This window comes from Artemia franciscana, chromosome 2 (assembly GCF_032884065.1).
Source record: "Artemia franciscana chromosome 2, ASM3288406v1, whole genome shotgun sequence".
Classification (NCBI taxonomy): domain Eukaryota; kingdom Metazoa; phylum Arthropoda; class Branchiopoda; order Anostraca; family Artemiidae; genus Artemia; species Artemia franciscana.
Window position 1 is genome coordinate 41,141,236 of NC_088864.1, and position 129,573 is coordinate 41,270,808.

The following is a 129,573-nucleotide window of genomic DNA, read 5'->3' on the forward strand; positions in this document are numbered from 1 at the left end:
AGCTTTTTGTACAAATGTTCCTTCAATCGTTCTTTTCTTTCAATAGAGTCTGTGATGGGGCCTCCGTGTTTAACTAATAGAGTAGAAATGACAGAGGACTTCGTTTTAGATAGATCACTGACTTCCTAGTATATGAAGGGGCTGTCAATTTTCTGGAAGGCTTTTTTGTCATTGGCGTACTGTTGCAGAGCCTTCTGGATTTTCTTCTCTATTAAGCGTTTCAGGCTCTTGTATTCGTCCTTACTTTGTCTGTTGTTTTTATTAGCATAGAAGCGCCTTCTGTTCACAAAGATACATGATTTTGTGGGTTAACCACAATTCATTGGAGAGAATGTACATGAGAATGTGCATGGAGAGATGTGATGATGGCTATGCATTCGTCTATGGTCCGCCGTGCAAAAAGTGGGGTAGCCAAGTAGTAATACTACTTGGCAGTTTTCAAATTAGTTGGCAGATTTTTTCTGAAAATACAATTTTTACATATGAAACTAATTTTGCTCAAAAACAAGCTGACAAACACAAGTTGTGCTGCTAAACTGTTGGGAGCTTTTGGAAGCCTGTCGAATTCTGCTAAAGGCAGGCAGCAGCTTTGGATTCCATTCCTGATACTCCCCCTCCTCCATAACACTCAAATATATTACCCAAATTATATATTTTCCATGAGCTTTTCTGGTTCTTAATTTTCTCACAGTTGGTTCAGTTTACAGGTAAACGGTTTTAAACAAGAGTGATGCTAGTGACTTAAAGTAAATATGGCAATTTTTAAGATATTTGTAATTTTTTTTTAATTGGGTCATGATGAATCAATGCCTCTGGATTGTATAACTTCAACAAAATGAAATTATAACGAAATAGTGAGCTTTTAATGGTACTTGTTAATTAAACGAAACAAACTCAAGAATTACACTTAGGTTAGATCTCACAAAACCAGTTTCATAGCATACAAAGAAAAGTGACTGGTGATAGAACGCATCCGACTTATAAACTTAGAGCTATATATAAATACGAAACCAATGCAAGTTTAATGATACAGTAATGACAATGATGACAGTGGTCAAATACGGTTCTGAAGCATGGTCACTCTGGAAAGTGGATGAAGATTTCCTAGATGTTTTCCAGAGAAATTACCAATGGATTGTTCTGGGTATCCAGCTGACTAACTGTATTACAAACAGTAGGCTGTATGAAAAATGTGGTTCAATCCTACTTTCCAGGGCTATAATGAAAGAAAGGTTGAGATGGCTAGGGCACATTGTGCAGACAAATGATGACAGATTGCCAAAGATTGTCCTTTTGGCCAACAATCTAGGGCTAAACAGAAAGTAGATTGTCCTTGTCTGGGGCGGAAGGACGTTATAAAGATAGATTTAAAGGAATGAGAACTTCCTGAGAGGATGTAAAAAGGGAGGCTTTGAATAGATTGGGATGAAGGAGGAGCATGCATAGCTGTGTTGGCCTCAGGTGGCTTAGTGCTGTGGTGGGTTGTTAGTAGTAGAAGTAAAATGTCTTGAAAAGGTAGTTTATCATTATTTTCAACTTCTAAGATGAACTGAAGACTAGAGTCAAACATATTAAGATAATATATTGTCAGTTAGGTATCAAAAGGTCAGATCTCCATAACTGTAAATTTTCAGAAGAGCAAACAAAAATCTCACCACTTCTTTATTTCCCCTCTGATAACTGTCAAACAAAAACACATTGATATGTATTGATTTTACATATCAATGCGTTTTGTTTTATGGTTATTGGAGTTTTGTTTTATGGTTATTGGAGGGGAGATAAAAAGTTGTGAAGTTTTTATTTGCTCTTCTCAAAAATTATAATTATGGAGATACAACCTTTTGATGCCCAACTGACGATATATATATTAAGTACATATACACAAAAAAGTCACCCTTAATAAAGTATTAGAGATAACAATGAAAGTTGCCTAAGCCCTAGTTATAATAAACTTATAAATTAAGATCCTTTTCAATATTTTTATTCACAAATAGCTATTTCACAACCAATTTCTGATAATACCATGCCTGGTGAGCAATTAGTATTCAAAAAAAGCTTTACACAGAATGACTCCCAGGTTTGAATAGGCATTTGATGTTTGATGCTTTTATTTAGTAACCCTTTCCCTGTTGCTTAGAGAGGGTCTACTATAATTTAGTGTTTGGCCCCCAAGGTTTTTTTTTTGTCCTTATGACTTTTATCTGCATATTCACTGTTCTTCGTTTACTTTTGCATACTGAAGACAGCCATTCAGAGGACTCAAATGAAATATCTGCACATCTATTCTTCTTTCTCTTACACTGGCTGAAAATATCTCTTTCTTTTTCACAATTTGCTTTATTTTGCATCAATGTACATACTGGAGATTCTCAAAATTTACAATTTTTCATAAAAAAATCTTGCTTTTTGATTTATAATCGCCTCAAAATAGAATTTATAAGTAAATTGCCTACCAGTAAACACTAAAAACTGAAAAAGCACTGCCAGTAATTAGTAACAACTTATAGCAGCATCAATAAAACAATGTCAGTAAAACGGTAGCCTGTTGGTAACAAGTAGGTAACACTAAAATCATATCATTATCCAAAATATACTCCCATCACTTTACAAATGCTACAAGAAAACCAATTTTAGCTACTGTAGAAAGCAGTTATACTTTGGTGGAATGTAGTCATGTTTGAGAAACAGTGACATAACCAACAGTTTTCCAGGGACTAACAGTAAAAATAAATGAACAACAGATGTAACTGCTACAACCCTTTATGTTGAAAACCTTGAGCACACTACTCCTAGGGGTAAAATTCGACATAATTGACAACAGAAACTTATAGAAATTGATCAGAGATGCGATTATGATGGGATGTATCTTAGAGCTTGCAAAAGATGCTGATCTATGATGAACTTGGGAAAGTTTTGCTATAAACTGAAGCTTATACCCATTGATTGAATAGGGAGGTTTAAAAATCATACTGTTACTACAACAAAGGATCCAAAATAATCCCTCTCTCCACCTTCTGGTACCACCACAACTCAAATTAATAGGCTACTTTTAGAAAAAAACAATGAAGGGGAAAACAAATGGCATGCTTATTTTGCAGCTAGCAAATTAATCTGTTTGAAAAATTACCCATATCGTTTCCTAGTTCACAACACTACCCCATAGCAAATTACGCCCCTGTTGCTTAATTATCAGACTTGAATGATCAAAACTCCATTTTATTGCTTGACTATATTTCTTTTGTTAGTCTGTTTCTATTTATTATCATTACTCATGAAAGTTCCGTTCCAACTGTGAACTTTAGTGCTGAGCATACTGTTAATTTGAAGTGCATATTTATTAGTGATGCACCTATAAAAATTAATTGGTTCAATTGAAAGTCTAGATAAGATAGAAACCACACAAGCAGACTTGGACTCATCTACTTGCTTGGAGGAGACTTGGAAGCTGCAGTTCAATGCCTAGATAAGCAAATCAATCTAACTTGAGTGAAAAAAAAAGAAACAAAAAAAATTAAAAAAAAAATCTCAATGGACAGAACAAAGAATGACTAGATTATCAGTAGTCATTCCAAACAAGACCTGGCTCTTGTTTAGACCCAAGAGTTAAAATTTCACTTAAATGCTCAGACTGCTAGTCAGACTTTTAGTATAATTAAGCAATGTTTCAGTAGTTGCCCCCCTCAGTTGTTTTGAAGCTTGTTAAAGGTTTTATGAACAGAAGTCAGAGTTTGGTATGTGAATTATAAATCTGGCCAAGAAACTCTAGAATCAGTTCAGAGGTGTACAACTAAATATATCAGAGGTCTCTGTGACATCTCCTACCCATCTTGGCTTGAAAAATTGAATTTACACACACTGGCTTATTGCCACAAGAGATGGAATATGATTATGACATTCAAGCTGCTCAACCAAAAAAAGCTAATCCCAAACATCTTTCAACTGGATAATTCTTCAAGAACAGGAGGAGACAATCAAAACTTTTCAAGAAGCATGAAAACACAAGGTTGCATAGCCACAATGCAAGGCTGCCAATACTGGTTCACTCAAATCATCAGTTGACAAGGAATGGTGCAACAAGCCCTGGCAAACAGTTTAGGACTCACCTGATCAGTTGGCACACAGTCTTCACTGACTGGCGAATACAGTATCATCCTATTGGTGGCAAGTGTGATTTGAGGTAATGAGCTATTTTTCAAATTTTTCATCTTAGGGTGGGGGAGGGAGAGACTACCAACAAACTCCAAATGATAGTAAATTCTTGCTTAGCTGTTTTTACTTGCACACATTATAGTGTTTTTGTCATCCTGGATATTCTGTTGCTATTTCCCTTACGGCCTATCTTATCAGAAGGGACCATAGAAGAGCTGTCCATTCTTATTGTTATTATAAATACCTTCTTAATCCCCAACCCTGGGCCAGAAATACCAGGGTACCTAAAAAATATGAAGCTGTAGATACTCTTATTGAAAGACAGAGTAAACTTAGAGGTTTGTTTGATCTGAACCATGATTTGTATGTGTTATTTTCTAAAAGTGTATTTTATCTGTTGTGTATTCAGGAGATAAATTGAGAAACATAACCAGGAAACTTTACCAGAACCATGAAGCCACCCTAGCTAAAGAAAGCAAGCAATAACCCAAAGAAATTTTTCCAACATGTTTTGCATAAAAGTCTTGGTCAATGATCAATATTTATACTAACTACTGCTTCAGGATGAGAACTAACAGATGAATTGAACTGCCAGTTTTTGCCTGTGTTTAGTAGCAAAGCAGATACACACCTACCCACTATTGAGCCCACAAAAATCCACCATCAAATGAAGCTTATTGAGATTAATAGTTTTAACATCCTCAAATGACATAAATTGTCAGATGTCAACAAATTAGTTGGGCCATATAGGTTATATACAATTCTTCTAAAAGAAATTGTTGTAACCTTTGCTGAGCCACTCTCCAAATTACTCAAAGTTTCCCTCTTTACCAAGGAAGCGACAAATTATTAGAAAACAGCATTTGTCAACTCTTTGTTCAAAAGGGGAATAAAGCCAGAGCAATAAAACTAGCATCCTTAAGATTACTTCTGTTGTGGCTAAAATCCTAGAAAGAGTGGCAAATTACTCTGTCATGAAGTATCTTGAAACTTAATGGAATACCATCACCCAACCAACATGGATTTCAATGATATAAGTCAGTAGAAACAAATTTGAAAGAGACTTATGATGTAGTAACAGCTGATTGATCAGGGCCTATCTGTGGCTGTCCTGCTGCATCACCTTGCAAAAATGTTTGACAAAGTTCTACATGTGCAACTGAAAACAAAACTTATCTTGTGTGGAATTATTGTAGACCTTGAAGGCAGGATTTCAGCTTTTCTTACTGATATAACACAGATAATGGAGTTTTTTACTAAAGAGTGAGAATCAATCCTCTCTGAGAGATGTGGAGTCACCAGTGGTTTCCCACAGGGTAGTGTCTGAGGACCTACCCTGTTCAATATTTATATAAATAATATTTTTCAACTGGCTACAAATCATCTTACATTCTATGCTGATGACTCAAAAGTTTTTCAGCACAGTCAACCATGAGTCACTACAAGGATATAAAAAACATGCAAGAGCTATAAAGTGTGGACAAAGACAGGGATCTTAGAATTGTTGTTAACAATCAGCATAAGTTCCATTCAAACTATAAGAAGACTGAGTGTCATGCAAACTTTGTCCTAGGACTCTTGAAAAAAAAACTATTTCCACTAGGCCTACCTATATTTTTGTGTAGTTGTACAAGACCCATGTCAAGCTAGTGCTTGATTTTGGAAATTGTGTAACATCATCAGGATACAGAGGTAATGTACAGCTGTTGGAAGTGTTGTACAGAAGATTCCTGAAGGCAGTAACAAAGATGAGAGACAAGCACAAGCCTTATGATGAATGTTTGAAGGAGCTGAAATTATCTACACTGATGTACTGACAAAAAAATTTAATATGCTTATGACATGTTAGCTTACATCACAAGACCCCCCTCCCCCCATTTGTTTGTCAACTTCACAAAATATTGGCAATGTAGTTGGGAAATTCAAAGAAGCTGTTCAAGCTATCTGCCAAAACCCAGCACCAGCAAAAATTTGTCTCCTGCCATGTAATCAACCACTGGAATAGTCTCTCAGATACAACAGTCTCAGCACCCAATGATGAACTTTTCAAGAAGTTACCAAATGTTAAATGGAATGGCATTCCCTGGAAATACTAAAGGGATGCACTTGCTATTTGATCAACCATGTCATCAACTGTGGAGTAATTCACAGATAAGGATTTGCTCCAAATGCAAATTAAGGTACTTAAGGTATTAATTGATTTGCTAGATTATCTTCTTTTTTGGTGTGTGGTTGTGTTAGATTTCTTAGTGTTTCTTTTTCCTCCTTTTATTCGTTCATTATTGCTCTGTTTTTAACTGTTTTTTTAAAACTGGGAAATTAATATCATTCATTAATTGAAAACAAATTCCAAACTCCTGATACCAAATAAAATTTTGAATTTTTCTTTGCTATTAGTTTCAAGTCTAAAATCTAGAAACATCAAATTACCCAGAGTCAACTGTTTTTCATCAACAAAATTTTAGTATGGACTTGATTAGCTACTGTGGCTACCTGAAGTCCAAAAATTGTTGACAACACCATAAAAATATTTAATTTTTTTTTTTACTGGGAATCTTATTGGAACCATGACATGGAGGTAGAATTAGTAATAGAATTGAAATTGGAAAAAAAATATTCCATTGTCCCATCACAACTACAGCCTACATGTAAGTTTGATGATTTTGTTGATTTGCATGATTTATTTACTTTGGCTATCTGACATTTCTATCATATATTTGATTAATATACTAACTGATACAACAACATATAATTTGATTTGTAATTCAATATTTATTGTCCCAAACACTATAGCTGCTATGGTTGTAAGTGTAAAACAGCCCTCTTCAAATGCCTTGATATCCCAAGCTAAATACAAAAACTTACCCTTTTTCAAATTGATATTATGCACAAAGTGTTGGCAAGGAAAAAGAACAAAAAGTGTAAATAGCCTAGGAGGGGGGGGGGGATTGCAATGCACTTGTGACAGCAATAGTCATTATATTTAAAAGAGTATTAAAAGATAAGTTAAGTGGTATGTCAATCTTTCTGCTAGTAAATTAATCAAATATCTGATTTATTTACTAGATATTATTATAAGTAGTTGGCTGATAATGCAAATGAGAAAAAAAGAATGAAAATCAGCAAAACTTTATCTGTAGCCTAAAGAGGTAAACCTATATATTAACAGAATAGGCTATTCAGATAGCCTAGTTTACCCATAAATTGAGTCAACAGCCAAAAAAAAAAATCAAGAATCAATAAATGCAAGGGAAATATATATTATGTGCAGTACATTTGCATAAGATTAGAAAGTTTAGGTTAAAATTAAATTTGCAACAGCAGGAAATTCATACTTGGATTCAGGATGAAATTCTGAATATAGAGGTAAGTTTGTTTCTTGGCTATCATTATATTGTGTTCATATTTAAATACAGACAAAAAAGAGAGGAAAAAAACTTGCAAACCAAAGGACTTTAAAACAAGCCAAAAATACTGTCAGGCTAGCTTATACTAACCTAATAGATAGGCCAAATATTCTAAGAATCTTTTATATTATTAAAGGGCAAATTCCAGCTTATCAAGCTATTGATTGCCAGAACTTCAACAGTCATGTTGAATACAGGGAGGATTTCAAAGGAATTAGAAATTTTTTTTTTTTAAACTTAAAAATTATACCCTAATATGGCTTAAAGTCTAGGCCTATTCAAATCATTGGAATGTATTTTGAAACCTAAAAGATAGGTACATTTGAACTGTAATTGAGCAAACACATATTTATTTTAAAAGTCAGCCTAGGCTAAAACAGATACCCTCACCTTCACTACAGTTTTGCATGCCTTAGAAATAGGGAAGAAGTAAAGAAGAGAACTTCACAGTACCTTCCCATAGCATAATTAAGGAGCTGAGTTCATTCCTGGAAGTTTTATCCTGTTAATGCAACCAATTCTGAGCTATAACAATTCCTAAAATAGCCTAGAAAAAGCCCCTCATATAAAATTCTTCCCAGCAAATACATATGCTGCTCAGAGCAATATCTGTGCTTATTTGCCCCTCATCTAGAATTCTATCCAAAAAATACATAACCTATATCCTAGGGGTATGGCAATATCTGTTCTTGTTTAGGATGGGAGTCTAGGGTACAATTTTCCCAGTAGCAACAATTAGGGTAGGCGGTAATTGAGAAAAAAAGTTTCACTTGGGAATCCAATGGTAGGCTAGACCTACTACTCTTAACCTAAGCTAAACCTACTACTCTTTAGTTATCTAAGCATTTCCTAGGCTACAAGAAAAATCTTGATGCAGAAAAATCTTGATGCATAAGCTAGTTACCAATCATTATGCCTAACAAAGCATATTTAAAAAAAACAAGGACAACAAAAATTCCATAGGTTACATAGCATACTCTAAAACTTTAGCCTAGGTTACCCAGCTTCACTTGGGGGGGGGGCTGGAGTTTATTGCAACTAGGTCTTAGACTATATATTTGAGTGTTAATATGTAGTCAGAAAGTGTTAAAAGACACTTCAAGTTATAAGCTCATTGTTTACCAAGTGAATTAATAGAGAAAGGCGAAAATTCACCACCAGCCTTAACATACCAATTTTAGAGCATGCCTCAACTCTTTTCTTTGCTTCTGAAGGTCCATTTTCATTATCCATCTCGGTTGGAGGATCTCTTTTAGTAGCCGTCAGTGGGGTTCTTATTTTCGAAATTGGTAGTCTTGATTCTGCCATAGTTTTTTGAAAATACTTTCATAGATTCGTTAAATATCAAAAATTTGAATTTTGAACTATAAGTTTGCAATGGCATTAAATAGAAATCCTTAATAGCAATTATTCAAATCCCTAAACAAAGACATTGAAATCTGCCATCTATTTTCCAAAGTACTGGGCATTCTCAAGATAATAATTTTGAAATGCTTAGGATTTCTCATTGGGCAATTATAACTAGATCTTTTACGAAATCTGTCAAAAGACCTCAACCCTTAAGGTTATTTTTTTCTGTGACTATGCCTAGCCTGGGGACTAGATTTACAGATATGATTTTTTGGATAAAACCAAGATAGGACTACATGCAGCAGTGCCAGTTGGGAGTAGGGGCTTTTATATCCAGTCCTTGATATAAAAAAAAATACATTTTTGGCTTATTTTAATTGAAAATATCCTATTATAGTATTTGCAGTGAACATTATTGTCACTGGGTCCTTAGCAGAACTATTTTAGCTTAGGGCAATATCCTTGGTAGCCTACCTGGATAGTGCCTAATCTTTGGCAAATATTTTGGTTAGCTATAAGCCTAGAGAAAGAATTTTGATAAGAAAAAATTCGTACTTGATATATGTAGAATAATTGTAGCTAACTCATTTTGCATGCAGCCCTACTTTACTGTACCCTCCCCTCACTTAATGTGCAAATGTATAGCCTAGCTCAAATTATATATTTCCAATACTTTCTGACACCTGTTAGGCCTAGCCTACTTGTTTTCAGGTTCTTGTTTCGTCACAGTTGATTCAATTCACAAGTACATAGGTTGAAGCAAGAGAGATATAGCCTAGCCAATTGGGAGAAAGGCCAAGATAGGAAATATATAATTTTGGCTAAACAGGCACATTATGGGGTGGGTGGGTAAAGTATAGCAGGGCTGCATACAAAATGTACTAGCTACAATTATTCTGCTTATTATGAAGTAGGCCTCTGAATTGTTTTTTGAACTTGTTTCCTTTTCTCAGTATATAGGCTACCAATATTTTGATTAAACTATGGCTTAGGCTGAGGTTATCATTTGTAAACATGGACAAGAAGTTCCTGGTCTTGAATATGATGTTATTTAGACATGTAGGTTGAGATGATGTTTCCTAGTTATAGATAGCTAGGACTAGGCTGGTAGACTAAGAATTGGTTTGTTATAATCTAGGAAAACTTTTCTTGGCATTTCAACTTACAGTCCTAGTTTACATTTTGGTTAGCCTAGCCTACACCCTCTCAGAAGAGAGCTCTAAATACTTGTTCATTTTGTTCCTAACAACATTTTACACCTCCTCTTGTTCAAATATATCCTGCACATTGTATATTGACAGTTGGGTATCAAAAGGTTTGAAAAGGGAAGAGCAAATAAAAAACCTAACAGTGTTATTATTTTCCCTCAGATAACTGAAAAAAACAGACTGATATGTAGGTCTTTTGATTTTACTTATCAATCTGTTTTATTTTGGTTATCAGAGGGGAAACAAAAAAAACCCTTGAAGCTTTTTATTTGCTGTTCTGAAAATTTATAATTATGGTGATATGACCTTTTAATGCCTGAGTGACAATATTTTTTATACATTTTTCCATATGTTACTCTTATATTTTTAATAGATTTAATGGCATAAAATCAAGAATAGGAAAATGCATAACAATTATACCTTAAATTATCTTAAATCACGCTTGCCTACAAAAAGGATGAATCCAGTGGATGCCAATCAATGATGATGGTGACTCAGTTCATTAGGGGCATGTCACAAAACAATGCACCATGATTTGCTATATCAATCTCTGTTGAGAGCAGACTTGAAGGCTTCAGTACTAGGAGACATGATTGTATTCTGGCTAAGTACATAGGCTAGTCACATGGTTAGAAAAAAATTGTTTTACAGCCTAGTATTAGCATGCTTTTGGTAAAGTTTCAGTTGGTACCCTCTTGTTCTTGGAAAACTGTAATTGGAATATGTTTATGATGATATTTTGGCTATGATCAATTTATGTGCCATTAATACAACCCCACACCTATATCCAGTGTATAAGACTTTGTATTTTTAGTGTTTGGAGTTTGGTTAAATATGACAAGTTTCAGAAACTCTTATACATTTTTCTACTTGCCACTGCACAGGTTCTAGGGTTGATTGATCTTGTTTGTTAACTAGCATAGAAATGGACATCCTGAATTCTAATTTAGGTTGGATCAGGCCCTTTAACCTTTTTTCAAGCTTCACATGCTTAGCTTGATGGCTTTAGCTAGAAGATCATAGTTCTACTGTTTCAGCATCATTATCTGATAAGCTTTGCTGAAGTGGCTGCATGTCCAACATAACTGTATCAAGCTTGGAAGTTACACTAGCCTGGTGCACTTTGATCAAAGATTGATGAGTAGAAATTGAAATCAAGCATTCCTTCAAGTCCTTAATTGCTTTTTCAAACAATGATTGGGTCACTGCCATTCTTGAATATTTTTGCTATAACAGCTGCTCAAGAGAAAAATCTAGTTTAGAAAAACATGAGACAAAGAATTACATGCAAGGGGGGCAATATTAAGCCCCTCACTTTCCCAAAAAATACAGCTGTAATTTAACTTCAATTGGCAATATTCCTTATGCTTGTAGTCAGCATACCAGTAAACTGGTCAAACAAGTAAGCTTGGGAAAGTAGAAGCACTGAATTAATGAATATCGAAAACTAGGTCAAGTTCAAATGTCTGAATGCTTAGGCTGCTAGAAATAAACATGCCTGAATTTAGTTTTGTAAATGTGAAAATTGGACCTATAATCCTAACTTTAAATTCTAAATGAGCTCATAGATAGTATATTTAGTTTTTTTTTGTCTACTAATGTATTTTCTTTTTATTATTGATTTTGTTTGTCTTGGTAGTTAATTGTGGATTTATTTGGGCAAAATACTCCTTGCACGAGTTAGTGGGTTAATAAATCCATTCAAGCCATATGTATCAGTTCAAAAGCTAGTTGACTAGTTGTTCTATTCTGCCTTCCAACGTTTTATGGTTTGTTATTCTGCTCATAGAAATCTTTATCTTAAGGGGGGTGGAGGATGTTTGCCACACCAGAATTAAAGAAAACAAAGAGTTTTCCTTCTTTGTGTTTAGGCATGAATATATTTAACCGTCTTTTTTCTGTCATATTACAGACTATATCCTCCCAAAACAAAATATAAACATAGTTACGTACATGGACCGTCTGATAGACCTCTCCTTGGACTGAATGTTGGGCAAGTAATTGATGAAGCTGCTGAGAAATATGGAGACAGAGAAGGCGCAGTCTTTGTGCACCAAGGGATACGAAAATCTTTTTATCAGCTGAAAGAAGAGGTGAAATGTACACTTTAATTTCTGCTTTTTAATTTGTGTTATTTTGCACTGTGGAATGTTTGGTATGGGAAATGCATGAATTTGAATTTATTTCCCAGATTTCTTTAAAGTTATGTTTTTTAGTGTAAAACAACTAGCAAGAGCCTGTTGGATGACTGGCATAAAAAGGAATAACGGTAAAATATATTGTTTTGTGAGAGAGCCCGCATTTTTTGGACCCTTCTCCCCAATATAGTTATAAGTTATCTTGTTCTACTCCATAAAAAAGAATTTATCCGAAGTTTCAACTCTATCCCTTCGATTGGAGACAAAACAGGGAAATTATTAGCTCAACAAAACCCTCTTGTGATGATTGAATCTAGCTAGCAGATCTTAAAAGTACTCGGACAAAAAGCTAGCCCTAGCTATCTGTTCTTTAACCTCGGATTGTTGGCCTGGTGTTATTTGCCAGTTATTTAAAGTAAGCAGTTGCATGCAGGAAACAGGAGCTAATTTCAAGAGGAGGTTTAAATTCATAAAAACACCATAATTAGCCAAGTTGGGTTGAGAAATTGAACAGGAGAGAGACAAAAACGTTGCGCTGTTTGTGGGAAAGATGGTAAGCATAATGGTCAATCCTCTTTATTGCTTGAATAGACTTAACTGCTTTCTAAAGGTAATTAGTTGAAGTTAAATAAAAAAAAAATATTTAGTGGAACTAAATAGTAATTAACTCTATAGATAAAAACTTTTACAGGTGGTCTTTTGTCCTTAGTTGTCAAAAATCTAATGAGTTTAAATTTGTATGGATTCTAGCATTATACAAGACTGATTAATTATAAATGTATCACCACTGAGTAATGAAAGTCTAGACAAGGTCTTTTTTTTTCTTATCCTTCCTCAAAGAAATACTCTTTTGAAGTTTTGCTCTAATTGAATCTGTTAGCCACCCATTATTTCCTGCACATATGGCACTTTAACACATGTTAGTCTTCAGCTACATGCATGGTTTTCAAAATGGCAATTACATGAAGGTAACTTAGTTTATCTTTTCTAACTACATGCCATTATATAACAATAATTTGGCCTGTCCTGCTGATCATGTATCATTTTTGATGGTGATTGAAATACTACTACTACTAATAACTCACTGCAGCACCAAGTCGCCTGAGGCCAACACAGCTACGCACGCTCCTCCTCCAACCTAATCTATTTAAAGCCTCCCTCTTTATACCCTCCCAGGAAGTTCCTATTTCCTTTAAATCTTTATTTATGACATCCTCCCAATCCAGACAAGGACGACCTGCTTTCTGTGTAGCCCCAGACGGTTGGCCAAAAAGGAAAATCTTCGGTAATCTGTCATCCTTCATCTGTAGAACGTGGCCTAGCCATCTCAACCTTTCTTTCATTATAGCCCTAGAAAGTGGGATTGAACCACATTTTTCGTACAAACTACTGTTTGAAATACGGTCAGTCAGCTGGGTGTCTATCAAAATGATCCATATAAAGGGGGATAGAACACAACCCTGCTTAACTCCTGATTTAATACAAAACCAGTTGCTAACCTCATTTCCTACCTTAACGGCAGTAGTATTATTCTCGTACATAGCACAAATCACTTTAATGTATTTTTCTGGTAAACCATATAAGGATAAGACCTTTGTTAACGCTCTTCTATCAACAGAATCAAAAGCTTGCTCATAATCGATAAAACTGAGGACCAAAGGTGTTTGACAACGAAGGGACGTCTCAATTATTAACCTAAGAGTGAAAACTTGGTGGCTTGTTCTTTGATTATTTTTAAAAAATATTCATGAAATATTTTTGTATTATTTAAATTTTAGTTTTTTAATTCTTTGATTATTTAAATAAAGGTATTGTGTGGCTAGAATTGGCTGTTAGTATGTCGATAATCCAAATTATAATGTAAAACGAGTAGTAGGCTACTATTCATGGGCTCTGATATTTTTACCAAGTGCTCCCTGTTAAAGCTTGCCAAGGTAAAAAAAAGAAGAAAAAACAAAGACTAAGGTATATAATAAGAAATGGTAATTAAAGCCAATTACTAAAAATACTTATTTTAATTAGTCGTCTTGTGAAGGTTATATCATGGCTTAGACCAACAATGTATGTTTAAACTCAAGTGTGAAATTTTCTATGCCCCCTCCCCCAACCTCTCTTTGTAAGTTTTTTTATGGTCTGGAAAATTTTTATTTAGGATTGTCTATGTTCAAAAGACCACTTTTGAAGCATATTCTAAAGTGTCAATTAATTCTCATACTGTGTTTTTTTTCCTTTTGTGAGTTTGAATATATTTTTGATTACATGTGTAAACAGTCATTAGAGTTTTTTTTGTTTTTTTTAACTATTATTTTTGACTATATTATGATTAATAATTAATTATTTAAGGCAAATATATTGGCTGCTGGTCTTATTTGCATTGGCTTAAAACGAGGCGACAGGATTGGGATATGGGGACCAAACAGCTATGAATGGCTTTTAACTCAGTATGCAGCTGCTAAGGCTGGTTTGGTTTTGGTAAGTTTGTTCATTGACTAAAATTCCTTTATTTGTGTTTAAAACTATAGAAGAGAGCTAAAAACTCGAGAAATGGAGTTTATGTGCACGAAGTGGCGAAAAACAGGTATGCTGAAGACTATTGTCTATAGATATGTGTGTCCACAAAGTTTTCTTTTAATTAGTCCTCTAATTAAAGGGAGCAGTGAACGATATCCTGAGTGTGTGAACCGTTCTTCAATTTATTGTTGTGATGACGCACCTTAGCCATCTATGATCTGTTAGCTATAGCATACACCTGAACCTCCTTAAAGTCGAAACTAAAACTCAAGCTGCTAATCTGTATCACATCTGCTTACCAATCGAATAAGCTCTTCTGTTGTTGCTTGGGTGATAAGAATGTAACCCATCCCTAACATTTCCAGACCAAGATTGCTAAGATTCGATGCCCCTTCTGTCACTTGTTTAGCCCTAGCACAATTAAGCATAACTATTGATTAAGTATTAACTATGGTTGTTATTTATGTGTCCCTTGCTATAATGTACGGTTTCAAAACTGATTACATGGTTCCGTTTTCTCATTATTCTTGTTCTCTTTTTTTTTTTTTTTTTTTTTTTTTTTTTTTTGTGATATGCTGTAGGGTTGGAACATGAAAAATCCTTAAATAAACAGCTTTGACGCTTTATCTTTGGTAAAGCAACACATCACTTTTCAGGATAATTTTAGCTGTAACGAAAGGCGTCTGTGTTTGCTGACCTCGGATCCATTGAACATTTTTTCAAAGGAGATTGTGGTTTTTTTTTCACGATGCTCGCGCCCATTCGAAATGGAATGTCAAATAACTATAGTTGCAGGGTAAGGGGTAAAAAATATATGCGAGATCTAACCTGCAAAATACAAAGACCTTAAAAGCCATCACTTCAAGACCTGGGCTCCTGTGCATTCGCCACCCTCCCCTCCCCCCTTGTCCTCGGATCTATTTAAAAATTTGCATTCAATTTTGCCTCAAATAAATGCACGAGAAACTTTTTAAGGTTATAATTTTAGATTCTCATAGCCAAATTTCAATTATTCGGAAGTAATCTTCCCATAGAATTCTCGTTTATTTCTAGATTTATACAGTATTTTATACAGCACTCTATTTAGGTGAAGCTATTTATATAGTCAGCGTTCATGTTATATTGTATGTTCGGTTTCATCCACAAAGGTTGAAGGTTGGGTCCACTTTTTATTCCCCTCCCCTCCATTTTTGTCCACGGATTTATTTAAAATTATTATCGAATTTTACTTTAAATGAAAATGCGGGATAGTTTTCAAGGTAGTGATAATAGATTTTTTAAGCCAAATTTGTATTTGCTTCCGGAGCTGTGCAATAATTCACACATTGTTCCATTTAAAGTATAGTTATTTACATAGTTAGGGTACATGATTTATTCCATATTAAATGTAGTCAATGAAAATTACCTGTGTCCAACTGTTTACATTGACTGGAATGTCTTTAGAATGTTGTTGCCTAAAGCTATCGCTCTTAAGTTTTGACTTTCTTTCACGTAAATTGCTAAACATATGGCCAAGGCCGTATCCAGAAGAGGGTACTGGTTTTGAAACCCCCCTCCCCTGAAATTTCGTCCTACTCGTAAAAACGTAACAAAAATGCATATAAACAAATTTCAACAGGGTTATTAGGTTTTTTCACTTATCCCCCCATCCGAACACAAATCCTAGATACGCCCTTCCATATGGTTTTAGTGATATCCCCGTTTTTTTTCGTACAGGTAAATGTAAATCCCGCTTATCAGCCAAACGAACTCCTGTACTGTATAAACAAGGTTGAAATGGCTGCTCTAGTGACAGCGGAGTCGTTCAAATTCCAACATTACTATGAGCTCATAAGTAGCGTGGTTCCTGAAATAGAGCATAGTTCCCCTGGGGAGATCCAAAGTAAGCATGCTCCTAGTTTGAAATCAGTCATTATGATCAGTGATGTTGAACACCGGTGAGTGTTTTTCTTTTTTTTCGTTTCTTCTTCTTCATTTTTAAAACGTTGCGGCGCAAATAATTTAATTATTACGTTCAGCTAATATTTTTTTTTTAAATTTGATCCTTCTGTTTTTTTCAGAACAGTTCGCTGACCCTTTGCATGCTAAAGAATATGAAGTTTAATATAGATGTAATATAGCCTATAAATTTGTCTATTTCTCTGTCTTTTTAGAAACTTTAGTATGACTTGCTGCTCTACCCTGTCAGGGTAAAATTTATTTTTGAAGCCGGAAAAAATAAATTTACGATTACTTATCACATATAGATAACATTTATGAGTGTAATTAAACAATTAAACATAAATGTTTGCGTAAAGGATTTAGTTTGACTATTAGGAAACAGTAAAAGCAAACAAACTTTTTTCTTCGAAACAATATTTAAGGATTCGCAGTACGCCCGATGCGCCACCCCTGGCTCTGGGGGATCTAACTTATAATGTAACGTAATCATAATAAACGTACAATCATAATAAAGCTCCCAGAGTTCGTACGAAGCTGCCACTCGTTTGGTATGTTCAAAAATTATGTTAGAGATTTTCTAGCTAGTAAATAATTTTTTTTTTTTTTTGTCTCTTTATTTTATATTCCGGTTTCCCTTGGAGTTAAATGTCTCTGGATTGAGTTGGATGTTTAATTGAATTGGTGAAATCATGTGCTACCCCCTGCCTAGCTTGTCATTTTTTTTGGAGATTATTAAGGTGGGCGATTCAATTTTGTTTTTTGGATTTTGTTTATATTTTTTTTGTGGTATTTTTTTTCCCTGTTCTTTCCCGGCCATGGAGCCTTATGGGGGAGATTGTCTTGAAGCAATTTTTTGTTAATGGATTTTATTGTTAAATAAAGAACTCAGAAACAATCATAGTAAAAAAAAAATAGATTTTTAACCATTAGAATGACAAACATCCAGATAGTTGCTCATTGACACTATATTCAATAAGATAGCCATTACCAAGAGCTGGTTCCGTAAAGCGCGTTTTTAAAGGCTTAGGAGGTTAGTGGAGGAGCAAATCAACCTCATTTCTTAAAAGAAAATCTATGATTAATTTACAACAGTTTATGATTGTTTAGCAATATGGACTTTGTTGGGAGGTGGATGGTTAGTGCCCTTCCTCTTAGTAAATTAATCGCTTTCCCTAGAAAAATCCTCAAAGTGAGTGTGAAGCTGTGACAAAAGATGACACGTTTTATTTGGAACCAAAATAAAATAATTGTTGTAGCTTGTTGTAATTCTGAAAAATTAGAAAAAAATGAGGTATTTTTAACTTACGAAGGAGTGATCGGATCTTAATGAAATTTTATATTTAGAAGGACCTCGTAACTTAGATCTCTTATTTTAAATCTCGACCGGATCCAGCGTCATTGGGGGGGGGGGGGGGGGGGGATCGGAAATCTTGGAAAATACTCAAAGCGGAGAGATTAGGATGAAACTTGGTGTTAAGAATAAAAACATGTTCAAGATACATGACTGGCATAAACGGATTGGATCCGCTCTCTTTGGTGGATTGGGGGGGGGGGGAGTAATTCGGAAAAACAGAAAAAATGAGGTATTTGTAACTTACGAACGGGTGATCAGATCTTAATGAAATTTGATATTTAGAAGGATCTTGTGCTTTAGAGCTCTTGTTTTAAATCCCGATCAGATCCGGTGACATTGGAGGGAGTTGGAGGGGGAAACCGGAATTCTTGGAAAACGTGAAAATTGAGGTATCTTTATCTTACGAATGGGTGATCGGATCTTAATGAAACTTGATATATAGAAGGACTTTATGTCTCAGATGCTCCATTTTCAATTCGAATTGGATCTGGGGACATAAGGGTTGGAGGGGGGAAACATAAATCTTGTAAAACGCTTAGAGTGAAGAGACCGGGAAGAAACTTGATGGGAAGAATAAGCACAAGTTATAGATGTTCGATTGACATAATTGGAACGGATCTGTTCACTTCGGAGGAGCTGTTAATTTGGAAAAATTAGAAAAATTGAGGTATTTTTAACTTAAGAACAGGTGACCGGATCCTAATGAAATTTGATATTTAGAAGAAATTCATGTCTCAGAGCTCTTATTTCAAATCCCGACCAGATCTGTTGACATTGGGGGGAGTTGAAGGGGGAAACCGGAAATCTTGAAAAACGCTTAGAGTGGAGAAATCGGGATGAAACTTGGTGGATAGAATAAGGAAATGTCGTAGGTACGTGATTGACGTAACCGTACTGGATCCACTCTCTTTGGGGGAGTTAGGGGGCGGGGTTTAGTGCTTTGGCGAGTTTGGTGCTTCTGGACGTGCAAGGACGATGAAAATTGGTAGGCGTGTCCGGGAGCTGCACAAATTGACTTGATAAAGTCGTTTCTCCCGATTAGACCATTTGGGGGGCTGAAGGGAGAGGAAAAATTAGAAAAAATGAGGTATATATATTTATATGAGGTATATATATATATATATATATATATATATATATATATCATGAAAAGAGAAATCACCAATGCAACAGCACAAACACAAAAAAAAAAGAGACAGAAGGAGAAAAGGAAGACTGTTTTCCTAAATTAGTGATTAATATAGACCAGCACTTGAATGAGGCCTTAACCCTACTCATCCATACAATCACATAGGTCAAACAGCATAGCCACACACAATCAACCATAAAGAATAATCCATGGACAGGCAGTCATGTCGTCAATAACTATAAGTCGTCATTTACCAAACAATAGAAAAAATAATATAGACAAATAATTCAGAGGCAACACCCAACATAAGGGCTCATCAGGAGAATACACTGGCCTATATAGGGTTTTGCCACTCTAAATTCTCTACCCAGCACAGTGTTGTGGCTACCACAGAATATCCATGGCATCCCCGCGTCAGGTATCACCCCCAAAATATATGCCTATGAACGAAAAAAAAACCAGCAAATGTAAAACAACCAAGTAAAACCAAAACAAGCTTATCCTGTTAATATATCCCTCCCTTTAGCAACAATAGGTAAACTAAATATTATAAATTTTACCAAATCACAAATATTAACACATTGCAAAAAACCTGAATGAACTAAACAATTATAGAATTCATCTTTACCATGTGGCTAATTTTTAAGAAAATCCGCTCAATTAGAAACACAATTCAAAATAAATGGCGCTGCGACAACATTTCTCGAACCTCCGAAATTAGTTGAAAATTTCTTTAAGTATTTCTAGATAACTCTTTTGATATTTATTTAAAAGTTCGTTATAATGAAAACTAAATTTTTTAAATTGCCAAGTTAATTTATTTGCAGAAAAACCTCTTGATATCAATTTTTGGCTTAAGATTTTACATCTATTTTTAAAATCAATATAATTACTACAAATCCTTGCATAACGAAGTAACTGTGAGAAAAACGCTGAATATGTGATATTTGAGTGTATATTGCTTTCAGGGAATGGGAAACTAATCACTTCAAAATCAAAATCATCCGTTTTATTATACATTTTAAAACTTAATTTATTATTATCACAAATATTAATATTTAAATCTAAGAAATGATCTTCATGACCAGCGCCATGACTAGGCTCAAGAATAAGCTCTGATGGATATATATTTTTAGAAATATCAATGAAATCTATATATATATATATATATATATATATATATATATATATATATATATATATATATATATATATATATATATATATATATATCATTTTGCAAAAAAAATTAACTATGGCTCTGAAGACAAAAAGTTGGAAAATTAGTAATACAGAAATAAACAGTCTTCCTGTTTTAATCTGCATAGACCTAGATTGAAGTATATGATCACATACTGGAGCACTATTAGCTTGTTACGGTAACTCAGTTACCAGTAGTAATATTTTAGTTGCCTTTTCAAGCAATTCATGAATTTTTAAATTTCAGAAATATGAGGTAACCAGGCAGTAATTTTAAACAAGAGCAAAAGCGGAGAAGGATAGGAGCAATAATTTAATTAAAAAGCCAATCATGATGGCAAAATTGGGTGAAAAATATATTGGTTTTTATGGCAACTAAAATTGCCTATCCGATGAAATGGAGAAAATATAAACAATCGCCGTAAATTTTTTCGTCTGTTCAATTTTTTCAAGGGCAGCTTGATTATTCATAATAATGAAAATGGCGTTTTAGTTCACATTAGTTAGGGAAATTCTGAGTTTACGTGGTCATTTTCAAGCAATGCCCTCTATTGGACCCGTGCCACGTCACCCTCAGAATGGTTGTTTGAAATTATGCTTGTTACAAATAATTGCTTGAAAATTACATCGTAAAGGCTAAATTCCTATATTTAAAAGCTGTTTCATCAAATATAAACTGGTGACGTAAAGTAATTTAAAATATGTCAAATCCGTAGCAAGTTAATTAAATATTACCTTTGAATTTTATATATTGCCAGTTATGTTAGTGTCAGCTATAGACTTTAAAGCAAACTTTGTTAGATACCTCTCAGTATTCCATTTAATATACCGGGGGAGAGGGGGAGCGCTTAATCCCCTTCCTCTGAAACGGAAACAGTAGAAAAAACTTCATTCTCGAGGCGGGTATTTCTGGTAAAAAGAAAAAAAAGAAATAAACTAACAAAAAAACTTCATATAACTAATTTGATTTCAATCTCCAGAAGAAAAAAAACTGTGAAGATTGACCTCCTTATGGAAACAGAAGAAAAGACTTTATTCTCGAGACAAGTATTTCTGGTATTAAGAGGGAGTCGGAGGAGAAACTTTAGGTAGTTGAAGAAGAAACTGATCAAATCTTTAGTTTACTCTATATTCAATAGCCAATTCCATATTGGTGAAAACTAAAAAATAACTGGTAAAGCAACTGCTGAATAAAGATGTAACAAATTTTTTCTATTTTGGCTGAATTTTAGTTAAGCCATTTTAGCGTAACTTATCCTTAAACCCGTTTTAACGCTGTCAACTATCATTGTTTGACTCAAGATATTTCAGAGAATATCTTGAACGTATTTGATGGTCGTCTACAATTACAGCCAAACTGCTGTGTAGCCCGCACATATGGGACGGTTCATAATCGAGGAACTCCGTCTTAGCAGCATTAACTGACAACCCAACATGTTTGTAGCCTTCTACAAGTTACTCATAATTCATTTGAAAAGTATGTACATCACTGCTTATCATAAGTAAGTCATCGGCATCGCAAATAAGGTCCAAAAATTCAGATAAAAATCTTCCGTTTGTTTCCTCTGTAATAGAGCGGTCAGAGCATCAAAAAGCAGAGGGTCAGAACTAATCCCTGTCTTACACCTTTTAAAAGGCGTATGGACGACGATAAATTTCAATCTGACAGTTTTACACGAAATGGAGTAAAGACGGGACCAGAACAAGTGTCGCACTCAAGCCAAGCTTTGCACCAGAACTTTGATGGTGTCCTGCATCTCTCACATGATGATTTTTATTCCAACCCGGCTTGTGGATCTCTACTCGAATCCGCGCTTCAGCAACGGTGCTGACTGTGCCACTTTCATGATGTGGACTATATCGCCGCAATACAAATCTAATGCTTGGGTATCAGACGAACCGTGCATTATTAGATGATGCGGAACTTTGATTTTCTGTAGAACATTGTCACAATTAGACTGGTACATTTCTCGATTAATTTTTTTTTTCATTCAGTTTTAGTGTAAAACTTGCTGTTTCTTGACGAAGCTACCTTCACGGAAGGAACTTTGAATCGCAAACCAAGGTAGTCACTCATATTATGCTCAGAATCGACATAAATAGGATCTTTTATATTATAATTGGCGAGGACGTCGTCAAGCTTAGTAACGCTTCCGGAGTTCTGCATGTAAGTGCAAGAACTATATTTGAAATAAATGGCTAGATCGTCTGGTATATTGGACATATATATTTTTGCAAATTTGCTTGAAGCACTGCCAGCGATTTCGTATTTTAAGTCACCCATATACGGCTACTCGTCGATCCTGAAGTTCGTTCATATTATGAACGAAAAAAAAGGAAGAATTTAATTCCAAAATTTGGTTTCATAGTGTGACGTTTTTGGTTGTGGTTAACCAAACGCTTATGGTTTCCCACCCAGCCTCTAGGTAGGAGGTTTTACTGATAAAGCTTCAGCAGTCTTACTGATGCAATGTCCTGCAGGGATATTAATTGGGGGCAGGGGAGGGGGCAACTGCCCCTCCTCATAGATTTTGAAAAATATAATTTTTGGTGTCCTATGTTCTTATAAAATCCTCCCCCTCTCCCTATGTTTTTCTAAATCGCAAAGACACTAATATTGGTCGTCAGCTAACTACCAGACTTGAGATACTCCTTTTCAGACACAGCATAAAACAATTAATACAAAAGAAAATTGCAACCGAAGTGTAATCTTGACTGGAACTTATCCTCATTTCACAACTAAAAATAGAAAATCCAAAACAAGCTAAGTTGTTTCATGTGAGACCAGTTCTAAATCCCACACTTTTTTTCTTTTCTTTTTTTATTTTTTCTTTATTTGTGTCAAGAGACTAAATTATAGGAGCCAAGGAGGTTGATTATAAATCTCTCTTGGAGAACCCGGATGCCAACAAAAATATATATTGTTGTGCCTGAAACAATAGTGAATCTCCCATTGATATAATTCTATAGGAGAGCTAAAATAAAGATTTTGAGCTTTTCAGAAAAATATTTTTGTGCTCTAAGATGCATGCCCAAGCCAAGTTATAGTCAGACTTGTGGATAAAACTAAAACCAGGCATGACCACAAAGCCAAATTTACACATGTGTACTTTAGTGAGTTGTGCTAGGGTCAACCTCTTAGGAGTAATTGCTGTAACTGTCCAATCAGAATAAAGATTTAAGGCATAATCTTTCTGTGTTTGAAAAGAAACTTTCAGAGTGTGAGTGGCCTTTTTTGAATATTTGTTTGGCAACATGGTACCATATAATTGTAGTTTTATTTTCTAGCGGAACATTCAAGTTTTCCGACTTGCTTCTTTCGTCCTCAAAGGATCTATTGAGTCAAGTTGAAACCGTACAAAAGAAAGTACAATTTGATGAACCTGCTAATATTCAATTTACATCGGTATGTTTTTTCGTCGATAAGGTTATAATAGCTAAAATATATGGCGTACATACGTTAACAAGATGTGCGATTTGTTAATTTTAATTTTAGAGAGAGGAAAAGATTTTTGCTCCAGCAAAAGCCCAAAGCAAAGACCTGAGAGAGAAACCTTATTAAATACATCCTTTGGGGTTATGGGATGGCAGCTCCCCCGAATAAAATTCTTCTTTGAAGGAAGTACTGTGATTTACTTTGGACTGATGTCCCCTCTCTGTTGGGGCACCAAGTACCAAGCAATTTACGACGCGTTTGATTACTTGATATTAAAAAAAAAATAGAAATGGTGTGAGTTATGGATCGTATGCACTATAAAAGTGCACAGAAAGCACTTTCTATGTGCACAGAAAGTATAAAAAGTCTTAGGCTTTTTGGATGTAACTAATAGTCGTGATCGTTGTATTCAGGCCTTGCGTTTAACTTTGAAGAAGAAAGAATACGTATCTGTAGCACTGTCGTCTATTGGGTATGCTTTTAGATGCTAAAATCTGTTATGGATTCACAATTACATCAGCATCAACCTTTTGTACTTTCTTTCTTTTTCACGCTTAATTTTATTCTTTTTATGATCTATATATTAGTGCAGTTATGCAGTCAAGATTGTATCCAATGGGGGTTGGGTGGGCACTAGGGCCTATGGGCCCACCTGCCGAAATTTTTGTCTGACTCTTAAAAACGTAACAAAATGTATATAAACAAATTTTGACGCGTTTTTTAAAGTCTCTTTTTACCCCCCTCTCCCCCAAACAAAATGCCTAGATACACTCTTGTATGCAGTCCTCGTTAAAAACGCACTTTAGTTTTTTCAGGCTGTTCAAGGTTGAAAATGCTAGAAAATTATCCAGCCTATTCTTGAAACAGGAATCATTTTTTCTCTGAAAACGATCAAAATAGTATAGAGTATTGGCCTCGTCTCAAAATCGCTCTTCGATCCATTGTTGATGGACTACGCTGCCTTTCTTAGCATAAACGCGATATCTTAAGGAAATACATTCTTTGATAATGAGTATTTTGTTAACCTGTCTAACGCACATCCTAATAGCGATCCTGAATTATTCTTTTAAGGTCAAGTTTCTCATAATATACGTAAAAAAGAATTTTAAATGAATTATGCAAAAAAGTACATGTATTAAGAGGTGGGCGAGGTAAATTCTTTACTAAGGCACTTATTACTAAAAGTTTGTTGAGACACATTCTAAACGCTTTACACTGTGGTTTAATATAAAGCTGTTCAAGTATAAAGATTTCAAACATAAGGTCAATTTACAGCATCTCCAGTTTTTAGTGTTAAATGTCATTGTGATTTCTGTACCCCTCGGGATATTTATCCCATAGTTTTTTTTTTGGGAGGGAGGGGGAATACCGTAAGAAAGACGCGAAATAGGCAAATTGTAGAGAAAAGATAATGAATTATAGAGACAATAGTCACAAGATTTTGGGAGGACAGGCCCAACGGCTTCACTTTTAATGTAAATGCCTGTATCGTCTTTTTTAGGCTGGTGGGATAAAATACTGGAAAAAGAAAATATGAAGAGTGGGGACTGTTTGCGAAGACACTGACTAGAATATATTTGTAACTATGTTGGTTTTTCTTTGTTTCTTTGAGTAAAGGATACTGTTATGATTTATTTTACCGTTATTATTTCCTTTTGTCTTTAGCTAACAGTACTTAAAACTTTTGTTTGTTTTCCGCCTCACCTGGAATCGGAATTTAGATCTTACGCGGGAATTTGTTTAATCGTAAACTCCCCTTACCCATGGCTTACACTAACGCCTGACAGGGGCTCGAATTTCGCTTCACTGGATGGATTTCCCGTGGTCCGATGAAAAAATGTCTTCCTTTGAACAAATGTTCGATTTGCTTTAGTTTGGAATTAGAGTTGAAATATCTGATCGGCAAATCGAGGTATATATAGTATTATATATAATAAAAACATTTTTTTTTTAGCTGCAAGTAAGAAGCGACATTAAAACTTAAAACAAACAGAAATTATTTCATATATGAAAGGGGTTGTCCCCTCCTCAACGCCTCGCTCCTTACGCTAAAGTTTGACTCTTTCTCACAACCCTACTTTTCAAAACAATAAAGAATTGAAGAAATTCAAGTAAGAAATGTCGCTTCTTACTTGCAGTTAAAAAACTTGTTTTGCTTTTTTATTTAATTTCTGAACGTTTTTTAATTAAGGCATGTTTTGATTTTGGCTCACCACACATGAATAATTAAAAGGAAATTTGCGTTTTCATTTTTTTTTTTTTTTTTGACTAAATGGCTTTCTCATAGTTTTTTGATAAAAAAGGGGTGGGGGAGGAGACCTAGTTGCCTTCCAATTGTTGGTTACTTAAAAATGCAACTAGAACTTTTTTTACGAACGTTTTTATTAGTAACAAATATACGTAACTTACGAATTAATTTACGTAACGAACTTCTATATTTGTGTAATTTATTACGTATATGAGTAGGTTCGCCCCCTCGTCAATACCTCGCTCTTTACACTAAAGCTTGAATTGTGTCCCAATTCTCTAAAAATGACCCTTAACTCACAAAGGCCGTGGAAAAAAGCTGGAATTAGTAAAAATACTTTAGCGTAAAGAGCGAGGTATTGTGGAGGAGACGGACCCCCTTATATACGTGATAATTTCTGTTCTTTTTATGTTTTAATGCTGCTCCTTACTTCCAGCTGAAAAAAAACTTTTTTTTAATTTATATCTCATTTTTTTAATGCTAGAAAATCCTGTGAACCCTTAATGGAAATTCTTTTCCCTCATGATAGATTCCTCCATGGAAAGATTCTTCCACTTAACCCCCTCCCTCCGACCGACCCCCCTCAACGCAAAAAGTCTCCCAGAAAACGTCTGTACACTTCCCAATAACCATTACTATTTTATTTTTTTTTATTTTCTTTATTTCCCTCACAAAATGAGGAGTACGCTACAATATAATATAAAGAAAAAAAAAACAAATGATAACACTTACAATCAAAACCTATCAAATATTGATCAAATACTTCAAAAAAAAAATTACTATGTGTAAACAATGGTCAAAGTTTGTATCGTGCAGCCCCTTCCTCGGGGACCTGTGGGGGATTAAGTCCTCCCGAAAGACATAATTGTTAGGTTTTTCGACTACGCTAAAAAACGGATATCTCAAAATTTTGATCCGATGACTTTGGGAAAGCGTGGGAGGGGGCCTAGGTGCCCTCTAATTTTTTTAGTCACTTAAAAGGGGCACTAGAACTTTTAGTTTTAGTTAGAATGAACCCTCTCACGACATTCTAGGACCACTGGATCGATCCGATCACCCTGAAAAAAAAAACAACAAATAAACACGCATCCGTGATCTGTCTTCTGGCAAAAAAAAACGAAATTCTACATTTTTGTTGATAGGAGCTTTAAACTTCTACTCTGATACGCTGAATCTGATTATGTGATTTTCGTTAAGATCCTGTGACTTTTAGGGGGTGTTTCCCCCCTATTTTCCAAAATAAGGTAAATTTTGTCAAGTTCGTAACTTTTGACAGGTAAGACTAAACTTGAAGAAACTTATATATTTAAAATTAGCGTGAAAATGCGATTCTTTTGATATAACTGTTGGTATCAAAATTGTTTAGAGTTTCTGTTACTATTGAGCCGGGTCGCTCCTTACTACAGTCTGTTACCACGAACTGTTTGATATATGCTCGAGGCATATACTATTTAATATGCAATGCCCAGATAATGTGCTATATGTAATTTTATTCAAAGGAGTTTTTCTTTATACCATCTGAAATTCACATAGTGACGTCGCTTGGTTGACGTCAATGAAACGGCACAATATCAGTATTCCTATGGGAGTTCAAATCCTTAATTTTACTGATATTGTAATCTAGGCATTCGGTCAAGAATATTTAAATTGGAGGAAAATGATAATAGTTATACGAGCTTGGTATTATAGGCCTATTAATTTAATTACTGTACATCTATCATCGAGCCAATGTATCCGGTTTATAATTCCGCTATTAGAAAATTAAGGACCCATCTACATCCATCTTTCCTCTCTAGGACTGATTTAATTATGTTATTACTCTCTTTTATAGGGAACAACCGGATACCCAAAGGGTGCCACTCTTTCTCATCATAACATAGTGAACAATGCTTATCTGTTTGGATTTCGGATTGGCTATCACGAACAAGAACACCGAATTTGTCTTCCTAATCCTCTTTACCATTGTTTTGGCTGTGTTGCAGGATCTCTTGCTGGACCTCTGCATGGAGCTGCTTTGATTGTACCTTCATCGGGTTTTAACCCTGAAAAAGCACTGGAGGCAATACATACTGAACGGTTGATTTTTCTCTTTTTTCTTTGATTTAGATATTTTTTCGAAAAAGAAAATTGGGATAGTTAAGAGTCTTGGTTAGTGTTTAGATAACCATAACCTTCAATATAGCTCCATAGCTCTTCTTTTTGACAATCCTGTGATGCTCACGGTATTATTCCTAATTTCGTACAACGTTCATTTTGTTCTTCTCACATACGTGCCCCTCCTCCGTCTCAATGGGAGGTTTCCTGCTTACCCACATGGGTTTTTTTTCTTTTTTTTTCAAGTAAAACCGAGAAAGCTATGATCATCAAACGGATGATGCAAATGTTGAATATTCAGGAAATTGTATATTCTAATCCTGATGGCGACACACTTTTGTAAAAATTTTCAGTTGTTATTAACATTCCTTTTATTCTCAGAATTTTTACTAAGAGAATAAAATAAACTTATTCTCATATTTAATGATATAGATGGTGTTGCAGCTAAGTTTTATAAGTTTTCATTTTTGAGTTTACATGTATTCTTTGAAAAGAAAGTTTTATAATTTCTTAAGCCATTTTGGCCTGCCATAACGTAAAGAAATAAAGCGATCAGAAATGGGGTTTAAGCCCCGTGGTTTAATTTTTTCTTAATTTTAAAAATGTTCTTAATTTATCATTGTTTATTGCAAAACTTCTGTCACTACTCACCCGGTTTCCTAAGTAAAGCCATTTAATTGGTTGGGGAAGATGCCGATAAATGACATATTGCCCTGAAGATTACAAATTATCAACTAATATTCAATAAGTCAGCGTATTGCATTTTGCAGTAGCGCAATATCGTCATGTGAAACATGAAGGGAAATATTGGTTACAAGATTTATCAAAAATTAAAAAGACATTGTGTTGCCGATATTTTGAAATATCATATAATTGATTCGGATACCTCTAACCTGATCTACCTTAGAGTGTACGCCAAATGTACAATGTACGCTTGGTGCAGGAAACCTCATATGACCACGATTGTCATTATGCACAGCGCCTCGCCTTTGGGGATGGGAAGTGGTGCAACCGCAACGGGCCCCGCACCTACAGAAGAGTTACGTTGTGCCTCCGTTTTGCAAAAAAATGTAATAACAAACCCTCGCACGGAAAACATTTTCCCCAAAGGACACTCCCCATCGTGACACCGGTTGCCAAGGACTGTTTCTGAATTTGTTCCTATCTTTTCCTCCGTCCGTTGCTTTACCTTCAGATATGAAAAAACCTTTGTCCCCTTTATTACTCATAAAATAAACCGGTAGTTTTCCTTTTCTGTTATTTGGTACTGGTGATATCCAAGTTTTATGTTCGTTCGCTTGTTTTGTTTCCTCCTTTTTATATATTCTTCTTTAAACCTTTTTTAATATATGTTTTATTTCATTCTTGGGTTTTATCAATTTTTATCTTTTCAACTTGCTGACATTTTGCAGTTTAATATTTTTGACTAATGAATGATTTTTCATTCTGATATTGTTGTTCTGGCATATTTCTACCAGTTTTTTAGTTGTTGTGCTTTTTTATGTTTTTTTTTTTAGCTTATATTGTTTTTTATGACTCTGAAATACTATTTCTGCCCTTCGGGGCTTGTGATAGAAATGTTTAAAATAAATATCCTATCCTATCTACCGGGAACATGCACTAACAGGGTCAACTATGCTACGAATTACAATCACATGAGTGATTTTGTGATTTAGTATGGGGCCTCGCAGAAAAAGCCGTGGAATGTACGGTTGTGATTTCAAAATGTGGTCCTTTGTGTGGAGCGGGGCCAGTGGTTTTAAAACTCAAAACCCCCCTTTTTAGCCCCTCTTAGTCCTGGTTACCAAATAAATGTCCCTTTCTTTTGTTTATTTAGTTACTTTAATTTACACCCATTCTGGGACTCCCTGTGGAACTCCACTCCCCGTTTTCTTCTGCTTCGTAGTCTCTGTGTTTTCCGTTTAGCGTAATATTTTTTTCCGAGACGGATTAATTAGCGTATAGATCACGACGTTAGGCCCCGTGGACCAGTAAGGCTGCCTCTGATTGTGCAGCAAAAAATGGGTAAGCTATTATAGTTTATTATGGTTTGATTTCTTTAGTTACATAAAAATGAGCCTTCATCTAAAATTTTTTTCGAATAAGTTGCTCTCACTTTATCTCTGCTTTTTGCAAGGACCGCTTTGATTTTTTTACCCATAGGGTAAAAAAAAGGAATACAGAACTCTTTAGAGTGATAGTGCTATACAAAAAAACATACAATTTCTATCATTTTTCTGAGACAGCGAACTCGCTGTTCTGATTTTTTTCGAAATCCGATTTTGAGTATTTACGCCTCTCCTTTTTTTAAAGAAGTTGTAATTTATATTATTCTTTTGATAGCTTCAGTCTTAATAAAAAAAAAATGTATCAGCGTGAAAAGCAAAGTCACTAATGTGGAGATCCAAAATATGACCGACCAATCTCCTGTTATAAATATTATTCGCCAGCGTCGATGGCAATATTTAGACCATGTCTTAAGAATGAGAGAGCTTTGAAATCTCAAGTCCACCTTCCAATGGCAATCTACATAATCGAGAAATAGGGATCATCCCAACAACACATACGCCGGACCTATCAGTCAGATCATCGCTTCCTTAACTCGTTCTTGTAACCCGAGTGGAAAGATGTGGTAATGGCAAGAAAATATCGCGACGACTGAAGACTCCTTATCGATTCCCTGGGCGTCTCTGGAGGCACAGGAGGATCTAGGTTCTACTGTTAAAAAGTAATATGTGTTTTATGCCATCTATTATATAATACTCTCAGCTCTCGATTTGGCGTACTGTGGGACAACGGCCATTCTTTTCTAGGTTAAAAACGGTAACTCCTACATCCTGATTTCCTTGTGAAATCAAAAAGTTAAGAGTCATTCAAGGCTTTTATTATTAAAATAACTAAAAATTAAAAAACATTCTTTAATCGATTTGCTTATGACCAGCACATGTATCATTTTTTAGAGGGACTTGTATAAATCTTACTTATAGGTGCACATCCTTATATGGGACACCTACTATGTTTGTCGACATGATCCATGCGTTTGATTTGTCTAATGCCAAGTTCGATGTAAGCAGTTTATCAACAGGAGCAATGGCTGGTGCTCCTTGTCCCGAAGAACTAGTTAAAGGGGTAATAAACAAATTGCATATGAGAGACTTCATTGTGATGTACGGTATGACAGAAACAAGCCCAGTCAGCCTACAGTGCTTCAATAGCGACCCTCCCGAAGTCAAATCGACAACTGTTGGATATCCTACAGAACATGTTGAAGTATTAATTTTTGGCTTTTCTATGTTTTAAACTCGCTTTCTAATGCTTGTTATTATTTAAACACTTGCTACTTTGAAAACATTCTATGGTATCTTTTTAACTTGACTCTATTTGGAGCTACTGTATTTAAAACTGACTTGGAACAGTCTCCTCGAGGGACTGTCTAAAGACCGTTGATGATATTTAAACAAATCCCTCTTCTTTTTCATCTTACTTTTTTATTTAATCTAGTTTTGTATTCTATTTTTGTGCATAATGCTGAATCATTTTCGGAATTTTTATTGGGGGTTATAAGGCAGACAGACTCTTCTTCTCTGTGGGGGAAAGGTTAAACCTCTCCCTCCCTGTACTTTAGCTGGAAAAGGGGGATATATATTATCACTAGTGGATAAGGTTTATTTTAAAGTCTGTTTAACAAAACTGACAATAAGTAAGATTCCCAGGAGTTGATATCTCAATAAACTGTTATTGATTGAACATACTACAAAATACTTTGTGACACAGACTAAGGTTTGATGAAACCTATCTTAGAACTAAATCAGTCCCAACTGCAAATTGGTTTAAATTATCCCTGATCTCTTCACCATCAATAGTAGTTGTAGAATTTTTAGAATAACATTTTATAAATTCATTCTCTGTTAATAATAATGAGATACAATTCTATTTTTCATTAAAGGAAGGCATGTTTCTAAACTTTACACTGGAAATTCTTGGTCTTTTGGACTTATATGCTAGTTATGGAAGTTGTAAAATCAGTAATTACGGATTAAGGAGAGTAACATAATTAAATCGTATGATTGTGCTGATGCGGAACACGATCAATAAGGTTAAAGATTATAGCTACTCATCAAAACTAATTCCAATTAGACTCAAATAAATGTATTGCTAATCCCAATAACGAGTGATAAACATGTTAACTATATTGAGCTCCATTTGATTTTGAGGAAACATGCTTTTGCTGTATCTTGTAAAATCATCTATTGAACATAGTTTTTGGAAATTAATGTTTTGGCTGCCTAAATTCGACTAATGAAAAACTCTTACAAAATTTTACTAAGAGAAATTTACTCACAGATTTAGTTGTTCAAAAACTATTATTATGGCCTTCTTCGAAAATATCTCAGTGGAGCTTAAAAAAGTTTGTCCAGGCTTCCTATAAATTATGTGTATATTTTTTTGAATACAATGTTTATTTAATCAGAATATGTACTATAGGCTACTACGTTTCTTGGTAGGTTGTAAACAAAAAAATATGTACGGTACTGCTGCTACCGACCACACATCATAGCCCAGAATCGCATGATTCCGTCACAGCAAAACCACTCTGTGGAGAAGCCTCAGTTTCTACTGCAAAATCACTCTGTTCATAATTTTACTCCCATGGAATTTCTGCCTTCATTTAATTTTTCCTTGCCACTCTTCCCAACCCGTTCCAGGACACCCTGCGATTGGCCTAATCGACTTCAAAAAGAATGGAGCAGGAAACTTTGGCTCAGTAATTCAAACATTGAATGTTTCCGTGTCTTAAGGGAATCTAATGCCGAAAACAAGGGAGCTGCAGCAATTCAAAAGGCGCTCAGTTATAAGACTAAAATTTTACACAAGACGTTGTCGACTTTCAGGTTCTGTGTAGCATGCTTTTAACACTTTTCTGGCCCTGTGATTCATCAGGCTTAAACAAAATCTAATGGGTAAAGTAGAAGGGGCCAATTTATTTCAAACGCACTATTTCTACATCCGTATATTCAAGAATTAACTGTCAAAATTATGAGACAAATTGAATTTGATTTTAAAGATATTGTTGAAGCACCAGAATCAAAAATAGGTCTTTAAATGCTCAAGTCACTAAAGAGACTTTAAAGAGGCAGTCAGCGCTTTTGCTTCAATCTCCGCCTGCGAATTTTTTGTTTTCGAAAATGAAATCGACCAGACATAAGATACACACAAACGTAACGGCCCCTTACCTACATTACCAACTGCAGTTTGCAAATACCCAGATAAAGATTAGTTTGCAAAAAGTTAGTGAAATGTAGGAGAAAAAATTCAGTTGTAAAAAACTAAATATTTTTAATTAATTTACATCTATGTAGTCTTTTTTTCCTTGTCCAGAGTTCCACATTTTTGTACAGTGCTGTTTCTTTTACTGGAGTATAATTTTTTCGAGGGGCGCCCCTTGTTAAGGTCGCCCTAGATCACCGTTTGCGGTCATGGTTTCTTGAGGCGATTTTGTGGATTGTTCACCCTGACGCCATTGTATTGTCTATGTCTACTTGTAATAATAATAGTAAACACAATAATGTTAACTAACTATCTTTCAATTTTACACTCTAAATCCGAAGTGGGTCTGAATTGAATTTGGGGTATATTTTTTATATGTGGTCCATGGAGTAATGATGCTTTTCATTATGCCCTGCAAAAGCGTTTAGGATGACTATCCCTGTTTTACATAAAAAATAAAATAAAGCCGGCTGTTCTGTTATACCTGAATACCAGATATTCGGTAGATATATTAAATGGAAGATTCTTTTCAGATTCTTATGGTACAACAGGCCAAAAATTGCTATGTCCCTTCTTGTTAAAACGACATGTTGTAAAACTGGGTACCGGATTTAATCAACTCATGATCGAATTAATTATTTATTGAGAATTTTAGATAATTAATTAACTAGATAATTAATCTAGATTTTAATGAGCAAGCTAATCGTATTCAATTCGAACCCTTCTTGTCATTAATTTAGATCAATGTTAAGATGCTATGAATTTTCTATTGATGAATTTTGTCTCGATTACACATGCCATAAAAGTTCAAAGTGATCTATTTTTTCTGCTCCACAATCGAAAAACGATTCTGGTATATAATTTTCATTTTCTTGCCGCTTTTTCAATAAAAAAAGAGACGTTCTGTATCAGAAAAAAATATTTGAAGCATGTTGAGATTCTAATTAGGCAATAGATTAGCACCTAAGATACCTAATTAGGGACTTTTTCTTTTCCTTTTTTGAACTCTTCTATTGCTCTGTCTTAGAATTCGAGCTTTAAATTTAAAATATCATTTCAAAAAAAATCTCGTTTAGAAGAGTTTTGTATAAAAATGTTGCAGACTTTTTCTATCTTGAATGTAACAATTGTTCTATTATGAATACAACATGAATATAAGTAACAGTGCTTCTTGTTTACCGATTAACCTTTTAAATGTTTTGAATATTATTTCAGATAAAGATAGTTAACGAAGAAGGTGAAATTACTCCAATAAATACTGCTGGGGAAATTTGTGTCAGAGGACATTGCAATATGCTCTACTATTGGAACGATGAGGACAAGACAAAAGAAATAATAGCTGAGGATCGGTGGCTTAAAACTGGGTGCGTGGATGACGATTGGTATTCATTTTCTACTGATAGGATAATATTTAATTCTTCATCATTTACAGGCAAAAAAAAAATGTTTTGACGCTCCCAATATCTGATTTTTCTGCGCTGTGTTAGCGGTTTTGAAATTTCGAAATTTAAGTAATTGATATCTTAATTCTATATTGTCATAAAAGAATTTGCTAATAATAGCAACTAATTGGTAGCACCAAACCGCCCGAGGCCGCACGGCTATGCACCCTCTGTCCCATCTGCTGTAAGCTTCACTCTTTCTTATGAGATTTTAAATCCTTTCTTATGACCTCTTCCTATTTTTAGTAATGTTTCATTCGTAACATATGGTGTGGCCGTTATAACCTTTCTTTCATTATTACCCTAGAAAGCTGGAGCGAACCGCAATTAGTTAAAACGGCTACATAAAACTATCCATAATAAAAATAATAACATTCTGGGAATAGGATATTAAATTATTTTCTTAGATGCAAATTTGACACCCAATCCATGCGGCATAATTATAATATCCGTTCTGAAACCTACGAAGAAACACACAAAAATTTGGGTTGACACAATGAAACACAAAAATAAGTGTTGTGAAATAGCTCACTAGTGAAACTATCCAGAATAAAACAATAATATTTCGGGAATAAAATATTTACATATTTTCTTAAATGTGAATTTGACCTCAAATCCTTGCGGCTCTATTCTGAAAATCGAGAAATCCACACAAAAACTTGGGTTTACACAATGAAACACAAAAATAAATGTTGTGATATAGCTCACTAGCAAAACTAAATAGTTATGCACCATCTAGGGATTCTGCTTGCTGGGTTTGACTGAGGTGAGTGTCGCAAAATATTGTCTTCAAACCCTTTTGAGGTTTGCCACCCTCTTTGTTGACGATAAGTAAAAGTTTGTTGGCTATGTCAAGTCTTATCAGTTAGGAAAGTTTTCAGAGGATCATTTTCTGTCTTTTTTCTGATCAAGTTTCAGGTCGTCATAATCTGGTGATACACCTTTAGTCCTCGCAGTTGAGGTCTGCTAAGGGATCATTCGACTTGGCGACAATACGTTGAAAAAAAAAACTACTTTGTTTGGCAGTTTTTGTTCAAGCTTCCTTTTCTGGACAACTAATACTGATAAAATCCAGATAGTATCCAGATTGTTTGAGAAATTGATAGTTAAAAGAATGGTTGAATTTTTGGAGAGTAAGTCATTTTTTAATCCAAATCAATTTGGTTTTCGGACGGGTTTATCTACTGAGCATGCTGTTTTATTTTTGACAACTTTTGTGAGTGATGCGTTGGATAATGGTATGAAAGTCGCTTCTGTTTTTCTTGATATTGTGAAAGCTTTTGACTGCGTTGACCATTTTATACTCATTGCTAAATTAGAAAATTACGGTTTTAGAGGACCATTTCTTGAATTACTGTCCTCGTTTTTAAAAGAAAGAACTCAATATGTACAACTAGGAGATAATGTTTGTTCAGTCAGTAGTATTAAATTTGGAGTACCTCAAGGATTGTTCTTGGTCCCCTGTTATTTCTAATTTTTATAAATGATTTATGTAGAGCTTTTAATATGATTTCGTATGATCTTGACATTGGATGTGACGGGGAAAAAGTAATTGTTCCCAGCTTTGCGGATGACACTCATATAACTGTGGCTGCACAAACAGGAATTCAGCTGTTGAGTCGTATTAGTTCTTGTCTAGAGTTTGTGCAAAATTGGATGAAGCTTAATAAGTTAAATTTGAATTACAGTAAATCTTGCTTTTTATTGTATGGTAGGAGCTCAAATTATTACCCTTGGATAGACAGACTCAATATTGCTGATATGAGTATTTTAAGAATAAATTGTACAAAATATCTAGGAGTTTTAATTGATGAATGTCTCAGCTTTAGAGAACATATAGATTATATTAGTCTTAAACTCGCTAGGAATGTTTGCATTTTAAGAAAGTTGCAGTATATTTTCCCAGGAGATATTTTAAGAACACTGTATTATTCCTTAATTCATCCTTATCTGCTATATTGTTGTAATGTTTGGGGTAGTACATTTCCTTCTCATCTCCATCATATTCGAGTTTTGCAGAATAAAGCGCTTCGAGTGTTATGTGGTGTAGGTTTTAAAGACTCGGTACAAAAGAGGTATATAGAATGCAAAATCTTGCCTTTAGCAGGACTTACTACTTTTTATCGAAGCCTGTTTATATATAAATATTTTCAAAATTGTTTACCAATATGTTTTAAAAGTATGTTTGAATTAGGAAGTGATATTCATACACATTCTACGAGACAGTCCGATGTAATTCGTCGTCCGCTTGCTTTTACCCGTAGATCTCAATTTTCTATTCGGCATCTAGGACCCCATGCTTGGAATTGTTTACCTACGACTTTGAGAAACATGGATAATTTTTTTTGGAATTTCGGTGGGAATTAAAGCTATTTTGCCTTAATATTTATGGTTTTGATAGTTGAGTGGACCTCAAGTGGAGCCAAGATGTTGGTTTTGTTTTTGGCGATACTGGTCAAGTGGTTTTAGTTTCTTTTTGTTTTGTCTCTTTTGAAGTATAATTCCGTTTCGATTGAAATGCAGGGTAATTGAATTTTTTTCTTCTTTTCTTTTCTTTTCCTTTTCTTTTCTTTTTTATTTTCTTCTTCTTTTTCGTATTGTTTTTATTTGTATGTGTATTGGGGTTGTAAGCCCAAACAAGCTTTGCTTCAGGCCATTTGCTTGTTTTGTTTTGTTATTTATATTAATAATATGAAAAAAACTTCGTTTTCTTAAAGAGTTAAAGAGGCTGCGTCCCAAAGTCGAACCTTAAAACGTACAGGAATTAGAAGAGGCAGTTGGGGGGCTGCCGCCCCCCAAACCCCCAGCTTTTAAAGACTCTTTTGTACAGGTTTTTTTTTGGGGGGGGAGACTTCATTGTTACTAATTACTAGTTTCGGCGCAATGGTTCTCCTGTCCTCTTGTGTTTAACATTTTTCGAAGTTATTCCATTATTCATTCATTTCAATTTTTTGTTAATTAAAAGAGGGCCTTTCCGAAGCCAAGAGCTGGGGGTTAGCAAAAAAACAAAAAACCTGTACAAAAGAGTCTTTAAAAGCTGGGGGTTTGGGGGGCGGCAGCCCCCCAACTGCCTCTTCTAATTCCTGTACGTTTTAAGGTTCGACTTTGGGACGCAGCCTCTTTAACTCTTTAAGAAAACGAAGTTTTTTTCATATTATTTCTGTACGTTTTTCTACAATCCATGGTGGATGTAATTTAATAATTCCTGTACTCCTCGTACAGGAATTAGGAGAGGAACTTGGGTGGCTGCCGCCCCCCTCCCGCTTTTAAATCACTGTATAAAATAGAAAAAAAAATAGATAGAATGACCGAAATGTTTCTTTTGCTCATAAGAAGCTAATATTCTGTTATCTCTCAAATGATAAGCTGTCCAGGTGTTATCAAAAATTTTTCTGGAATGGAGCTGGATTTTTATGATGCTTGCAGTCATTCTCGCCGTGCCGAGCTGATTATTTTGATGTACTTGAATGTTGATATTCGTAACTTTTAAGAATTTCAAAAATTAACATGGGACTATTAGACTATTAGGACTATAAGAAGACTATTAGGAGAGGCAAACCCCCCGCTTTTAAAGACTCTTTTGTACAGGTTTAATTTTTTTTCATATTAATTCTGTACGTTTTTCTACAATCCATGGTGGATGTAATTTAATAGTTCCTGTACTCCTCGTACAGGAATTAGGAGAGGAACCCACCCCCGCTTTTAAATCATTGTATAAAATAGAAAAAAAAATAGATAGAATGACCGAAATGTTTCTTTTGCTCATAAGAAGCTAATATTCTGTTATCTCTCAAATGATAAGCTGTCCAGGTGTTATCAAAATTTTTTTGATGTTGTGAAAAAAAATCGCCCGTAAGGGACTTGAACCCTTGACCAGAGGATTAAAAGTCTCACGCTCTACCAACTGAGCTAATAACTTGCATGTGTGTAAATATAACTTCTCAATAGCTTTTAAAAATTTCAAATTAACATGGGCTCTTATGGAGAGAAATCCGTTAATTTAAATAGCTAATGGGTGGTTTCTGGAAAACAGGGAAGGAGTTATCGGATCCAACTGAAATTTCGCGGATAAGCTCCTGGGCCGTAGGGGACCTTAACTTGTGAATTTCAGCCCGATCGGACAACGTTAAAAGGGGTGGGGGGGGGGGGGGTTAGAGGGTCGAAACTTTCGGGGGGTTAAGATTTTCCTACGAAACTTTCATGGGCACTTACTCGGAGAATTCCGCATCGAATGAGTCTTCGTACACCCAGATCCGATGTCGGATGTGACCTGTAGGCGTCTAGAAAAAAAAAGTGAATGAATTTTAAGTGGCTATGCGTGGTTTCTGGAAAACAGGGAAGGAGTTATCGGATCAAGCTGAAATTTCGCGGATAAGCTCCTGGGCCCTAGGGGACCTTAACTTGTGAATTTCAGCCCGATCGGACAACGTTAAAGGGGGGCTTGGGTTGACAGGTCGAAACTTTCGGCCAGATTTTCCCCATGAAGAAAAAGTTGGAGGGGGATGAAATTTTGCAGGTTTCTTAGTTGGAGCTCGGGCTACGAAATGCATCCCTCCCCATCCGTCTGCGACCACTGGAACCGAAGATCGCTTAACATTGTCGTGTGTCGCCTCTTTATAGAGGCACGAGTGTGCCTCCTTGATAAACCCATCTTTCTCTCTAAAAAAAAAAATGTTCTTTTGTGCCAAGCCGCCTGAGGCCAGCATAGCTGCGCACGCTCCACCTACACTCCAAACTGTTTAATGCCTCCCTATCCCTTCCTATGTAGTTTGAATGTCCTTTAAAGCCGTTCTTATGATTTCTTCCCACCCAATTTTGGAACGAGCTACTTTTTGTTTGTCCCTAGATGGTCTGTCAAAAACTACAACTGTTATCCTTCGTCCTCGAAACGTGAGCTAGCCGTCAGAATCTTTCTCTTATTATAGCCCAGGAAACTGATGTGAAAGCAATATTTTCATGCAGCTTATTGTTTGATATACGATTAGTCAAACAGATGGATAGGATCGTCCCTAGCCACTAACTTTGGAAAGGATTCAGTAAATTATACTCAACCTCTGGAATTGCTCACTTTTCAGAGCCATGATTGACCACTGTTGTGATCGTGGCTTCCGATCCTCTAATAATTGGCAGACTTATCTTCCTATTCGTTCAAGCTTTTTCCAAATGTGGAAATAACATCTTGCACCTAGGTGGTTCTATTTTTTATCACCTAACGTTATTCATCATTTTTACTAATAGTGCTACCCAGTTAAGTGAAGCTATCCGCCTAATCTGTTTTCTCGTTGTATATTATCACCCTCTTCCCCCTCATTTATTCTTAGTCTAAGCGATTTACTCTTTTTGTTTATTTTTACAACATGTGCTTCCGCGCTGAACTCTCACGCTGAACTCTGAAATCTGCATAATCTAAGTTTAGAAGCATTTTCTCTTCTCATTTCCTGCCATATTCTCCTATAACCCATATAGTATTCCTTAGGACATAACTCTGCTTAACTCCTGGCTTTACATCGAACCAACTACTAGCCTCACTTACTACTTTAACCACAACAAGGTTATCCTTGTAAATTGCACTAATAACTTTTGGCCTTGAAGCAGCACATGCTGCTTTTTTTTTTTTTTTTTTCTTTTTTCTTTTTTCTTTTTTTTTTTTTTTTTTTTTGTGTGTGTGTGTCATGACATGCTCAAGTTAGCTCCAGCTATCGCAGTGAATAAAATATAATAAATATATAAAATAACCACATCTATGCACTTATCTGAGGTATCAAACTATGATAAGATCTTCACTGAAGCTCTTCTATCAGCTGAACCAAGACTGTTCCTATTCCATAAACTGCAGGTTTTGAGGGTGCTAATGACTGACATGTCTCAATTATATATCTTTGATTAACACATCTTCTCGCCTTCTTGAAATCAGTTGTCCTCTTAAAATTTTATCTACAGCACCTCTTACTCCTCTAAGTATTTTCGTCTTAAATAATTTGCTTCCTTAAGAAACTAAGCTAATGCCTCTAGAAATATTACATTAACTCTTTCATGTTTGCTGACCCTGGGAGATGATATTCTGAAAATTATAACAACTTAAGTTCAAAACGTTTGAATTTGTCTGGGAAAATGTCAGTGCGGTGTTTGTCTTTCAACGTTGAAAACGCTCATGTCATAGTTGTCATATTGCTTAAATCATAGAAATTATTACGGCGTCAAGAAAAACATTGGGTTCCACTATCGTAGGTCACAGATCCCTCGAGGGGAGCCACTCCTCAAGATCAACCTGCTGTCCTGTATAGTCGAAATTCTGGTTAGGAAAACTATTGGAAGGTCTACACAGTTCCATTATGAGGCTACGCAATGTCTAGATGGTATTATGAAGCGACAGTTGATAAGCACACAAAAATAATGCAAATTTTTCAGCAAAAAAAACAGCAAGTTTTGTATGTCTCCTAGGCCCATACACAGTCTAAAGCACATACTGCTGTTCTGCTTGCTCAAATCTAAATTCACGGGAGATGGATATTTTAGGTCTTTGGGATACTGGTATAAAGAAGACGAACATATTCAATTCAAAGTCTAATGCAGGACGTGAGTAGAGGTATGATGGATTGGTCAGTGAGTGGGTTTTTGTATTAGTTGATGACTCCTAGCTTCTCGGAGCTACAGAAACTCCCTTCACTAGGATGTTCAGCTCAAACTCTCTTCTATAACATCTTTGAATCACCTGTAAAAAGAATTCACGACGCTGTTTCAGTATTCTTGCTTTTGGAAGTCAGCAATTCTGACTAGTATCATATTATCTTCTTAATTGGTTATGCCGCAAAGCAGTTCCTAGCCTAGTTGATGCCAGAACTAAGGCAAGGTCCCGCCTAATCTCTCTTGTGTTAGTTTGCAAACTACTTGAACATGGAAAAGGCATTCCCCCCCCCCCAACCACTGTGAAATGAGTTGCTTATATTCCAGTGCTAAAAGCACTGCTATTTCCCATCCCGTAGCCAAATAATTGGAGACCTGTTTAAGCCAGAATTTTAAGTAACTCTGGCATTAGTATAATGCCAGAATTGTCAATGTCATTTGCAATGACATTGTATCCAAGGGTATTTAAGGTTCACTACCTTCCTCGAACCTTGAAAGATCCAGATTTTGTCAAATTATAGTTTTTCATGAACTCTGCAAAAGAGGCAGTGGTACGCTTTTTACAAGACGTATTAATTCAATTAAGAAAAAAAAAATTCACTTAGGAGACTGAGCTGTAAACTAAAAAATATGTTAAATTAATAACAAAAAACGTTTTTATTTTAGAGATATTGGTGTTATTGACGAAAATGGCTACGGACAGATTGTAGGAAGAGTGAAGGATATGATTATTCGTGGCGGTGAAAATATTTATCCAAGAGAAATTGAAGAATTCTTATATACTCATCCTGAAGTCATGGAAGCTCACGTAAGATTTACATTTTGAAATATTTTACTCTCGTTAGTGATTTTCAAAAAAAGGCTATTATTCCTCTTTTTTTACAATTACAATTTATGTGTGTTCTCTTTTCAACTCTTTCTTTAGTTAGTTTCTTCTTGTTTTGAATTTTGTTTCAATTTTCGAGCCTTGGAAACTTGTTTCTTTTTTACAGGTTTCTTGACTTATATAGTGGTTAGTAATTAGTCTTTTTTCCATTAGATTTTAATTTTGTCATATTGAAAGTATGACAGATTGTGCTAAACAGCACCCAAACCTGGGGTACGTGTACCCCTAGGGGAACGCCACAGATTCGTTAGGTGCACTGCAAGTATCCAGCGACTTCACTTTGAATTTCTAGTTTAAAGTGAAAGGAATGGACAGTTATTTTTGATGAAATTTGGGCTAATTTCCGGCAAAACACTCAAGTTTAGTTGCCGTTTACCAGCGTACAGATAGTAGAATCCAATGTGCAGCAAAATATGTGCTACAAAGCAGGGACAAGGTTCACACTATGTGATTAAATCTATATATATAAAAATAAGTTGTATGCATGTTTGTTTTTTTTGTAAAAAGAGGGTTTGCGTATGACGTCATTATAAGTATATAAGGCTTTGTATATAACGTCATTATAAGATGACGTTACAGACCGGGACATCGGGACACAAATGACGACCGGGACACAAGGAATATAAATGACGACCGGGACACTCAGAGAGAAATTACAGACCGGGACATTGGGGCACAAATGACGACCGGGAAACAGGGAATATAAATGTTGACCAGGACACAGGGACACAGCTACAACAGGAACGCCGGGGGCACAGGGGGATATATAAATGACGACGGGGACACGGGGAATATTCGATTAGCAATCACCATCAACAAAGCTCAAGGGCAATCAGTAGAAATATGCGGTATAGATCTGAATACGGATTGTTTTTCCTATGGATAAATGTATGTTGCATGCTCAAGAGTCGGCAAACCTGACAATCTATTGCACAACTACAATGGCGCGTAACTAATACGGCGTGTAACGACTTACGTGCGCGGGGGCCTGGGGGGGGGCGAAGCGCCACACCAACAGCTAGTGTCAAATAAAATACTAATTAGCAATATCTATTTTATGTATTTGTGTATATTTTATGAAATGTTAGCATAAATATACTCGCTGTGTAAATAATAAAATTTAGACGCCTTTTAATCTCAATCCTTTAAATTCAGGTGCCTTTTAAATTATTCATAATGCAAAATGCAAAAGCAACGTACAAATGTACAAACTCGATAATTGACTGTAAAAGGGGTACAGTAATTGAAAAGGTTGGGAACCGCTATGCTAAAGGATACATTTTAGTGGAAAGCCTTCCCTAGGAGAAAGAATATTAGTAATTCCTGAACGGAAGAAATATTTTTTTTGATGAACTAGATTTGAAATTTATTAGGAAGATCTTACAAATATTTTGCAGGTATGTGGAGTTCCAGACGAGAGAATGGGCGAGGAAGTCTGTGCTTGGATACGCCTTACTAGGAATTCTTCCACGACTGAAGAAATACTCAGAAATTACTGCAATCACAAGGTTCGTATCCTAAGCTGAGTATTTCTTCTGAACTGTCTGTATTATCTTTAAGCCTACTTCTAAGCAAAATCAATGTTTGTTTCATTATTTGATTTAAGTGTTTTAATTGGTTAGACTGGAAACGAGTTTCTTGATCTTCACAAAGTTCAAACAATGTCTTTTTTTTCTTTTTTTTTGTTTTTGGAGGTCATTTATTACGTTTTTGCAAGATCATGTACATTTTTTTATTTATCTTTTTCAGTTAAAAATAGTTGAATAACCCTTCTTTTATCGTACATACCTGTCACAAAGCAACCGAGTCGGTTACTAGGCTAAACAGAATATAGAAGGTGTAAGCTATGCAGCGTGTATTTTCTGGTATTTGTTTCTGGGTCCCTAAAAAAAACAAAATGATCAGCCCTATCCCCTCCCCCTCAGAGAGGGAAATCTGCTACATAGTCCCCAGAAATACTGACATGATTTGTCGTGAACTATTTTACCGGCAATTCCGTGGCTTAAAGCGTGCTGATAGAAAAATTCTTTTAATGAGAATGTGTCTTTTATTTGTACATAAGATAAACTTTAAAAAGTGTCATTTGCTTTATATACCGAAAGATATTATTGCAATTCGAAACAGTCCATTTATCGGAATAAAGCACATCTTATTTATCGGCTGGTTAGCTCTTTCATGTCTGAAAAGCACTAGTTCCAAAACTAAGAAAGTTACTTTATTTTCAAACATTATTAGTCAACTGTTAATTTCCTATTCTCTGTTAAAACATTGCAGGTAAATGAACAAAATTTTCAGAAAACTCTGTTGTTTTCATTCATTTATCGTTGCCTTTGTCTTTTCACCTTGTTTCTCTGATTATTTACTTGTGAATTAAAGTAGAAGGTCAACTTGAAGTATACCAAAACCTTTGTTGCAACAGAGTTTACAGGAGATGTGTTGCAACGAGGAGGTTTGTTGCATTTTGCTTGCAACAAGGAGTATAAGGAGCTAAACTTAAAAGACCAAGCTTAAGTTCGTCTTCGGGGAATAACAAATCAGTAATATTTTATAATCTATTATTGCCAATTTCTATTGTTGTGGTTTGAAGCTGTTGGAGTTCCCCTTTGTGCTCAAAATTTAATTTCCTTCCCCTCAATGATTCCTCAGTTTTATTACTAGTTAACACTGCTTGCGAAAAAAAACAGAATGGGCACATTGGTACTACCCATGTAAATTATCCAAATAAGCTCGGTAGTTAAAGCCCTAAGAGGTATTTATGAGTGCATAAATTTGAGTTTTTGTTTAATTTTTATTTGTTGGCAGTGTATCCGAGAAGAAAATTTACAGCCTTCAAGTAAACCTAGAAATTGATCTCTGTTTTATGGCATTACGGAGGATTTAGGATCGCAAACTTTTAAGTCCAAAAGTGTTTTTGCTGCTGTTTTAGTTTTTGCTAATCGTTTACATTTTCTTTTAGATATCACATTTTAAGATTCCAAGGTACTGGTTTTTCACCGACGAATTTCCAAAAACAGTTACAGGAAAAATTCAGAAATACAAGATGAAAGAAATCTCAATTAAGCATTTTGATCTGAATCAGTGATATAGTTTTTTGTGCCTTTTGGAGGATACTGTCTTTTATGTACTTTTTTATATTTCCTAATAATGGGGTTTGAGATAAGTTAATGCTTTAAGTGCCTTTATTTTTATACTTTTGACTTTAAGGACAAAAACATCTTTTTTAGTGTTTTTTAAGATTTGATACAGTTTTTTGCTCAACCGGTGAATTTAAATTAAAGCTGGGTGTTATTTGTTCATTGTTTGTTTTATGATTTTTTGTCCTCTGAGATATAGTCTATAGGTATGTTGCACAGATATATCATCCCATTCATATGGTGATGAAAGATTGAGCAAAAGGAAAGGATTTTTTTTTTGTCTGGGATTACCTTAAAAACTAATCTTGAAAAGATTATAATATCGCTCATCTTGAAAACAACTAGTGAATGTTTAAAGAATTAGTTTTTGTAAGTCTTGGGTATAGGAACAGGTAGAGGTGCAATGACAATGAATACAACAATGAAGTTGAGTTATGCTTGAAGAATACATAAACTTCAAACTTATGAGTTGCGTCTTTGATCTAGTTCAAAATTCCTTACCAATGGATGCCCTGTGTCTTATCAGAGATGGTACTTAAGCATTTAGTTCTTTCCAAAGACTAGGTAATTTACAAAAGGGGAAAATGTCCCTAATTTCGACAGAAATTCACCAACTCAGCTAGTTTTTCGCGATACTTCGCACTTTTTTAGCTCCTTAATTTTTCGTTTTTTTTACGAATTAGAATCATAAATTTATTACTACACTAATTTCGCTTTACTATTACACTGAAAAAGTGCCTAGGAACGCCAAATATTAGATGACGTTGTGATTACTTTGTTCACCAGTTCTTACAAGCTACCCATAGTCTTCGGTTACTACCTATTGATCTTGCTACTCAAAGCGTAGCAAGTGTTAGAATATAATTTTTGATCATAGTAATATCGTAAAAATGATAATTCGGTTCTCGTTGAGATGGCACAATAAGTAAAATGAAATAACGAAAAAAATATAGTAATTCTTTAACCCTATGGACTTCAGATACTGATTTTTGATGGAATTTGGTAAGGCGGTTTGATCTTTCATCTTTAGAAAAGAAACTTGGACAAAACGGTATCTTAACCTTGTCTGAGCTTTGTGTTGAAATGGCGAGACAGCGAAAGAAAAAAAAATCTTAAATTATGCAACTGAATACCTGTCAAAAATTGATTTCACCCTGGATATATTGCCGTCTTTTTTTGTGTGAAGGGGGGGGGGTGCTGGCTGTCAAGTGTTTGAGCTCCTTCACAAGCATTCAATTGACCACCTGTTAAGTGATTTTTCGAAATTTTGAGAGTTCATGGTGCAGGAATAGATTTGGCAATTAATATTAAGAACACTAAGATGCTTACACTAGTAATTAATTTGGATGAAGGGTCAATGCTAGGTAACAAAAAAAAAGTGATCAAGGAAATGGCTTCACTAACTTTGGAAGTATCATAGGCAGCGCAATAACACTACCTAAGTAAAGAGTGATGTGAGCACAATGCATTTTTTTTTATTATTGTTTTTTTCTTATACCAGGGCACATCATATAGAAGGATTTGTCGTAGAAACTTTGAAAGGGGCTAATTTGATTGGATATTGAAAGGGCTAGTGCCCTTTTAATAGTCAAAAGTGATTGGATGGCAACCACCCCTCTCCCCCACCCATGCCCATCATACCGCTAAGTTCCCTATTTAGCATGTGTTCCCCAAACACATCCAATCAAAATTTTGAGATAGCCATTTTGTTAAACATATTTAAAGGTTCAGTTATAATGTCTTTGGAGATGACAACCCCCCACAGCCCTCAGAGCAAGGGCTATAATCTATACTAGTTGACCATTGTTAACATTTAAGATAACTTCGAAGACCACACTGCCTTTCCATGACGAAAGTATAACAGTTCAAAATAGGGATGAAACCTTTTAATCGACAGTGAACAGAAATAAAATATTTAACTGGATACCCAATAAACTAATTACATATAGTTTATTGCTCTTATTTTTTTCAATGCAACAGCGGAAGCAAATCTCCTTGACCTTTTCGGTTCCGATTCATTAGATTTATCTGATATATCAGGAGGACAGAGGTTATAGCTCTTAGGTGAGATGAGATTTACTTTATTTGCCCTCAGTAAATTATCATAAATTGAATTCAATCCAAATTCACCTGTATCTCTGTTTATGGAATTATTCTTGAATAATTTTTTTTTAATTTCGACTGTTTCCCAGAAAATTTGCTTTAAACCTTGGTCACTAGAAATCAAAGAAACATTTTCAAACAAAATAAAATGATATGGATAATTAGAAATATGTTCCAATAGAGCCGACGTAAAATCTTCAGGGTTGGAATTTTGCATTAAGGACAATGAATTAGAACTATGATGTTGTAGTAATCTCATTTTTAAATTGTGGTTAGTACGTCCCACATAAGAGCTTCCACAAGTACATGGTTTTTTTTCTTTATTTAATTTCAGTTTTTAATTTTTAAGGTGAAAGTCATGATTGAAGTGATTTCTTGCTGTTTGTTGAATAAAACAAAAATCACTTGCACTCACCTTTTTTTATATAACATTTTCCAGGAAAAGTTTATCTTTCACTAATAAAGCTCTTTTTCTTCTTTTATCTTTAATCAGATGATTTAAAGTCTTGAAATGTAGACCTCGTTTGAACTTTTTCCCTTTAAAAGTGCCTAAATGTAGATTAAATTCTATTGAAGGTGGCAAAATCCTTTTCTTCTTACACTGATGAAGAAAATCTTGTTGATTTGTAACATTTGCGTGCTGTTATGGATGTCTGATGGACACCCATAACAGGTGTGTCCTGAGCAACACGTGGAGTGTCAGCTAGTCCCCCCAAAGTTTATTTTTCTATTTTTTTTTTTTTGTTTTTTTTTTAGTAAAACGCGGATATACAACATTCTTCGATGTCCCATTGTCTGTATATATAAATAGATTGTCCGGTTTACCGACTCTTGAATATGCAACGCATAATTGTCCATGGGAAAAACAATCCATATTCAGATCTATACCGAATTTTTCTAATGATTGGGCTAGTTTTTTTTATTATTTTTTTTTCTTATTTTTTTCCTTTTTTTATTTCTTTTTTTTTAGTTTTTTTCCTTTTTTGGTCTTTTTTTAGTTTTTTCTTTTTTTCAGTTTTTTCCTTTTTTTTCGTTTTTTATTTTTTTCTTTTGTTTTTTCATTTTTTTCTTTTTAGTTTTTTTTCTTAGTTTTTTTCGTTTCTTTTTTATTTTGTTTAGTAAGACATAATCACAGGACCTTTCAAAAAATGCTGAAGAAAATAGTTCTCTTGACATTTTGATTGGATTCGTTTTGAGGAATGATTGGCTTCTGGGGGAAAGGTTGGTTGCCCTCCGTTCACTTTTGACTCTTAAAAAGGGTCCTAGAGCTTCCGACTTCTAATCAAATGAGCTCCATCCGATCCGAACTTTATGCGACCATCCGCTCCATCAAAACCTTATATGCCAGCGGCATAACTTACAACCCTTGCCCGTGGGCTCTGGAGGGTTGTGTCCACCCTGGAATCATTGTTATATGCTCTTAGGATGATTGTGAACAAAATGGCTTCTCACAAATAATCACAACAAAATGATCTCACAATTATGATCAGATGTGTTTCGGGAGAAGGGAGGGCTAGTTTCCCTCCATCAATTTTGACTTTTAAGAGGGAACTAGACTATACATTTCTAGTCAAATGAGCTTTCTCTAAAGTTTACACAACCACCGCTTCCATAAGAAGCTTATATGTCCCCGGGCCCTTGCCCCCAGACTCTGGTGGATTGTGCCAACCCCAAAAGGCCTTGTTATATGATCTTTGGACTGTTTTGAAGAAACGGCAATCCCAAATTTCCATTGGATTCATTTGGGGAGAATAGACCGTAACCAAGGGGGGGGGGCTATTCGTACTCCGATTATTTTGACTCTTAGAAAGAGCATTGGAATTTCTTATTTCCAATCCCATGAGCCCTCTCCGAAGTTTATACCTCCACGGTTTCTATTTCAACCTTGTATACCCTGGGGCATAACTTACAGCACTTGCCCTGAGGGCTATGGGGGGTTGTCGTCCCCAAAGACATAATTACTGGACCTTTGAAATATGCTGAACAAACTGGTTCTATCCAAATTTTTACTTATGCGTTTGGAGAAATGATTGGCAAGGGGGGGGTGCTTGTTGCCATTCAATCACTTTTGACTATTGAAAAGGACACTAGACTTTTAAATATCCGTGCCAATGAGCCCCTCTGAAGTTTATGCGACCACTCTTCCCATAAAATTTTATATAACCCCGGGGTATAACTTACAATCCTTACCCTGGGGGGGGGGGTAAACTTCAAAGACATAATTACTGGACCTTTTAACTGCGCTGAACAAATTAGTAATCCCAAAATTTGGATTGGGTGTATTTGTGGAAATGATGGGTGTAGGGGGGTTAGCTGTCCTCCAATCACTTTGGATTGTTCAAGAGGGTACTAGAACTTTCAATTTCCAATCAATAAGTCCGTTCTAAAATTTATGCAACCACCCTTTCGATAACAATCTTAGATGTCCCCGGGGCATAGCTTACAACCCCTGCCCTGAGGGCTTTAGTGAAGTTTCAATGTTCAGGGGCATAATTACTTGGTCTTTCAACTACGGTGAACAAATTGGCTATCTAAAAGTTTTAATTGGATGTGTTTGGAGAAATTACGGGTGGGGGGTAGCGTCCCTCCGATCACTTTGACTCTTAAAAAGGCCACTAAAACTTCTGATTACCAATCCAATGAGCCCCCTCTGAGTTTATGCAACCTTTTCTATAGAAACCTTATATATCCCCGAGGCATAACTTACAAGCCTTGCCTTAAGGGCTGCGGCGAGGTTCTCATCCTCAAAGACATTATTTCCGGACCTTTCACCTACGTTCAACAAAATGGCTATCTCAAAATTTTGATTGGGTGGGCTTAGGGAATGATAGGCAAGGGTGGGGAGAGGGATGGTTGCCCTCCATTCACTTTTGACTATTAAAAGGGCACTAGCTCTTTCAATATCCAATCGAATTAGCCCCTTCCAAAATTTCTACGAAAAATCCATCTATATGATGTGCCCTGTATAAGAAAACCAAAAAATAAAAATAATAATGCATTGTGCTTACATCGCACTTTACTTAGGTAGCAATATTGCGCTGCCTGTTATACTTCTAAAGTTAGTGAAGCCATTTCCTTGATCAGTTTTTTTTTATTACCTAGCATTGTCTCTTCATCCAAATTAATTACAAGTGTAAGCATCTTATTGTTCTTAATATTAATTTCCAAATCTACTCCTGCACCATGAGCTCTCAAAATTTCCAAAAATCTGTATATTTTGCTAACACTTTTATCAAGGGTAATCAAATTATTGGCGTAATCTAAGTTTAGGAGAGTTGTACCATTTGAGACCATCTCCTCTTATAAACTCTCCCGTTTTTCTTAAGACGAATTTCCTCAAAATAGGCCATATAAACAGGAGAAAGCCATAGCAGTTCTTAGTCCCTTATTCCACACCAAACCAGCAACTTCCCGCCTATTCTAGCATACTTCCTAACTAAACCGCAGAAATATTCAGTACATACAGTGTTTATCATTTTAATATCCTTAAGTACGGTGTACCATATGAGGACAGGACATTCACTGAAACTTTTCTATTGGCTAAATTTATGAAAGTGAGGATTAAAAAGTCTTGTGATTCATTCGCTTCTTAAATTATATTAATCTAAGAGTAAAATTTTGTTCAATGTCTCCCTTCTCTATCCTAAAACAACACTGTTCTTCTCTTAAAACTTCATCCACAGCATCTCAAAAGTATTACCGTGTTAAATAATTCCCTTCCGACAGAAATCCAGCTAGTACCTCTGAACTACAATTATTCTTATTACCTTTCTCGTAAACGGTTTTAAAGTTTTTCTAAATTTACTAGGTGCATCTCCTTTCTGAAAACATTTTCATAATCTTCAGTATTTCATTTCTAATTTCCTGACCACCATATTTCAAATACGTATAGAATGTATTTATTTCCAACCAATTTCAACGGAAAGCGAAAGGAGACTGAAAATCAGCGCATGATCCGTCTCGAAAATATAAAGTGAATGGGAGAAGACAACCGGCAATTGAGTTACTAGATGAACAAAATTTACGCAAGGAGATAGCTCAAGAAAAGAATGAAGCGAAGCGAGCAAAGAAGGTAAAGAAGCACAATTAGAGAAGCAGTTAGAGGTGACAGAGGTTAGACGAGTTATTAGCTCCATAGAAAACAAGCCAGATAAGGAAGCGAGAGTAGTATAACAAAGACCAAAATGGCAAGAGACATGCAGATAAGGATGCATGATTGCTTAAGTGGGGAAAACAGCTGCCAAAACTGTCACGAGGGCAAGGATCCACAAAGGAGCATGAGCAGAAGAGCGTTCATAAGTAGGAACAAAATTGCAGCAGCATCGCTACATTTAAAATTCGCGAACAGTGATTACTTCTACTTCTTCCAAAGGGCAATCCGGAATGTAATAAATGTGACCTAATGCTATAGATCGGGTAAGACAAAAATAGAGAGGTGGTGGAGACAGCCTGCAAAAGAGTTGGGTATTTTACAGAAGATAGGTCTAGAAATGAAGCGTGTGAAGTTTCAATAGAAGCAACTTTATTAAAGCCAAGAAAATACAGAAGCACGATCGGAGAAACGAAGATTGTGCAGAAGAGTTACGTGAATGAGAGCAGCTTTCAAGAGTAACAGTGAAACTATTGGTCAGAATCAGTGCATTTTAAATTTTCAACAAGGTTTGCTGCTGTGAAGGTTGCACGAAGCGTTGCTACCTAGTACAGATCGTGGATTCAAAGGTTAAGGTGTGTTTCAATCAAAGGACAATTTTGATGTCACTCAGAAAAATTCCGAATATATTGCTTCGACTGACAGATAATGTTGGTGTAAGGGTTAATAATAACCATTTGGACTTTATCATTACCTGAGAATTTTCAATCTCCAAATAGCCCTCAGCACGGGCTGATTGATGGCAATCCACACCATTACGTCATTATTGATCTACTTGCGATAATCAATGACGAATATTTTTTACAAGCAAATGAAGAAAAATTTGGAGATATCCAATTGAAATAAAAGCTCCCAAAGTTTAATTTTTAGTCTTAATCATTTCAATTTTTGGTAACAAGAGTTTCTTTTAGGTTTTAGTAACATTTTTAGATAAAACTGTCAAGTTTTATGATAAGACGACAAGATGGTGGTTAAGGCCGAATCACTGACTCACTATCTGTAGCTAGCGGAGAGAGGCGATAACAATTTCAGAAAGTCGGCTAAAGAGCCAGCGAGGCTGGTCTTTTTACCTGTGCACATTCTCTATATGTAGGTTTGCCACTGTTAGATAAATTAAGATACAAAGCTAAACTTCCATGGGAGTTTTTATCAACACTTTCTAAAGGTAAACATGGCAACCTTCATAATTGATTGTTCATCAGACCATTTTCTCTGCGGCTACTTTACGTTCTTCGTAAATTCGTGTCCAGTCTTTGTAAGGTCGTTTGAAAAGCCCGCAACATTCTATTTCAAAGAAATCATAACAGTTTCGAGCAATATTTTTGAAAATCTTTTTTTTGGTGACTTTCCTGGAATATGATGATTGGATTTTAAAAGAAAGCTCGTATGTTGTTCTAGACAAAATTAGTATCTGAAATAGTTGAATTGAGAGAAGAAAAAATGAGAAAACAGAAAAAATTGTTGCTATTATTGCAGTCAAAGAGATAAAACCGTTACATTGTAAAGTATTGTAAACCGTTGCATTGCATCCTCCCATCCAGAATGAAATACAGGCATACAAATACAAAGTTCCCACCACTATATGCACTGCAAGAAAATATATAAAGTGTGCATGATTTTTGGCACCTATACAATTTCCAAACCAAACGCAGTGATGATCGAATTTTGCTATGCAGCGCTTACACTTCCAGCAATGATATGAACGGAGAGGCCGTTGGATCAAGCAAGAATAACATAAATTTTTGCCGTTAAGTTTGTTTGCATCCCCCAGGCTAATTATAGTTTCCTTCTGTTCTTTTTTCATGGTTGGAACTTTACCGGGGTCTGATATGGAACATTTATAAAATAACCAAACTAAAATTAACTTTAAAGGAAGAATCCAACAAGTGTACGCCACGCCCATTTGTTGAAGCAGGGGATAAAAATTCAGAATGCACATCATCAGTAAAACGGATAAGAATAATGAAATGGGTAAAATCTTCGAACATCTTTTATCCATAAAGTTGTTGGAGATAAACGTTGTGAAAATCATCAAGCTTAAGAAAGCTAATGTTTTGTAGAAGTAATGAAAAGATGCATGAAAAATCCAACCAATGAGAGGTAGTATAATCCCCGGCAGACAAATCGTCATTACTAATTTTATAACGTCTGGTACTTTAAAACGTCCAAAAAGCTTTTCGCTGTTATGTTCGTCCACGATCCGTCGCCAAAGTTTGTGTTCCATCCACTGAGGTTGGCAATCACCCGGTGACCAGGGACTGACTCCTTCCTCATTACATATAGTAAAATCCAGACCTTCATAATTGAACAAGCGCACTGCGCCATTATTGTTACTTGTGAATGCCCAATGCAAGGCAGTATTACCACTTATGTCCTTAGAATAGGGGGAGGCACCAAGAGAAAGTAGCAATAGGCAGGTTTCGGTGTTTTTTTTGTCGACAACAGCAACCATAAGTGGAGTTGTTTTATTATTGCTATTTGGTAGATTTGAATCCACTCCTTTTGCTATTAGATACGCAACAATTGAAGAATGACCCAAGGCTGCTGCTGTGTGTAATGCAGAATTGCCTTCTCCATCTGACTTTAAAATATCAGCTCCATGTTCAATTAAAAGTTTTATGATTTCCAAATTACCTTCTCTAGCTGCCCAATGTAAAGGAGTACTCAATAATGCCCCTGTAGTTGCATTTACATCGGCATTTTTCAATAAAAGGGATTTTGCAATCTCTAGCCTGTTATTAATAGCAGCCCAATGAAGGAGAGGTATTCCATCAGAATCACAGGTGTTAGCCTCACCTCCGTTTTCTAAAAAATCATTGACCAAATTTAAGTCGCCTTCTTGAACAGATACTACAATACTGTCAGTATTTGTTGGCGCTTCTTCCTCTATTGACATTTAAAGAATTTTGGCTAATTCGATTGCTCCCAATTAATTAAAGAATTGAACAAGCCATTTTCCTTTATATACATATATGTATATATAAATAAAATTTTGTTCACTAGGGAGAGCAACTCACTCTAGCCTTAGCAAACTAAAAACAAAGTTGGAAGAATTGTGCAGTTTTTCTATAGTCTTTTGGAAGGCCTGGTGCTCATTTCAGGTGAGTGGATTCTGTACCATATTTTGGTAATGATACCAACTTAAGGTCTTTTGTAGTCAAGAAGTGTCGTTCACCATGGTTGCAGCTATGGTTGCAACTCATAAGGAATTAACCATAGCCCGTAATAATCAAAAATTCAAGTGTGCTTTGAAAAAACACTGGTTAGCGATAAAATATTGCCATTTGTAGCATACTCAGGAATGGTAATAACTATTTATAGTCAAAGTTTGTTTGTTGCGAAAACATATTTATTTATGAGATTGTCAAAAAATAGCCTGAAATTCCTCAAAATTGACTTCGGTTCAAAACAAAAAGTTTTTTTATTTAGATGGATTTGAGTCATGGTTTATCATCAAATATTTGAAGAGCCTCTGTCATTGGAATAAAAGCAAATTCTTGACGAGATAACATTGATGCAACCAAAGAGGAACTGAGGGTTTACTTGAAAAATCTATTTTGACTCAAAAGCTTCTGTTCTTTTTCCTAACTTGAAATTTCAACAAAGAACCAATCAGATTTTGTTTTCTTTCTATTGGTTTAACATTAGCACCAGGGCGTAAAGAGAAAAGGCAGGGCTTCCTGTTCTGACATAAGCCTAAAAAATAAAGTAATTGGGTTAAGAAAATACAACATTAAATAAACCAATAGAGTTAACAATTTAACGTGGGAGCATAAAAATAATCTCTGTTTTTCACAATGGTGAAATCACTCATTGTGTTTTTTTTTATTACCAATTGGCTATTCTTTATAGGGAGCCTTTTTCTTTGAAATGTAATTGCTTAGCAGCTTCTATGTGATAATACGTTCCAAATGTCTCAAATGGCAGAATATCTTTCGTTTAGATTGACAATCTCAAATAGCTTCCCTAATATTGTTCCATCAACTTAACATAAAGCTACACTAGTTATGAAAAATTAGATGTGTAGAAATAGTTTTGGAACTGCAGGAAAGATGTCAAACGTCGAAATGTTAACTAACAGTTAATGTTTCGCAAAGTCGATGAGGAGTGACGTCATTATTGAGCCAATTTTTTCCAATTCTAAGCTGAAATACAAAAAAAAAGTCCATCCCATTAGCTTGAAAAAAATTGAGGGAAAGAAATGGAGGACGAAGAGATACATTACTAATCCGTTGGAACTAACGAACTTTAGCAAGAACAATCCTTGCGAATGGTCACCAAAACTCTAAGACAAGGAAGTTTAGCCGTGTCATGAGAAACGCAAATATGTGATTTTGCATTTCTGGTGACACAAGTGAATGTTTATTTGATAGTGTTCTTGCTGTTTTGTTTTTTCGCTAGGGGCGACGGTATCGAACTACCGGCAGTAAAATTTTGGGAAGGATTTCATTTCAACGAAAATCACAAGTTTTAACGCCCTTTTAGGCAAAAAGCTTCGTGCTATTTTTATTTATGGGGCCATTACTCTCAAATTGGACTTCAAGTAAAATTTCAAGGTAGCCATTTTAATCAGCAACGTTGAAATATAAAGAAAGATCTCTTCAAATATAGTGTGAGCCCATTATGAGAGGGACGAGGGGAAACAAATTCAACTATAAACAGCCCTAGTCATGAGTATTCATGACTTCATTAAAAGAACGAATGGATATTTCAAATTGATTAATAGGCGATCCTTACCAGTAGTAACCAAAACTCTGACAAATAAATTTGACAGCTGTCCATACTTTGATGAAGTTTATCAAAACGACAGACTTTTCTTGATGAAGTAGGAAACTAAAAACGACCCAATCAAAGTCGACTTAAAGCCTTGCATAATACACATTGAAATTCTCCCCAATTATGGTAGGGAAGGGTGTTTTAGAAGAGGCCAAAAATCCACGTGGGTTTGTAGTCTTACAGATTCAATATATTTGGATTTTTCTTGTTTCAAGCAAGGTGCAGCAAGCCTACTTTACCTTCTAAGAATATAACAGGAGATGAGGACCATAAGCCCACCTTGAATCTCCATCATGCACATCAACATTCCTGTTTGGTTCCGATCTAAACAAGGTGCGACACAACTTCCTTTCTGCTAAAAAGTCCGCATGGTAAAGACGATCCACTCATTTATCCTATTTCTCAAATTGATGTATTTAAAGATTAGCTCTTCAAGTACTTGCAAGTAATAATCTGCTTTTAAGCTACAGTCAACTTCAGAGATGAGGGGTTTGCCACTATGCTAGTTAGTGTACCCATTTATTTGTTTCCGATTAACTTGATGTCTATCACAGGAGAGGGACTTGTAAGTAAGAATCTGTTCACTTTGGGCTAGAAATTTGTGCAAGTTGGTGCACATTGTATTCGATCTCTTTAAATCTGACAGAATTAAGTGTTTACGCAACGGGTACAAACGATAACGTAAAACAATAAGGTAGTTTCGTAAAAATTAGTGTTACCTATGGTATTTTAATCCTGAAAAGTTACGGATAGCTTTATAATAACAACTAGATTATATAAGATATTGTTCCAACTTTTCATCCGTCATGATGTCTACGATTGAAAAGAATAAAGTTCAACTGGCTGCAAAGTCAATTTAGTCCCTTCTTTTGATATTATTTTGTAGTTGTTGTTTTTTCAACGCTGAGGAATAGCCTTTAGTCAAGTGATAACTGATTGTGTTCTTGTTTGAACATACCGTTTTAAAAACTTCGATAGGATGACAACTTCATCATTTAACCGATAGTGAAGAAACAAGCACAAACGAGAATGTAAAACAATGAGATAGTTTAGTAATAATTAATAGACTGTCATCTATGGTATTTTGATCCTGAAAATTTAGGGATAGCTTTATAATACCAACTAGATTATATAAGATATTGTTCCAAGCTTTCATCCGTCGCGATGTCTACGATTGAAAAGGATAATGTTCAACATGCTGCAAAGTCAATTTAGTCCCTTCTTTCGATACTATTTTGTTGTTGTTTTTTCAACGCTGAGGAATAGCCCTTGACCAAGTGATAACTGATCGATAATGAAGAAACAAAACCAAAGTGTTGCTCTCGCAACACTTTAGTCGGCGAAGCCGGACAAAGGTTGCCGTAACACTTCACTTTGCCCGGGCAACGTAGTTCTAGTTTCCATTGCTTTTGAAGCCAACAACTATGCAATTCCCAGCTACCATTATTCACTAACCGAAATCTCCTGACATTCTTTAAAAACTTTAATTTTGGTCTGATTCACAGCAAAATATCATATATGTGCTGTGAACTGACTAAGTGGCAAGTAGCAACTTAAGCTATTGCTGTGACTCAAAGGGAAAATCCCTTTCCGTTAATTTTGATGTGTCCCATTTCTGAAGCAATTTTCTGTATTGTTCAAGGGGTGAAAACTGTACAAGTCACTTGGCTCTCTTCAATGTTAAAGAAATTTTGTTTGTTTAAACCAACAGGTATATTAGCGAACTTAAATTGTAATTCACCTGATTCGGGAGACTAATGGCTATCATTTAGTTAGATTTACTTTTTTTTTCTTCTGCTCTCTCTATTTCATAAATCATTTTTTTTTTCAAAGATTATCTTGGCTTTGTTCAAGATAAACGATACTAACAACTTTAATAAAATTCATACAAGCTTGTAAATGTTTTTAAGCTGAGCTATGTGTTTAAACAGTTTATGTTGATTTTACTCAATTAAAGCCCTTTTTTATCCTTTTTTTTGCTGCGATCGATTTAAATTTTGCAGAAACCTCAAGTTGAACATGGGTTCAACTTGAACCCATGATCGATTGGGTTCAACTTGAGTGCCGTACTTCAAAACCAATCGAAATATATCAAGGAATAAAGCAAGTTCTATCCAAGAGATTGAAAAACTGTTTGACATATGTGAAAAAGCGCAAAAAGTTAAAATAAATATAAGTGAAACGTGGAAGACCAAGACTTCCAAAGTATTTGCTGGACTTGAGGAAGTATTTGTGTAAGCGGAAACCATTATAGAACCACCGAGACTAAAAACAATAACAGCTGGCCGCAATTTAACATCTGAAATCTTGAACAATGCTCGTAGGATAGTCAATGTGCCTTATTTTCTGAAGAACTACGAAGATCTTGTAATCAAACATGCGTAAGTACGAATTTTTAATTTTACAGAAATATAATATGGTCCTTCCCCCCAAAAAACAACAACAAAGAATTGTGTAGGTTCAGAATAATTTAACGCTTGTGCTGGAGTGCCATTTTGAGGGCATTTCCCTTTCCTAGATTTGAAGCCGCCTTTTCAGTACTTTTACTGAGAAAAAAGAAAAAAATTCGGTACTTGTATGATTTAGCCCTGACCTAATATTCTTCATCTAAGTAGAGCCGGTTTCTCTGACGCTCATCCTAATGAAATATATCCAAAGTAAAAAATTTCGGAAACAAATTTGGGCTATATATTTGGATATTAGGGGGGAGGGAGGTTAAAGTATAGCGGGCCTGCATGCTTAATGTATTAGGTAGAATTACTCTGCATATTATGAAGTAAGAATGGGCAAATAGAATCGGCAAAGTGGGGGGAGGGGTAATTAACCCCCTTAATGGGCAAATATATAGCCCAAATTGTATATTTCCCATCTATTCTGTCACTACTCTTTGTCTTGCCTCATGCTAAGCAGAAAGAAACTAACAAAAAAAGACGACCGGTTCTACATTGCGTCAATAGATGAACAACTTGAATGGTCGGGACTATATCATACAAGTACCAAAAGTTCTCTTAAATCTTGATTAATCCTAATTCTCTTACTTTCAGTAGCGATTCATACTCTAAGAATTCAAGGTGAATGCATCTACCATATAATTGACACGATACTTATTGACACTATCAAACGATTAAGTTTTCTCGGTGATAGATAGATACTTTATTTCGTGATTAAACCGAAAATAGGCATTTCACAGAAAAAAAAACACTACAAAAAGAAAAAAAAGAGAAAAAGAGTACACACTATCTAAGCAAAACATAAACACTAACTAAAAGTCAAGTCTCTTTGTGCGGGATAAAAATCTGTTTACACTAGTCCGAACTCTATTATTTCTAATAATCAGCGATAAAGGAAACGGCACACTTATTTCATATTCACTTAACTCGAACTCCATTGCTAAATGTGCTCTACAATAAACAGGGCAATCAAATAGAAGATGACTACATGTTTCCATTAGACCGCACAAGCACAATGGAGAGTCTACTTTCCCGATCCTATTTAAAAAATGAAGCAATCTACTATGACCTGTAATAAGCTGTGTTAATCTACCATTTGGGGGAAATTTTGATGCAGAGATAAGGTCATCCTTATTTTCAAAAAAGTTAGCCGGCCATGTGCTAACAGAATTTTTAAACTCATCAAACCATTTTGCATACAAAGACTCATTTAAAGATTTACGGTTAATATGAAAGGGCTGAAATACACCAAGGTCATTAAAAGAAAGACCCAAATTTGCAATAATTTGGTCAGTATAATGGCTATGATGTGCCGAATAACTAATTCAATTCAGGGTTGGACTCAAAACCCTCGGCCAATTTTGAGGTCGACCATTTTTTCCGTATCTTAATTCCAATGCTCTCAAATCCATTGGAAGCACTCCTGCGAGAGCGGTTACTACATGCGTTTGAGCTGTATTGAAAGATTTAGAAATTATGATCATAGAAGATCTTTGCGCCGACCGTAGCATTCGCTGAATATTCTTTTTTCTCAGTGCAGAGATCCAAATAGGACACGCGTATAAAATATGGCTTTCGATTACTGATTTATATAGCATCCTCAATGCATGTGGATTCAGGTTCCAAGTACTCTTGGCAACCGTTAAAAGACGAGCAGAATATTGTTTTGCAGAGTTAATTTTATGTCTAACATGGTCAGTCCATAATAACTTTCTATCAAGAATAACGCCCAAATATTTAACCTTATTTTTAACAGGTATCTCAATTCCATCGTACATTAGCTTTACAATCGGAAGCTGATGCTTCCTTGAAAATAAAATTGCTTCTGTCTTGGATTTGTCAAACACGAGCTTTTTATCTACTGACCAAATTTGGAAATACGAAAATACCCTTGATGCCAAGGATTATAAAGTTGATATTTTACTTGATGTGATAATTGCACAAACATCATCAGTATATGCCTGAATTTTTACATTAGGAATATTTATTTCTAGAAGATCATTTATATTAACCGACCATAGCAGGAGGAATAATATTCCACCTTCAGGATATGATCGCTCTAAAATACACGAATGAATATTCACCCTTATACGTAACAACTCTATCAGAAAAGTAACTATAAATTTAAAAGCCCATCAGGGCCCAATTTAGCCTTTAACTTTTTCAGTATTCCAGGGTGCCACGCGGAGTCAAATGCGCCTTTTATATCAACTATCTAATTTCATTTAAAATAATGTTGCTAAAAACATTCCAGTTAGTTTTTCTGTAATCATACTTGATGTTATTACAAATTTCCACGATATCTGCCTCAAAAACTAGGTTAAACTTGATATAAAAGTGATCAGATAAGGATTGGGGGTCATTTGTCACTTCCCAGCTGTCAACAAATTTTAGTAAGTTTAGACCAACTGCTGTGATGTCGGGGCTCGAATATGAAAATTCATAGGTTGGCATATCTGGGTCATTCAGTACTACTAATGATTTCCTGGCAACAAAATCCTCAATGGATTTACCTTTCAAATCGGAATAAGTATTATTAAGCCACAGTGAACTTTTGGCATTAAAATCTGCCCCCAAAACATAATTTGAATAATTTCTAAGACTATCTATACTTGCTAAATAACTATCTACTGAGTACAGGGATGGAGTATACATGGGTGAAACTAGAATAGTTCTACTTTTAAGATAAACAGACACTGTAGCACATTCATTGGTCGAGATTTCGTAGTGTATATCACATTTTAGGGATTTATGGACAAGTATAGCAGCACTATAGAATCTTTTCTCAAATGTTGTCTTTGAGAAGGTATTGTACATATTCGGCACACACGAGAGTTTACCAGATTTATTCGCTGTAGCATAACAATGTTGTAGGTTAATTTGTAGAAACTGTAAGTAATATTCTTATTATGTAGCATGAATGCAGAACACGTCTCATGTAAAGACGTGTTCTGCATTCATGCTACATAATCAATATTCTTTTTTAATTGTTGGGTTATTTCTCTAGCTGTTGGACAATTTTTGTAGTCGTACGATGGATGTGGCTCACAATTGAGCTGTCGCTTATTGCAAGAACGGCGACTACTGAAGGATTTAGTACATTCATTATAGTCATGATTACCCATACACCAAGAGCAGGTTAAATCGCCCTTACACTCAGACTTCTTATGGCCGAAAAGACAACAATTGGTGCATTGCATAAGGTTAATGTAATCTTCGCATCGTAGGCGAAGAAATCCAAAATTGAGGCCTCCTCTCTTTAAAATTTCTCCTCTGATTTTTGGGCTCATTTCTAATATGACGCTGCAACTTTTTCCTTTTTCAATAATAGTCACCACTTCCAAGGTTTCTCCAGCAATAACAAGTTTTTCCATATCTGGATTACTGTGTTCTATAAATTCTTTGCACTCTGATTTATTTTTGATTATAGGAGCACCGTTCACAAGCATTCTTGGCAGGCGTTTTTTTTAATTCCCTCGAAGTATATTTTAGTGCTACTGAATTTTTGTTGAAAGCACAAAGAGCATTGTTTAAATCTTGTTTTGAATTAAATTCAACAATGATTTTGCCTTCTCGCCCATGTTTGATATTTTTAGCAGAAAATTTGGTGGAATCTTCTCCGATTATTTTACTAATGTCTTGCACTATTTTTGCCGGTGGTTCTCTCTTTTTTTATGATCTTTTGCTGCATTACTGCTTGGCTCAAGAATAATACTAAAGTTTTCAGGACCTTTAACAACACTAGAGAACGATCTACAATTTTTAAGAGAGGATGGGGCTATTGTATCTTTATTTTCCAATTTTACGTGTAATTTGATTATATTTTGAAGGTTATCGTTCTCGTTGCGCAAAAGTTTTGCATTTTCTTCTAAAAGCTGATGATACAAAATTTGAATTCGCTCACAAATATCGAATGTGTAATCCCTCCCTCCTGGGATTTTCTTTACCTTGGCAAGAATTCATTTTAAGGCACCGATTAGAGTACTAAAACTCGTTGCGTCTTCTGTGCTTAGCTGCAAAAGAGTCTCTTCAGCAGCTTGATTATCGGAAAATTCTTCCATTGTTAGAATCAGAATAAAACACTAGCAAAATCCTTTCATGGCAAGGGATATAGTTCTTCACTCGAGACTCTTAACACGATTTTCACCAATCCGTATGAATCATGTACTATATTATCCTAACCGGGTAGTTGTTCATAGTTCAAAGGCTAGAACCAAACTCCGTTTTCTCGGTGAACTTTATGAATAATGAATTTTAATTCCGGTGAAGCTAGCTAGATCTCGCAATATTTGGCAAAAGATCGATTTTAATTGAAACTTGTCTGACTGGTTTACTCCAATTCCATTGCTGGATAAACAGATAACAAAGGAATTAAATTGAACGATGATTTCTTGATATTTTTGAAAGAAAAACAGAGAAAAGAGTAAAAGGGAGAGTTTTTAACTTTCCAGAAGGGAGCGGGAACGGTATAGAAGCGCCGTAGTACCGGCCGTAGTTTTGTACCTAAACTGCTGGGGATGGGTGTACCGGATACCGCACTTCCCATTTTGGAGATGGCAAGCGAAAAACTTGTTTGGAACGCTGTTTTGAACTATGCAACTGGCGCTTGTAAACTTGTCCGCTCCGATGACATTGCGACGAAAGCCCTTGCCTTTTTTTGGTATGGATTCCACTATGGCAGCTAAGGAGCCAGTGTGGACTCATGCTAACTTAGCAACTCGTGTGACTTCCAGAAAAAAAAACCCTGCTGACACCGTGGTAGACATCGTAAAAGCTATTCAACAATTCGATGAAAAGAAAATTAGTCTCCCAAGATATGTTATTTTGAACCTGATGAGGTTCCAGAAATTGCTAGTGAGATTAGCGCTACTTTAACTAAAAAAGTGAACGAGTTCGTTGTTTAGTTTGACAAATTTGTCGAGTCAGGTCGATCCATTTCCGCTAGCGTTAGTGGGTTAGTAGAAATGACCCGCTTTTATATCTCCGAGTCCCTCCTATGCAGTTGTTTTGAAAAACCCTCCCAAAGATGTAACAGATGCGGTAGCTTGGAAAGAATACTTGAGCAAGGTTTGTGGCAACGATGCTGCTAGCATCATTTAACTGAAGCCTCGTAAATCTCTCTGGACGGTAATCGTAGATAGCAAGAACGCTGCTAATTCTTTAGCTTAAGCCATTTCGACCTCCGATTCCTCCCTCAGTGCAAAAGTAAAATCCCCAGCTTATTACGGAATTGTGCGTCGACTTCCAGCTGTCTTTTGCTCTGAAGTTGTTTGTGCTAAGGTGGGAAACTGTGTTTTGGCGGTCAAGATCGGTGCAACCCATTCATATAAGCTAAAGTTTGAAAACAAAACAGTATTTACTCAATGCAATGCGCTCCCCCATTGTAATTGGTTATGAGCGTCTACCAATTGGAGAATACAAATTCCTCCCAACTCGATGCTATAACTGCCAGCAGTTTGACCATATATCCACCTCTTGTAAGAACGCCTGCGTTTGCTCAGTCGATATCAGTTCTATCATGGAATATAAATGGCAAAGTCCTGATAAAATTCCAATTTTGACCCAAGTACTCAAAAAATATGATGTGATATGTCTTCAAGAACATTTTCTTTCAACAGATAAAAAAGAGCTTCTAAAAATTTCGCCCGATTACTTTGTATTTTTCTCCCTAGCAATATATACTGCAGCACGTGGACACCCCTTAGGTGGCCTTGCCATTCCGACTACTTTAGCATGCAATCAGATTGAATCTGGCTGTATTATTGTTGCAGCATCATGCCTGGATATTTCGATAATAAACATTTACCTCCCGACGAATTACCGCAATGAAAACTCTGATTCCAAGTATCTAAGTGCTTGCAAAAAAGTGTGTCGACTCGTCCAGAAAGTGGAGAAGTCATCTGACTCATACATTATAATCATTGGTGACTTTAATTGTGACTTGACAAACATAACCCTCCCAAGGACTCAGTTGCTCTGTATCTCCATTCCACCATTTTACTCTCTAGTTGAAAAAGATGAAAATTATACTTATATAGGCACTAGTTCCTCAATGTCAAACCTTGATTATACCGTCTCTTCTTTTCCCTTGAACCAAGCCACAGTCTTGCGTGAGGGCTTTTGCTCTGATCACCTTCTGATCTGTGTATATATGGAGTGCATCAATGCTTTCAAAATTTCTAACTTCAAAAAAATGGTTCGATATCCAAATTGGAGCCACATTAAGAATCGCCATTTATTTATGTTAGAGTGTGACATGCTACTTAATAAAATCAAGGTTCCATTTCCATCCCCTTAGCCCCGACTTTAGCTCTTATCTTAGTGAGCGTCAGATTGGAATTCAGATTACCAGTTATCTTGCGGAAATGAATCACGCACTTCGATGGGCAGAACTTATTGCGGTTCCAACTAGACGTGTTCGTAAAAAAACAAAAAAAAACCGAAGTGGCTGATTGGTCAAAAAACTCGAATCTTGTTTCAGCATTTTAATCAGCTAAGCTATGGCTCCGAATTTGGAATGAATGTGATAGACTGCGTTCTAGTATAGTAAACAATTTGCGTTTAAGAACAAAAAGAAAATTTGCAAGAGCTCTTAAGGACAACAAAATCATGCTGATACAAAAAAATGTAGACAATATAGCGAGTGATCCTTCTCTTTTGTGGAAAAGTCTTAAACGTTCCGAGCGACCCTCTACTTGTAATATTTCTGAAATTAAGTGGATTGACTATTATAAAGCTGAATTTTCGTCACCTGATCCGTCAACTGAAAGTAAATTTGAAAAAGAGCTTGGCAGAATTCTGGTTAAATTCCAGCGGTCTACCTTCTCAATTACTCCTTCTGATGTAAAGTGCGCTTTAAGAAAGATTAAATAAAAAAACAAGTTTTTATTTTTCCGTATATGAAAAGGGTTCTCCCGTCCTCAACACCTCGCTACGCTAAAGTTTGACTCTTTGTCACAGTTCCACTTTTTAAAACAATAGAAAACTTTAGCGTGAAGAGCGAGGTGTTGAGGAGGGGACATTACTTTTCATATACGGAATAATTTATGTTCGTTTTAGCTTTAATATCGCTCCTTACTTGCAGTTAAAAAACTTGTTTTTTTTTATATTTCTGAACGTTTTTAAATTAATGCATGATTTGATTTGGCCCACCGCACATGAGTAATTAAAACGAAATTTGCATATTATTTTTTTACCCCCTTATATTTTTATCATTATTAATTTTTTAACCCCCTTATATACGTAATATTTTCTGTTCGTTTAAATTTTAATGCTGCTCCTTACTTCCAGTTGTAAAAACGTGTTTTTATTTATTTTCTCATTGTTTTTTTTTAAATGCTAAAAAGTCCCCAAAGACATAGTTATTAGGTTTTTCGATTATGCTGAACAAAATGGCTATCTCAAAATTTTATCCGGGGACTTTAGGGAAAATGAGCGTGGCAGGGGACCTAGGTACCCTCCAATTTTTTTAGTTACTTAAAAAGGTCACTAGAACTTTTAATTTTGTTAGAATGTGCCCTCTCGCAATATTCTAGGACCATTGGGCCGATACGATCACCCCAGGAAAAAAAACAAATAAACACGCATCCGTGATCCACATTCCACATTTTTGTAGATAGGAGTTTGAAACTTCTACAGTAGGGTTCTCTGATACGCTGAATCTGATGGTGTGATTTTCGTTAAGATTCTAAGACTTTTAGGGGGTGTTTCCCCCTATTTTCTAAAATAAGACAAATTTTCTCAGGCTCGTAACTTTTGATGGGTAAGACTAAACCTGATGAAACTTATATATTGAAAATCAGCATTAAAATGCGATTTTTTTTATGTAACTATTGGTATCAAAATTCCGTTTTTTAGAGTTTCGGTTACTATTGAGCCGGGTCACTCCTTACTACAGTTCGTTACCACGAACTGTTTGACCAAGAAAAGAACATCCGCTGATGTTGATCTGGTCTCTGCTAAACATTTTGAAAATGCAAGTCATTTGCTTGTGCAGCACCTCTCAGTGTTGTTTCAAATGTTAAATCTTTCAGGTGTTTTGCCGCAACAGTTTTGCATTGGCCAGGTCACTCCTGTTCCCAAAAAAAGTGAAATAGAGATCTTGAAGATTGTCAATCATACCGCCCTATAACCGTTTCGTGTACCTCGTTCAAACTTTTCGAGTCTATTATTCTCAGTGAAATTTCTTGTAAGTGTTTTGCTCCTCCGCATCAGTTTGGTTTCCAGAAATAATTAAATCGAGAGCATGCTCTTTACGCCCTTTTTAATGCTCTAGCTGATGTGGATGGACCTGGTGATTTCCTTGTTCTTTGCGCACTTGACATAGCTAGAGCATTCGATTCGTGTATATTTGCCCAGATTTTGTCAGAAGCTATAAAAAGAGGGGTTGATCGTTGTGTTATTAAATTGTCTCCGTTATATGTATAGTCAGCTTAAAGCTAAAATAAAAGGGGGTTCGTATCTGTTCAATATATTTAAGGGTGTCAGACAGGGTGGTTTAACTTTCCCTGCTCTTTTGCTGCTCAATGCTCTATCGAGTGCACGTGTATTTTATGCTGCTCAATGCTCTATCGAGTGCACGTGTATTTATGGTGGAATCGATGTTTCTTTATTTATCTACGGTGATGATATTTTGAATCTAAGTCGCACCTTTTTGAGAAATAAGAGAACTTTTTCTAAGCTCCAGCATCAATATCAGCAAATCGGTCTGAATTTTAATGTTGATAAAACTGTAGCAATCGCTTCCAATCTTAAGGGTAACTCTGACATGCAACTTGAACTTTCTGAAACATCTATTCCTCTTTCGGATAGCCTTATTTATCTTGGTATGCCCATTGAAGAAGTATTAAAGAAACATTAAGCTTGTAATTCAAAACCTTGCCAATAAGATTCAAATTGCATATGCTTCGCTTGCATCTAATATCACAAATCTTAGTCGGTTTCACCTTTCCAAACTCTCTACAACAGTCTAACTGTGCCCCATCTTCTTGCTATCTCCTCCATCTGGAAATTTTTTCTGCTTCAAATAAAAGATATTAGCCAAATCTATTTTAAATTCGCCAAGTATCTGCTGCATCTGCCTCTTGGACCAGTGGTTCTTCTCTGATAGAAAAATTTAAATTGGTTCTGCCTGCAACTATTATTGATCAAAGAGTGAAAGATTTCAAATCCTCCGCTATAAAACTCAACTACCAGTGGCCTTCCACTAGTGAATCTTCTACATTTGCGTTTTGTTTATTGAAATAGATTTTCCCAAAACTCTTGAAGGACAAGTGAAAGTTACTTTATTCTTCTAATCATTTGAGCTCCTAACTACAAACGACCGTGTTTTCGACAAGGCTGAAACACGAGTTGAGACAGTACGGTTGGGCACGAGAGGTTTTAAAACTAGGTGGCCCCTCTGCCACTTTCTGTAGAAATCGTAGAACTTCCACTTTAAAAGACAAAAACGTTATGTGGCAGAATCGATTTCTAAGACGGGGTGTTTTGCCCAGACATGGTCGAAAAGGGAACTGAAAAACAAATTAATGATTCATTTATCGCTTATAAGGAAAATATACCTTCGAATATGACCATGAAACTGCAGGAAATACCCTGCATAATACTAGGGTAACACTAGGCTAATACTAAGGTACACAAGGGAATAGGTTTCAGTACAGGTAGCTTCAGCCAAGACTATAAATCCTCAAGCGGCCTAGGAAAGCAATTTTAGAAAAATAGAAATACTAAACACTAAAACTGCCATTTGGTATTAGATGAAACAATTTAGAAACCACTAAAACAAAAAAATAAGGACACAATAATTCTTAAAATGACAATCAGCCCCTCCTTATTTATTGAAAAAAACTATGGATGCAAAAAAAAAAATGTAATCAGTAGGACATTATATACGAAGAAACAATTTTATTACTTGTAGCTGAAGATTGCAGTATTATCCTAGTGCATTAGGTCAACGAATGATATTTTCTAGTTAAGCGTCAGTGTGCGCAGACACGATGCTTACTGAACTCTGGAGCAAACTTAATGATAGTTTTTGAGTCAAGCTACATTTTCCTTCTGGAAGCTATTGTTGGATACATTTTTAGTAGTTTTCATATCCTTACTAAAAAAGCTCAAGACCGTACGCAAGCCCCCCCCCCCCCTCCCCCCAAAAAAAGAGAAATATAAGTTAAAATACAGAAACAATAGCCCTCAAAAACTCCATTTTTTTTAATGACATGACATCACTTTATGACCCCTACCTAAACTGGTGTACCCATATACTAGCAATTAAGAACCCATCCAAAACCCCAAGTCTTCGATGAAATTTTTTCCTTTTTTTGTTATTACAAAAACAGGATTTCGAAAAGGTTGTATGTTGTGCTGCTCCCAACACCTTTGTCAAAATAAATTGAGAATATCAAAACTTGAAATTCAAGCTTTGAGGTTTTTTACCCGCAACCCTTTTCCCCTTAAAAACTCCTCTAATGTGCAGCATCTGACATTTAGGATGTTGACATCTGTATCGTAATGTCTTCTGAAAAATAAATAAGGATTCTACTTTACATAAGGAACTTGTAAACCTAATGTGCCTTTTCAAGCAATGGCTTAATTCTTCACATTCTTCACCTACTCAAAGATTTTAAGAGTGATGGTCAAGACCCCGCTACCCCAACTTCCGATAAGGCTCAGCGCAGAGTAATCAAATAAGTAACTGGAATTGGAAATGTATTGAACTGCCAGTAAATTCACAGGAACTGGTAGAAAACAGACACAATTTAAATGACGAAGTTTGACAATAATATTCGTGAACTCAGAGCTTGCACAAGAAAAGGAATGAAAACATGCCTAAAGTCGCATTCAAAATTTGACTAGCTGTTGATCATAGTCACGTTTGAGAGTTCTCCATTGGACCATTCATCAGGAACTGGCATTTCTGGCTTTTCTTCATTTCTCTGAAAGAAATTAGAAGGTAATTACAAGACGCTAAACTAGGACGAAAAACTGTCTTCTTTAGATTAAAAAGCAGGGTGTTGACGAGGCAGTAGCATTCATAATTTATGTCTGTTTTTGAATTGTAATCTCACATTTTTATATAAAACTACGATGCTTGGTTGTTTTCTTACGTATTACTGACAATCCTTTCTTTATACCAAAGACATCTATTCGCATGCTGCCATGATTAATAAAAATATGCATGTCAATAAACCAGCCTATGAGATAATCAAATTTTAAAGAGACCAACTATTTTATCTAATTAACATGCATTTTATGGATAATTAAAAAACCCTATCTGGTTTAAAAAATACCTTTAAATTCGTAAAAGACAATTGACCTCTCGACTACCAAAAAATGCATTCCAAAAAACTAGTTTTTCTTGTTACTCATTTTAACGAAGTCATCTAGTGTAGCAATTCATCTATATTTTTTTATTTTACATTATGAGCTCCATTAAACCGTTCATGCTAGTATGAGGTAAGTAAAGGGCAACCCATGTCCATAGCAAATGGAACTCTAAAAACAGAAATTTGAAACAACGTATATGAAAAGAATCTACCTTTCATGCTGACTCCAAATACGCAATGGTTATTGAGTTTAGAATTCTGCTTCAACATTTAGAAAACAAACAACAAATACAGAAAAAACTTAACAAAAAAACCTCAAATGAGACTGCAGCCAGTAGAGAGAAAAATGACGGAAGACTAAAATAACGCAGATATTTCTCCTGTATCTAAAATAGGCGTCCTCAGCACAAAATAAAAAGAAAAAACACTAACCTAAAAACAAATAAAACCACCACCAACAATAATTAATACAATTGTCGCTACTGATCCACGTAGGGGAAAGAAGCTATTAGAGTTCAATGGAAACATCAAAGCAACTAAGAAAAAATTATGAAAATTAAAACTAAGTTAACTCTTCTGTTGCGAAATAATCCTTTTGTTAACTAATATTGAATCCACTGAGTTTGATCCAGCAGGTAATCTTGCCCCCTGGTGATTATGTAAAATTTTAATTCCCTTATTGACTATTGATTCATTCTTCAAAAGACAATACAGTCAATTGAGTTTTATCTCTCTTTGCTGTTTGTGTCATGTTGGGCCAGTTCGGCTTAAGAACTTTCACACCAATTAGAAATAAAACAAGAGCTAAGAGATCACATGACACTTGTGACGAGGCCGGAAGAGCCAAGAGATCATAAGGTATGAGCTCTAGTAAAATTCTAAGAATCAATAGATTGATTTAAAAGGAAAATCAGAGGCTTAATGCCGGTCGGGATTTAAAATAAGAGCTCTGAGTCACGAGGTCCTTCTAAATATCAAAATTCTTTAAGATCCGACCACCCACTCGTAAGTTATAAATACCTCAATTTTTCTAATTTTTCCTCTCCCTTCAGCCCCCCAGATGGTCGAACCGGGGAAAACGACTTTATCAAGTCAATTTGTGCAGCTCCCTGACACGCCTACCAATTTTCATCGTCCTAGCACGTGCAGAAGTAACAAACTAGCCAAAGCACTGAACCCCGCCCCCTAACTCCCCCAAAGAGACCAGATCCAGTACAGTTACATCAATCACGTATCTACGACATTTGCTTATTCTACCCAGCAAGTTTCATCTCGATTTCTCTACTGTAGAGTTTTCCAAGATTTCCGGTTTCCCGCTCCAACTCCCCCAATGTCAACAGACCTGGTCGGGACTTGAAATAAGAGCTCTGAAACATGAATTCCTTCTAAATATCAAATTTCATTAAGATCCGGTCACCTGTTCTTAATTTAAAAATAGCTCAATTTAAATTTTTTTAAAATTAACACCCCCCCAGGTCCCCCAAAGAGAACGGATCCGTTCCAATTATGTCAATCATGTATCTATAACTTAGGCTTATTCTTCCCATTAAGTTTCATCCCGATCTCTCAACTCTAAGCGTTTTCCAAGATTTCTATTTCCCCCCCTTCAACCCCCATGTCCCCGGATCCGATTCAAATTGAAAATGGAGCATCTGAGACATAAGATCAAGTTTCACTAAGATCCAATCTCCCATTAGTAAGATAAAGATACCTCAATTTTCACGTTTTCCAAGAATTCCGGCCCCCACCCCGACTCCCCCCAATGTCATCGGATCTGGTCGGGATTTAAAATGAGAGCTCTAAAGCACAAGACCCTTCTAAATATCAAATTTCATTAAGATCTGATCACCCGTTCGTTAATTACAAATACCTCATTTTGTCTAATTTTTCCGAATTACTCCCCCCCCCCCCCAAAAAAAAATCCATCAAATAGAGCGGATCCAGTCCGGTTATGTCAGTCATATCTTGAACTTGTTTTTATTCTTCCCACCAAGTTTCATCCTGATCTCTCCGCTTTAAGTGTTTTCCAAGATTTAAGCCCCCCCCCCCCCGACGACGCTGGATCCGGTCGGGATTTAAAATAAAAGATCTGAGTTACGAGGTCCTTTCAAATATGAAATTTCATTAAGATCCGATCACTCCTTCGTAAGTTAAAAACACCTCATTTTTTCTAATTCTTCAGAATTATCCTCCCCCAAATCCCCCAAATAGAGCGGATCCGTTCCGGTTATGTCAATCACGTATCTAGGACTTCTGCTTATTTTTCCCACCAAGTTTCATCCCGATCCCTCCAAACTAAGCGTTTTCCAAGATTTTAGGTCCCCCCAACTCCCCCCAATCGGATCCGATAAATCCGGGATTTAAAATAAGATCTCTGAGACACGATACCCTTCTAAATATCAAATTTCATTAAGATCCGATCACCCATTCGTAAGTTAAAAATACCTCATTTTTTCTAATTTTTCCGATTTAACTGTCCCCCCACTCTCCCCCAGATGATCGAATCGGGAAACGACAGTTTCTAATTTAATCTGCTCTGCTTCCTGATTTGCCTGCCCAATTTCATCTTCCTAGCTTACCTGGAAGTGCCAAAACTAGCAAAACCGGGACAGACAGACCGACAGACCGACCGACAGAATTTGCGATTGCTATATGTCACTTGGTAGATACTAAGTGCCATAATTATACAATTTAATAAAAGGAGAGCACGCCGTAAGAGACGCGTTGTTGATACAAATATGATGTTAAATTTAGCACGTTTGAGATAGACCTTTAAACTGAATTTTGGCCAACTAACAACAAAAACGGTGTTTTTGGATTATACGTTTTAAATAGAAAGGAATCATATCCCATAACGCTTTACTTGCGGCTGAGGCAGCGGCACATCCTCAGTTATATATGTTTATTTCTGCTCTATTTAAATCTAAGTCACTTTTTATTTATGTAAAAACAAATTTATATTCGATTTTCGTGCGTTTATGTAAATATTTTAACCTAAAATACGACAGTATTTTATAAAAAAGTATAATAAAAAGTATTTTATATAAAATTCTATAAAAAAAATATATACAACACAAACAAAGGCTTAATTAGATCTTATTGCCGGTGATGATGATAAACTGACTGTTCAGCTAAAGCCTATGAGAGAGTGACTATATTCGATTGCCGTTTGGTCATCATATAAATGAAGAGTCTGTGACTTTGATCTTGGAATGTCCACGTAACCACGAGTTACCTGGCTGTTTTAGAATTAATCAAGATTTTTTTTTCTTACTTTGATATTACAGAATTGTGTGGGACATTTTTAAATTCTAGCAAGTCTCTTTCTCTCTGTATTCATTTCTATGTTACGATTTTTGTGTCAAGAACCGAGTGATGGTTGGTCGTGGGGATGTTGGCTTCCTTGTGAAGAGTGAGTTGAATTATAATGAAATGGATTATTTCTACATGGATAGAGGGTAAGGTTGAAGTTTTTTTTTATTGAGATTGAATTTAAAGGGAAAAAGGAATATAGTTAGTATGGTGTATAAGCCGCCCAGTGGTCACATGGATGATTTTATGGAAGGAACGAGTCATATTGGTAAGGGTGTTTTGTAACTTTAGAGCTTAATTCATCTAATGCAACTCTTATTGATAATATTTTTATTCAGTCTGCCAAGTTAAAGCTTTATTACTGTTTTACTGTTTTAAAACAGTATAAAAAACTTTAAGTTTTTTACTGTTTTAAAATGTAGAGTAAAGAGAAAAAGTCAAACTTTAGCGTAAAGAGCGGGGCGTTGAGAAGGAAAAGCCCCTTTCATATACGGAGTAATTTCTGTTCGTTTTAAGTTTTAATGTCGCGCCTTACTTTCATTTAAAAAACTTGTTTTTTTTTATTTAATTTACTTGTAGGATTAAGGGCTATACAAGTTTTTGATTCTTGTTTCATATTTTAGTTGAGGTATGTCTTCACAAAATATAACCGATCGTTTTAAAAACGGTTCGAAGCCACAGGAATGAGCTGTCATTGCTTCGCCTAACTTGTCCCCCTTTGAAGCATGGTCGTATGTGTTGCTCCATAGCTGTGCACCACGGTCATATCGTCAGCAATAATTAGTAACATCTTGACACTATCGGTTGCTTCTTTTGCATTTATTTCGGGAGAGGACGCATAAAAAGTTAAATCTTTTACAGGTATCTCCAAACTTAATGAAAATCGCACACTCTATAAAAATCTAAAATGTCTGGCTTTATACTTTCCCTAACTCTTGCTTTCCAGATTTTGCTGAAACACTGACACTGATAATTCCAATTCTTCAGACAAGTGGTAGTTCCTTTCGGAGCTTATGTACGGTATTACAAATTACAAGGGCACGATTTGGACCAAATAGGGATAAGTTTTCGCCTCAAAAATTATGAGATAGTTGTTCGGTTGAAGGCATCAGAATGGTTCATACAATCTGTAAGTTTCAAAGAGCATACTTCTGACCAGTTGTGAGGTGCTTAAATATGCACATTGCTATGCAGTCTATGATATTCATTCTTGAATTCTTTGAAGTAGGTTTCACGAACAAGGATTAACCAAATAATAGGGGATATACCTCAGACGTCTACTCTCTACGCTCAAATTTAGCATTTCCTCAAAGGTAATTCATTAGAATAGAACACATACAGTCACAGATGACTGATAATGGTCAGTTTTAATTTGTAAAATGGCTTTCAAAACACTCCAATTTCAAAATTATATCTTCCTCACTCTAGCTGAAAGCTTTAAATATCAGCAAACACACTAACTGAGTAAATTATTTTTTTCGAATTACTTTTGAAACATTGCAATAAAAAGGTAGATGACTGCAAATGTGTGTTGGTTTCAGAAGTTCAAAGCTAGACTTTAGTGTAAAGAACATGGATTGAGAGAAGTGTCCCCTAAAATATAGCGCAAATTCTGTTGGTTTTAAGTTTTGGCGTCACTCTTTATTATCATGTGATACAACGTATCTGTTTTTTTTTCATATATTTAAAGTAATACTCCTAAAAAGACCAAAAACAGATATAGGCCTTTCAGGCTAAACATGACAGCTTAAAAATAGATTGTTCTTATGGATATTGTTTCCCTTTTGTGATTAGTGGCATTGATCTTAGACCATTTATTGCCTTCATTTTAACCATATTTCTCTCTTGACCTTGTAGGTTTTCAACCATTAAATTCTGATGCGGCCTTTGCTCATGTACACCGAACAGAAAAAAACAGTTTAGGCCGCAACCAGAAACACTACTTACCACATTATGCCAAAATAATACCAATTAATTAAAGTGCGAGTAAACATAGTTACAGTATTCATATTAATTGCTTCTGGATCATGCACAAAGGAAAAAACAAGAAGTATGGTTAGCTATTCAAACGAAAGTTAACGAATTGCAATGAATCAAACGTATGTTAACTAGGAGATTACAGTGCAATTGGGATGCATGATAGTGACAGCATTCAACAGACGACAGTACCTGTAATTTACACGTTTGTTAATTTTCCAGAAGGTTCTTCACCTTCTACGTCCTCATTCTGTTTTTCATCACTTTTTTCCACCACGCCGCAATTCGATAGGGGAGGATTTGAGTTTTCTGGAAACGTTTCAACCTTTTGTTCCGATTCCTCTTCAAGTCGTTTAGCTTCCTCCTCCCGTCTCTTAGCCTCTTCCCGTGCCTTTTTAATTTCTTGGGTTCTTTGTCTTAGTGCTGCAATTTCCTTCCTCCGCTGTGCCTTCGCCATTTCTAATTCTTGTTGCTTCTCTCGTTCTACTTTTTTTAGATCTACATCAAGGTTCACCCCACGCTGCTTATCATCCCACCAGCCACATGACCAAGAATTGTTTCCACATGCCTTCAGACCAAAACAATTAATGATTTGGAGGTATAATGTGAAAATAATTCAATTCTAGAAAACTAAGTGACATTTTACCTTTCGATGATAAGTGGAGCAAAAATTGAGCGACGAGTTTACTATTATAGACATGACCATTTTCTATAGTAAAAGCTGAGTAAAATAAACAAAAGAAAGCCAGATATACAGTTTCAAAAAATTGAATATTTTTACAATATTTCAGGTGCTGATTGAACATCATGATCAATGCATCAATTGGAGCTTTGAGTTGGCACAAACTCTCCATTTATTAAGTGTAGGGGTAGCACCACGGATTCATAACAAGTTTCGATCAACCTTGCAAAAGCGTTACTTTTTCCGGAATAGACAGAAGCCATAGATGCTAATCTGTTTGGCAAGAAAAAACATAATAATAAGAAAAAAAAAATAGTTTTCCCAGGGTTTAGTAGCTTGTTGTGTAGTAGCTAATCTTTGACTAGCATACGTAATATTAATCAACAATAAGTTTCTCTTGATATGAATGCTGCCATGCTGTATGGCAGAATGATTAGAAAATACTAACAAAAACTATTATATAGTGAGTAAACTAGCAAATGACTACATTGGCACGAAATTATTTTTAATCTACCTAAGTCCATAAACCATGATTCTCTGTTATTGAGTAATAAAAATAATATCCTACTAAATAGCTAAACACTTAAACAGGCGAACATACACAAATATATTCAAGAGCATAGGCATGGCTTGATGACTTGAACAGTTTTGAGAAATTTCCAGATAGGTACACGTAGATGTGGTTTAAGAAGAAGAAGCTAAAAATTGGACAAGAAATAAAATCTAAGGAAAAGGACACTGAGAATCCAATCCACTCACCTTAGCCAGGATGCATCTTAAGAGATGATGGTTACATTTATTAAGACAGAAATTTTCTAGCAAGTTAAAATTGTAAAAAGCTTTCAGAATGGTTACTTCTGGAAAATATATTGGTTTTGTCGAATAACATCCTCTCTGAATGCAGTTGAGGAAATGATTTAGCAGATCATGGTGGTTAGAATTGCGGCCACAGTCAGGACTCTTCTGTCTTAAGAGTGGCCGTTAATGGTAAATTCTTTGTTTAATTTATACGTTTTGGATGAAAATAAAAAATGTCTATGTCTATGTATGTCTGAATGCAGTGGAATAGGGGAAGAACAGAATCGGATAAGATAATTTACAGAAAGTAGGGTTATACCCAACGGGAGTCTATTTCCGGTTTGAGTTCCTCGAATTCAAGCTATTACACAAATATGGGCACTTTCTGGTTAAGTATTTGCTAAAAAAGACTAACAATTCGGGTTCAATAGTACCCCCAGCTAAAATTCTGACTACGACCCTGCTGACGGGAATATTCAGAATACCGAAAGCAATTCATACTAAAGATTTCGAAGTCACACTTACAAGTTTATCTTGTTCCGCCATTTTCCTGAAGATGTTAGAATAAAGCTGTTTCTCTCTTTGTGTCAACTCCTTGATTTTGGCCTTACAAATTGCAATCTGATTAAGCGCAGCCTTGTTGTTCGGGTCTTTTGAAACAATCTTTTCAAAGTCTCGAAGGGCAAGTTCGGGCTCGGCTAGAGCAGAATGAGCCTATAAAGACAGAGAATGAAAGAGAACAGAAAAAAAAAAATATAAAAAAGTGACGACCCAATCCAAAGCAAACCCAAATAACCGAGATTGATAGCTTAGAAATTGTTGTGCTACAATAATAAAGCTATCACAAATAGAATTTGTGCCTGAAATAATGCCTAAGAAGGGTGACAAACTTGAAAGTTATTGTACTGAAATAATAAAACTTTCGAAATAGATCTTGTACCTAAATTAGGGACCAAGAAGGCGCTTTCAAGTGCTTAGCTCCTCCCCCATTCAGAAGAGTGAATTTTAATTTGTCCAGGAAGGTGGATAAACTAGGACTTTGAGGAATAGATCTGCAACCTATATTATGGAGTGGAAAGGTTATGGAGTGGAAAGGTGTTTATAAGTTTCTGCCCTTACGTCCTAGCTAGAGGATATTGACGTCTTCATACCCTTGCGTTACACGTAACACGCGCATGCACACTATTATAATTACAAGCACAAAAAGAGCGGGGTGGTAACTTCGAAGATGTATTCCCAGCGCCTCGTCTGGTCCATGGGTCCATTCCTTAGAGTTTGATTAACACAGTACAACAATTCCCTAAATTCATGACAAGTAACTGGCGTACATGTTACTAGTGATGGAAGGATGAATTGGGATAAGAGTTAGAGTTCTTTAGACGATTCAAATCAAATAAGGAATCGACTGAATTTTTCCTCGATTCTTGGAACACTTCGCCTGTGTAAATGAGCTTTTATATTAAGAAAAAGTTACATCTTTTTCTTCAAATAAAGCTGTTACTTAATGTCGCTGAGACTGGATAATCAAACTTATATGCAGTAATTTCATTGCAGCAGCGCTGCTTAGTTGGCGGCCTTATTATGAAGTAGGTCAAGTGAATAAATAAAACAATCCCCGCTACTGCTTCACGATAGTCGTTTTGCGTCATTTGACGTTTTTAATTATCTGGACTTCTTAAGATAGTTTAGTTACAAGGTTGATATTTCTTTTTAGCACATTATTAATTTTTCTTGAGTTTTGCCCAGTGTTTTTTTCCTTTTGGGTAGTTAAGAAAGTTCCCTTTTCTCAATCTATCAATAAGCCAAGGTAATATTTGTATTCAGTGTTGTGCTAATATCTTTCTTCCGGAGTTAATTTTTTTTATATATCTTGACCATAATCTGGATTTGTTTTTCGACTAAAATACAGCTTTACAGAACTAAGACCCACCACATACGCAAGATTTTTATCTCAGCTGGGGCAGACATCCGAAACTGAGGCCTAATAATTTCAAAGAATAGGAAATTACATGACACATATTACAAATTGGAGGAAAAATTGGAGAAATTTCAACATTATATAGGCCACTTGCCTGTATGTCCTCTTCCTATGTCCCTAATTAAATATTAATAAGCCAAATATAAACTTTTTTATTCTGCTAAACCAGTTATAGAAGAGAGGAGCCTTAATTTCTCAGTTATAGAAGGAATTATTACACAAATTTCGCGTCTGTACATGAATTAAAGCTGTTTATGATAGAACTTGGGAACGTTCATTTTCTAATATTTTCATTGAAGACTATCTAGAGCAGCATTTTTAGTTTGATTTTATTTTTGTTGTTTCTAGAACCTCATAAAATATGACACTAACACATATAGTCAATATTCTTGATCTTCATCGTTGTTCATTATTTAACTAACACTAAATGTACGCTTTAGAACAAAACTCAAAAGAAATTTCTAAGTGTTTATAATTATCTTATACTAGATGTTGGGGTGGCGCTTCGCCCCCCCCCCCAAGCCCCCCGCGCGCGTAAGTCGTTACGCGCCATTGTAGTTGTGTCCCTGTGTCCCACCTGTGAATATAAATAGATATATATTTATATTTTTAACTACGTAAAACTTGCGAATATACAACATTCTTTGCTGTCCCACTGTCTGTCCATATAAATAGATTGTCAGGTTTACAAACCCTTGAACATGCAACATAATAATTGTCCATGGGAAAACAATCCGTATTCAGATCTATACCGCATTTTCCTAACGATTGCTCTTGAGCTCTGTTGATGGTGATTGCTAATCGAATATTCCCTGTGTCCACGTCGTCATTTATATATATCCCCCTGTGCCCCCGGCGTCCCCGTTGTAGTTGTGTCCCTGTGTCCTGGTCGTCATTAATATTCCCTGTGTCCCGATCGTCATTTGTGTCCCGGTATCCCTGTCTGTAATTTCTCTTTGAGTGTCCCGGTCGTCATTTATATTCCCTCTGTCCCGGTCGTCATTTGTGTCCCGGTCTGTAATTTCTCTTTCCCGGTCGTCATTTATATTCCCTGTGTCCCGGTCGTCATTTGTGTCCCGGTGTCCCGGTCTGCAGTGTCATCTTATAATGACGTCATATACAAAGCATTATATACTTATAATGACGTCAAATGCAAACCCACAAACAAACAAACATGCATACATACAACTTATTTTTATATATATAGATACAGTTTCTTTTTAAGTTTTTTTTCTTTTTTAGTTTTTTCTTTTCTTAGTTTTTTTTCTTTTTTAGTTTTTCTTTTTTTAGTTTCTTCTTTTTATTGATTTGTTTTCTTCAATTTGTCAATGTTCATTCTAACATCGACACTTTGAAAAATCTTTACGTGTCAAGCATGCTAAAGCTCCAACAATTTATAATAAACCTCAAAATTTTGGGTATCTGTTTTAAGGTTTTCGAATTACTTTAATCTATTGTCAAAATATATTGAAATATTTGTGCAATTCCCAGTTTTTTTTAGTTTTTTCTTTTTTTAGTTTTTTAGCTTTTTTCAGTTTTTCTTTCTTTTTAGTTTTTTACCTTTTTTTTATTTATTTATTTTTTTTACGTTTTTTCTTTTTTTATTTTTTTTATTTTTTAGTTTTTTTAAAGTTTTTTTTTTACCTTTTTTCAGTTTTCTTTTTCTTCTTTATTTTTCAACATCACTATGAAATACATATCGCCGAACCTTTATTTTTTTAAACTAAAATCTGGTTGGCATTGATGACCTTATCCAAGTCAAAATCCCAAACCCATTCATCATCGCGATCATTTTCAGTTTTGATACGTTTTGACTCTCGCTGTCCAGGTGGATTTTCATCTAACTGCGCGGTTTTGCGTTCTTTAGCCGCAAGCCTTTTGGCATTAACCCTTTGAGCAGATTCCTCGGCTGTTTCTTCTGCCATTGTAGGATTTATACTAAAATTTATCTTTGAATTAACTATTTGAGCAGCTTCCTCGGCTGTTTCTTCTATCATTTTAAGATCTATACTAAAAATTCCTCTTCACGTGCCAAGCTTGCTAAAGCTCAACAATTTATAATAAACCTCAAAATTTTAAGTATATGTTTTAAGGTTTTCGAATTATTTTAATCTATTGTCAAAATATTTCGAAATATTTAAGCAATTCCCAGTTTTTACATTTTAGTTTGTTTTCTTTTTCTTCTTTATTTTTCAGACGTCATATGCAAACCCTCAACACAAAAATACATACAAGTTATTTTTATATATATAGAAGATATAATCTGGCGTAACAGACATAGTGTTAGAGACATAACACACAAACAACTTATTTATATATATATAGATTTGTCATTTATTTACATTGTTTTGTGTGTTTCGTATTTGATCCACAAAGTAAATCACTAAATTTAAACATATTTAGACTCCACACAAGGAAAACTGAAGATAGTAACAGACTGTAGGTATAAGCTGTCTGATTTTAATAGTTCATTGCTCGAGCAGACCCTTATTGAGCTAAAGTTTTAGTTTATCGAATTATATGACGAAGAAGATGAGTCTCTTTGAGTGGACCACATTACTTATTACTTTTAAGAAGGTTCTTCACTTTTAAATTTGAAGCCGAAATCATGGACAAAGCAAATGATTGATAATCATCTGCTGCTTTATATTCATATCTAGGATAACCTAGAGTCTTAAGATTGTTGTCGATACGAAAAAAAACAAGACAAAAAAAAAAAAAACAAACAGATAAGTATTCGTGGATAAATATCAATGTGGGAATAGGAATAGGGAAAGAATCAGGGAAAATTCATGGATCACTCTATCACTTTATATTACTTTTCTTACCACCTCCCAAAAACACTTTTTGACGATCTCCTGATAAAGAAATACTTGGCTACAGGATAACATTTCCCTTCTGTACGCCTATGCCAGAAGATGGGCGGAGCTCTAGGTTGGTAAAAATTTATTTTCTCTCTCAAAAATCTTCAAAATTTCCCCTTTTAGGAGCAAGTTTACCTTGTGGAGTCAATTTTCTAGGGACAAGTTTTATGGGAACAAGCTTCATTTAAAAAAATAAATTTCCTCGGGTGAATGTTTTGCTATCATCAAACGATTCTATTCATAATGGGAGAAAAGCTTACCATTCCCCGTCTGAAGAGACCCTTTTCATTTTCGCTATCTATTTCCAATGCTTTTGTTGCACTATCCCTGGCTTCAATGTGATTTTCCATTTTCAAAGCACACATTGACACATTCAAGTGAGCTGCTAGCAAAAGCTGATCTTTCTCTTTCAGCTTCTCATCTTTTAAAGCTAAATAAAAAGAAGATTTTGATTAAGGCAAAAAATAAACAGGTAAAGTACGGAGGCGAGGGGGCTGTGTCTCAGCCTTTCCCCCACCTCCAAAATCCTAAACCCACAAATATATGGGCACTTCTAATTCAAATTATGTAATATGTTGAGACTGGATTTACAATTCACTTTAGTTAGCTGAAATGTGGGCCAATTTCATATTTTGCATTAAAGATTGGAATGACTACAAGAAATACTGATTCTACCTCAAATATTATTGTTGGGGCTTAATAGCTGAAGCTAAAAATTCCCATAGAAATTTAGGCATATAATTCAGGTGATAAACGTGCTATTTAACAGATTATAAGACATCAGTTTCCAGCCTGAGCCTAATTATTTTGAAAGAGGCCCCTTTCACTTTTTAAGACTCCATTTATAAGATGTCACAGTATATTTTTGCAGATTCCTGTAAAAAATTTCATATCAGCTCTTGATCAAACAGTTCGTAGTAACGAACTGTAAGTAAGGAACGACCCAGCTTAATAGTAACCAAAACCCTAAAAACGGAATTTTGATACCAATGGATACATCAAAAGAATCAAATTTTCATGCTGATTTCAAATATATAAGTGTTACCACGTTTAATGTTACCGATTGAATATTTACCTTATGTTGGAAAAAAGGGGAAAACCTCCTAAAACTTATTCATGAATCTTAATGAAGATCACACCATCAGATTCGGCGTATCAGAAAACCCTACTGTAGAGCTTTCAAGTTCCTATCTACAAAAACGTAGAATTTTGTATTTTCTGCCAGATGAAAGATCACGGATGCGTATTTGTTTGTTTTTTTTTTCTTCCCAGGAGTGATCGTATCAACCCAGTGGTCCTAGAATATCGCGTAAGGGCTCCTACGAACGGAAATTGAAAGTTCTACAAAAAAACTGGAGGCCAACTAGGCCCCTTCCCATACTCATTTTTTCCCAAAGTCACCTGATCAAAATTTTGAGATAACCATTTTGTTTAGCATAGTCGAAAAATCTAATATCTGTGTCTTTACGTGTAAAATAACCCCACACAGTCCCCAGGGGAAGGGCTGCAAGTTGTGAACTTTGCCCTATGCTTACACATTTTAATTGTTATTGGGAAGTATACAGCCTTTTTTTTGGGGGGGAGGGAGGGTGCTTGGGGTAGATTTCTATGTGGAGAATCCTCCTTCTTACATTCTCTTTGCCAATTTTTTAATGCGGAGATGTTCCGAGGGAATTATCTAGGATAATTCCCCCACGGGATTATCTAAAATAATTTCCAAGGGAGGGGGCGTTTCTGGAGTGATCGAGAAACAGATTAGAGATTAAAGTCTTATTCAAATGAAAAAATGCTAAGGAGAATTTTTCAGGATGAATCGTCCACAAGTAATTTTACAGGGAGGTGGGATTCTCAGCAAGGATGGAATATTCTAGAGTGAATTTGATAGGGGAGGGGGGGGAGGGTAGGTGACATTAGAGTTTTATCGACAGATGTGAGAATATTTTAGCTTGGACACTAGAAACAAGAAAAACACTATTAAAAGACAAGAAGTAAATATACATTAGTACTTACTCTTTTCAAACTCCAAGAATGAGACGATTTTTGAGTACTGTTTACTAGCTAGGCTATATTTTCCTTCTTTGAAATACTGTGTTCCTTTATCTTTAAAAATCTTGGCTTGTTCGATTTTCTCTTCGACGTCAAACTCCCATGATTCTTTGGCCTTTTCAAAAGATTTCAACTCTACTTCATATTCTAAATCTGCATTAGGAGGTAAATTGAATTTCTCCATGGGTTTGGATCCAAAGCCGTAAGCAGGACTCAATTTGACTAAGGACTTCTCACCTTTTTTAAATCTGCAAAGAGTTGATATAAAGCCGAAGTTTTTATTTATTATAAGACAAGAAACAAGAAATAGAAACAGACAAGAAGCAAGGAAATAAATAGCAAAAATTGAAAGAAGAAAAAAAGCAGAGACAAAGCAACCTTCGTATTTAAAAAAAAAAGTTGGGAGGGAAAAAAGGTGACTTGATTATGAATTTAACAAGAATGTTGTAATGCACCCAAGGAGGGGCGTGAGGTGTACCACTGCTATTTATCCTCTTATGAAGTTTTCAATTGATAGCCTGACAATCAGCTCCTAAACTTTATACAATTTGCCGGTTTTTTATTTTGTTATAGATCAGTATCCCTCCCCCATAAAAAGCTGAATAGGCATGAGCTGAAGCACAATCAAACGTAATTGTAAATTATATTCAGAGCTGAAGCACAATTAAACTTTATTGGAAATTATATTCAGAAAGGACATGAAATGGAGAATCAAATGGTATATTTTTTTCTTTTTTTCTATTTAATTTCTGCAAATATTATATGATTAGAAGTGGTTTCAATGCAAGAGTCGGACTTCATTCTAACCAAAAAAAAAGTTGTAAGTATCAGCCCACAAGGACGCGGGAGAAAAATTTGGGAATGATGCGAGATTGCTTCAGTTTGCAATACAGAACAAGCCACCCCTTACAAACACTTATTCCCAACAAAAAATGTTTGTATGTTCACGCGGAGGTCAAGAGAGGTCAAGAGATCAAATGCATTCTGTCACCAGTCACTCCACCCAAATGTACAAATAGGTAGAAATTCTGTTATAGATCTGTCTCCCTCCCCCATAAAAAGCTGAATAGGCATATGGTAAATGGTTGGCACTATTTTATAGATATTCAGGATAAATAATCCTGATACCTGATAAGGTTCGTATCTACAAATTTGCTATTGAGATAAATTTTGTCATGGAAGGCTTAAATTTATCCTTTAAAAGAACAGGGACAAATTTATCTCTATTTTTGGCTTTGTGGTAGATTACAAAGAGTTTTATTGAAATGTGTTCTTTTTGACGGAATGTGTCACAAACACACTCAACCTTTGACTTGGGAATTCTATATTTTCTAAAACCACAATACCTTTCTAATTATAAATGAAACAAAAAATAGACAAATTATTGTACATAAGACAGTATAAAATAAGTAATTAAAGTTCCTGAAGGTCACAGATTCATATGGCATTTCGGTTTCATGAAAAAACCCTATACAATGAAAGGAAAGGAAAGCAAATAACAAAAGAGCTCACATTTATAAAACGATATTCATTATTATTTTTGCTAAAGTTCGCACCAGCTCCAATATAGTGGCAAAAAACTACACAAATCAAATCATACTAACGCTCAATAGCACAGAAGTCAGATCTTTAATAACGTGCAGGTTTGTTGTACAACAACGATCTGCACGTTACTGTGCACAACGTAGGATTTTAAATCACTTGTACGTCAACAATTTCGCTGAATTGAAACTTAAAAGTTGATTTTAGCATCGTTTGACTGTTGCGCATACCATGCTTTAAACTTCAATTAAAAAAAAATAAAAAAAAATAGAGTGATAATAAAGAAAAACATTAGCCATTAAAATAGAGAATATAAAACAATATATATTGAAAGGAAATGTACCAGCACCTGACAAGAGGCTTACAAGAATGAAATTAATCACAGGAAAAAAAAAAAAAAAAACAATAAAAAAAAACATCATTTGGAGAACACAATCTACGTTAAAACACTGTTAAAACTCCCTGAAACTCATGAAGCACAAATTCTAAACTCGTCTTTTTTTAAAGTAAAGAAGAAAAACAGCAACTTCAGGGCACGGAAGTAAGACAAAATAACTTTCAAAAAGGAGGGAATATATACTCATTAATAAAAAAAGGTATTTCAAGGTCCAAAAATTGCATTTTTAATCCTAGCACTTTCTTCCACAAAATTAACGTCATCTCTATGAAAATATACAAAGAAAACAAAAGAAAGATTTACTTTTCAAGAGCCACTTCAATGCCATCGGGTATATCCTGTTCTGAGCCTTCACCGATGTTAAATTGAACGCTTCTGTCATCAAACTGGATATCATTATGCCTACCGACAATATGAACTGCAAGAGTTTTATTTAATTAGTTGGATTTATCAGACAGAAATACTAAATGTAGGTATCGTTTACTACACAGGGGTAATAAATTGTATAGAAAATTAATACTAATTAATTTTTCTAACTTAAATTACCCCTACTCCCCCGCTCAAAACATTTCCTTCAGTAAATTATGGATTATCAGCAGACAAAGATTCTGAAACAAAGCTACATTAAAATTAAAGCAACGTTCAGAATAGTTAGAAATTTCATCGTAGGTCTGTCTTGATCGACTCAAATACTGCTCAGCTTGTTAGCCTAACCTGATTAATCTAAAGTAAGAGCTACTCAACTCGAGTAAACTGAGTTTTTTTATGATCATCATGTATTACTGTCACAAGCGATGCACATCTGACATGTACACTATAGTTTAATTAGTACGGTTGATCAAAAGCACATAAAAAATAACCTGACGTCAGTTTTCTCCCGTTATCGTTCACTTTCACGGTTTACGAGTGTAATTCATCCTTGATGCTTGTAACTGGTGTTTCTGACATATCCCATGGTGTTTTTTTTTCACAGTTGAAAAAAGTTTAGAAAAATAGGAAGATAAGTCTGCGAACCAAGGATAGAACATTGGAATCTACAGTGATGGCAATGGCGAAATTTGGTTCTGAAGTGTGAGCGCTCCAAAAAAAGGAGGAAAATCTGTTAGACGGTTTTCTGGAGAAATTGCTAACGCATTGTTTCGGGTACCTGACTAGGACACGATCTTCAGATGAAGGATAACAGATTACCGAAGATTATCCTTGTCGGACAACCACCCAGGGACAAACGAAAAGCAGGTCATCCCCAAATGGAGCGAGAAGATGTCGTAATAAATAGTTTAAGGAAAATGAGAAATTCATGTGAGGGTATATAGAGGGAGACTTTGAAAAGTTTGGTGTGGAGGATCGTGCATAGCTGTGATGGCCTCAGGCGGCTTGGTGCTGCAACGAGTTAGTAGTAGTAGTACTAATACCTGTACTTATTTACAGTCGTATTGTAACATAAACACCGAAGGTAAGAAGTTTTGCTGAGCAGACACGCCCTAGCATTCTGACACAAGCTGAATTTTGATAACTTACTAAGTAATTATTTACTAATAATGCTTCTTCTTCTGAAAACTTCAATACAAAAAACCCAAGTAAGGTCCTTCAAGTAATGAATTATTAATACTAAACTAAATTTCCAAAAATAAGATAGAATAAGAGATATTTAGAAATTTACCGGAAAAAAATATGGAAGGGCAAGCAAGTGAAGCCAAGAATTTCTCTTAGGAAGAGGACGACGTTCCTATTGGGGCAAAGCTTAAAAGAAAACAATAGGATCAAGCAAAATATCTCAAAAACGCCAGTAAATTGAGGAAATTGTAAAAACGTACAGAATTGGAGTGAAGGGGGATGATCGACACACTGATCTCTATCTATTTTCGAAAAAAATAATTATTCTGGTTCCGTTTATTCTTTCTCTCTATCTATCTCGTTTTTTTTCATACAATAATGCCAAAAATTGTGAATCTTTGTGCTTTAACAAAAAACAATTGGGATACTGGGCCCAATAAAGGAAAATTTCTACCTAAGTCATACATTATAGCAAAATTTCGACAAAAAAATTCTAGAAAATTTAACCTGAAGCTTATTATAATTAATATAACTGTTTTCTACACCAAAATATCGTACTCTTTGTTACTACTTGGCGTTATTTGCAAAAATTACAATAATGCCAAAAATTGTGAATCTTTGTGCTTTGACCAAAAACAATGGGATAGTGGGCCCAATAAAGGAAAATTGCTACCTAAGTCATACATCATAGCAAAATTTCGAAAAATTTTTACCTGAAGCTTATTAATATAACTGTTTTCTACACCAAAATATCGTACTCTTTGTTACTACTTGGCGTTATTTACAAAAATCACAATAATGCCAAAAATTGTGAATCTTTGTGCTTTGACAAAAAACAATGGGATACTGGGCCCAATAAAGGAAAATTGCTACCTAAGTCATATATCATAGCAAATGTTCGAAAAAAAAATTCTAGAAAATTTTACCTGAAGCTTATTAATATAACTGTTTTCTACACCAAAATATCGTACTCTTTGTTTCTACTTGGCGTTATTTGCAAAAATTACAATAATGCCAAAAATTGTGAATCTTTGTGCTTTGACAAAAAAAACAATGGGATACTGGGCTCAATAAAGGAAAATTGCTCTCCAAGTCATACATCATAGCAAAATTTCGAAAAAAAAATTCAAGAAAATTTTACCTGAAGCTCATTAATATAACTGTTTTCTACACCAAAATATCGTACTCTTTGTTACTACTTGGCGTTATTTGCAAAAATTACAATAATGCCAAAAATTGTGAATCTTTGTGCTTTGACAAAAAACAATGGGATACTGGGCCCAATAAAGGAAAATTGCTACCTAAGCCATACATCATAGCAAAATTTCGAAAAAAAAATTCTAGAAAATTTTACCTGAAGCTTATTAATATAACTATTTTCTACACCAAAATATCGTACTCTTTGTTACTACTTGGCGTTATTTGCAAAAATTACAATAATGCCAAAAATTGTGAATCTTTGTGCTTTGACAAAAACAATGGGATACTGGGCAAAAACAATAATGCCAAAAATTGTGAATCTTTGTGCTTTAACAAAAAACAATTGGGATACTGGGCCCAATAAAGGAAAATTGCTACCTAAGTCATACATTATAGCAAAATTTCGAAAAAATTCTAAAAAATTTTACCTGAAGCTTATTAGTATAACCGTTTTCAACACCAAAATATCGTACTCTTTATTACTACTTCGCGTCATTTGCAAAAAAATAACCTAAACGTCTTACGTGCGACAAACTGAACTTTCGTTAGAACCGTGAATATATAACGTGACAAGATTTGTTCACCAACATAATAGAACATACAATAGAATAGATATAACAGAACATGCAACTCAGTTCGGAGCCTTATGGAGTTAATAGAAAGATCTACCGTAATACATTTTACCGATTTTTCTATACTAATTTTAACGTGGGAAGCTCACTATGATGGGTATAGTTGTGCATCAGCAAATTTTACCAATTGTATGCTCTGGGGCATGTGTCAAAATACCAGTGATAGGGTGGGAGATCTATCGACATTTTTTTTTCAAACAAAATTACTTTCATATTTCATTCGTGTTTTGATAGTTTTTATTCAAATTCCATCTAAAAAAGGCATTTTTTACCCTTTTATTGCCGATTCATAATTTAAATAGTTTCTGAGACCACACTGGCTAATCATGATAAAACATAAAATCATGAAGAAAACGAGGACAATAAACAGCCAGTGAAAGAGTTGAAAAATTATACAAATATGTCGGTCAAGACCTCCGCTTGACCGTCCTCAGTGCAGAATAAAACTAATAAAAATATAAAAAACCAAAACTTAAAACAAAACACACAAAACTAAAATATGATGACCCTTTCTTAGTAATGGTGAAAGGGTAACACCCTTCCACCGCTACTACCGAACAGTACTACTGTTCACCGTTTCATCGGTGAAAGTTACCCTTTCACCGTTACTAAGAAAGGGTCATCATATTTTAGTTTTGTGTTTTGTTTTAAGGTTGGGGTTTTCACATTTTTATTAGTTTATTCTGTACTGAGGACGTTCAAGCGGAGGTCTTGACCGAAACATTTGCATAATTTTCCAACTCTTTCACTGGCTGTTTATTGGCCTCGTTTTCTTTGCGATGCTGCTATATCGATTCATAATTTAACATCCGGTCATAAACACACTTAATTTGCTAAAAAAAAAAGAATAAACGAAAAGGTTACTATTGACAAGCGCTCCTTCATTAGGTGATGTATATCCTTCTCCTTTTTTAAGCGTTCTTCTAAGGATTCCTTCGTCTTTAGCTTTTGAAATATCTTCCATTTTCCAGTCAAATAGTTCAACTTCAAATACGAGAGTTGCATTAGGTGGAATTCGTGGAGGACTTCCAGTTTCCCCATAGGCATAATCACTTCTGCAGAAAAATCTTGCAACCTCTCCACGTTTCATAGTTGCCACACCTAAATCCCATGCTTTGATCACACGACCTGCAAAAACAGTGATATAGTGTACAAAGCTACCTTTGATAATATTTGGTTTCCCTGTAAAGGGGCAAACAAACATATAGATATAACCAAGAACATTAAAAAATCTCAGGGATTGACCAATGAAATGATTGTCATACTTCCACCATTTAACCTTGAAAACAAACCACAGGCGATTCGAAATAAATTCGCTACTCTCATTCTTGCTGCCATATTTACCCAATTTTATATTCAATTTTACCAACTAGCGAGTCAGGTGACTCATTTTTTATCAATAGTAAATGCAAAATCTATCAAACAGTTCGTGGTAACGAACTGTAGTAAGGAGCGACCCGGCTCAATAGTAACCAAAACTCTAAACAATTGAATTTTGATATCAATAGCTACATCAAAAGAATCGCATTTTAATGCTGATTTTAAATATATAAGTTTCATCAAGTTTAGTCTTACCCATCAAAAGTTACGAGCCTGAGAAAATTTGCATTATTTAAGAAAACAGGGGGAAACACCCCCTAAAAGTCGTAGAATCTTAACGAAAATGACACCATCAGATTCAGCGTATCAGAGAACCATACTGTAGAAGTTTCAAGCTCTTATCTACAAAAATGTGGAATTTTGTATTTTTTGCCAGAAGACAAATCACAGGTGCGTGTTTATTTGTTTGTTTTTTTTTGTTTTTTCTCCAGGGGTCATCGTATCGACCAAGTGGACCTAGAATGTCGCAAGAGGGCTCATTCTAACGGAAATGAAAAGTTCTAGTGCCCTTTTTAAGCGACCAAAAAAATTAGAGGGCATCTAGGGCCCCTCCTACGCTCATTTTTTTCCCAAAGTCAACGGATCAAAATTTTGAGATAGCCATTTTGTTCAGCATAGTCGAAAACCATAATAACTATGTCTTTGGGGATGACTTACTCCCCCACAATCCCTGGGGGAGGGGCTGCAAGTTTCAAACTTTGACCAGTGTTTACATATAGTAATGGTTATTGGGAAGTGTACAGACGTTCTCAGGGGGGATTTTATTTTGTTTGTGGGGTGGGGCTGAGGGGAGGAGGCTATGTTGGAGGATCTTTCCTAAGAGGAATCTGTCATGGGGGAAGAAAAATTCAATAAAAAGGGCGCAGGATTTTCTAGCATTACTATAAGAAAACAATGAAAAATAAACATGAAAACGTTTTTTCAAATGAAAGGAAGGAGTAGCATTGAAACTTAAAACGAACAGAGATTATAACGCATATGAGGGGTTCTAAAAACACTTTAGCATAAAGAGCGAGGTATTTAGGAGGAGATAAATACCTCGCACTTTATGCTAAAGTATTTTTAGTAATTTCAACTATTTATTCTACGGCCTTTCTGATTCAGGGGTCATTCTTAAAGAATTGGGACAAAACTTACGATTTAGTGTAAAGAGCGAGGTATTAACGAGGGTACAAACCCCCTCGTATACATAATAAAAATATAAGATCATGAAAGTTTGTTACGTAAGTTAATTCTTAAGTTACGTATATTTTTTACTAATAAAAACATTCGTTAAAAATTAAAAGTTCTAGTTGCCTTTTTAAGTAACCGAAAAATTGGAGGGCAACTAGACTTCCTTCTCCATCCCTTATTTCTCAAAATCGTCTGATCAAAACTAAGAGAAAGCCATTTAGCCAAATAATTCGTTAAGCTCGACAAATGAAACTTTCAGGAATGAATCCTTAGCTAAAATCAGGGAGTTGAGAAGGTGCGTTCAAGTGCCTGATGCCACTCCTTCTAATGCCTAATCCCCTTCTCTAAATATTGGATAGGGTTATAGCATTTCTGGACCTAATTTATGCTTAAGTCACGCCATGTTTTCATCTCTACTTTGTACAAACCTTAGCTTTATTAATTTATATTAATTAACCACCATAATGTCTAGATTGTTCTGCGAAAAAAGATAGTTTAAACAAGGGTAGTCCGAAAAATGCAATTACTTTTGCTGACACTTGTTCTAGTCAATCCCAGCCTCCCCCACTTACTCCCTGACGTCGTATATCGGACAACGACCTGGCGTACATTATGATGGAAACTCAATCATCTCCTCTAGCTCTGAACATTCTAAGTATCAGAGGTCACCACGAAGTGAACAAATCCAGTGCCTCCTGCCATACAGAAACTACTACTTGTGGCATTTGTTGTTCTAACCCAAACTCATCTTGATAAATATTCAATTGCATCCTCTCACAAAGAGGTGAAGAAACAAATTTATATTTTTCATAAGTTCAATAACCTTGTTGAGAGTTCAATAACCTTGGTGATAACCTTGTTAAGAGTTGATCTGACCTAGATGACATAAAACGGAATGCTAATGAATGCAGACAATTAAGATAAACAGTCATGAATCGACTACAGATAAAGGTATATGCAAATTTGCCTTGAATGGTATTTGCAAAAAGGGCAAAAAATGTGAATATCAGCAGGTTTGCAAAAGTTTTAACATTGAGGATGGATGTAAGATCCCTGACTATCCATTCTGACACCAGAAAGTTTGTAGTAAGTTTGGAAGTGGTCGTGGCTTTGGTTCTGACCGGATTCATTTGAATCATGGTTGCGACCAGATTCATTTGGATCATGGTTATAACTCATTCAAAAAACTGTTTAATAATAACGGAGAGAATTTTCGTCAACCGTCAAACTCTCCCGTGTATTATCTCTACGGACATTGATCAGCCAAAAATCAAAGTTCGCCAAACCAGCCCACTGTTCCCGCCAGCTCTCAAAAGTAACATGAATCCGAACTATCAACGGCACCGATCAAACCCATTCAGAAGACCTCCACGTAGCGTTCCAGCTCACTCTCATTTCAATTGCCTAACCAGTCAATCTCCTCAGTCCCGTTATTTGCATCAAATGAACCCATAGCAAATCAAGAAACACTGGTATGATACGTCATTCCACCTTCTACTCATTTCCCTGAATCCTTCTTGCGAATGTAAGGTCACTGGTAAATAAGATGGAGAACTACAAATTAGTCTTGACAAAAACCAGGTTGAAATTGCTTGTCTTACCGAAACATGGTCTGCCACTGAAAATTTTTGCTCAATTTTAAATTATGACTCCCATTTTAAGTCAAGATTGGACAAAGATGGTATCCCTCTATCTCATGGTGGAGGTGTCGCTACCTCCACCACCTTATACCTCCTAAATCGAATTCTTTCCTTTTCTGAAATAGAAAACAACTCCAAAACCGAAGTTCTATGGCTCTGGACCAGGCGTAAAAACCTCGCAAAAGAAGTATCATGCAGAATTTTTTATACTATTTATTACCCGCCAGGTAGCGGATTTAGGTGGGAGCTGACGGCATCTACCTCAAAAATCGAATTATTTCATTTTCTGAAATAGAGAACCTCCAAAACCGAAGTTCTATGGCTCTGGACCAGGCCCAAAAACCTCGCAGAAGAAGTATTTTGCAGAATTTTTTGTATTATTTATTACCCTCCACGTAGCGGATTTAGACCAAAAGTGGCTTAGTTCTGCTCTTAGACCTGATCAAGTGGTCAAGCCGCTTACACGTGGTGATAAGACCCTAGACTTGATTTTTATCAACGTTTAAGATTCCTACTGTGTCCCAATAATGACCCCTCCATTAGGGGCAAATGACCATCTATGCATCTTTTGGACCCCCTTATCATCCTTTCCCCCAAAACAATTGATCAGCTATTCATATTGACCCATTACTGACGAGAAGGTCACCCATTTCAAAGTAAAACTTAGCTTCAAATATTAGGCAAATATCCTATGTCTTAGCAATAGTAATGAAATGGCTTTAATGTTATCAGCGGAACTTTTCCAGTTGTATTGTGACACCTTTCCAGTGAAAAAAGTTACTCGTAAATCTAACTGCATACCGTGGATAAATATAAAAAAAAACAAATTGTGCCAAATAAACTAAGGTGATAGACGTAAAGGAAAGATTTTTCAAAGAATCTCAGAAAATTCGAAACATTGTTGTTAGTGAAATCCGTAAAGCAAGAGAGGAGCATGATGCTCAAGTGCTCAATAAGTTATTGTATTCTAACCCTAAGAATTTCCACAAAAGTATCCAAGATCTCATGGGAAAGATCTCTTCAAAGTTTTTCTTACTGGATAGTAATGGGGTGAGTGCGGAAATCCTAAATCATCATTTTGGTTCAATTTGTAAAATTCACCCACCACTCCAACATATGCCGGTCAACAGTTCTGTGTGACATTCTTAGGATAGAAATACATCACACCCAAATTAAACTCGAAAATCTTGACACATGTAAGTCAGTATATCCAGATGATATCACTACCAAATTGATTGTTGAATGTGCCCAGTTTTTAAGTGTACCTCTAACTGATATTTTTAACAAATATTTTGCAGATGGCATTGTTCCAGTGTGTTTTAAACGAGGTATTATATCACCTACACCGAAAACCAAGATGACATAGACCAATGTCGAAAACCTCATTATTTTTTTTTACTTTTGAAAGTTTTATTTACAATTTCCTTCTTGAAGATATTCAAGATAAAATCAACCCAAATGAGCTTCGCTTTAAGCCGAATCATAGCACCATGCGTTGCTTAATTTATATGCTTGAAACTATTTTGAAACATTTTGAGTTAAATGGTTCCTACGTTGAGGCTGTTTCTGCTGATAGTAGCAAAGTCTTTGACAACTTGGATCATCAGACCGTTATTGATAATGCAAGGGCTTTAGGTGCCAGAGATTTTGTTTTACATATGGTAACTAGTTTTTGTCTGACCGTTCACAATGTGTAGTCCTTCCTAACGGGGATACATCAGTTTTTCCTCGATTTCCTGTGGAGCTCCTCAAGGCACTAAATTAGGTGCTTTAGCAGTTTTAATTGTTTTAAATAATGTTTTACCAAGTATCGACAATTCTTTGAAATTTGCTGATGATTTGACATTACTTAACCTTTGTCACTACTTCGGACGTTACACTTGACTCACTCATTAACAATTTAAAGAATTGTATTGACAATGTTAAACTCAATTTAAGCATACCCAAAACAGTTTCATGCTATTCTCCTTTAAAAAAAAAATACGTTCCCTATCAATAATGATGATTGCACACCAAATTTAAGTACGGTTAAACTGCTTGGTGTACAGTTGGACAATGACCTTAAATGGAAGTCCCACACATCCCACTTATTTAAATCTGTTAGTTTTCTCCTTAAATCTTTCTCCCTTATCAAACGGTTCTCCATATCAATCCAGAACCTTAAAATAATTTATTGTTCTTATATAAGACCCTGTCTTGCACTCTGGGTTGACCAAAGACCAATGTTTAAAATTCAAAGTATTCAAAAAAGCAATAAAAATTACACTGGGGACGTCCTATACTACATAAGAGGAAGGTTTGGCTAGACTTGAGCTTACTACACTGGAATCACGACGCCACATCCTTACCATGAACTTTAGTCACAAGTGCCTTAATTTTGACTATCATCGACTTCTCCCCCCTTAAAGAAAATCTCCCAATCCTTTCAAATACCAGACTCAATGCTCGTAGAGCTTCAAATACCCAACTTGACTTGTGTCCCTAAATGTTGACCATGAGGTACAAAAACTCTTTTATACCCTGTTTTGTTTCCCATTTTAATAATTGGTTTAACTTTTTGTTTTATGTTTATCCTCTAACATCTGTTTTATCATTGTAATTGTTCTGACGCACTTATAATAGATTTTGTGCTATTTTAGCCAATAAATCCTATTCTATTCTATCCTTGCGTTCATAAGGAGAATACCATCACCACTGGGCCATGACAACCAATGTCTTGTAATAAACGACCGTTACCAAAGATTTTGTTGAACCAAGTTTTTTGAAAAAAAAACAAACAAGATCTTTGAGATTACAACTGTTGAAGTCTCTCAGAATTACATATATTATTATAGGTCTATATTCAAATTTGAGATGCTTCCTCTTTCAAGTTTCAAGACAAAGAACCGAGTCTAATCTCCTATGAGACAATCTTTAACTTCTGCAAGCAATCTGTAAGGCATTAGAAAAACAAGAGCTAAGAGCTCATATGGCACTTGTGACGAGGTCGGAAGAGCCGAGAGCTCATATGGTACGAGGTCGGAAGAGCCAAGAGCTCATTTGGACGAGGTCGGAAGAGCCAAGAGCCAAGAGCTCATTTGGCACTTGTGAGAAGGTCAGAACCTAAAGTTAAACTTTATAGCACAAGATCCTTCTAAATATCAAATTTCATTAAGATTTGGTCACCCTTTCGTAAGTTACAAATACCTCAATTTTCAAAATTACCTCCCCCGTCCCAATTCCACCAAAGAGAGCAGATCCGGTCCAGTTATGTCAGTCACGTATCTTAGACAGGTTTCTATTCTTCCCATCCAGTTTCATCCTGATCTCACCGCTTTAAGTATTTTCTAAGATTTCCGGTCCCCCCAACTGCCCCCCCCCCCAATTACGTTTGATCCGGTTGAGATTTAAAATAAGATATCAGAGTTACGAGGTCCTTCTAAATATGAAGTTTCATGAAGATCCGATCACTCCTTCGTAAGTTAAAAATACGTTATTTTTCTTATTTTTCAGAATTACCCCCCCCCCCCCCGCAATTGAACGGATCCGTTCCAATTATGTAAATTACGTATGCAAGACTTTTGCTTATTTTTCCAACCAAGTTTCATCCCAATCCTTCCAATCTAAGGGTTTCCCATCATTTTAGGTCTCCCCACCCCAAACTTCCCCCAATGTCACCAGATCCGGTCAGGATTTAAAATAAGAGCTTTGAGCCACGATATCCTTCTAAAAATCAAATTTCATGGAGATCCAATCACCCATTCGTAAGTTAAAAATACCTCATTTTTTCTAATTTTTCAGAATTAACCCCCCCCCCCCAACTACCCAAAAGAGAGCGGATCCGTTCCGTTTATGTCAATCATCTATCTAGGACTTGTGTTTATTTTTCCCACCATGTTTCATCCCGATCCCTCCACTCTAAGTGTTTTCCAAGTTTTAGGTTTCCCCCTCCCAACTCCCCGCCCCCATCACCAGATCCGGTAGGGATTTAAAATAAGAGCTCTAAGACACGATATCCTTCTAAACATCAAATTTCATTGAGATCCAATCACCCGTTCGTAAGTTGAAAATACCTCATTTTTCTAATTTTTAAGACTTACTCCCCCCCTCCCAACTACCCCAAAGAGAGCAAATAAGTTCCGATTATGTCAATCATGTATCTGGGACTTGCGCTTATTTTTCCCATCAAGTTTCATCCCGATCCCTCTACTCTAAGTGTTTTCCAAGATTTTAGGTTTCCCCCCTCCAACTCTCCCCAATGTCATCAGACCCAGTCGGGATTTAAAATAAGAGCTCTGAGACACAATATCATTCCAAACATCAAATTTCATTAAGATCCAATCACCCGCTCATAAGTTAAAAATACTTCATTTTTTCTATTTTTCCGAATTAACCGGCCCCTTCTCCCCCCCCAAGATGGTCAAATCGGGAAAACGACTATTTCTAATTTAATCTGGTCCGGTCCCTGATACGCTTGCCAAATTTCATCGTCCTAGCTTACCTGGAAGTGCCTAAAGTAGCAAAACCGGGACTTTAGGTTTTCCCCCTCCAACTCCCCCCAATGTCATCAGATCCGGTCGGGATTAAAAATAAGAGCTCTAAGACACAATATCATTCCAAACATCAAATTTCATTAAGATCCAAATACCCGCTGATAAGTTAAAAATACTTCATTTTTTCTATTTTTTGCGAATTAACCGGGCCCCCACTCCCCCCCAGATGGTCAAATCGGGAAAACGACTATTTCTAATTTAATCTGGTCCGGTCCCTGATACGCTTGCCAAATTTCATCGTCCTAGCTTACCTGGAAGTGCCTAAAGTAGCAAAACCGGGACCGACAGACCGACAGACAGACCGACAGAATTGGCGACTGCTATATGTCACTTGGTTAATACCAAGTGCCATAAAAAAATACATAGCTATGCAGTTTGCCCCAAGTCCCTGAAAAATAGGACCAATCACAGAAAATTGATACAATGATCAGAATCAATACAGTGCGTTTTGTCAAACCTTCAATTCACCAATGGGATCAACTGAGGATTCACCAAGGACGGATAAAACAAGATAGTACACTAGTATTATATATCTAGTATTGAAAACTCTGTTCCCCACCTTTTGCTGTAAATGAGAAATGAGAGATAAACTAAATTTTCAAAATATATTGAGAGGCAACTGAAATTCAATGAATCATTTTCTGGACCGTATATTTTGGACTTTTTTACAAAAGACATTGGCAAGACTAATTGGACGAGACTATGTTGGCTGGTCTAACACTATTATAAAAAAAAAAAAAAAAAAAAAAAAAAAAAAAAAAAAAAAAAAAAACATGTCCAGTTTCTATATTGATTGCAACATTTAAAGACTTGGTATCACTCAAAGCTGAATTGTCTTCTTCATACAATTTGTTCATGAGAAACATCACGAGCAAAACGGTAGTTTTTGAAATAAAACTGCACAAAAGCATTAGATTTAAGTCAAAAATACAAGTAAAAAAAATCTTTAAAATTAGGACATGGAAAGGCAGTGTTTTCTTTGAAAATTCATATTGTTTAATGAAAAGGTATTATTCTGGATCACATCCAAAACTCAAGAAATTAAAAACCCATGCTTTAAACAATCAAGATTTAGCCTTTACTGACTCAACCACAGTTTAATGTTATTAATTTGACAGATTACTTTTACTAACTATTTAATTGATATTGCTTGATTTCCATATTTTTCATTAAACCAAATTCGCGAACATGACAAAAACAAAACATAGCTTAAAATCACATAAACTGCTGAGGAAAAACCACATCAAAACAGACAAACAAACATTTTCTTACCTTTTCCAAGAACAAAGTCAAATTTATCTCCTCTGTCTCTACTGGAATCAAACTTAGTCCCGTCAGGGAGCTGACCTAGATAGTGAACAAAAACTTGCTCTCCTTCGAAAGGACCATCATCACCAACGCCTTCTCTCAATATCTCTTTTAGGACTCCACCATCAACATTCGGAGTTATATCTATAGCCCCTGCACCAGGCACAATCAAATCTTGACTTGACATGGTAGAATTAGATTGTCCAATGGTGACATCCATACTATCTTCCGTTGCCATTCTGGAAACACTGGGAAAACAAAAACAAAGTTACTCCATTGCAAAAGTAAAAACTTCACAGGTTCCAAGAATGTGTCTGCTTCATAGAAACAGAATTGCAAAGATCTCAAGAAAATCCTTCTTTATACAAAAAAAACAGGTAGATCTCCAGGGTTATGTTTTCAGGCATAGGGTTTGAAAACATGTTTTGAACGGGTTTGACAGAAATCGTTTTCAGGTTTTCTGTATTCAACCCAGCAAAGCTTTCAAACGTTTCCATTTTACGGGTTCCAAGTGTGTTGGACACGAGTTCTTCAAAAGTGAAATGCCCTAAAATAGCATTGTTGAACACGGGTTCTGAGAAGACATTCGCCATGTTGAACACGTCACTCAAAACGATAATCTGCACAACCTGTGTCTAACTCTGTGTTGGATGTGGGTGACCTGAAAACAAGGCTCAGTTCTAAAGGTGTATTGCACCTGCAGTTCATGAGCCAAAGTTACAGAATAAAACCCTTAACTAAGTCCATGTAAGGACAAGAAATATATTCTCTTTTAGGTTTGCATTCAATTAGTCATTTCTAAAAAAAAGTTCAATATGTACAAAACGAGCATAAAATATGTAGACTAAAGAATGCTTTTTCTTGATCGTTGTATTAAAAAATTTACAGTGTTAATTACCTAAATAATAGTGCAGGATAATTCCCTGCAGTTATGTATGTCTATCATGCAAAAGTGAAACAAGACATAGAGGCTAGTATGGTGCACGCTTCCAGTAGCAAACGCTCTACATCCTATCAGGTTAGACAGAAACACCTTAGATATGAAATAAAAACCCTAATACCTCATCCCTACCACACTTGAATGATATCAGATAAACAATTTTAGGGGATGCAGATAACATGACGGGTTTTCTTTTGCAGAGATTACATCAAAGATGGGCACCCTAAACTATAACTTTAACAATTGGCCATATTTGGTTAAATCCTACCAGCCCATCTTCCTACAACAAAAGCTATTTCAGGCGCAAACCCTAGAAATGCATACCTGTGAGTCTATATCTTTCTGATGCCTCTTTCTGGCATTTGAGCTGATACGTCATTTTTATTTTTTACTTTTTTCAAGCACTTGCCTATGTAAGGAATCAGAGGTAGCAGTTAAACTGACAACATTGCATTAAAGACAATAAGGAATCTATTCAAGATGAGTCTTACACCTTCACCTAGGTAGTGGTCATGTTTTACATCGGATGAAACTCTGCAGCAACTCTGTTTGAGAGTCAGGCAAGTCAGCAAAAAAGCTAAAAGAAAATCTAAATAGGATATATGTAACTGTAGATTTCTGCCAAAAAAACATAAAGGAAAACTTTCTAACTGATTCTCAAGATGTTGCAGTTACTGGGTACCATCTAAAGCAGTGAGAAACTGAAAGGGAGCCCAGAAAGCACAAGGGGGTAATACATTTAAAAGAAGAAGAAAAATTAATACAGAAGGATACTGCAGACCACCACAGATTGTCAGCCACTCTGGGTGGTATAAAAAAAAAAATCCTTTTAACGCAGCATCACCAAGGCCTTGAAATTAATAATGCAGATTTGGCTGTATGAACTGACTGTGGAATATAAAACTAGTCACGCTGCATGAATGCACTGCAGGGCCGACGCAGGGACCTTAGTAGTCAGGAAGCGTCATTAATTCTTAAATAATATAAAACTAGTAAAATGTCCACTACAGACTCTATCTTTAGGATAGAGATTGGGCAAATTGTGCAGCGAAAGTCTTTCAAGACTCTATCTTTAGAATATTTAGGAGAAAATGCACAATGACAAGTCAAATGTTGCAAAACCAATGGAAGGGGGTGGTCTGCATTTATGAACGATATGGGCTAATTAAGAATTTTAGGATGTTTTAACTCTTTCAGTCATGGTGTCCTTATCTATGGACAGTGGCGTCGTTTGCGGGGAGGGGGAGTTAACCCCCAAATAATTTGGAGGACAAATTATTAAGTAGCTTTAAAACTGTTGCTTGTTTTAAGTTTCAACTTTGTTCTTTACTTTGAGCAGATCTTTTTTTAATAATCCACTCTTGTTTTTAATATATAAAAAAAACATGAGAACAGGGATTCATTACACTTCCTAATATGTTTCGCATGAATGTTTATACAAATATACCACTTTCGAAACCTTATCATCAAGTAAATATGTAAGCCTAGTTAACGTCAAAACTGCTAAAAAAAAGTGCTATAATTCCAATTTCACCACGTTTGCTCTCAGGCCAAATAGTTTCACCTGATACATAAGGATTTTTTGCTTCCTAAAATCAATCAGTTCAAAATAAGAATTTTTTTTGTTTTTGTTTTAAAACTTTCAAAAGGATATTAAAGGATACTTTCAATAGAATCACTGAAAAAAAAACATTAAAATAATTTTATTCGTTGAAAAACATGAAAACAAAGCACCAAAAAAGAAAATAAGACCTAGTGCTTTTTATAGTAGTATTCGTAATGTAGCCTAGATAGGTCGAATCGGTTGTAGGTTAGTGATAGAAGTTAGTAGGGGGGGGGGGGGTCAGCTCCAAAATCGTTTAATTGTTTTAATTTTTACTTCCAGTATTTGAATCAAGATTCCGATATAGCTCCAAATTCTCTTATTTGTAATTGATTAAAAAAAAATTTCCACGAGACAGATTTTTCGAATAAAAGTAGAGAGCTCCATTAAGCCAAGGATGAGCAAAAATAAAGTCAAATAATCTTCCAAGCGTAAAACTACCAGAAATCACTATCAATAAATAAATGAAACTCAAACCGAAGAAAAATTACAATAAATAGTCGAGTCTAAATCAAAACTGAGCGAAAATGACCTGAGTAGGGCTGATAACCCTATGGCTTCTCAAGACCAGAACACAATTTGTGCTTTACTGAAAACAAAATATGCTTGACATGTTTTCACTTTTCTTATTTCTACAAATGAAAAATTATCAAAGCCTTAACGAAGAAATGTCAGTATATGTCAATTTAATTGACAATCTACGCTCATTTGTTTGATTTTGTTTTGTTTTTTCAATAAAGCGCAAATTGTGTTCTGGTCTTGAGAAGCCATAGGTGTTTTCAGCACTACTCGTGTTAATTTTTGCTCGTTTTTGAGTCTGACTCGGCTATCTATTGTAATAGCAAAAAAAAAAAAAACAGAACTTTGGGAAAATACAAGGTGTGGGGGGTATCCAACCTCCGATCACTCTAAATCTTAAAAAGGGCACTAGAACGTGTGATTACCAATACAATGAGCCACCTCCGAAGCTTATTCGATCACCCTTTCTATATATAACTTATATGCCCCTAAGGCATAACTTAAAACCCTTGTCCTGAGGGCTTGGGGGGGAGGGGGGGGTGTCATCCTCAAAGACATAATTTCCGGACCTTTTAATAATGTTGAACAAAACAACTATCTCAAAATTTTGATTGGATGTGTTTGGGGAATAGTGGGTGTAGGAGGGGGGTTAGTTGCCCTCCGATCACTTTCGACTATAAAAAGGCACTAGTCCTTTCAATTTTCGATTGAATGAATCTTTCTCGAAGTTTCTACGACAAAAAATGGCCACCTCAAAATTTCTATCAGATGCATTTCGGGAAAATACGAGGTTTGGACGGGGGGAGGGAGGTATCCTCCCTCACATCACTCTGAATCTCAAAAACGGCACTAAAACTTCTGATTGGCAATCCAATGAACCCCCTCCGAAGTTTATGCGGTCACCCTTTCTATATATAGCTTATATGCCCCTAGGGCATAACTTCAAACCCTTGCCTTGAGGGCTTTGGGGGGGGGGGTGTTATCCTCAAAGACACAATTTCGGGACCTTTTAATTATGTTGAAAAATGGCTATCTCAATAATTTGATTGGATTTGTTTGGGGAAATGCTGGGCGTGGAAGGGGGTTAGTAGCCCTCCAATCACTTTCGACTATTAAAAAGGGCAGTAGCCCTTTCACCGTCCAATCGAATGAGCTCTTTTCGAAGTTTTTAAGATAACAAATGGCCATCTCAAAATTTCTATTAGATGCATGTCAGGAAAATACAGGTGTGGGGGGAGGTATCCATCCTCTAATCGTTCTGAATCTTATAAAGGGCAATATAACTTCTGATTATAAATCCATTGAGCCCTCTCCAAAGTTTATACGATCACTCTTTCTATATATACCTTTTATGCCCCAAGGCATAGCTCACAACCCTTGCCCTGAGGCATGTTGGGGGGAGGGTTGTTTTGTCATCTTCAGAGACATAATTTCCCGACCTTTCAATTTTGTTCACGTTGAACAAAATGGCTATTTCGAAATTTTGATCAGACTTGTCTAGGGAAATGGTGGGCGTGGGAGGAGGGGCTAGTTGCCCTGAAATCTCTTTCCAATCTTAAAAGGGGCACTAGCCCTTTCGATTTACAACCAAAGGAGCTCTTTTTGAAGTTTTCACGAAAACAAATGGCCATCTCAAAATTTCTATCAGATGCATTCGGGAAAATATGATGTATGGGGGGTATCCATCCTCTGATGACTCTGAATCTTGAAATGGGCACTAGAACTTCTGATGAATAATACAATGAATCTCCTCCCAAGTTTATATGATCATCCTTTCAGTATATACCTTATATGCCCCGAAGTCATAACTTACAATTTTTGCCCTGAGGGCTACGGGGGGGGGGGGTCATCCTCAAAGACATACTTTCAGGACCTTTCAACTACGTTGAACAAAATGGCTATCTCTAAATTTTGATTGGATGTGTTTGGGGAAAATGGTGGGCGTGGGGAAGGGGGGTAGTTGCCCTCCAATCTTTTTGACTATTAAAATGGGCACTAGCCCATTCAATTTCCAATCGAACGAGTATTTTTCGAAGTTTCTACGAAAACAAATAGTCTACCCATCTCAAAATTTCTATCAGATGCATTCGGGAAAATACGACGTGTGGGGGAGGGTGTATCCACCCTCCCATCCATCTGAATCTCAAAAAGGGCACTAAAACTTCTGATAAGCAATCCAATACGCCCCCTCCAAAATGTATATGATCACCCTTCTATATGAACCTTATAGGCCCTCAAGATAACTTATAATCCTTGCCCTGAGGGCTCTGGGGGGTGTCATCCTCAACGACATAATTTCCGGATTTTTCAACTACGCTGAACAAAATGGCTATCTTAAAATTTTGATTGGATGTGTTGGGGAAATGGTGGGCGTGGAAGGGGTGTTAGCTGTCCTCCAATCACTTTCGACTATTAAAAAAGGCACAAGCCCTTTCAATTTCCCATGGAATGAACTATTTTCGAAGTTTCTAAGACAACTCCTTCGATACAAAGTGCCCTGGTCTAAACCTAAAAAAATATATATATATATATATATATAATACGTTGAGCCCAAATCGGTCTTTACTTAGACAGCGCTATCGTGCTGCCTATGAAACCTTATATGCCCCCAGGGCATAACTTATAAACCTTGAAAACACGATCGTGAAAATACGAAGATGTGGGTGGGGGAGGTGGATACCCATCCTTTGATCCCTCTCAATTTTAAAATGGACACTAGAGCTTCTGATTACCAATCCAATAACCTCCCTTCCAAAGTTTACATAATCACTCTTTCTATATAAACTTTATATGCCCCCAGGGGATAACTTACAACCCTTGCCCTAAGGGCTGTGAGGGGGGGTGTCATCATCAAAGGCATAATTTGTGGACCTTTCAATTACTTTAAACCAAATGGTTATCTCAAAATTGTATGTGTCTGGAAAAATGGTGGGCAAGGGAGGGGGTTAGTTGCCCCAAAAATAGTTTCGACTATTAACAAGAGCTAAGAGCTCATATGGCACTTGTGACGAGGCAAGAAGAGCTAAGAGCCAAGAACTCATATGGTATGAGCTCTAACAAAATTCTAAGAATCAATAGATTGATTTAAAAGGAAAATCAGAGGCTTAATGCCGGTCAGGATTTAAAATAGCAGCTCTGAGTCACGATGTACTTCTAAATATCAAAATACATTAAGATCCGATCACCCACTCTTAAGTTATAAATACCTCATTTTTTCTAATTTTGCCTCTCCCTTTAGCCCTCCGATGGTCGAATCTGGGAAAACGACTTTATCAAGTCAATTTGTGCAGGTCCCTGACACGCCTACCAATTTTCATCGTCCTAGCACGTCCAGAAGCACCAAATTCGCCAAATCACTGAACGCCTCCCCCCCAACTCCCCCAAAGAGAGCGAATCCAGTACGGTTACGTCAATCACGTATCAAGGACATTTGCTTATTCTATCCACCAAGCTTCATCACGATTCCTCCACTCCAAGTGTTTTCCAAGATTTCCCCCTCCAAATCCCCCCAATGTCAAAAGATCTGGTCGGGATTTGAAATAAGAGCTTTGAGACATGAATTCCTTCTAAATTAAATAAAAAAAACAAGTTTTTTTAAATGAAAGTAAGGAGCGACATTAAAACTTAAAACGAAAAGAAATTACTCCGTATATGAAAGGGGCTTTTCCTCCTCGACACCCCGCTCCTTACGGTAAAGTTTTTTATTGTTTTAAAAAGTAGAGTTGCGCGAAAGAATCAAACTTTAGCGCAAGGAGCGGGGTGTCGAGGAGGAAAAGCCCCTTTCATATACGGAGTAATTTCTGTTCGTTTTAAGTTTTAATGTCGCTCCTTACTTTCATTTAAAAAAACTTGTTTTTTTTATTTAATTTCTGAAAGTTTTTGAATTAATGCATGTCTGATTTTGGCTCTCCGTACATAAATTACTAAAATGAAATTTGCATATTAATTCTTTTTTTGGCTAAATGGCTTTCTCTTAGTTTTGATCAGACGATTTTGAGAAATAATGGGTGGGGAAGGAGGTCTAGTTGCCTTCCAATTTTTCGGTTAATCAAAAAGGCAACTAGATCTTTTAATTTTTAACGAACGTTTTTATTAGTAAAAAAAAAACGTAACTTAAGAATTAACTTGCATAACAAACTACTTGCGTAACAAATAACTTACGTAACTTACGTTACGTTTTATCCCAATTCTTTAAGAATGACCCCTGAATCAGAAAGGCCGTAGAATAAATAGTTGAAATTATTTAAAACATTTTTAGCATAAAGAGTGAAGTATTTATCTCCTCCTAAATACCTCGCTCTTTATGCTAAAGTATTTTTAGAACCCTTCATATGCGTAATAATCTCTGTTCGTTTTAAGTTTTAATACTTCTCCTTACTTTCAATTGAAAAAACTTTTTCATGTTTATATTTTCATTGTTTTTTTTATAGTAATGCTAGAAAGTCCTGCGCCCTTTTCATTGAATTTCTCTTCCCCCATGAAATACTCCTCCAAGGAAAGATCCTCCCATATAGCCCCCTCCCCTGAACCCACACCCAAACCAAAAAAATCCTCCTGATAACATCGGTACACTTCCCAGTAACCATTACTGTATGTAAACATTGGTCAAAGTTTGTAACTTGCAGCCCCTCCCCATGGACTGTGGGGGGTAAGCCATCCCCAAAGACATAGTTATTATGGTTTTCGACTATGCGGAACAAAATGGCTATCTCAAAATTTTGATCCGTTGACTTTGGGAAAAAATGAGCGTGGGAGGGGGCCTAGGTGCCCTCCAATTTTTTTGGTCACTTAAAAAGGGCACTAGAACTTTTCATTTCCGTTAGAATGAGCCCTCTTGCAACAATCTAGGACCACTTGGTCGATACGATGACCCCTGGAAAAAAAAACAAAAAAAAAAACAAATAAACACGCACCTGTGATTTGTCTTCTGGCAAAAAATACGAAATTCCACATTTTTGTAGATTGGACCTTGGAATTTTGTGTGTAGGGTTCTCTGATACGCTGAATGCGATGGTGTAATTTTCGTTAAGATCCTATGACTTTTAGGGGGTGTTACCCCCTATTTTCCAAAATAAGGCAAATTTTCTCAGGCTCTTAACTTTTGATGACAAAGACTAAATTTGATGAAACTTATATATTTAAAATCAGCATAAAAATCCGATTCTTTTGATATATCTTTTAGTATCGAAATTCCGTTTTTTAGAGTTTCATTTACTATTGAGCCGGGTCGCTCCTTACAGTTACCTTACAGTTACCGGGTCGCTCCGAACTGTTACCTTACAGTAACAGTTCGTTACCACGAACTGTTTGATATCAAATTTCATTAAGATCCGATCACTTATTCGTAAGATAAAAAATACCCGAATTTTCACGTTTTCGAAGAATTCCGGTTTTCCCCTCCAACTCCCCCCAATGTCACAGGATCTGGTCGGAATTTAAAATTAGAGCTTTAAAGCACAAGATCCTTCTAAATATCAAATTTCATTCAGATCAGGCCACCCTTTCGTAAATTACAAATACCTCATTTTTCCAAATTATCCCCCCCCAAAAAAAAAACTACACCAAAGAGAGCAGATCCGGTCCGGTTATGTCAGTCACGTATCTTAGACAGGTTTTTATTCTTCCCATCCAGTTTCATCCTGATGTCTCCACTTTAAGTATTTTCTAAGATTTCCGGCCCCCCCCACTGCCCCCGCCCAATGACTGCTGGATCCGGTTGAGATTTAAATCAGAGATCTGAGTTACGGGGTGCTTCTAAATATGAAGTTTCATGAAGATCTGATCCCTCCTTCGTAAGTTAAAAATACGTCTTTTCCTCTAATTTTTCAGAATTAAACACCCCCCCCCCCAATAGAGCGGATCCATTCCAATTATGTAAATCACGTATCTAAGACTTTTGCTTATTTTTCCCACCAAGTTTCATCCCGATCCCTCCAATCTAAGCGTTTTCCATGATTTTAGGTTCCCCCCAAACTCCCTCCAATGTCACCAGATCCGATTGGGATTTAAAATAATAGCTTTGAGAAACGATATCCTTCTAAATATAAAATTTCATTGAGATCCGATCACCCGTTCGTAAGTTATAAATACCTCATTTTTCAGAATTAACCCCCCAACTCCCCCAAAGAGAGCGGATCCGTTCCGGTTATGACAATCATGTATCTACGACTTATGCTTATTTTTCCCGTCAAGTTTCATCCCGATCCCTCCACACTAAGTGTTTTCCATGATTTTAGGTTCCCCCTCCCAACTCCCCCCAATGTCACCAGATCCGGTCGGAATTTAAAATAACAGCTCTGAGACATGATATCCTTCCAAACATCAAATTTCATTAAGATCTGATCAACCGTTCATAAGTTAAAAATACTTCATTTTTTCTATTTTTTCCGAATTAATGGGCCCCCGACTCACCCCCCAGATGGTCAAATCGGAAAAAAGACTATTTCTAATTTAATCTGGTCTAGCCCCTGATACGCCTGACAAATTTCATTGTCCTAGCTTACCTGGAAATGCCTAAAGTAGCAAAACCAGGACCGACAGACAGACCGACAGAATTTGCGATTGCTACATGTCACTTGGTTAATACCAAGTACCATAAAAAGTGTACTAGCCCTTTCAATTTCAATGACAACAAATGGCCATCTCAGAATTTATATCAGATGCATTTCAGGAAAGTATGAGGTAAGGTATGTGTGTGTGGGTGGGGGGTATCTGCCTTCTGATCACCAATCCAATGAGCCCCCTCCAAAATTTACACGATCACCCTTTCTATATATACCTTATATGCCTCGAGGGCATGACTTATAACCCTTGCCCTGAGGGCTGCGGGGGTTTGTCATCCTTAAAGACATAATTTCCGGACCATTTAATTACGTTGAACAAAATTGCTGTCTCAAAATTTTATTAGATGTGTTTCGGAAAATGGTGGGCGTGGGAGGAGGGATTAGTTGCCCTCCAATCACATTCGACCATTGAAAAGGGCACTAGCACTTTCCATTTCTAACGGAATGAGCTCTTTTCGAAGTTTCTACGACAACAAATGGCCATCTCAACATTTCAATCAGATGTATTTTGGGAAAATACATGGTTTGGGGGGGGGGCTACCAACCCTCTGATCACTCTGAGCATTAAACAGAGCACTAGAACTTCTGATTACCAATCCAATAAGTCCCTCTGAAGTTTATACGGCCACCCTTTCTATAAACACCTTATAGCCTATGCCCCAAGGGCAAAACTTATAACCCTTGCCATAAAGGGTCTGGGGGGGGGGGCTGTCATCCTCAAAGACATAATTTCCAGAGCTCTCAATTATTTTGAAAAAATTACTATCTCAAAAATTTTGATTGGATGTGTTTGGGGAAATGGTGGGCTTGGGAGGGGGGTTAATTGCCCTCAAATCACTTTGGACTATTAAAAAGGGCACTAACTCCTTTCAACTTCAAATCGAATGAGCCTTTTTTGAAGTTTCTACGACAAAAAATAGCCATCTCAAAATTTCTATCAGATGCATTTCGGGAGCCCTTTCTTTGGGGGCTCGGAGGGGGGGATTCATCCTCAAAGACATAATTTTGAACTTTCCATTTACGTTGAACAAAATACCTATCTCAAAATATTGCTGAATGAGTTTGGGAAAATAGTGGGTGTGGGAGGGAGGTTAGTTGCCCTCCAATTACTTTCAACTATTAAAATAGCCCTTTCAATTTCCAATCAAATGAGCCTTTTTTTGAAGTTTCTACGATAATAAATACCGATCTCAAAATTCCTATCAGATGCATTTCAGGATAATACGAGGTGTCGGGCGGGGGGGATTACCCATCCTCTGATCAGTCTGAATCTAAAAAGAGCACTAGGACATCTGGTTACTAATCCAATGAGCTCCCTCCAAAGTTTATACAATCAACCTTTCTATTTACACCTTATATGCCCCAGGGCATAACTTACAACCCTTACCCTGAAGACTCTGGTGGGGGAAGTCATCCTCAAAGACATTTTCCAGACCTTTCAACTATGTTGAACAAAATGGCTATCTCAAAATTTTGATTGGATGTGTTGGGGAGATGGTGGGTGTTGGGGAAAGGGGTAGTTGCCCTCCAATCACTTTCGACTACTAAAAAGGGAACTAGTCCTTTCAATTTCCAATTGAATGAGCCTTTTTCGAAGTTTCTACAACAATAAATGGTAATCTCAAAATTTCTATCAGATGCTTTTTGGGTTATACAAGGTGTCAGGGGGAGTATCCATTCTCTGATCAGTCTGAATATTAGAAAGGGCACTTGGACTTCTGATTACCAGTCCAATGAGCCTCCTCAGAAGTTTATACGATCAGCCTTTCTATATATACCGTAAATGCCCCTAGGGCATAACTTACAACCCTTGCCCTGAGGGCTCTGTGGGGGGTCATCCTCAAAGACATAATTTCCAGACCTTTCAACTATGTGCAACAAAATGACCATCTGAAAATATTGATTTGGTGTGTTTTGGGAAATAGTGGATGTGGGAGGGGGTTAGTTGCCCTCCAATCACTTTCGACTGCTAAAAAGAGCACTTGTCCTTTCAATTTCCAATCGAATGAGCCTTTTCCAAAGTTTCTACAACAACAAATAGCCATCTCAAAATTTTTATTAGATGTATTTTGGGAAAATACAAGGTGCAGGGAGAGAGAAGCATCAACCCTCCCATCACTCTGAATCTCAAAAAGCGCAATAAAACTTCTGATTAGCACTGCCATGAGCCACTTCTGAAGTTTACACAATCACCTTCTCTATATAAACCTAATATACCCCAAGGCATAACTTACAACTCTTACCCTGAGGTTTCTGAGGGGGGAGGGGTGTCATACTAAGACATAATTTCCAGACCTTTCAACTACGTTGAACAAAATGGCTATCTCAAAGTTTTATTGGATGTGTTCAGGGAAATGGTGGGCACAGAAGGGGTGCTAGTTGCCCTCCAATCACTTTCGACTATTAAAAAGGGCACAAGCCCTTCCAATTTCCAATCAGATTAGCCCTTTTCGAAGTTTCTACGACAACTCCTTCGATACAAAGTACCCTGCTCTAAGAGAAACCCCCCCCCCCCAAAAAAAAAACAAACAAAATATGTTGTGCCCACATTGCTCTTTACTTAGCCAGCGCTATTGTGCTGCCTATGATTGAAACGCCTAATAACTGCTGATAACGTCCTATTCCTTGCGTTTTGGATTCACATACTAGCACACAAATATAGAACTGTCTCTATATGCAATTAAATAAAAAAAACAGGCTTTTTCAACTGAAAGTAAGGAGCAACATTAAAACTTAAGATGAACAGAAATTATTATGTATATGAGGGGGGTGACCCTCTTGTGACTACGACACCCTTTAAGCTAAAGTTCAAATTGTGTCCCAATTCTTGAAGAATGATTCCTGAATCACAATAGCTCTTTTGAAAGTAGTAAAAATAAAACTTTAGCATAACGTGCGAGGTATTGACGAGGGGACGACTCTCGTCATACACATAATAATTTCTGTTCGTTTTAAGTTTTAATGTTGCTCCTTAGTTTCAGTTTTAAAACTTGTTTTTTTTTAAATTTCTGGTCATTTTTCAAATAATACTCAGATATCCAGCTCCCCCTCCAGAGAAAATTCCCTTCCCCTTTGAAAAGATCCTCCTACGTACCCCCCAGCCCCCAAACATTAGAAAACTCCCCTCAAAAACGTCTGTATTCTTCCCAATAACCAATACTATATGTAAACAATGGGCAAAGTTCATAACTTGCAGCCCTTCCCCTGGGGACTGTGGGGGGTCAAGTCATCCACAAAGACAAAGTTATTTGACTATGCTGAAGAAAATGGTTATATCAAAATTTAGATCTGGTGACTTTGGATAAAAATGAGCACGGGAGGGGGGCTAGCTGCCCTCCAATATTTTTGGTAACTTAAAAAGGACACTAGAACTTTTGATTTCCAGACAAATGAGCCCTCTCCCGATCTTCTATGATCACTGGTTTGATATGATCACCCCTAGAAAAAAATAACACACATCTGCAGTCTTTCTTCCAGCAAAAAAGTAAAATTCCCCGTTTTGTATAAACGAGCCTGAAACATCTACAGTAGGGTCCTCTTGTATGCTGAATCTGACAGTGATTTTCATTAAGATCAGTTAATGTTTTGGGGATGTTTCCCCCGTTTTCAAAAACTGGGCAAAATTTCTCAGGCTTGCAACTTTTGATGGGTACCAATAAACAGTGGCGTAATTTCGTCAAAATCCTGGGGGGGGGGGCAAAGTTGGAGCCAATTTTCCCAAATCAAGTGAAAATGACAGTACAAACTAAAAAATAAGGCATTTGGTACCATAAAGGTACTTTTTAGTACTACAAAAGTACTATAAAGGTACTTTATAGTACTATAAAGGTAAATATGTACAAGAAAAAACAGATCTGTTTCTATTGATACTTGAATTATGTAGGTTTATCATAGTTCTGACAAGATTTTGAAAGAACTAAATTTCAGCTGGAGGGGACTTGAGTTTGAGGTGGGGGGCCAAACCGAGGTCTGGGAGTGGCAGTTGCCCCCCTGTCCCATAGGCAATTCTGCCCCTGCTGTTAAATCTGATGAACTTTATATATTTTGAACAAGCATCAAAATTTGATACTTTTGATTTATCTATTGTAATCAAGACTCTGTTTCTTGGAGTTTTGGTCACTATTGACCTCCATTGCTCCTTACTTACACTTCATTACCCCAAACTGTTTGATATCATGCCAACTTTCCACTATTTTCGCTTTTCTAAATATTTCTTTTAACCAACTCAAAAAAAGAACTGACATAAATGTACATAGGATTATTGCTGTTACTAATCATATTTCACATAAAACCAGCACTACTTTAGTGGCATTTATCTCTGCATCAGTATGCTGTAGAAAATGTCTGCTGCAAGAAGGATAAAGTGAATCCAAACAATATATGTATACTTGTCTCACAATTTAGAAATTTCATGCTCACATCTAAGTGGTACCAACCCATACTCTTTATCTATTGTTATCAGTTTTAACATGCAGCAGTACAAGACCAAGATTTGCTTGCCAAAGGGAATTTTAAACATAAACATATATTCAGTACCCTCCACCCTTCCGGAAATGTATACATCCCATACCCTGATTTACACAAAAAAAAAACTTTGCATAATTTGCTAGATTTCCTTTTTTTAACAAAAGATAATTTTCAGAGTCCTGGTGCCAACTTTTTTTTATCCAATTGGCATCCATGGCAAGTTTTAATTAATGTAAGGTTTCAACTGCAATGCTGCCACAAATTGCTCAGATACTCTTAACCAAACAATGTTCAACAAGTAAGTTTTGTAAATTACATATTTTTTCAAATACTTTAAATTAAAAATATTGTAGCTATTTCAAATGTAAGGAAAGTTTCCAGGAGGATTCTCCATGGAGGAGAATTTCCACAGGGGTGGGGGGAAATTTGTCTGCTGAGCTTTTTCAATGGATAACATTCTTTTTTGGTACTTTTTATTCTTAAAAAAAGAAAAAAACAACAACCTAAAGTGCACTTTTTGGGCACCTTATGATTGCTTTATTAAGTCAAATTTATAAAGAGCAATAAATATAAAAATAAGTTAATCATTGAGCTCACAGTTAGCTCTTTACGATGTCCATGTGTATGGACCAGCCTTTCCATTCCAAAAATGTCACCTAAACTGTGCTTTTAGTGTACCATGTGGCTGACAAGATGAGAATTAGCTTTCATGAGCCCTTAAACAACTCTCTATGATTTTCCAGTGCCTCAATAGCAACAAAGAAAAATAAGAGGACATATCACTGATGTTCATGCAAAAAAGGTGATTTTTTCTTGTTGTTCAATGAGGGGGGTTGTAATTTTCCTGTATAAGGTTTCAACATTAGCAATTTAAAGGGTTTACTTTTTGATTTGCTAACATCATTTTCAAATCACATACAAGCAAATGAAGCAATGTACAGGGCTATTGGAATAGTGCATTGTTGAACTGTGACATTAGTCTTGCAGGTGTTTAGCTGTACAATACAGTTGTAAAGCTTGTTCACATTACACTATTGTTGTGTGCAGCAGCTTATTGCTGATGGCCTTAATAAAAGCCAATTTCATCACTTGATTTATGTTTGTTTGATGTGTGTGCATTTTTTAGAAATGTATTCTGTAATGCTGTGGAATTTAACCATGTGGTGTCTGAATAATAACTTTTCTTTGTTATTGCTTGGAGAAAAATAATTCAGAATTAGCATGTCCATGGGCTCAGCAATATAAGAGTTGATCCAAGTTGAACTATTATTTATGCCTGGGACCTGTTATTCTGAGACCCATGTTGAAATATATTGATTTTGCTTATGTCCTTCATTTATAGGTAGTGGGTCTCCATTAAATGATTATACTTAAATGTTACACCTGAAAAAGGAATATTTTACATGGTATCAGAAGAGACGAGGGAGAACAAAAGTTATATCAGACGGGAAACAAAAGTTATTTTTTGTAATTGGTTTTTAATAAAATTTTAATTATTAAGACTGTTTCTTTTTGCAAACAAGTTTGAAACAAGGTTTTAGTTACTTTGTGTGGTCTCTGTTAGATTTTACTAATAACACATACTGCCAAAAAGTGTTTAATTGAATTTAGGTTTATCAAGGGAACCTGTCTATTTTACCACAAAAGCCAACTGGGAGGCAAAAATCTTCATTTCATAATAACAAGGAGGGGAAATTCAAAATCCTAACTTCTGTAGGCTGTCGAAATGGTATTTAAGATTATACTGTCATAATGGGGCTGAAAAGCAAAATATTTAATTCTTTTTACTGTCAAAAATTTGTTTTTGAGACTTGCTATAGCAGTGAGGCAAATAAATTGCAATCACTACTTTTCTTGACTGACTGTTTTGGTTTTTTGGGTTTGCTGTTTTTTTGCAAATTAGGGTGATTTTTACAACATTATTGTTTTTAGGGGATCTGTATAATAGAAAGTAAATGTACAAGAAATGCAAAAATAATTGATTTGAATTTTGGATTTTGGTGAGCAAATGGTGGCAACTTTACTGCCTATTTTCATCTAATTAAAGCTGTACATTATATGACAAACCATCTCTGTTCATTCTAAAACATTAAATAAAGGCCATACTTTTTAAACTTTATCAAAGGTTTGAGTAATCATTTAAGAAGAATAGATTAAAAAAAAACTGTTAATAAAAGAAGGCAAATAAACATGTGCTTATTTTTTTTTATCTAGCTGGTATAGAAGGGTCTCTGAATTCTCAGTTTGAATCAGTAGAATGACATTGATTTTCTTCAAACATTTAAAAATAAAAAATAAAGATAAAAAGGGAAAATTCACACAACTTGAGTTAACCATCCAAACAGAACGCAACTAAAATATCACTTTGGAATTTCTTACCTTCTCAATACCAACCAGTCACAAAATATAGTTATGTTTCTGTATAAGGATTGAATATATTTGTCCACAAAACTGTCTGAACTGCTATATATACTGCTGAGAATTTTTACACTTATTTTAATACATACCATCTAATCATATTTTCACAATTAGTTGTTTATAAATCAAAATTTTTACAAAACAATTCTCTTACTTAATGCTAAATCTGAGTCAAATTTTTATTTTTGTGCTCATCTGACATATTGAGATTTAAACATTTGAATTGAATATCTGGAAATAACAAGATTAAAAAAAAAAAATAATTGGAAATCTCCACAGCTTGAAACCCTGAGAATTCAAAGTATCAACCTATAGGACTAACTATTAAATACAAAGATAAAAAACACATAATTGTTTGCTTTTTAAGGAGTAGTTCAACTCTAATACTTAATTTGAAGCACATACCTATATGCATTTTTAATGGAGTTCCTATTTTTCTGACAATTTTGGTCTTTATTTGAATATTTTAGGATGAATAGAATAGGAAATACTAACAAAGAGCTCTAAAGTGACAGGAGTGGCCATTATAAATGTTCACCAAAATATTGAGGGAAACATTAACCATGTAATAAAAAGATAGGGAGTAGAAATAGAGAAAAAGACTTTTTCTTATAAAATTGTGTATTCTGCAATTTAAGCAAAGTATATTGAACTTTAAAAAGTGGAAAGATATGATCTGCAGATATTATGTAGAAAATATTAAATATCACCTTTTTTATAGATGGTGAACAGTTTTTTATTTATTTTTTATGGCAGGGTAGTTTTATAACTTACTATTTTTTGTATCAATATTTTTAAATTTCAAAATTAATTTTTATATTTTGTTTTACTCAATTTTTATATTTCATTTAATCAATATTTTTATAGGCTATTTCATTTTAATTTCAATAGATTTACTAGAACTTTAGCCCTCACAAAATTTCAGATTAAATTTGCAACCATTTCCAATACTTACTGACTACACATAATTGTTGAGGTCCCCTTTTAATTTTAGGTATTTCTTTGTTTGCAAGTTTAATGAAGCAACCTATTTTGCACCCCCCCCCCCTAAGGAGAATCCTGGATCTACCCCTGACCTTAAATTTATCAAATTAGGAAAGAGCACAAATAATGCACCAAGTGATGTACTCATTTTCACCCTAGCTAAATTAGGCTAGGCCTATGTTGTATACTAGCCTACATTACCCAAGTAAGCTATTTTAGGATGTTTTAATATATTCAGAATTTTACAGTGCTTCCTTGTGGGGCATGAGAGTACAAAACGCACGCCTACTAAGTTATTGGCCTAATCTACATAATATCAGACCCCCTAAGCATAGTGAAAAAGTTTGCAGAGTCTAATATCCTAAGACAAAATGAAAAGCAGGAAGATGCCAGTTTATGAATTTGAACCAAGAATTCAGGATCTATATGGAAAATAACAAAAACTAGCAGTTGATATACACAAACATTTGGCTACTTACATTTCACCTTTAATGGATGGGAATAGATTTTTCCAGAATAAAATATTAAGATTCCATACAACCAAGGGATGAAACAAAATATTAGAGGGAATGAAATAAATAGGTAGCGCTAGAAGATTTGTTTTGCTAATCGTTTCCACTTACCCAGCGATTTTACCATTCATTTACCCAACGTTCAAAATAGCAATTTGCGCTTAAGGGGATTCAACACCTTAAAATGTTTTCCAAACCTCAGCTAACTGTCTAAAAGACAAAGGACCCATTTTTAATTTCCCCCAGGGAACTAACCACAATTGAGAGCTATTGAGAATTTCAGGTTAGACTAAAAAATTTGACTGAAAAAACTATGAATTTTCATATCCCCTAAGTTAGCAAGGTTTTCGACCAAAGTAGGTAGCACAGTAGGAAACTCCCAAAGCTGAATAAATCCTTAAATAATATTGGCTTTAAGCTGATTTTTACTGTCTCCTTAGCGGGTATGCTAGAAAAATTTTAGAGACCATTCTGAACTTAAAAGAAAACATGTTTCAGCAAAAAAAAAAACAAATTCACACTTTCTTATCAGATAGGTTTCATTTTAGACTGAATATCTCTATCTCCACCACAAAAATTAAACGATTTAAAGGTTTTCAAAAGATTTATCAGAAAATACCCATCAGCTTTTAGTTTTCAGTCCTTTATTCAAATCTTTTATCCAAAATCTTAAAGGTCATTTACGTTCAGAACCTCAAAAAACTTGTATCTTATTTACATAATTTACGTTACATTCCCCCCTTGCATGGCTGATTATCGCTATGTTGGCAAAGGTGATACAAAGGCAAAACTGCCTATAGGCAATTAGATCATGCATCCAAAGCGAACTACTGGTTTGCTTAAAGTCCGTTGTTAGATAAGTTTTACGATGAGGTGCTTCGCTTTAAATTGGATGTGTTGGACGATAATATGATTAAATGACATATCGATGTTTTCACTTTCTGTATTTTTTATAACAATTTCGATATCACTGGTCATTTTTTTGCTCAAATTAATTAATTCTTAACTTTGCCCAATTTCAATAACAAAAATTGTAATTAAAGAGTATTTTGCACAATTTTTTCCAAACATTGAATAATATAAAAAAAGGTTCGATGACATAAATGCTTACCATGAAAATCTAGATTTGAAATCACACGGGCTCTGCCTCAGAATAAAGAGAAATAAACTACTAGCTATTCAAAATCAGCGGCATTTCAATTTTTTCTCCTGAGAATCGTTTGTGCCTTTTCGAAATTAAACATAAGAAACAGGTTTTTTTAACTGACAGTAAGGATAAAAAATTAAACGAACAGAAAATTATTGAGATAGGAGGAAGACACCCCTCCCCATTACATCGCTCTTAACGCTAACGTTATTTAGAATGTTCCAAACGCTATCTTATTCTAATTTAGTTAACCTTGTGTTTCACCTTTTGTTCGTAAATAATTGGTATATAAAGTCATGCTTTGGCATAAAGAGCAAAGTATTTAAGAGGGGGCATCCCCCACATCCTACCACTGAAAATTCTCCCACAAAAAATTGCTTCTCGAAAAATGCATGTTCACTTCTCAAAAACAAATGCTATGTGTAAACAATAGGCAATAGGCTTTTCTTTTTTGAATTAAATAAAAAAAACAAGTTTTTTAACTGTAAACAAGGAATGACACTAAAATTTAAACGAATGAAAATTCTTCCGTACATGGAAGGTGCTGTTCCCTCTTCAGCACCTCGCTCTTTGCAATAAAGTTTGACTCTTTGTCACAACTCCACTTTGTAAAACAATAAAAACTTTGGCGTAAAGAGTAAGGCGTTGAGGAGGGAACAACCCCTTTTCATATACGGAATAATTTCTGTTCGTTTTAAGTTTTAATGTTGCTCTTTACTTTCAATTAAAAAAAACTTATTTTTATTTAATTTCTGGATGTTTTAAGCTAATGCAGGTTCGAATTTGGCTCACCGTACATGAAAAATAAAAACAAAGTAAGCAAATTCAGTTTGGAAGATTTATTCCTTATATGAAGAGTTGCCCCTCCTCATTACCTTGGCCTTTACGCTAAAGCTGCTAGTACTTTTGAAAAAGCTTCATATTCTAATTAAAAAGCCCCCATGCTTCAGTAAACGCTCTTAAAAAACTAGGACAAACAGTCAAACTTTAGCGTAAAGAGAAAGGCAAGGAGGGGGACAACCATCATATATGGACTGGGTGACCCTCCCTCTCATCGTTCGGTGAAATTTCATCCAACGTAAAGTAAATCTCCATCCCCGTCGAGTTGCCTCCAGACAGTTCCATCCTCGCAGAGAATCCCCCTCCCTGTAAAATTGTTTGCGGACGATTCAGTCTGAAAAATTCTCCTTAGCATCCCTTCATTTGAACAAAACATGAATTTCTAATCGGTTTCTCAATCACTCCAAAGATGCTCCATTCCGTGGAAATTATTTCCCAGAAATCAAAACACGTGGAAAATAGCCCCATTGATAAGTCCGCTGCAACATCTCCACATGAAACATTGGCAGAAACCGTAATAGTGCCGGGTCGACATTAATGTTTTCAATAATTTAGTTTTGTTATTGAAATATTTATAATATTCAATGCTACTGCTACTACTAACAACTCACCACAGCACCGAACCGCCTGAGGCCAACAAAGCTACGCACGTTCCTCCTCCATCCTAATCTATACAAAGCCTTACTCTGTCCACCTTCCCAGGAAGCTCCCATTCCCTTTAAATATTTGTTTATGACATAAAGCTTTTTCACTAATATTCCTAGCAGCAGTTGTAACTTTCTTCCCTAAGACACCATTAGCAACTTCACAAATTGTTTTCCTAAAATCCATACATCTTCCACATTGTCAAATTTTAAACTCTCCAATTTAGTTTTCAACTGTTCCTGAAAAGTTTCTCTCAAATTCTCATCCTGGAGTCTACCAACATCATAACTTCTCGGGAGGTAGTTAACCTTCCAAAATTTCAGCTTCAAATTAACCTTAGACACTACTAGATGGTGATCTTTACTTTTAACATCAAGAACAGCACTCCTATATACCCTAGTATCTTGTATTGATCCTGTCAATTTTCGGTTTACAATAACATAATCCATAAGGCTTGTTGTCTTACCATCACGTGAATACGATGTTAACTGATGGGCCATTTTATAACCAAACACCGTATTGGTTATAACAAGATTGTTATGCCTATAAAATTACAACAGTTGTTATAATAAACAGATGTTATAACCAATACGGTGTTTGGTTATAAAATGGCCCATCAGTTAACATCGTATTCACATGATGGTAAGACAACAAGCCTTATGGATTATGCTATTGTAAACCGAAAATTGACAGGATCAATACAAGATACTAGGGTATATAGGAGTGCTGTTCTTGATGTTAAAAGTAAAGATCACCATCTAGTAGTGTCATTCACACATTGCCTCTCGCCTCCCCACCCCCTGAATCCTGAAATACAAGAGTATACATTTATTTAAGGTTGAACTGGCTTCTAAGTCAATATAATATTTGTAAGTGCCTTCGTTGGGCTATTTGGGTCTCATTCATTTTTTTAAAGCCAAGATCGGTAGAAATAGGAGTAGACGATATCCTAGCCTAGGTAAGTTTGGTGTAGGAAAAGAAAACAGCAATGGCTACAGACTGTTGTAATTTTATAGGCATAACAATCTTGTTATAACCAATACGGTGTTTGGTTATAAAATGGCCCATCAGTTAACATCGTATTCACGTGATGGTAAGACAATAACAAGATTGTTATGCCTATAAAATTACAACAGTCTGTAGCCATTGCTGTTTTCTTTTCCTACACCAAACTTACCTAGGTTAGGATATCGTCTACTCCTATTTCTACCGATCTTGGCTTTAAAATCTAATAAAACATCACATTTCTAACTGGGATCCTGTCTATTTGCTTCTGTAACTGTAAGTAAAATTCATCTGAATCACTAGTATTTCCGTCAGTCGGCTCTCCAGAAGCCTATACTACTATAACTGATACCCTGAATTTTTTAGTCATAAAATGAGTGATTAGTATTCACATTATTAATACCTTCCCAGCCTAAACAACACTTAGCAGCTTCCTTATTCACCACGAGTCCTACTCCCTGTTTCTGTACCCTATCTTTCCTGCCTGTGTAAACAAATTCTATATGACCTAATGTCATGCTTCCTATCTTCTAGATATGAGTTTCTAAAACTCCTAATAAGTCCAGTTTGAATCGTCTCAATTTGTCAGTCAAAATGTCGATAAGATAGTTATTTTTTAACGTCAAAATATTCCAAGTTCCAATTATCATGTTCTTTAAATCATTGCAATTATTTGGGCCTCTGGAAAAGCAATGGTCCAGGATACCAGTGCAACACCTCTTCTCAAGTCTACACCTAAATTAAAACTTTAAATAAACGAAAATTTTCAATAAATGAGGGGGCTTCCTCCTCTTAAGCCCCTCTCTCTTTATTTTTAGTCTAATTTCAAAACCTTTTTTAAAATGTCTAGCCTTGACTAACAGTTGTACCAAAAATATCAGATTGAATCACGTTTTATGGTGATTAAATCTGGAATTTTCTATAGTATGGGCCAGCAAGCGTAGGAGGAGCTAAATTAAGCGATGGATTTAAAGCGATCAAAAATTATAGAAAAAGCTATTCAGCTTCAGTGGTGCTTATCATGGTAGCCTCAAAAAACAACATCACCGCGATAACATTGCGAAATGTTGGCTCTTCTGACCTCTCGTCACAAGTGGCATATGAGCTCTTGTTTTAATATGTATTTATTTTTTACTTCGTTTGACCGGTATTTATCTTTTTAACTTTTTTAGTTGTAAATTTATAGCTAAAGTATTGACTTACGATTTTTCATTCTGATTTTTCTTTTTTGTTGTAGTATTGGCATTCTTTGCTAGTTTTCGGGCTTTTTTTAATGATATTTTGACACCGAAATCCGAATCCGGTCCTTCGGGGCTTATGATAGTGATTTAAAAAAAAAAAAATCTTATCTTACCAAAGACAAGAAGAAATAAAGTCATGTAACAATTCAAAACTTGAAACAAGCAGAACTTACTTTTGATGAATGAATGAGACCCAAATAGCCCAACGAAGGCACTTACAAATATTATATTGACTTAGAAGCCAGTACTCTTGTATTTCAGGATTCAGGGGGTGGGGAGGCGAGAGGCAATGTGTGAATGCAGATGTCATTTTATAGTCCGTTCTTTCTAAGGGAGGGAAGGTTGAAGTTCGTGTTGAAGCTAGTGAAAACCGAACATCCAACAGAAACTTTGACTCCAGTACATGGAGGAGCAGCATTTTCACATCTTCTACTTACTTCTCTGTGTAAAAAGACCTATTAGACTTATTGAAGGGTGTGTAGCCACGTTCAGATTCAACATTGTTACAAATCAATTGAAAGTTTGGAAGTACATGAATAATTTATTTATTAATATATTTGAAATCTAACAAAGCAGAGCACAAATTATCACTTGGAAGATACTCTTGGTAATCTAAATGACGACATTTCTGCCTCTATGTCATAGTAAGACATTGGATTATATGTATAGAACTCAGAGTTCTTGTACTGTCCACTTTTGGATGCTCCAGGTCCGACTGGCTTTTCCTCTTTCTTAACTATAATGAAAAGATTAAAAAAAACGAACATGAATAAGAAAAAAGAAGAAGAGAAGAAATCAAAGAAAAGAACATCAGCGTGAGAAAGAACAACGGTGTCGTCTAAAAAAATTGGTGGAGGAGGGGAGGGAGAATGTATTTTCAAAATGTACGAGGGGGCAAATTTGTCGTTTTTTAAATTTTTCTAATGACATACGAAAAAAAGGCATTTTTCAATGAAAATACACCCTCCAAAACACGCTTTTTTAAATCTAGCGACGGAGAATCTAGGGGGCCAAATGCCACTCCCCCAGATAAAATGGTAATATCGAGGGCAACAATAAATAAAATAGATTCAAACAATGAATAATATAACTATATAAATAATGTACTAAAAATGAAAAGAACACACAAGATAGTGAATAACCAAACAAAAAAGAAAATTGGTTGACAGGTAGGAGGAAGGGATGAAAAATGAACAGTGCCTGAGAAAACACGGGAGGGCCAGATTGAGATAGAAGAATTACTCGCGAGACAGTGAAAGAAAGATAAAGGGGCAATAGAGTGGGTGGGAGGGCGAGAGAAAGATAGGGGGATTCCTTTCAATGAGAGGGTGAACTGAAGAATATACAGAGATCTTTCAAGAGACTAAACAGGGAGTCTAGGTTTATGGTGAACAGGAAAAATTTTAAGGGAACAGATGTTAGTCGAGGCACATTTGGTGAAATGACATTCCAATTGATTTGGTAAAAGCATTTCCTGATAAGTTATCATAACCTTTATCAAATATTTTTAATGCAACAGCTAGAAGTGGTTCATCCCCTAAGCACTGGAAAAAAAGATACATTACACCCATACAGAAGAAAGGTGTTAAATTGGATTTTTATGGAGGCTGACCAATTATCTTAACACCAATATTCTCTAAAATGTATGAGAGCTCCACAGCAGATTGGTTTAAAAAGACGATCCTTATACTTATTGATGAACAACAATTCGGAAACATGAAAGGTGTATTAACAATACATTACCAGGTCAGTCTCCACGATACTGTATATAAATTACTTATCAAGCCAGATACCTGGCTTAAGCTTTTGATTTGGTTAGTCATAATGTTTTAGTTGAATAATCGCTGAATGAACTTAATTTACCCCATTTTCTAGTCAATATTACTGGGTCTTTTCTGTCAAATAGGAGTCAAGTTGTTATGCACAAAAAATTTTATCCTGATTCACTCCCTATTTATTGCAAAGTTCCGCAGGGTACACTTTTAGGTCCTTTACTGTTTTTGATAATGATTAACAATCTTGCTAATGAGTCAGCCGATAGATGGAAGTTTGCGGATGACACGTCATTGCTTGAAAAGTGCAGAAGAAATATTAAGAGCAGTGCAATGGAAATTCTCGAAGACGTCGCAAGTGAAGCAGCCCAGTCAAAAATGGAAGTGAATTTCCATAAATCTCATATTATGACCTTTAGTTTTCTTAAATTAAAGCCATCATTTATAACCCAAATACTTAATGAAATAATTACAACAAAAATTAAACTCTTAGGGGTCTCACTGACAAGCGATTTGAAATGAAAGGCCCACATTTGCTCTATTGTTAAACAGACTAGTACATCTCTGTCTCTCCTCAAGTCATTTTCTAAATTTTCATGCCCAAAAGAACACATCCTCCGCCTTTATATATCTTTTATCTGTCCACAGCTTGAGTATGCTTCCCAGGTTTGGCATTTTGGTCTTACAGTGGATCAGTCCGATAGGCTAGAAATTATCCAGAAGATAGCCCTGAGAATTACTTACAGTCAGGGCAAGATGCCTTACATTCTCCTCCTCAAGGATTTCCGCCTCCCTACCTTGGCAGCCCGTGTTACTCTTTGTACCAATTTCGGAAATAATCTGCGCCATATCCCACGCTTTCAATATATACTCCCAGCCCCTTATTTCCCTCCAAATCCCTGTTTACCCTGATGAAAAGCACAAAAAAATCCCAGTTTTAAATCCTATTAATATAGGACCTGAACGTAATAGAAAGAGCTTTGTGCCAGCGTTCATTGAAATCATAAATAAATGAAAATTATAATGCATCATTTTAACGTGTTATTTGTATTGCTTAATGTGTTTTTTTTTTGTTTGATTTTTATCTGACAGGCCGGTTGGATTTATTGCTGTATGTTTTTATAATCTACTTATATTTTTACTTATTCCCTCCTTTTTATTCATTTTACTTATATTACTTACTTTTACTTATTTTACTTTCATTTTACTTATGTACTTATGGTTGCGCACTTAAGTACTCATTTTTATTCATTGTACTCATTTTATTTGAAAGGCCAGTGTGGTTCATTGCTGAAGGCAAAGTTTTAACATTACACTTATGTTTTGTTTTTCTTGTATTCAATGTAGGCTAGCTGACTGAAGGCAACAAGTTCAGCAGTTATTTATGTTGTGAGAGTTTTCTTGATAATAAAGAAAAATATTCTATTCACTCTATTCTACATCTAATTCATCTGTTACCCTTGTGAAATTTAACATAATTTAATATCATATTCATAATTCAGAACATTGGGGTTGTGTTCGTTGGGGGGGGGGGGGGGGGGGTACTAGATACTCATCCCTGGCAAGTATCGAAGTTCAAACTATCTTAATCAGACAGATTACTTACTTGTTTCTTTAGGCAGTACTACTGTGGATGTTGCAGTTTTCGAAGCTGTTGATGATGATGCATAGGCCTAAAAGAAAAAGAAATGTAAGAAAACCGTCTTCAGTAAAAATCTTAATAAGAAAGTACAGCCAATATTTATGAAAACTAGAACTGAGATCCATCAGTAATGTTATTACTATCAATTCCCATGGTAAAGGCTTATCTAAGATTTTACATTGTTTTGAGATAGGGCGAACGGGAAGACACTTTCTGGGGGTTCCTCACTACATGGGATACCTATTAAGCATTTCCTAGGGGCCCTATATGGGAAGGACTATCCAAAGGCAGGAGATAAGCCCAATACAGGCTGTTTGCCATTACTTTATCTAAGGGGAAAAGTGTGAGAACCACATGACATCTCAGATTTCCTAAATATTACTATTTGTTTACTATATTTAGTTGCCCCAAAGAGACACTTTCTGGTGGTTCCTCACTACACGGTATACCTATTGAGCATTTCCTAGGGGCCCTATATTGGAAGGGATACCCGACAGCAGGAGATAAGCCCAATACAGAAAAAGAGTGGCCACCACATGACATCGCAGATTTCCTAAAATATTACTAATTGTTTATTGTATTTATTTGCCCCTAAGAGACACATTCTAAGGGTTCCTCACTACACGGTATACCTATTAAATATTTCCTAGGGGCCCTATATGGAAAGAGATACCCGACGGCTGGAGATGAGCCAAATAGGAAAAAAGTGTGAGCACCACATGACATTGCAGATTTCCTAAAATATTACTATTTGTTTATTTTATTTATTTGCCCCTAAGAGACACTTTCTATTCCTTACTACACGGTATATCTATTAAGGATTTCCTGGGGGCGCTATATGGAAAGGGTACTCACTGGGGGTTTCTCACTACACAGTATACCGATTAAGCATTCCCTAGGGGTCCTATATGGAAAGAGATACTCGACGGCAGAAGATAAGCCCAACACGGAAAAAGTGTGGGCATCACATGACATTGCAGATTTTCTATAATATTACTATTTGTTTATTGTATTTAGTTGCCCATAAGAGGCACTTTCTGGGGGTTCCTCACTACACAGTATACCTATTAAGCATTTCCTATGGGCCCTATATGGGAAGGGATACGCAACGGCAGGAGATAAGCCCAATATGGGCCATTTGCCATTATTGTATCTAAGGGAAAAAGTGTGAGCACCACATGACGTCACAGATTTCCTAAATATTGCTATTTGTTTATTGTATTTAGTTGCCCCATAGAGAGACTAAGGTTTTGTATCTTATTGACAAAATTATTGCCTCAAAGTTTATCTAACAAATATCAATACAACAACTGCAAACAAACCAAAATTTTAGGATTATTGCTTTAGTAAAAGACATTTCATCATTATCATGTGCTTTATGGGCTTAGGATTGTTGCTTTACTTTTTTTTTGTTTAATTTGATGTCACTTATGCAAAATGAGCTCAATTCAATGATTGGATCTCGTTTTGGTTCATTTTGTGATTAGTTTGTGGACAAGTTTGAAGTGAAACCATCTTGATAGCATAAGGACTATAGACCAGCTTTATAATTTGCATTGTAACTTGAAATTCTCCATTGAATAGAGAGAAATAAATGGATTTCCAGAGTTCATATTATGGCTTATTTGTTGTTTATTTCAAGTAATACAAAATAGAGTTTTTTACAATTAAAAATTGTATATTACTATTGGTATAATAGCTGGTGAGACCAAGATGTTACCTGTTAAGTCAATCCCTCATTATTGTATGCTGTTCAATGACTTCATGATTATGAAGATGATATTTATTTTTGTGCTTATATTTTAAGATAATTTTAATTGTATACTGGTTATTTCAGTATACTGGTGATTTCAGTATACTGGAAATTAACAACATCACAGATGGTATAAGACTATGAGAGAGAGAGAGAGAGAGAGAGAGAGAGAGAGAGAGAGAGAGAGAGAGAGAGGAGAGAGAGAGAGAGAGAGAGAGAGAGAGAGAGAAGAGGAGAGAGAGAGAGAGAGAGAGAGAGAGAGAGAGAGTGAGAGAGAGAGAGAGAGAGAGTGAAGTGAGAGTGAGAGAGAGAGAGTGGGAGTGTGAGAGAGAGAGAGAGAGAAAGATGGGTTTATTAATATAAATAAACAAAACAAAACAAGCAAATGGCCTAAAGCAAAGCTTGTTTGTGCAATCCCAATGCACATACAAATAAAAATAATACGAAAAAGGAGAGAAAAAAAAAGAAAAGAAAAGGAAAAAAAAAAGAAAAGATAAAGAAAAATAAATATTCAATTACCCTGCATTTTGATTGATACAGGATTACACTTCAAAAAAAGATTAAAAAAAGACAAACAAAAAGAAACTTGACCAGTATCGCCTAAAACAAAAGCAACATATTGGCTCCACTTGAAGTCCACTCAACAATCAAAACCATAAATATTAAGGCAAAATAGCTTTAATTCTCGCCGAAATTCACGAAAATTACCCATGTTTCTTAAAGTTGTAGGTAAACAAGTCCATGCATGGGGTCATAGATACTGAACAGAAAATTGATATCTATGGGTAATAGCAAGCAGATGACAAATTATAAAGGACTATCTAGTAAAATGTGTATGAATATCACTTCCTAATTCAAACATACTTTTAAATCATAGTGGTAAACAATTTTGAAAATATTCATATATAAACAGGCTTTGATAAAAAGTAACAAGTCTTGCTAAAGGCAAGATTTTGCAATCTATATGCCTCTTCTGTACTGAGTCTCTAAAACCAACTGTGCATAACACTTGAAGTGCTTTATTCTGCAAAACTCAAATATGATGGAGATGAGAAGGAAATGTACTACCCCAAACAGTACAACAATATAGCAGATAAGGATGAATTAAGGAATAATACAGTGCTCTTAAAATATTGCTTGGGAAAATGTACTTCAACTTTCTTAAAATGCCAACATTCCTAGCGAGTTTAAGACTAATATAATCTATATGTTCTCTAAAACTAAGACATTCATCAATTAAAACTCCTAGATATTTTGTACTCCTGTTTCTGCAGCCACAGTTAAATGAGTGTCATCTGCATACCTGGGGACAATTACTTTTTCCCCATCACATCCAAAGTCAAGATCATACAAAATCATATTAAAAGCTCTGCATAAATCATTTAAAAAAATTAGAAATAACAGGCAAGCAAGAACAGATCCTTGAGGTACTCCAAATTTAACATTACTGACTGAAGAAACATTATCCCCTAGTTGTACATATTGAGTTCTTTCTTTTAAAAACAGGGGCAGTAATTCAAGAAATAGTCCCTGAAACTGCAATTTTCTAATTTGGCAACAAGAATAAAATGGTCAACACAGTCACAAGCTTTTAAAATATCAAGAAAAACAGAAGCAACTTTCATACCATTATCAAACACATCACTCACAAAAGTTGTCAAAAATAAAACAGCATGCTCAGTAGAACCCCTCCAAAAACCAATTAAAAAATGACTTACTCTCCAAAAATTCAACCATTCTTTTAACTAATAATTTCTCAAACAACCTGTATACTACTGGTAATAAAGAAATGGGCCTATAATTTCCTAGTACATTCTTATCTCTGCCTTTATAAACAGGAATGACTTTTGCAATTTTAAAACAACTTGGAAACACTCCAGTCCTAAAACATTCATTAAATAAATACACTAAATGACCAGAAATAACAGGGTAAATATACTTTAAAATTTTAACTGTTAAAAAGTCAGAGCCTGAAGCTCCAATTTTCCTATTTTTTAATTTTTCAGAAAGCTCAGAAGCATTGATTGGCTTCAAATATGCTGAAACATCATTTGCATTCAATAAATATTTTTTTAAACTTCCTTCAAGCTCAGAAATGACTATACTTTGAACCAAATCCTTCCCCACATTAGCAAAATGATGACACATTCTATCAGCAATAGTATTATCATTATGTATACTGTCA

General features: G+C 35.6%; 5 protein-coding genes across 6 annotated transcripts in view; 1 reads left to right on the forward strand and 4 right to left on the reverse strand.

Moving 5' to 3' along the window:
• Positions 1-8,921, reverse strand: part of LOC136041630 (carboxy-terminal kinesin 2-like) — a gene marked incomplete in the record, with an annotated part of 77,489 nt that extends 68,568 nt beyond the window's left edge. Inside the window, 1 exon segment of the mRNA XM_065726329.1 lies at positions 8,729-8,921. Coding sequence (XP_065582401.1) covers positions 8,729-8,864 — 136 coding nt within the window.
• Positions 8,922-9,001: 80 nt separating this feature from the next.
• Positions 9,002-45,681, forward strand: LOC136041640 (medium-chain acyl-CoA ligase ACSF2, mitochondrial-like). Its single transcript, XM_065726347.1, has 11 exons — positions 9,002-9,120; positions 12,027-12,207; positions 14,596-14,724; positions 16,480-16,700; positions 23,676-23,793; positions 27,903-28,147; positions 31,153-31,435; positions 34,649-34,797; positions 42,166-42,307; positions 43,783-43,893; positions 45,342-45,681. The coding sequence occupies exons 1-11, from the start codon at positions 9,047-9,049 to the stop codon at positions 45,465-45,467; spliced, it is 1,779 nt and encodes a 592-aa protein (XP_065582419.1). The 5' UTR covers positions 9,002-9,046; the 3' UTR covers positions 45,468-45,681.
• Positions 45,682-52,849: 7,168 nt separating this feature from the next.
• Positions 52,850-54,673, reverse strand: LOC136041646 (palmitoyltransferase ZDHHC17-like). Its single transcript, XM_065726354.1, has one exon. It carries the CDS (start codon positions 54,666-54,668, stop codon positions 52,971-52,973), a length of 1,698 nt encoding a protein of 565 aa, XP_065582426.1. The 5' UTR covers positions 54,669-54,673; the 3' UTR covers positions 52,850-52,970.
• A 15,015-nt stretch (positions 54,674-69,688) lies between these two features.
• On the reverse strand, positions 69,689-117,424 carry LOC136041654 (peptidyl-prolyl cis-trans isomerase FKBP4-like). Of its 2 annotated transcripts, XM_065726368.1 has the most exons (9): positions 117,311-117,424; positions 99,302-99,585; positions 90,169-90,432; positions 86,222-86,336; positions 83,944-84,227; positions 82,194-82,363; positions 77,617-77,805; positions 75,804-76,179; positions 69,689-69,932 (listed from the first exon to the last, which is right to left on the reverse strand). In XM_065726368.1, the coding sequence occupies exons 2-8, from the start codon at positions 99,573-99,575 to the stop codon at positions 75,811-75,813; spliced, it is 1,665 nt and encodes a 554-aa protein (XP_065582440.1). In that variant the 5' UTR covers positions 99,576-99,585; positions 117,311-117,424; the 3' UTR covers positions 69,689-69,932; positions 75,804-75,810. The 2 variants fall into 2 exon arrangements, with proteins under 2 accessions (XP_065582440.1, XP_065582444.1); XM_065726372.1 differs by lacking the exon at positions 75,804-76,179.
• Positions 117,425-122,750: 5,326 nt separating this feature from the next.
• On the reverse strand, positions 122,751-125,666 carry LOC136041665 (uncharacterized; the record flags this gene model as incomplete). Its single annotated transcript, XM_065726383.1, is given in 2 exon segments — positions 122,751-122,957; positions 125,600-125,666. Coding segments are annotated over 2 exon segments (216 nt in total), but the record flags the coding sequence as incomplete, so codon positions are not given.
• Positions 125,667-129,573: the final 3,907 nt, after the last annotated feature.

Coding starts and splice junctions, on each gene's coding strand:
- LOC136041640 (XM_065726347.1), top strand. CDS start 9,047: ATGCTTAGGATTTCTCATTGGGCAATTATAACTAGATCTTTTACGAAA. Junction 28,148..31,152: donor GAGGCAATACATACTGAACG/GTTGATTTTTCT, acceptor TCTTACTTATAG/GTGCACATCCTTATATGGGA. Junction 43,894..45,341: donor GAAATTACTGCAATCACAAG/GTTCGTATCCTA, acceptor ATTTTCTTTTAG/ATATCACATTTTAAGATTCC.
- LOC136041646 (XM_065726354.1), bottom strand. CDS start 54,668: ATGTCAATAGAGGAAGAAGCGCCAACAAATACTGACAGTATTGTAGTA.
- LOC136041654 (XM_065726368.1), bottom strand. CDS start 99,575: ATGGCAACGGAAGATAGTATGGATGTCACCATTGGACAATCTAATTCT. Junction 86,337..90,168: donor TGAAGGAGCGCTTGTCAATA/GTAACCTTTTCG, acceptor AAACTCTTGCAG/TTCATATTGTCGGTAGGCAT. Junction 82,364..83,943: donor ATTCTTGGAGTTTGAAAAGA/GTAAGTACTAAT, acceptor CTTTTTATTTAG/CTTTAAAAGATGAGAAGCTG.